At 41.3% G+C, this 121,327-nt stretch overlaps 2 protein-coding genes across 3 annotated transcripts; one reads left to right on the forward strand and one right to left on the reverse strand.

The window, feature by feature from the left end:
* The first annotated feature begins 2,085 nt into the window (after positions 1–2,085).
* Positions 2,086–85,141, forward strand: AKR1D1 (aldo-keto reductase family 1 member D1). 2 transcript variants are annotated; one of them, XM_070947998.1, is made up of 9 exons: positions 2,086–2,292; positions 46,735–46,902; positions 61,519–61,635; positions 67,610–67,687; positions 70,104–70,226; positions 74,097–74,206; positions 79,605–79,770; positions 81,320–81,402; positions 84,342–85,141. In XM_070947998.1, the coding sequence occupies exons 1-9, from the start codon at positions 2,197–2,199 to the stop codon at positions 84,382–84,384; spliced, it is 984 nt and encodes a 327-aa protein (XP_070804099.1). In that variant the 5' UTR covers positions 2,086–2,196; the 3' UTR covers positions 84,385–85,141. The 2 variants fall into 2 exon arrangements, with proteins under 2 accessions (XP_070804099.1, XP_070804100.1); XM_070947999.1 differs by lacking the exon at positions 81,320–81,402.
* An 8,714-nt stretch (positions 85,142–93,855) lies between these two features.
* LOC139319850 (protein mono-ADP-ribosyltransferase PARP12-like) lies at positions 93,856–110,394 on the reverse strand. Its single transcript, XM_070947900.1, has 7 exons — positions 110,284–110,394; positions 108,465–108,585; positions 100,970–101,066; positions 98,164–98,245; positions 96,105–96,235; positions 95,370–95,521; positions 93,856–94,136 (listed from the first exon to the last, which is right to left on the reverse strand). The coding sequence occupies exons 1-7, from the start codon at positions 110,377–110,379 to the stop codon at positions 93,856–93,858; spliced, it is 960 nt and encodes a 319-aa protein (XP_070804001.1). The 5' UTR covers positions 110,380–110,394.
* Between the last annotated feature and the right edge of the window lie 10,933 nt (positions 110,395–121,327).

Raw genomic sequence — 121,327 nt, forward strand, 5'->3', positions numbered from 1 at the left:
TTCAAGAATACAATTATATTAAATTATATTAAATTTAATTATATTAAATTATAATTAAATATTCAAGAATGGGCACAACTGAGCCCAAAATTTCTGTGAGACATTGGTTAAGTCAGTTTTGCCCCCTTTTACGATCTTTCTTGCTGTAGTTATTAAGTGAACCACTGCATTTGTTAAATTAGTAACACTGAGATTAAATGAATCTGGCTTCCCTGTTGACTTTACGTCAGAAGGCTGTAAAAAGCGATCAAATGACTTTGGGATACTGCAACTGTCATAGATAGGAATCGGTTGCCAAGCGTCTGAATTTTGATCACATGATTATGGGGATGTTGCAACGGTCGTAAGTGTGAAAAATGGTTGTGTCACTTTTTCAGTGCTTTGTAACTTTGAGCAGTCACTAAATGAACTGTTGTAAGTCAAAGACTACCTATACGTTGTTAAACAAATATGACAACTTAGATAAAACCATATCAGGAACTTGGCTGAAGTTTTTCTGCTCTTTCCTTAATTCATATTGACTGGGTTCATCCAGCATGCTAGTCCAGGTCTGCTGGTTGATGATTGCAATAATACTATTGAAAGTAGTCAGAGCCCACAGCTGCAATTTCACAATATGCTTTTGTAATATTGATATTCTCTGCCTTGGGTAAAACGGTTGGCTGTCAATTATTCTCCTGATAAATCCCCATATCTTCACATGTCCATCAGTGGTGGGTTTCAAAAATTTTCACTACTGGTTTGGTGGGTGTGGCTAGGTGGGGAGGCATGTGACTGAGTGGGCATGGACAACTTGACATCACTCACGCCCATGCCCACTCAGTCACATAACCCCCCACCTAGCCACGCCCACAGGAAAAAGTAGGAATTTTTTTTGAAATTTCCACCTATCTACCCTTGTCCTCCCTTCGCTAGTCGCCCCATTTTCCCTCCTTTAGTGGCCCCGGCCCTAGTGCCGCTTCCTCCTCCACCACTGCCTCTTTGTTCGGGCTGTTTACCTTCTGCAGCAGCTGGTCCAGAGTCTAGAAGGCAAGCTGACGGAGTTTTCGGCAGCCCCCAGCCAGCCGCCGCTGCTGGAAAGCAGCTCTCAAAGAGGTGGCAGCTGGCTGCAGGCCGCTGGAAAATACCAGAGGTCGCTGAAAACACTGCTGCCGTCGCCGCCATGTTCTTTGCACATGCGGATCCCATTGGACTTGCAAGGCAATGAGATGCGCATGTGCGAAGAACATGGTGGCGATGAACATAGCGGGTGGGGTGAGTGAGGGGCAACCGGGGGACCGGTTCAGGGCCATGGCCAGCCAGCCATCACTACCGGTTTGGTGACCTTGGCCATATTTCCACCAACAGTTTGCACGAACCGGTGCGAACCAGCTGAATACCACCTCTAATCTCCATGAAATTGCTCAGGTCAGGGATAACTCCATATCTCCCTCAGTGCCATCTTTATTTTTCTGTGGTGATGGAAAAGGAGAAGCTCCATGCAAAACTTTCATCCTGCATCTATCCTTCAAGAGGATCAGGGAGTCCTGGTGGGATCATGGTTAGTATGCAGTATTGCAGGCTAACTCTGCCCACTGCCAGGAGTTTGATCCTGACCGGCTCAAGGTTGCCACAGCCTTCCATCCTTCTGAGGTGGGTAAAATGAGGACCCAGATTGTTGGGGGAAATATGCTGACTCTGTAAACCGCTTAGAGAGGGCTGTAAAGCACTGTGAAGCAGTATATAAATCTAAGTTCTATTACTAGTGCTATCAACCACAATCACCCCCAGCTGTTCATACTAGGCATTCAGGGCAGATGATAAAATAAGGTTTACAAAGGGCTTGGCTAAAGCTTTACTGTAGCTGCCTTTCTTTCTATCATACTGACAATCTTTGCTCATCCAAGTAGCTTAGAACCTAAAGGCTGCATTTCAAACATGCTGTAATTTTGACTTTGGACACTCTTTGCCCTGTAGAAGGGAATCGCCTCCCAGTGATTTCAGCCAATGAAATGCCAAGGACGTCAATATTAGTATTTAACAGAGCAAACATTTGCTCAGTGTTCTGCAACAGGTTCAGCAGCATTTAGTTGCACAAGACTTTTCTGCCCTCTTGCACCCTCTGCTGAGGGAAAAAAGTACCCAAGCCACATACAGAAGACGATAGTTTCCTTAAGAAGTTTGGCTGCAGAAGTGCAGGAGAAAAATTACATCACCATGAGTCAATTTACCTTCAAAAGCCACCGTTTGAGACTGAATGACGGGAACGCTATCCCGGTGATTGGACTTGGTACCAGCACTGGTGCTGAAAAGGTAAGATAACCTTTTATTTACTGTTCCTAAGCATAAGATCCAGGCAATGCTTAATTGGTTAACCTGCTTTATCTGATATGGAATCTGACTTGACTTGGTGTAATTTGCTTCCTCTACTCAGAAATAAAATGCTATTCAGTGGTACTTTGGTACTCATAGTTAATTGATTCCTGGAGGCAGGATGAGTACCAAGGACAATGAGTACCAAACCAATTTTTCTCATATGGAATAATGTAGTGAGTCACAAAGCAGCTGACAATTCTAGAATAGAATAACAGCATTGGAAGGGACCTTGGAGGTCTTCTAGTCCAACCCCCTTAGGCTTAGGCAGGACACCTATGTGTTGACTATCAAACAAACCATGAGTACTGGAACAAAATTTTCATGTCAAAATGTGTTGAGTACCAAATCTGATGAATTTCAAAGCAGCTGAGTACCAAGGTACAAGATATTTAGTCCTTGCTATCCTTTGTCGCTTTAAAGTAGAATTAAGGTCATCCTTAATAGCTTGGTCTTTTCAAACTTGGCAAGTAATACTTTGGTCCTGGAGAATGAATTTCAATTTTGCTAGGAGCCCCAAAAGAGTAGGTAGGGTGAGAGGTAAACATTCTCATCAATGATAAACTTCCCATAAACTCTGAATATTGGGGCTCTGCAAAGGAAATGTATGGAAGAATGGAAATGGCATTGGTCATTGATGGATGAGTTTTGTTGGAACGTGAATGGACATAATTTTCTTAGTTGACTTTGATAGTATCAATCAAGGTATTCTTTGCTCTACCTGTAAAGGCTGAGGATTCAAGGCAGAGTTTCATAGGAGCTCTGCTCTTTTCTTTGGGATAATTCTAGATGCTGGAAGAGATGTTGGGCTGATTGTTACTCTTCATAGAGCATTGTGGGATTCAGCCTCCTCCCTTCTACAGGTAGTCCTCAACTTATGACCACAATTGAGCCCAAAATTTCTATTGCTAAGTCAGACAGCTGTTAAGTGAGTTTTACCCCATTTAACAGCTTTCCTGGACATAGTTGTTAAGTGAATCAGTGCGGTTGTTAAGTTAGTAACACAGTTGTAAAGTGAAGCTGGCTTCCCCATTGAATTTGCTTGTTAGAAGGTCACAAAACGTGATCATATGATCCTGGGACACTGCAACCATCAGAAGTATGAGATAGTTGCCAAGCGTCCGAATTTTGATCACAGGGATCAAAATTCCACCGGGACCACAGGAATGCTGCAATGGTTGTTAAGTGTGAAAAATGGTCATAAGGCAATTGTTTCAGTGCTGTTGTAACTTTCAACAGTCTCTAAACTAGTGGTTGTAAGTCAAGGACTACCTTGGTGGGTTCCAACCGGCGTTACTACCGGTTCTCTTCGTGCACACCCTTCGGTTATAATACCACTTATAAGATGTTCTTTTCTCCCTGTGATAAAACCTCTAGGCTCTCCCCTCAACTTGTTATTAATCAGGAGTGTCAAACTCAAGGCCTGCGGGCCGGAAGTGGCCCATGGGTTGCTTAGATCTAGCCCATGGGTTCACCTTGGAAACAGCAAAGAACTGGCCCGCGGTGCCTCAGCCAGTGAAAACAGAGCTCGGGAGGGCTACATGCGACCCTCCCGGGCCCCGTTTTCACTGGCAGAGGGCTAACAAAAAAAACCAAAAACAAAACAAAAGGAGAAATGTTTTCCCTTTTGCATTTGAGCATGCAAGAAGGGTACCAGGAAAGGACAAAGGGAAAGAGGAAAGACAAAGAAAATAAGGAAAGGTGGGAAGAGAGCAAGGAAGGAAAACTAAGAAAAGAGGGGAAGAAGAAATGAGAATGAAGAAGGAAGGAAAAAGAAGGAAGAGAAGGAAGGAAGGAAGGAAGGAAGGAAGGAAGGAAGGAAGGAAGGAAGGATGGAGATTATAATGGGAGTGAGGGAGGGTCTGAGGGAAGTCCTGCCTTAGCACTTGGCAACCACAGGTGCCCCTGATATGAGTGACATTGAACTGGCCATGCCCCCTGGCCATGCCCCTCCCCCTGAGGCCAAATATAACCCTGATGCGGCCCTCAATGAAATCGAGTGTAACACCCGTTATAAATAAATATAGTAAACTGTCTCATCCTGCATCAGTCCAGAATCTGATGGATTTCTCTGAAAATTTTATTTTATTTTATTTATTGTAAAATAAATTCTAAACCAATCAGTGACTCCAAGTCCACCTAAACCAAACTTCCCACCAACTTTGTGATCGCAACTTTGTTGATTATCGTGATCATGCTGACTGGAGATAGTGTGGACAGTTAAAGTTCCGCATAGGAACTCTTGTGGTAAATGATTGAACACAAGACAAACCAGATCTCTCACAAGGGTCATTCCATGTCAAGTGGTCTGATTTCAGAAAAGTGCCCTCCTCGACCATCACAGATTTCAATGAAATTTGATGTGAACATGCACACACGTCCTCAATGAACATTGGTAAAGTGTTACGTGTGCCGATGCAATACTTGCGGAGATACAGCCATTTGTGTGACCCTCCCATACCGCAGTCTTCTACAGTATGACTCTGAGGTTTCAGCAACTTTGAGACATAATATCTCCGGCAATATTTTGCTGAGAGAAACAAAACTTGGCCATCTTGTACAACTTTTTGTGCTCTATTAAACAAAATAATAAAACTATTCTCATGAGCAATCTCCATCTAGATAATTTGGTGCAAAGTTGGCCGAAAATTACTGTGGCTCGAAAAAAGGGTAATGTTTATATCTCTGGAAGGAAAGGTATGAGAAATGTGAAACTGTGTGTGTGATAACTTAGCAACACAAGGTTGTCAAATATAAAATTTCATTCTCCTACTGCTTTCCAATAGTTCACACATTGAGTGTAAATGGGGTAAAATGCACTTACCTTCGCTACTGGATCAGAAATATGAGCACGTGCGCCTCTTCTGGGTCAAAAATGGGATGTGATGACCTCCTGGCGTGTGGGCGGAGCCTCCAGCTGCTGTCCCTTCTGCCTTGCGCGAACCGGATAGATCCGGCCGAATTACACCGCTGGTGTAAAGGTGATGGTTTTTATAAAAATGCCAAAAACCAAGCTTTGTTGTTTGGACAGTCTATTCCTTATTCTCTTGCGCTCCCTGCTCACAGAAGGAGCCCTGTCCCAGCTGTTTATAGAAATACTTTCCGTGCAAACTGAAAGGGGAAAAAAAGTATCTAAAATCTTGTTTCCATCACCATGATTCAATTCACATCCGAAAAGTGCCTTTTGAGGCTAAACAACAGGAATACAATCCGGGTGATAGGACATGGGACTAACGCAAATGTCACAATGGTAAAATGACCTTCTCTTTACTATTTTTCATATTCCTGAATATAAATTCTACGCAAGGCATAACTGGTAAGTTTGGACTTCTCCGCAATCAATTTTCCATCCTAGATTTAATTTTCAGTTTAATTTTCTGTTGTTGTTTTTTGTTGTTGTTGTTTCTTTCAAGTCATTTCATTCTCCAATAAATTAGGTACATTAAGCTTGTTGGAGGCTTTACAAACTCTTAGGACGTATTTGCTTGTTGAAAGAAGCATAAACAAATGTGACATTATAATTGAGCGGGTTGCCAATTTTGACAGCATAATCTTAGGGAAGGAGTCACGGTGCAGAACAGGAGGCTGAAGGGCCACAGGCTAGCCACGTCTATTATAACAAATGGATTGAGGGGAAAGACCCTGCTTTGACCCTTACTGGATGCTGAATCATTTTCACCTAAAACGAAGCTCGCGAGGGCTGCATGCGGCCCTCCCAGGCTCCGTTTTCTAGTATTGATCCTTCTTTCCTTTTCAGAATATGTATCTTTCAATAATCTATTTACTAGACTGATAACACTGACATCCAACAGTCAACACTACTTGAAATTATTCTACTCTAGAACTGTTACTTTGTTAACAATGTTTAAATTTTGGAAGGTTCGGAGTGAAAATAGAGTACTTTACCCAATCTGAATTCCCCTACTTTATCTGATAGCTTTGCCTAAATAATTCCCAGGGCTCCAAACTGTCACTAAATTACAATTTTTAATTGCCTTTTTAAAAAAGCAATCAAGACATCAAAAGTGAAGTAATAAACAAAGAAAACAATAAAAGCTAGCAAGGAAAACTAAACAAGAAAGAGATAGAAAGAAAGCTTGGATTTTTTAAATATGTATGTATCAATTAGTAAACATAACAAAGCTTTTGTTGATTTATAAAGTTTAAACCTTCCAGTTCTGACAAAAAGAGACAAACGCTGTTTACAACTCTCTCCCAGCCTTGTATTTATTTGAAACCCAGCCTAAACCAGTGTACTTCATCTATTTCTCAAAAGCATATCCCATAAATACATTTGATCATCTTAAAACTGCCCAAAAATTGTCAGCTGATTTTATTGAATATGCAGCAAATTAATATCCCACTTCTATTGAATCAAACACGTCTCTGGTCCAATGTTTTTTGGAATACCCTAAAAAGATTGTGAGCAGTCTACAGTCTCCACTTTACTATGAGCAAAGTCCAAATGACTTAATGTTCTGTTGCTAGTTCCTTTCATCCACATGGCATCTTCTGGAGATTTCAAAAACCTTTGAAGTTGGGCATGACTTAGATTAGGATCAATCTAAGAAAATGCAAGGGCTTATCTTCTCCAGAGCTCTTCACCATGCTAAGTGGTACCATGAATGAAAGATAGAGCAAGACAGAGAACTTCAGAAAGTAAGTTGAGTGTAGCAACTATATAGCCTGCAACGTAGTCTCTAGAGGGAAAGAGTAGGCTGAATTTTACTAAATCAAAGTTTAAGACCAGAGAAGTCAACAGAACAATCACAAAAGCAGCATCCATTTTATCTGTAAGATATTGTGAGGAGGCAATGTCCCCAAACATTGTTTCTGTAAACCAGATGGCAAAATGCTTCATGCAGTAGGATGTCCATTGGGTTAAAAGGGGGACAAGAGCCACAGTAGAGGCACAAAAACTGTGATCAGTTTTAATGTAGGGTTCTATTTGTGAGAAGTGTTCCTCTCATTCCTCAGCTTGATTGAAAAGAAGAAATCAACTCTTTCCTGCTGAAGCAGAGCCCAGGAATCCCTCCTTCCTTCCTTCCATCTTCCACTTGTTCCTTCCCAAATTCTTTAATCTTCTTCACACCCAGATCTTATCAGAAATTATAAAATAATTAAATCATGGAAGGTTAAGCAATTTGTGTCCTAATCTCTTCCTTGATTTCTCAATACTGAACAGATCCACACCATTTCTTATAGCAGAATCTCCAGGCTCAAATGGATAGTTTCACAGTTTGAAAACCCACTGAAAATGTAGATTTTGAGGGCAGGGGAACAGTGCAGAAGATCATTTCCATTTGTTTGATGGTGCAAATAGATAGAAAAGAAGATGTAGGAAATGAATGAGATAATGCTGGTTATTATTATACAAAGCCAGAGGTGGGCTTCAGTTGGTTCGCACCAGTTCAGGCAAACCGGTTGTTAACTTTTTGCCTAGTTCAGAGAACCGGCTAATCCCACCTCTGTCTGGGCCCACCCATCCTGCCCCACCTCTTCCAGGAGTCCCCCGTGGGCCGTTTTGAAGTTCAAAGTTGGTGCAGGAGGACTTCCAGGCCCAAAATGGGGTGCTGGGGGGCGAGCGTTGCACAGGTGGTGCAGGACAGGAGGCCTTCCAGGCCCAAAACCCCTGCTCTAGGGTGAATTAGGAATGGGGACTTTGCATTATGATTATAAGTAGGAACCAGTAAAGGAGGAATGGAAAAATCCCTGTCTCTAGATCAGCATTTTTCAGTCTTGGCAAGTTTAAGATGGGCGAACTTCATGCTGCCTGGGGAATTCTGAGAATTGAAGTCCATGTACCTTAAAGTTGCCAAAGTTGAGATGCATGGGTCTACATTAGAGTTTAGGATTTTCCATTCCTGTTTTATTTAGTGTTTGGTGCAATTAAATAAATCAGTTGTGGTTTCATTAACAAATAGTGATTAAAATGATATGAACCATTACTGGACTTTTTGTGAGAAACTGAAATTAAAAGTTGATCTGGGCTTTGATGATTAAATAAGGGATTATGGAAATAATGTAGACAAATGTTAATCTTAGAGTAAGAGTTTGATATATTTTTTTACTTATATCTGTACCAAAGAAAGTTGGAAGTCATTCTTTTTCAGTTTTCCTTCTTTTCCTCTTTCTTTCTAACACTTTCACTTTTTCTTTCCTGAAAGAGTGTTCTCTTTCTGTTCTTTATTTGTTTATCACTTAGCTTTGTATTTTTTTGATGTATGAAGCATCAAATACTAAGCCATTATAATTCTAAATTCTTTATTTACAGAAATCATATCAAAATTTAGAATGAAATCCACTGGGAGCCATTTCATATAACGCAGGCTCTGAGTCCCTCTAACCAAAAAGCGTTTATTGATAGAAGAGACTATTTGTAGCTTAGAGTTGAACTGTGGGTTCCTTGGTGCTCTCTGAGCTTGATAGTTTTCTTGCAGATGTTTCATTACCAAACTAGGTAACATCATCAGTACTAGAAGGGAGCGGAGTTTGCTCTTATTTTCATATACTAGTGACTTACCTTGTCAGTGTTGATCAGTCGCTTCACAAAAAGTGTTTTGATTGGTGTCAGGTCTCTACAGCCTCAGGCAGAGAAGGGCTATTCTGCACTTCTCCCTCAAATGTTCTTTAAAATACAGAGTTTCCCAGCATTCCTTTAGGAACCTCTGTTAGATTGGCGCAGGGAAAAGAATACGCGAGCAGCGAGTGGTCCGTTCAGCACTTTATTTAGAGGGATACAGAACTGCCGCCTGTGCTGCCGGGCTCGCCTTATAAAGGGAGTCGGCAGGCAAGCCGGCCAATGACAGATCTTCAAATCTCCCACTGGTGGACTAGCCAATCCGGCGGGGATGCCCATATACGGACATAACACCCCTCCCCTCCTAGTTCTTAGTCCATCTCTCTGTTGGTCACATAGGTGATGTAGTCGCACAGGTAGGCGGGGCGCCTCCCCGTCCTATCTGACCTGCGCAGATCACTTCTTGCCTCGCTGTCAACCCGTGCAGACGAGGCTCTTGTCTCTCCCAGTTCCCGCCTTGGAACCATCTGGAACTCGGCCGTCAAGTGTGCGGGCTCTGGCCCAACACCTCCGGCTGGGTTCTCGGGACTCCCCGGTGGCCCCGGGGAACAATGCCTCGGCCCCTGCAACTCGTCACTGATCAGTACTGGACGTTACATACAGTAGTTTTGTGTTCCCTTTAGTTGTTTGAGCAGTGTATAAACTACTGTATGTAAAGAACAAAGTATTTAATAAGGCTATTTCATTCATTCAGATCTCGGATGTTTTCTGCTTGTGTTCCCTTTATTTTTTTGAGCAGTATATATTTTAATGCTTAACTTATTATCATAACTCAACAGAGTTGAACATTGGGCGTTATCTAACAAAATGAAATTCAATGGTGAAAAAAGTAAGGTTCTACATTTAGGGAAAAAAACCAAAATGCATAGGTACCATATATGTGGTACCTTGCTCAATAGTAGTAACTGTGAGAGGGATCTTGGAGTCCTAGTGGACAACCATTTAAATATGAGCCAGCAGTGTGCAGCAGCTGCCAAAAAAGCCAACACAGTTCTAGACAGCATAAACAGAGGGATAGAATAAAGATCATGTGAAGTGTTAATACCACTATATAATGACTTTGTAAGGTCACACTTGGAATACTGCATCCAGTTTTGGTTGCCACAATGTAAAAAAGATATTGAGACTCTAGAAAGAGTGCAGAGAAGAGCAACAAAGATGATTAGGGGACTGGAGGCTAAAACATATGGAGAATGGTTGCAGGAATTGGGTATGAAAAGAAGGACTAGGGGAGACATGATAGCAGTGTTCCACTATCTCAGGGGTTGCCACAAAGAAGAGGGAGTCAAACTATTCTCCAAAGCACCTAAGGGCAGGACAAGAAGCAATGGGTGGAAACTAATCAAGGAGAGAAGCAACTTAGAACTAAGGAGAAATTTCCTGACAGTTAGAACAATTAATAAGTGGAACAACTTGCCTGCAGAAGTAGTGAATGCTCCAACACTGGAAATTTTTAAGAAGATGTTGGATAACCATTTGTCTGAAGTGGCGTAGGGTTTCCTGTCTAAACAGAGGGTTGGACTAAAAGACCTCCAAGGTCCCTTCCAACTCTTCTATTCTATTCTGTTCTGTTCTGTTCTGTTAAATTTTTACTAGTTTGCTGCTAATTTCTCCTTCTTTCTCCCATACTTAATTATCTACAGATGTAGGGATGCCTACAGCTTTTCCTCAACACTTAATAACCACATGGAGTTTGCTCTTTTACTCCCTAGAGATAGATGGAGGGAGGGATGGACTATTATTAAGGATATATCTAAACAATCAGCCACTTTAAACTATTATTGATGACTGTTAGGAGAATGATAGGGGAAAGAAATACCTTATTTTGGCCATTTATACCTCATGCAAAATGCCTTTCAACTTTTTTCAAGAGTGATATTCTTGAAATAAGAAAATCATGAATTTTATCATATCTGGTCTTATATTGTCAGTAGCAAACTTATTTTACTACAAGTTGTATTTTTTTGGATTCTTGATGCAAGATGCTATTGCAGCATTTGAAAGACTGCTGAATTCTGGTTCAGCTTAATATATCATATAACATAAAAATAGTCTATATACATTATATGTATGTGCGAGTATCTATCTATCTATCTATCTGTCTTTACTTTACTTTACTTTACTTTACTTTACTTTACTTTACTTTACTTTACTTTACTTTACTTTACTTTACTTTACTTTACTTTACTTTACTTTACTTTACTTTACTTTACTTTACTTTACTTTTATTTGATTTATATACCGCCCTACTCCCGAAGGACTCAGGGCGGTGAACAGCCAACAATAAAATACATACATACAAAATTTAAAAAGCAGAGATAAAATCGAATTAAATAGTTTGGCCCAGACAGATTTAAAACCCCAATCAATTTAAAACAAATTTAAACTTTGAATATTAAAAATACTAAAAAATATTTAAAAATATTAAAAATGTTTAAAAAGAGGGAGAAAATCCATCTATCTATCTATCTATCTATCTATCTATCTATCTATCTATCTATCTATCTATCTATCTATCATCTATCTTACAAGTATTATATAGCACATACCAGTTTGGTCCAATGGTTCAGGCACCAGTCTAGAAACTGGAAGAAAGTGAGTTAATTGTCCCCCCTCAGGCATGAAAGTTGACTAGGTGACTTTGGGCCAGCTACTCTCTCTCAGCCCAACTCACCTCGCAGGATTGTTGTGGAGAAAAGAGGAGGAGGAAGGAATATTAAGATATATCTGTCACCTTCAGTTATTTATAACAATATTAAAGGCAGGGTAAAAATAAGCAAATTAATTAAACTTTTTAACTTTTCTGTAAGTTTATTTACAGTATGCCTTGCTTGACCTGTGCTGTGGCAGAAAGGAAAATAAAAGATAACTCAGCCCTGGGGAAGGACAAGATACAAGAACAAGTCAACACAACCCACCTTGTTTCTGTTTGGTACAAAAGGGACAGAGGGAAAGTCTGGCAGATTGTGTTATCCTACCCCACAACCCTCAAACAGTAGTCCTGGATTCCTTGTGCTGTCCCTTTCCTGAGCTGTTCTATTTCAAAGGGCTAACAATAATTTCACTCTTCAATCATAGAATCTTAGGGCTAGAAGGGACCTTAGAGGTCTTCTAGTCCAACCCCCTACAGGAGACTTCATATCATCCCAGTTAAAGGTTGTCCAGTCTATTCTAAAAAACCTCCAGTAATGCAGTACCTACAACTCTGGGAGGCAAGCTGTTCCATTGATCAATTGTTCTCCCTGCCAGGAAATTACTCCTTAGTTGTAGGCTGGATCGCTCTTTCACAAGGTTCCACTAATTACTTTCACAAGGTTCCACCCATCATTTAAATATGAGCCAGCACATTTAACTATGAGCCAGCAGTGTGCTGCAACTGCCAAAAATTTCAACACACTTCTAGGCTCCATAAACAGAGGGATAGAATCAAGATCACTTGAACTGTTAATAACACTTTATAATGCCTTGATAAGGCCATACTTGGAATACTGCATTCAGTTTTGGTCGCCACAATGTAGAAAAGATGTGGAGACTCTAGAAAGAGTGCAGAGAAGAGCAACAAAGATGATTAGGAGACTGGAGGCTAAAACATATGAAGAACGGTTGCAGGAACTGGGTATGTCTAGTTTAATGAAGAGAAGGACTAGGGGAGACATGATAGCAGTGTTCCAATATCTCAGGGGCTGCCACAAAGAAGAGGGAGTCAAACTATTCTCCAAAGCACCTGAGGGTAGAACAAGAAACAGTGGGCAGTTCGAAAGCACGTAAAAAAAAATGCAAGTAGAAAAATAGGGACCACCTTTGGTGGGAAGGTAACAGCATTCCGTGTGCCTTTGTTGTTTAATCATGCTGGCCACATGACCATGGAGACATCTTCGGACAGTGCTGGCTCTTCGGCTTTGAAACGGAGATGAGCACCGTCCTCTAGAGTCAGGAACGACTAGCACATATGTGCGAGGGGAACCTTTACCTTTATTTCCCCAAGTACAGAAGTACTACTCCCAAGGAGTAATTGTTGGGGGAACAGTAATAGGAGGTGTAGTAGCATTGGAGAAGAGTGGAGTAGTGGTGAGCAGTGAGTATTAGTCTCTGTGTGTGTTGCCTAGGGATCTGTGTTGTTGTGTTGGCTCTTTTGTGTTTTGGAGCCCACTGACTTCAGTATAGATAAAGCAACTCACGACAAAGTGGTGGCAGAGGTGGGATATCCATATAAAAAAGGTGGGATATCCTTTTTTTACCTCTGGGTAATTTTGTTTTGTGAACACAACCTCTGATTGGCTAATGATTCCAGAATCTGAAGGAGGGGATTTCTTCCATCATTCTGTTGTCCAGCTGAAGATGCAGAAGCTATCTAGCCTAACTCCATCTCCCATTCAAAAAAATATTTTGTTTGGAGTGTGGGTGGGTGCATATGTGTGATTGCGGAAACGTTACATTGTTGAACTTTCATCCTGCAGTCTATCATTGGTTTGGTACAGACTCAAACTAACGAGGTCAGGTTCAGACTCCAACAGATAGTTAAGGCTGCAAAAAGAACAATTGCAACCAGCCTGCCATCCATAGAAGGTTCCAGGTTCAGTTTGAAGTTGACAACTTGTATATTGCACGGGTCAAAAGGAGGGCTGAGAAGATGTCTGCAGACCCCTCATGTCCTGGACATAAAGTGTTTCAACTCCTCCCTTTGGGACGGCGCTATAGGGCATTGCATGTCAAAACAACTAGACACAGGGACAGGTTTTTTTTTTGCTGATGCCATCACTCTGCTAAATATCCAATTTTCACAGTGCTGTCTAATGTCTATGTGTATTTACCCATGTAGTATGGCCATAGTATTATTTAGCCTTATCTTTTTTACTCTCCCCTTTTATTGGGATGATGATGATGATGATGATGATGAAGATGATAGTAATTGTTGTTTTGCACCTACACTGAGTGCTTCTGTACCAGAATTCTGGTACAGAATCCCTTGTCTAATCCCACTCGGCCAAATAAAGTTCAATTCAATCCCAATTCCAATTCTTGCATGGTATGGGAGCAGCTCTGTAGTGGACAAAAAAGCTCTACAGAGAATCATTAAAACTGCCCAGAATATCATCGGGCTCCAGCTACCAGCCCTGGATGACATCTTCGAATCTCACTGTTTGAGGAAGTTGCATAACATTCTCAGAGACTCTTCCCATCCTGCTTACAATCTTTTTGGACTGTTGCCTTCTGGCAGAAGATACAGAACAATTAAAACTCGGACCACACGTTTTCTGAATAGTTTTTATCCCAGAGCTATAATTGCACTCAACAATGAACTAAAGGGCCACCATCAGTGAGCTGTTGGACAGCATTACTTGGTCTGCTGTGTGGATGTTTTGGTGGTTTAGGGGTGGGGAATTTGTGGTGGGTGGGAGTGTGTTTGGGGATTGTTATGTGTGTTGGACCTGGTCTTTGGGTGTTAAGTGAATTTCGTTGTATGGGTATACTGTGCATACACGTACAATGACAATAAAGTTATTATTATTATTCCAATTCCAATTCCATCTTTTAATATTGTCAGTTAGGGTGGCCTCCTGCTGCTGAAACTTGCGGGAGGCAGCCAATAAAATAAAGATTTTTACGAAGGGGAGACCGGTTACGTTTTTGGCCAAGCCTTTTCTCTGAGCCACCTCGATCGGGTTCCCCCAATGTGCTTATCATAATCATAATAATAAGTTTATTTGTCAAGCATATATAAGATAACAGGTAACGGTATAAACATAACTTGAATACATGAAGAGTAAGTAAAAAGCAGTGGTGAAATGTAAAATTTGTTACTACCGGTTCTGTGGGCGTGTCTTGGTGGTGGTGGGGTAATATGACTGAATGGGCGTGGCCAACTTTTTCTTTTCTTTTTTTTAACTTTTAAAACAATTTTTTCTACAACCTCTTCGGCTGAAGAGGTTGTAAAAAAATGCTTTTAAAGCCTCTGACGATCCCAGCTGACTTGTCTGATCGGCAGAGGCTTTCTTTCTTTTTTTTTTTTTTAAAGCCTCTGATGATCCCAACTGAGCTGCATGATCATCAGAGGCTTTTTTACTTTTAAAAGTATTTTTTCGGCGGAAGAGGTGGTAGAAAAAAATGCTTTTAAAAATTAACAAAAAGCCTCTGATGATTGCGGGGCTCAACTGGGCAATGGGGGGTGGGGGCAGGGATTTTTGCTACAGGTTCTCCGAACCACCTGCCTCCATCGCTACCGGATAGAGTGATCTGGTCCAAACCGGGAGCATTCCACCCCTGGTAATAAGGAATATTAGGACAGGGACGATAGGCACACTGGTGCACTTATGCATGCCCCTTACAGACCTCTTAGGAATGGGGTGAGGTCAACAGTAGACAGTTTAAGGTTAAAGTTGTGGGGGTTTGGGGAAGTAACCACAGAGTCAGGTAGTGCACTCCAGGCATTGACCACTTATTCAGGTCACTTAGCATCTAGTTAAAAAAAGAAAAGGAAAAAAGCGGCGCTTTGGCCATCTCCTTTAGCAACGTCCTTCCCCCCCTCCCCTCCCCTTCTCTCCCCCCCCCCCCATTTTAGGCGGACAGCCTTCCGTCCCGCAGGGACGGGGCTGCCTACCAATAACTTCTGCCGACGGAATCCCGGCGCTGTCGCGTCGCCAACTCCGCTATTTAACCGAGGCAGCGCGCGTGCTGGAGCGGCAGAGGCTTAAGGAGGCTTTCCCCCTGCTCTCTTGCTCCCTCTCCCGACGGAACGGCCGGCGGCCCAGAGCACGTTGGCGAGCACAAAAGACGGCCGTTTTCCTGGAGGGAGTTTGGCTGCGGGCAAGGCTGGAAGGCAAATAATACCAATAAGCAATAATACTCATAGATCCACAAAAGCGCAGCAAGTTCTCTCGGCCGCTTCGTCATGATTCAGTTCACCGTCGAAAACCACCGTTTGATGCTCAGCGACGGCAACGCCATCCCGGTGATAGGACTCGGGACTTACGCGGATCCCCAGACGGTAAAGCGACCTTTGATTTCAAATTGACTTGCATGCTCCTGCATCCCAAAAAGAAATAAAATAAAATAATAAAAACTCTGCCCGTGGATGGGTTGGTTCAGATGCAGCTTCCTCTCCGCCCTTAAAACGTGGAGACGGTCTCCATCCTCAAAGCTGCCTGGACTTCTCTCTCTCTCTCTCTCTCTCTCTCTCTCTCTCTGCTCAGAAGGAGCCGCCCGTCCAGCGGGCGCGAGTAAAATAAGGTCACCCACAACCGCTGCGCAAAAGCGGAGTCCCCCCACCTTCCCTCGTTGCAGCTCGGACGGCGGATCCCTGGCGAGTCCAGGCGCTGGCGGGGAAGCGCGCCTTTCGTGGGAAGCGCGCCTGGCGTTGAACTCTCCTCACCTCTGCGCCTTTTTTTATGTTTGGTTGTTGTTGGTTTGTTTCTGAGTCGGTTCGCTTGGTGAAAAAGGGGAGTTTTTGTTCGTGTTAGTCTCGGGGAGGATTGGGAGGGTCACGGAGCGCGGGTGCGGTTACCCTAAAAACCATCATCTCCTTTCTGGACTGGGCTTTAGGGGACCTTTTGGAGGAAAGGTTATTCGCTCTTTGGGGAAGGCACCCGAACATCCGTCCTTCCTCCCTCTTTCTTTCTTTCTTTCTTTCTTTCTTTCTTTCCATCCATCCTTCCATCCTCTTTCTTTCTTTCTTTCTTTCTTTCTTTCTTTCTTTCTTTCTTTCTTTCTTTCTTTCTTTCTTTCTTTCTTTCTTTCCTTCCTTCCTTCCTTCCTTCCTTCCCTCCCTCCCTCCCTCCCTCTTTCTTTCTTTCTTTCTTTCTTTCTTTCTTTCCATCCTTCCTTCCATCCTCCCTCCCTCCCTCCCTCCCTCCCTCCCTCCCTCTTTCTTTCTTTCTTTCTTTCTTTCTTTCTTTCTTTCTTTCTTTCTTTCTTTCTTTCTTTCTTTCTTTCTTTGTTTTTGGAAAAGGGAGATGGGTCGGGCAAATTAGCCTGAACCCTGGAACAGAAGCCCCCTTTCTCAAGGATGTGTGTGTGTGTGGGGGGTGTCGGTATTTTGAAACCACTCTGTTTGGATTCAAGACTCAAAAAGTCCACCAGGGTGCCATTAAAGTTGAAAGTTTTGCCTTCCCCAAAACTCCCATTGAGTTCGGTGGACTTTGAAAAAAGAAAGAAAGAAAGAAAGAAAGAAAGAAAGAAAGAAAGAAAGAAAGAAAGAAAGAAAGAAAGGAAGGCAGGCACTTCCATATGATGCTAATGAAAAGAAAGGAGGGGGGAAGGGATGCATGCTGAATATGCCCCCCCCTCAAATTTGGGGTGGAGGGTGGTGGTGGAAAGAGCTGTGCATTTGCTAGTTAGGGTTTCAGTCTTCCTTTTAGCTACTCTTGATGAGAGCGTGGCCTTAAAAGACCTGCTCCTCCTTCCAGGCATCCATGGGGCTTGTAATGGCTGCATCTCATTCTGCTGTGGTCCAGAGAGCGATGGCTCCGAACAATAGTGAGCTTGGGAAGAAAGCTCCCCCCTCTGGTGTTCTCCAGTTGCGAGGGGCTTCTAGTGCCCTCCCTCATTTCCAGCCAGCTCTAGGGTGTAAGACTTAGGGACACAAGCTTTATTCTTTTGCTTTCCTAGTGGCCGGAATAAAAAGAAGTCAGTGATGGAATTCGGTGGTGGGAATTCCTTCTCTACCAATCCCTAATAGGAGCTACTCTGGCTTGTCTTCCCTACTTTTTCAGACCCCGATGCCATCTCTGTCTGCCTTTGTGTTCCTGCATCTCCCTTCGTCTTCCCGTAAGGTTACATCATTCAGGTGATGCTTGGAAAGGCGTTCCTTGTAACAAAAGGCGGGGGGGGGCTTTTGTTACATCTGGAGCCAGGCTGAAACATTAGTTGAGCTCTAGAACATTAAGGGGAAAAAGACCTTTGTCTGATAGATTTGCGTTGCTTTAAACAATTTCTCTGGCTGTCCATCTCACAACAATAACCCCAGCAGCCGGACAGAGCTTTTCACAGCTCTGCAAAATAAATAAAATAAAACTCAAATATAGTTTGTGCCTGTGGATTTCTTATCCCTCCTTGTCTCAGCCTCTTGTGACTCATGATTCTGCTGAACTGAATTACATGTTAAGAGATGAGGGACAATCTGTATTCCTTATGTGGTATTTCCCAAGAGCCTAGCAGCCTTGGTGAATAACTGTGTTTAGCTGGGCACGAAAGAGTCCAACACATAAAATAGTAGCAGATTAAGATTGGCTTGCTAGGTTTATTTTTGATCTCAGGTGGCTTCATTGATTTCTTGGATTTTCCTGCCGTCAGATTACAGAACTTTGTAGAAATGTAGCTCCAGACTTTCTAAGATTAGAAACTTCTGAAGACACTTGAATGAAAATGATGGGTGTTTTAAGGCAGTATATCTTGAAAACCTCTCCAAGATAGACTTGCCCAATATATCTATATAATTTGATTAAAATTGCATTAATTTTTTTTTTAAAAAAAAGAAGATAAAGCTAATACAAACTAATATAAAGTGAGGAAAAGAAGAAAGAAATAGAAGAGAAAGCTAAAAGCTTTTTTGTATCTTTTTAAATTTCTTTTCTATTTTTATTTTACTCCCCCTCCCCCCTTCTTGCACTTTTTCAAATAGCCCTGTTCAATGTATCTTGAGGTTTCCAGATATGTTGCCCTTATGTTTAGCTTCTTGGCTTGGCTCTTCATCTTGGCTATCCAAGATGAAATTAAAAAGAGAGGAAGATGTGCTTTTGTCCTCTGTCAGTTCGGTGGAAGCCCTGTATCCAGAAAAGTCTAATCCTTAATCTGTTGTCTGAGTTCTTCTGTCTATTGTGGCCCATCAGCGGTCTGTGCAGTTAGTAGCTGATTCCGACAGCGAGGAGGCTGGTGTGGTGCTGCACCAGAAGCCTGTGCAGTTGGCACTCGAGTCAGACAATGAGGAGGCTGGAGAAGATGTGGTGCCAGAGGCAGGGATTCAGCCAGGGCCTTCAGAACCTCCAGAAGCTCCCATAAGTGAAGAGGAAGAAGAGGAGGAGCCTCTTCTTAATGGAGGAGCACACAGAGCTGTTAAAAGGTAGGAGTGGCTCCTCAGGAGGAGGTCTCCTTGAGAGTAAGGCTTGGGGCTAATTGGCCACTCCCCTAGCCTATTTAAGGAAGAACGACGACTAATGCAATTTGCAGGAAACAACTTTGTTCAGATTCCTTCGCGTCTTGATTCCAGAAACGTTTGAGTCGGCTCTTGTTTCTCTCTTGTCAGTTTTCCTGCAAATTGCTTCTGGGCATTCTGCCAACCACAGTAAGATTACAGTTATCTGAAATACTGTGCCTCAGAATTGAGTTATTATTCTTTGCATTTTTATTGGCTAATAATAATAATAATAATAATAATAATAATAATAATAATAATAATTTTATTTCTATACTGCTCTTGTCCCGAAGGACTCAGGGTGGTGTACAGCCTATTAAAAGCACAAAGACAAACAACAATTAAAATAATTTAAAATTATTAAATAATTTCGGCTCAATATTAAAACCCCCAAAAATTTAAAACATCCAATTTAAAATCATTACATTGATAGTCCGGCCTGGCAGAATAGCAGGGTCTTAAGGGCACAGCAAAATACCCTGAGGTCGGAGACCTTACACATTTCCAGGGACAGTTCATTCCACAGGGCTGGGGCTCCCACAGAGAAGGCCCTCCCCCTGGGTGTCGCCAGCCGACATAACTTGGCCAATGCACCCTGAGGAGACCCTCTCTGTGGGAGCGAACTGGCCGGTGGGAGGCTACTGGTGGCAGAAGCCGGTCTCGAAGGTACACGGGTCCTATGCCATGGAGCACTTTAAAGGTGGTAACCAACACCTTGAATCGCACCTGGAAGACCACTGGGAGCCAGTGCAGCTCACGCAGGAGGGGTGTCATGTGGGCACAACGGGTTGCGCCCATAACCACCCGCGTGGCTGCATTCTGGACCAGTTGGAGCCTCCGGGTGCTCTTCAAGGGGAGCCCCATGTAGAGAGCATTACAATAGTCCAGCCGGGAGGTGACAAGGGCATGAGTGACCGTGCGCAAGGCGTCCCGATCCAGAAAGGGCTGCAACTGGCGAATCAGGTGAACCTGATAAAAAGCCCCCCTGGCCACGGCCGTCATATGCTGTTCAAAAGACAGCCGTGTATCCAGAAGGACACCCAGATTGCGAGCCCTCTCTGTGGGGGGCAGCGATTCACCCCCAATAGTCAGCGATGGCATCAGCTGACTATATCGAGACGCCGGAAGCCACAGCCACTCGGTCTTGGAAGGGTTGAGTCTGAGCCTATTTCTCCCCATCCAGACCTGCACGGCCTCCAGCCAGCGAGACATTACATCAAGGGCATCGTTGGGGTGGTCTGGGGTGGAGATTTACAGCTGAGTGTCATCAGTTAATGAAGTTAAATTAACAGCCCTTGTTCAGAAAAGACTGATTTAAACTGTACTTGTATTTGAACAACTACTAAGAAAGCTCATTAGTAGTCCTTAATTAGTAAACTAAGGTTTGTGCGGACTTTGTGTGTGCTGCGTTGTTTGGTGTCCGAAGCTGGGGCAGAAAACCAGCAGCCTGTGGACCTGGCAGCAGAGTCGGAGAGTGAGGAGGCTGGGGAGGACAATGGGCCAGTCCTGGAGTCAGGGAAAGGCCCGGATGAGGGCTCTGCATCAGAGGCAGGGATGGGGCCAGGGCCATCTGGTGGCGATGCACGGACTCCAGAGCTTCCAGAGGTGGACAGCAGAGAGGCAGAGGAACAGGAGGAGCCTATTCCTAGTGCATACATGCGAAGAGCTGCCAGATGGCAAGAGCAGCTGAAGAAAAAAGGACAACTCCGGAGTAAGGCCAGAAGATGATTGGCCACTCCCATAAGGCTTAAAAGAGCAGCAACGAGCTGTTGGGTTCTTTGTAGAAAAGCAACGTTGATTCCAGTGCTTCTTGTCAGCGTCTCTTGAATTTTGTGGGTTTTTTGCCAAGAAAAGTCTTTGGCCGGTTGCCAAAGACATCAAAGATTGGTAATAAGGCCGACAGACTGGTTATTAAGAATTTTGTTTTGGACTAAGCTGAGAATGAATTAATTCTCAGCTGTTTTAATCAAATAAGTTTGTTGAGGACTGAATTGTGTTTGGTAATCACTACTTGGGCCTCGGTCACAACACTGTCTTCCCATGATCCTCTGTCTTTCTAGATCAATGAGAAAGAAGGAGTCTTGCCCAGCAGTGGGTTTCACATTATGTTACTACTGGTTCGCCCCGTGCGCGCGTGTTCGCTTCATGCATGCATGCACCCAGTTCACGCACATGCCTGCCTTCTGCACATGCTCCCGGCCTTCCGTGCATGTGCTTTGCTCACGCAAGCGCCTTCCCCACATGTGCCCAGCCTCAAAAATGTGCCTAAACAGGATGGCATAGAACTGGGTCTTTCCGCTTCCGATTCAGGTGAACCAGTCCAAACTGGCTGAATGCCACCTCTGGTCTTGCCTGAAGACAAACAGCACATGTGAGAGAAAAATCTAGAACAGATTCTTTTTTTCTTGACAGATAAACTTTCCTCTAACAATACACAAGGAAGAGGCTTATTTATTAGAGAGGAGGAAAAATGGACATATTTTAACTGCTTGCAAGGATGTGTTGGTTACCATCATATTACTTTTTAATGGAAAAGGAGCATTAAAAGAGGGGGGGGGAAAATGCCGCTATGTATTAGGCTACCTGCCAGATCTGGGTGGCAAGATTCCCAACTGTCTGTAGGTGGCACACAAAACACATTCGTTACTGCCAGCTAGTGGTTGTTAGAATGCTTGCAGTCCAGAATGAGGAGCTCTGATTTTAAGTGTATAAAATAAAGGTATTGTATCATCTGACGGCAGAGAATTCTTTCTGCTGAGTTTGAAGGGAGATAAATTTATCCTTTGTACCATTTTAAGAACAGTATGTACATTCTTCCACTCAGAAGGCTCTCCCCTTACTGTCCAAAAAAAATAAATAAATGCAGAAGAGACAATTCCCTTCCTCTTTCAAATGCTTATAAGCATTGTGGGCACTTGATAAAATACTTGTGATGTGTCTCACATATATTGTGACTTGTATAATCAATATCATCCCATTTCAAATCCTTTGTCAGTTTAACCATGCACCTGATGAACTGGCTCAAGAAAGATTGTGTTTTTTAAATAAAATATATGGTAATAGCACATGTGGGGTCATGGGGTACAGGTGGGCTTGCTGATCATGTACATGGCTCCCTGCCACGTGGCAGCGGCCCTGCCTGAACTGCTCAACGTTATAGCCGGGGTGGCGGTTGATACCCCGAGGCTTATGGTCATGGGGGATTTTAACCTGCCATCCATCGGTGAAGCGTCTGAGGCAGCACGGGAGTTCATGGCTTCCATGACGGCTATGGACCTGACCCAGTTAGTGCATGGCCCTACTCACACGGGGGAAAACACTCTGGACTTGGTTTTTGTCTCTGGTCAGTGGTTGAATGATCTCAATATTGGGGATATAGTGACTGAACCCTTGTCATGGTCTGATCATTCCCTCCTTCGCCTTGACTTTTGAACCGCTACACCCCGCCACAGGGAGGCGGAACTGATGAGGTGGTTCCTCCCCAGGCGTCTGATGGACCTGGATCGGTTCCAGGCAGAGCTTGGGCTGCTTCCTGAGGCTCTGGCTCACGGCTCGACCAAAGACCTGGTGGCCGCCTGGGATAGGGCGGCCGCTGGAGCTTTGGATCAGGTTGTGCCTTTGCGGCCTCTGACTCGGTGCCAATCTCGCTTGGCTCCTTGGTTCACCGAGGAGCTGAGGGAGATGAAGCACTGGAAAAGATGCCTGGAGAGCGGTTGGAGGGCCAGTCGGTCTGAATCTGACCGAACACTGGTAAGGTCTCATATTAAGACTTACCTTGTGGCGATAAAAGCAGCAAAATGTAACTATTTTTCCGCTCTTATTGCGTCATCAGATAACCGCCCGGCCACCCTGTTTAGGGTAACCCGCTCCCTGCTCCTTCAGGAAGCGCGGGAGAATCCCTTGGAGGGTAGAGCCGAGGACTTTGTACAGTATCTGTATGATAAAATCGCTCAGATTCCGGAACATCTGGACTCTGACGGGGTAGATTCAGGGGGGAGGATGGAGGCAGGTCTTGAGAATATTATCTGAAGAGTTTGATTCTGTGACTCCCGAAGACATGGACAGGATACTGAGTAGACTGAATGCTGCCACATGTTTATTGGACCCGTGTCCCTCCTGGTTAGTGCTGGCCTCTCGGGAGGTTACATGAGGCTGGCTTCAGGGGATTATAAATGCTTCTTTGAGTGAGGGTGTCTTTCCTGCTGCCTTGAAAGAGGCGGTGGTGAGATCTCTCCTCAAGAAGCCTTCCCTTGACCCGGCAGTATTGGCTAATTACCGTCCAGTCTCCAACCTTCGCTTTGTTGCGAAGGTTTTTTTTTTTTTTTAATTTGATTTATATGCCGCCCTTCTCTGGAGACTCAGGGCGGCTTACAGTGCGTTAAGCAATAGCCTTCATACTTTTGTATATTTTATACAAAGTCAGCTTATTGCCCCCACAAACTGGGTCCTCAATTTACCTAGCTTAGAAAGGATGGAAGGCTGAGTCAACCTTGAGCCTGGCAAGATTTGAACTTACTTTAATTGCAGACAGCTGGTGTTAAATTACAGTGCCTTGTCTGCAGAGCTATCCAGGTTGTTGAGAGTGTGGTAGCACGACAGTTCCCTCAGTACCTGGATGAATCGGCTTATCTGGATAGAGAGCCTTGGTAGTACAAGGGTTTGAGGCACCCTGTTATTAAGCTGCTTAAGACCAGCTGCCTGCAATTACTGCAGGGTTCGAATCTCGCCAAGGCTCAAGGTTGACTCAGCCTTCCATCCTTTCTAAGGTAGGTGAAATGAGGACCCAGTTTGTGGGGGCAATAAGCTGACTTTGTATAAATATACAAAAGGATGAAGGCTATTGCTGAGCACATTGTAAGCCGCCCTGAGTCTTCGGAGAAGGGCGGCATATAAATCAAATTAAAAAAAAAAAAAATCTGGATCCCTTCCAGTCGGGCTTCAGGCCCGGGTACAGCACGGAAACGGCATTGGTCGCATTGGTTGATGATCTCTGGAGGGCTCGGGACAGGGGTTGTTCCTCTGTCCTGGTCCTATTAGACCTCTCAGCAGCTTTTGATACCATTGATCATGGTATCATACTGCACCGGCTGGAAGAGTTGGGGTGGGAGGCATCGTGTTGTGGTGGTTCTCCTCCTTCCTCTCCGACTGGTCGCAGTCAGTGTTGGCAGGGGGGCAGAGGTCGACCCCGAGGCCCCTTGTATGTGGGGTGCCACAAGGGTTGGTCGTCTCGCCCCTTCTGTTCAACATTTATGCGAAGCCGCTGGGTGAGATCATCCGTGGTTTTGGGGTGAAGTACCACCAGTACGTTGATGACACCCAGCTGTACATCTCCACCTTGGACCACCCCAATGATGCCCTTGAAGTGATGTCCCGGTGCCTGGAGGCTGTACGGATCTGGATGGGGAGGAACAGACTCAGGCTCAACCCATCCAAGACCGAGTGGCTGTGGTTTCCGACATCCCGATATAGTCAGTTGGTGCCATCACTGACTATTGGGGGCAAGTCGTTGGCCCCCACGGAGAGGGCTTGCAACTTGGGGGTCCTCCTGGACTCACAGCTGTCTTTAGAAGAGCACTTGACGGCTGTGGCCGGGAGGGCATTTTATCAGGTTCGCCTGATTCGTCAGTTGCGTCCCTTTCTGGATCGGGACTTGTTAAATACGGTCACTCATGCCCTCATCACTTCCCACCTGGACTACTGCAATGCTCTCTACATGGGGCTCCCCTTGAGGAGCACCCGGAGGCTCCAGTTGGTCCAGAATGCAGCCGCGCGGGTGGTTATGGGAGTGACGTGGCGCTCCCATGTGACCCCCCTCCTGCGCGAGCTGCACTGGCTCCCGGTGGTCTTCCGGGTGTGCTTTAAGGTTTTGGTTACCACCTTTAGAGCGCTCCATGGCTTAGGACCGGGGTATCTACGAGACCGCCTTCTGCCACCAATAGCCTCTCACCGACCAGTATGCTCCCATAGAGAGGGGCTCCTCAGGGTGCCGTCGGCCAAACAGTGTCGACTGGTGGCCCCCAGGGGGAGAGCCTTCTCTGTGGGGGCACCCACCATCTGGAACGAGCTCCCCCCGGAGATACGGAGGATCACGGATCTGTGCGCTTTCCGCCCTGCCATTAAAACATTTCTATTCCAGCAGGCCGGCCTGGCCTAACCTCTCTTTTAAATTGTTTTTTAAAAAAATTAAAATTTTAAAATTTTAAATTTGTCTTATGAATTTGGGGTGTTTTAAATTCGTTTTCCTGGCCAATTATTTAATTGTATTTTAATGGTTTTTTAACATTTGTACTATATTTCATTTCATTTCATTTTATTAGATTTCTATACCGCCCTACTCCCGAAGGACTCAGGGCGGTGCACAGCCAAACAATAAAAACACATACAATAGGGACTTCCGGGTTTGTCTGCCACCGGCGAAGACGGTCGTTTTTGAAGGACCGCCAGCCCCGCCGCCTGTAGAGCCGCTCCGAGTGAGGGGAGCGGCTTGAAAACTCCTAAATCCTGAGGATTTGAGGAGAAGAGTGAAGCAAGAGGCAGGTCGAGCCCCTGTGAACCCCCAGAAGTCTGCTACTGGGGAGGAAACGGGTGCGGCTCCCTTTCAACTTGCGGAGACTCCGGACGGCATGGGACGACTCTGCCTGTCAGAGCAAGCCGGCTGCAGCAAACATTTAAATTGATGGAAAAATAACTTTGCTATAAAACAACCTCAACCCCTAAACCAAGAAACTGCAAGTATTTCTTTGTTTTTGAACTTCTGATTTGGGAAAAGGCTAGAGTGAGCAGAAACGGCTTGAAAAAAAATGGCGCCGTTCCAGCGTTAACGAGCTGAAAGGGAGAGTGATCTTGCAAAGCTATCTTAATAAGCTACATTGTAGCACTGCTTGTAGCAAGCGAACAGAGAAGAGTGGAAGAAAAAATTCCTTTTAAAATAAACCTGAGCTTGCTTCAGCTTATTCAATTTCTAATTTGATTAAATCTGGGGGACTTTTTCAAAGGACTTTGTGGAGGTGCAAAGGAAAAAAAAAGACTTCCTTTTTTCAGAAAAGTTAATTTACGTGGCAGAATGGCTTCAAAGAAACAGGAAGGAAAGGCTGCAGGGGAGGGATCTCCCACTCATAAACCGGAACAGCAGCCCCCTCCCAGCCAGCAGAGTGAGGGAAAGGACTTTGATATTCAAAGTTTGAAGGACTTTATTACCCAGGCTCTGGATGATAAATTTCAAAAATCACAACAGGAAATGAAGAAAGAAATTAATGAATTTAAAGAGGCAATGAAAGAGAATTATGACAAGGTGTCTGACAAATTGTCAAATGTGGTTTCTGATTTGGCAGAAACCATTACCAAAGTGGATTCCAAACTGGAAGAATTTAAATCAGAAGTTAATGTTAAAATGAAGGATACTGATTTTAAAATTGTTGATGTGGATAATAAAGTGCAGAGAGTTGAAAATGAAATTACAATGATACAGTTTCGATCCATGGAATTCGCTATTAGGCTTCGAGGAATAAAAGAGAATGTAGGCAAGATTTGAGACAGATTTGTTCTGATGCCCTGGCTGTATTGTTAAAAATTGATCCAGCAGATGTGGTCTATAAAATAGACAAAATTTATAGAGTAAATTCATGGGTGGCTAGACAAAGAAAATTGCCCAGAGATGTAGTGATATATTTTACTGACAGAAGAATAAGAAATGATATTTTGCAAAGATCCTTTCTTTCCTCTGTGCAAGTGGAGGGAGCTCAAATTGGAGTCTACAAGGAATTACCACCTAAGATGTTAAAAGATCGAAAAGAATATAGGTTTCTAGTGAATGAATTGCAAAAGCAAGAAATACCATTCCGGTGGGATGCCCCAATTGGTATAATTCTGAAATATAATGGAGAGAGACACCGATTGAATACTTTTCAGAAGGCGGAATATTTTTACTATAATATTCTTAAAGAAAGATCATCATCCCCACGTACATCTACCAGTGATGTTGGAAACATGGGAAAAAATTTGGGTTCAGAATGTTAAATTTACACAGTCGCAGAATTTGAGGGAAAATTTTTACAAAATGTTTTATAGATGGCATCTAGACCCTAAGAAATTATCGTGTATGTACCCTAATGTTCAGCCAAAATGTTGGAGGTGTGATTGTACAGACGCTACATATTATCATATTTGGTGGACCTGTAAGAAAGTTAAGGCTTTTTGGATAAAAATTTGGTGGGTCATGCAGAATGTTTTGAAGAAAAAAATTCAATTTTCTCCACAATTGTTTCTATTGGGTATAGCTAAGGGTTTTACAGTGGACGAAACAAAGTTGATTTTGTATATGATTACAGCAGCGAGATTGTTGATAGGTAAATATTGGAAAAATGAAGCCTTGCCTACCGTTCAAGAATGGATTTTGAAGATGGCCAGTTTCGCTGAGATGGCGAAGATTTCAGCATATTTAAAAGACCGCTCACAAGAGACTTATGAATGTGAATGGAAAAAGTGGATAGATTATGTGCAGAACAAATATCAAACTAGGAAGTATCAAATAGCTTTTTATTGATAGTATTATATTATATTAAGATAGAAATATTTGAACTATGTGAAGATGAAAAATGATATGGGGGTTGGGGGGGTTTAAAGCTCAAGGTTTTTTTATATAAAGGGGATAATGATGGGGTATATTCTATGGAAGTCCGGGGGGGAGGGGAGGGTTAGGGGGGGTTAGGGAGGGTGGGTTGGGGAGTTCGGGGTGGGTTAGGGGGGCGAAAATGGGGTGAAAATGTAATTGTAAAACTTTTACAATAAAAAAAAAAACACATACAATACAAAATTTAAAAAATAGAATAAAATCAAATTAAATAATTTTGGCCCCGACAAATTTAAAACCCCAAACTTTTAAAACCAATTTAAAATTGAATATATAAAATACTAAAAGATATTTAAAATTTTAAAAATCTTTTATAAAAGAGGGGGAAAATTAGGCCAGGCCGGCCTGGTGAAATAGTAAGGTCTTTAAGGCGCGGCGGAAGGTGCAAAGTTCCGGGATCCTCCGTATCTCCGGGGGGAGCTCGTTCCAGATGGATTTTATTTGGCTGTTCACCGCCCTGAATCCTTCGGGAGTAGGGTGGTATACAAATTCAATAAATAATAATAATAATAATAATAATAATAATAATAATAATAATAATAATAATAATAATAATATGTTATTAAAATCCTTTTGGTTTTAGTTCTTTCAATGTAATTGCAACCTCTCAGTTTCTACCAATACATCTTGAGTATCCCTCTGCATTATGTGATGGGCTGCTTAGTTGCTTAACTTCAACAGTGAGATGGAAGGTGCATAACTTTGATTAATAAATAAATAACAGAACAGAACATAAAATACTTAGTCAAAAACTGGAAGGAATTCATGGTAACTGAATGGGTCTCTCAATTGGCCTGTGATTAGTTTTATCTTTAATTAGTTAACATTGAATTTCATATGGTTATACATCCTGATCTGAGAGATAGTTCCATAGCTCAGCTTTGGATTTCACATTATTGGATATAGGAAGTCCTCAATTAATGACCACTTGCTCAACAATTCATTTAAAGTTAAAATGGCATCAACCTAATAGTACTTACCACTAGTTCTTGAAATTCTGGCCATCCCAGCACTCCTTCTTCTTCTTGTGCTATATCTATCATTGGACGTTGGCAATCATGTTGGCGATCCTATTTTTATCAACAGCCACATGAAAAAGTGCTGCTGAGTTTTGTCCAAACCAGTCCCTTAGATTTTGAAGCCATGATGTTCTTCTTCTGCCTGGACCTCATTTGCCTTCAATCTTTTCTTGGAGGATTAAGTGAAGGATGCCGTATTTTTTCAGGTGTCGCATCACATGTTCAAAACTTTTGCTTTTTAATGGTTTTGATGATTTCCCTTGTCTTTCCCAGGCAGCTTATCACCTCCTCATTTCTAATTTTGTCAACCCAGTTTATACGCAACAGTTGTCTGTAAATCCACATTTCGAATGCTTCTAGTCTCTTCAAGTGGCTTTCTGTCAGAGACCAGCTCTCCACTCCATAAAGCAGGATAGAAAAGATGTAACATCTGACCACCTGATTTTCAATTTTAGGCTAAGTTGTGACTGCAGAAGACTTTTTTCATGTTGAAGAATGCTGTTCGAGCTTTCTCTATCCTTGTCTTTAGTTCAGTGGTCATGCCCCAGCTTTCATGTAAATTAGATCCTTTCAACTTTTTCTAGTGGTATTCATTCAGAATTTATCGGTAATAAATTAATGGGTTGTTTGCTGATAACCATAATCTTGGTTTTTGAGGTGTTAAGCTTCAACCCAGGACCCGTGCAGTTACATAATTATGATCCAGGTCAGGGGTGAAATTCAATTTTTTTCCCTACCGGTTCTGTCGTGGCTTGGTGAGCATGGCAGGGGAAGGATATTGCAAAATCTCCATTCCCACCCTACTCCAGGGGAAGGATACTGCAAAATCTCCATTCCCTCCCCTCCCAGGAGAAAGATATTGCAAAATCTCCATTCCCACCCCACTCTGGGGCCAGCCAGAGGTGGTATTTGCCGGTTCTCCGAATTACTCAAAATTTCCGCTACTGGTTCTCCAGAACCTGTTAGAACCTGCTGGATTTCACCCCTGATCCAGATACTTAGTGCCGGGATTGCACTTACAACAGTTACAACTACTTGCCTTCAACCAACTGCCTGGGCATAGGCTGATGAAGTTGGTGCTCTTGCTTTTCCTTTTTTTTTTTTAATAGTTTTTATTAATAATAAAAAGAAAAAACAAAACCAACATAAATACATTGAAACAACATACAAAACGAACACACATCAATTCAGTCCAATGACTGACTCTTAGAAGATATTACAATGGTGGGTTATTTTTCATATTTCTATTTGTATCAATATCTACAGTCACCTATTTACTTAGTTATATATGTACATATATAGTTGACTCCTTATTTACCTCTATGCATTTCTATTAAATAGTCGAAAGTCATCTTTATATTCCTATTTTTGCCTCCAGCCAGCTGTACCATCTTTGCCATACTAAATAGTAATCAGTATCATCTTTCTCTTGTATTTCTTTTGTGAGCTTATCCAATTCTGCACATTCTGTAATTTTAGCTATTATTTTGTCTTCTGTGGGTAGCTGTTCAGATTTCCAATGTTGGGCAAAGAGTATACGTGCTGCTGTGAGGATATGGATAATCAGATATTTTATTTCTTTGGTATATTGTGCTGTGATTATTCCCAATAAAAAGGTTCCCGGCCTCATTTCCAGTTTTTGTTTCGTAATTTCTTCAATCATTGTTTTGATTTGTTGCCAGTATTGTTTTGCCCTTCGGCATAGCCACCAGAGATGATAATATGTTCCTTTCTGTGATTTACATTTCCAGCACATCGGAGATGTATTTGGGAACATCTTGGCTAGGCGCGCCGGTGGGAGGTGCCATCGGTAGAACATTTTGTAAAGGTTTTCCTTGTAGGGTATAGACAATGTCATCTTGTAATTTATCTTCCACAGATTCTCCCACTTATCCAATTCAATAGTATATCCTATATTTTTGGCCCATATTATCATATTCTCTTTGACAACCTCCTCTTCTAATTTGTATTTTAATAGGTACTTATAAATTTTGGTAATCATTTTCTGATCTGTACTTTGTAATATTTTATCCAATTCATTTGGTTCATTTTGGAATCCAAATTGTGCCCGATCAATTTTATATCTTGATTCTATTTGCATATATGGCCACCAATCAATGTCTATACCCTGATTTTGTAATTCTTGTCTTGTTTGTAATTCTCCTTCACTGTTCAGTAATTCTTTGTAAGTCCTCATTTTCTCTATATCCATGGCATTGGGATATATTAGTGCTTCCATTGTCGATAGCCATCGTGGAATCTTGGTATAATGTTTCCTAATCTCTTGCCATGATTTGTACAGTGATTCTCTGATAATATGTTGCTGGAAGTATCCGTGGTGCTTGTCCTTTCCCTCCCACAAAAAGGCGTGCCATCTGCGTTGTAATTCAAAGCCCTCTAGTGATAGCATTCTTTTATTCTTAAGGTCTATCCAGTCCCTTATCCAGTTTAGCGACGCTGCTTTATAATATAACTCCCAGTCCGGTAGGCCTAAACCTCCTTTTTCCCGAATGTCTTGCATACACTTTATTTTGATTCTGGCCCTTTTCCCATTCCAGATAAATTTTGTAATTATTTTATTAAGGTCCTTAAAAAAGTTCTTTCCTGGCCAGATTGGGGTTACTTGAAAAAGGTAGAGTAATCTAGGCAGTATATTCATTTTTATGGATGCAATTTTCCCTAGGAATGACAGTTGTAATTTGTTCCATGTTTCCAGGTCTTTTCTAATTTGTTTCATTAATTTATTATAATTGTCTTCTCTAATTGTTGTTGCTTTAGCAGTAAGCCAGATTCCTAGATACTTTATTCTCTTTACAATTTGTATTCCTAATTTGTCTTCTAGTTTTGTCTCCTGTACCTTTGTCAAATTCTTTGTTAATACTTTAGTTTTTTGTTTGTTAATTTTAAGCCCTGCGACTCTTCCATATTCCTCTATCTTCACTAGAAGTTTGGTTCCTGTTATTTCCGGTTGCTCCATTATAAATACCACGTCGTCAGCGAAGGCTTGCAATTTATACTCTTCTTTCCGTGTTCTCAAACCTTTTATTTCAGCATCTTTCCTGACTTCATTTAGTAATATTTCCAATGAAATTATGAACAATAGTGGGGATAAGGGGCAGCCCTGTCTCACACCCTTTTGTATATCCAAATTTTCAGTCATATCTCCATTAATCATAATTTTGGCCGTTTGGAGGGAATATACTCTTCTAATCATATGTAAAAATTTAGCACCAAAGTCCATGGTTTCTAGTTGCAATATGAGGAAGTTCCAATTTAGATTGTCAAAGGCCTTTTGTGCGTCTAAGAAGATTAAGGCTACTTGTTTATCAACTCTTTTCTCGTAATATTCCAGGACGTTGATAATTGTTCTTATGTTATTTTTGATCTGTCTTCTTGGAACAAAACCGTTCTGATCTGTATGTATGTATTTATGAATAATTGTTTTCAGTCTTTGCGTTATAACCAACATGAAGAGTTTATAATCTACATTGAGCAATGAGATCGGCCTATAGTTTTTAACTTGTGTGCGGTCTGTGTCTTCTTTAGGGATAAGTGTAATAATGGTTTCGGTCCAGGATTTGGGAATTTCTGCTTCTAATAATGCATCATTGAGGACTTGGTGCTCTTGCTTTTCCTATCACAACCTTTAACTAATGGCAGTCAATTCAACATGCTTTTGGCTGAGCATTTTAAAAGTTTAACTTAAGAAAGTAGTCTTTAAAAAAAAAAGCTGGAAACTGCTCATCACAAATAACTTATAAGTTGCTTTTAAAGAAATGATAACAACCAGAATGCTATTAGAGCAGGGGTGTCAGACTGGTGGCCCGCGGGCCGGATGCATCACACGCAGGCCACGCCCACCCCAGCTCCGCAAATGGAAAAAAGTTGCAGAATGTCACATGACAGCAACGTGATGCCACGAGTTTGACACCTGTGTATTAGAGAATCATTTACTATTTCTCAATGTTACATTTCACGACAAGAAACAGGTTTGAATAACTGAAGGTTATAGGCTTACTCCTTGGCATTTCTGTTATTAAGAAAAAGAAACAAAGAAATAGAAATAGAGGCCGAATGATTGAGAAAGAACCTTTGCTGGAGACCTTAACAATTCGGATGTTATCTTACCGGATGAGTTTAAATGAATGAGAAATCATTTTAAGTTGTCCTAATTTTACTAGCAGGAGAGTAACGGGAACTTCTCTGAGACGAGAGAATGGCTGAAGTCAAAACAGTGGTTGGATCTGCCCATTGTGTGTAACCATTATTTGCTTAACCTTGATTTGTTAATAACCTTGCATGGATGACCTACTACTACATATCAAAGCTAAAAAAAACAAACCCTCTGAGTTTATTGCAGGGTATGAATGAGCCAATATCTGTTTAGTCTATTGCCAATGAACAACAACTGCAGGAGTTGGCCATTCCTACCCTATCCTATAGTTTAGGACTTATGTAATAACATCAACATAAACTAGGAAGATAATCTACACAAAACCTGGACGAGTCCTTTGGTATCTGCAGCCAGACTTTTCAGAAATGTGGACTCTGGCTGCCTTTTGTAAAGATTCTCTGCTGCTAAATCAAAAGAAGTTCAGGCTCCAGAGGAAGAATATGACTTTCTAACCTCAAGGTTTCTAAGTCTGCTCCCTGCCTGCCTATTGTGTTGTTGCAGTGAGCAAATATAAAAGGCAAATAAATGTGTTACAGCCTCTTGCTTTCAGAGGAATATTTCTAAAACAAAAAAAACCAGACTCCCATTCACCTCAGCTCTTGGAGCTCCTTGAACTAAGGGCCAAAATCAGTAGCCAGAAGAGGCCATGTATCTCTGCCCATGTCTCTTGATCACCATCATTTTAGCCGTTGTTTATCCATTGCAGGATGAAGGACAGGATGTTATTGTGTCTCTTGATAACATGTGCTAAATATCGGGCGTTATCCTCTCCTTCGGGCCATCGAAAAGTTGATGAAAACTTTCTTGATGGTTACACTCTCATTCACACATGCAAAGCTGTGGTTTGGTTAATTCTGATTTATTGACTAAGCTTTCTGATAAATCATAAATCATGGTTTATAAAGCATAGGGGTTCATACATGCTAAGTTAAACTTGAGGAAGCCCTATTATGTTGCAGCATGATTGCACAATGCTTTGTACTAAATCATGATTTGCTCATGGTTGGGTTCAAATATCTTACTAACACATCAACTATGTTTTATAAGCAATTAGCAGCAAGATTTAGGCTTAACTAAAAGCCAATTCTACTATAGTAATTTGTGCGTAAATGCATACACTTGATCTTGGTCAAGGGAATTGCAGGGAAATGTCCAGATGGTTACTGGGACTCCAGTTTGACTTGAAGGAGACTGTTATTTTTCAATGTAAACAACAGATTGATGCGGGAGTCACCAAGGCATCCATGGTCTATCAAGTTTGTGCAATAGTGCTAAGCTGCTCTAGCTCACTTTTTCCAGTTTTATGCAAGATTGAAATAATACTGAAATGAAGGAAAGACAAATTCTAAATAAAAGGCCCATCTCCCAAGAATTGTGATCAATAATTCATCTCCTTTGGCAATTCAATTTTAATTGCTAATTATTAAATTTTAATTGCTATTTGTTAAACTGATTAAATAGACCTATTAGGGAGATCAGATCAGAAATCAATTCCACAGGAAGACCAGAATAACACTTTATTGATACAGGTTATAATGACAGATTCCTGTAAGTATGACTATGTTGTACTTTCCTTCATTCTTGAATTCCAGTAAATCTGTAAAGTTTTGCCTGAGTTGCTTCTTAATGGTTTCTTACTTCCCCAAGACTTAATTGATTGGAATTGATTCTTGAATGGTTCTGTTAAGTTGCCATCCTTACTCTCTGAACATCAGAGGTGGTATTCATCATTTGCACCGGTTCGGGAAAACCGGTAGGGGAAATTTGGCCTGGGTCGCCGAACCAGTAGTGACCTCTGGCTGGCCCCACTCCCCACCTGGTTACCTGGTCGCTGTTCACTCACCCCGCCCGCCCATTCAATGCTTGCTTGGCCACTCGATGCTCGATCACTCGCCCCGCCCCCAGGCTCGCCTGCCTTTCACGCCGAGAAGCCTCCAGTCATCAGCAGTCATTTTCGGCTGCCTTCTGAGCAGCTCCGCTGTGAATTCAGGGAGAAAAGTTTGGCTTCTCTCTGCCACAACATTCAACATGGCTGCTTCTTGCCTCCTTCTTGGACACATATACACAGAGCAAACATGAGAAAGAGGTGAGAAGCAGCCAAGTTAAATGCTGCAGCAGAGAGAATCAGAACTTTTCTCCCTGCATTCACAGCGGAGCTGCTCAGAAGGCAGCCACCACAGTCAGTCCCTTTAAGGTATTTTGACCCCCGGGAGGGAGGGGGCCGGGGGGGGACGACCATAAAGAGAGCAGCTCCGCTGTGAAAGGAGGGAGAAAAGTTTGGCTTCTCTCTGCCGTAGCATTCAACGTGGCTGCTTCTTGCCTCCTTCTCATGTTTGCTCTTTGTGTATGAGCCCTTCTTGGGTTCATACACACAGAGCAAACATGAGAAGGAGGCAACAAGCAGCCACATTGAACGCTAGTAGACTTGCCTGAACTTTTCTGTCAGTTCTATGGGCGTGGCTTGGTGGAATGGTGCTGTCCCACTTTGCCGTGAGTGACATCAAGTTGGGCCACGCCCACTCAGTCACACCCACATGACCCACCCCACCAAGCCATGCCGACCAAGCCACACCCACAGAACCAGTAGGGAAAAAATTTGAATCTCACCACTGCTGCATATCCCAAATCAGTGTGAGTACACTGAATATACCTCCTAATTTGCTTCCGGGTCCAATTCAAGGTGTTAGTTAGCACTTTTAAAGCCCTTCATGGCCTGGGACCAGGCTATCTGAGAGGCCATCTCATCCCAATGAGATTGCCCTACCCCACTTGTGATGGCAGAAGTGTCATGCTATGGACTCTGTTGGCCAAGGAAGTTTGACTGACAGGGTCCAGAAGAAGAGCCTTTTCTGTCCTGGCTCTCCCACTCTGAAACGTCATGGCCCCTGAGATGAGAATCACACACACATTTTGGCCTTCTGAAAGTCCTTGAAGACATGGCTGTGCCAAATATCCTGGAGCTCCAATGGGAGTGTGGCATTTTGGAGGTGGAGATAACACCCATCTCCTCCCTGTGAGCACTTTATTCCCTCTCTCCTCCTCTAGGTCAGTTTTTTAAATGTAAGATTCCTATCTTTAGTTTTAATGTTTTACAGTGTATTTTAATTGTATGTCCTGACTAGGTGACTCAGTGGCTAAGACACTGAGATTGTCGATCAGAAAGGTCGGCAGTTCAGCGGTTCGAAACCCTAGTACAGGTCTCCTGTGTGAGTAGGGGGTTGGACTAGATGACCTCCAAGGTCCATTCCAAATCTGTTACTGCTACTGTCAATGAACCACCTAGAGTCACTTCTGGTGAGATGGGCGGCATCCAAGTTTAACAATAAAAAGTAAATAAATGATAGGAAATAGGGAATAGTATTTTGGTTCGCAAGGTTGTCTCTAATCTTGCATAGAACGATATTAACATGCATGAAGTTTTGGGACATAGTAGCAAGAATGTGCCCAAACTCACCATTACTCTCCTTGCCATCAGCAGTACATCTTCCTCTGGCATGAGTAACAAAGACTGCTAATATAACATTTTTCTTCTCTATTATACAAGCCTCGATTGACCAAAACCATGATGGGCAGCAGAAATGAAAGCTTATGAGCCCATATGGCAATGATTACAGCATATTAAATATTATATTACCCCTTGGAATGCAAACAAAGAAAACGGTAAAGAATGTGAATTAGTGAGGGGGTCCTTGATGCTCTCTGAGCTTGGTTATTTTCTTCCAGATATTTCATTACCCAACCTCACGTTTGGTTTAATGAAAAGTCTGCAACAAAGCAGCCAAAGACAGAGAGTACCAAGGACCCCTCGTTTCAACCCTGAGTTACAAATATTCCCCTTTACTGGTAAGTGTGAATTAGTGAATGAAACAAAAAAAAATGACAATAATAACTTGTGTCTGTGAAACGAAGTGAAAGATTATAAGAATAAATAAATCTAGGAAGCACAACAACAGGTTTAATGTGCAAGAGCATTAAAAGACAGATATTTTTTTTTATAAAAAGAATGAAAAGTACTGATGTCTATGGAGATTCTTAGTCATCCAGGTCATGGTTGTCCCAAAGGTGCTTTTTCAAGAGGCAACTGGACTTTCAGGTTTTTCTTTGAAGACGTTTTGCTTCTCATCCAAGAAGCTTCTTCAGCTGAAGAAATTCCTCTAGAATAACAACTCTGTTATTTTATGCTGTTGACTTGGGAGGGAGGAGATTGCTGTTCTCACATATGCAGATTTATGCTTCTTTCAATTAATCACCAGATAATAGATTTAAATTTATTGGATTAATAGCAGATTTGAATGCTTGCTTGCTTCAAAGTAAGCCTGACTTAATTTTCAATGGAACAGATGATCCAGTGAAAAAAAGCATAGAATTGCAATTCTATGTGTATTTACTGAAAAGTAAGCCCTACTTTATCAAGGCTCAGTTTTGGATAAATCCATACAAGATTGCTGTGTGATTTCCTTTAATTGGACATTCTTATTCTGAATAGAATTTTAAAATCCTTTTCAGTCTTTTCTTTGTTCTACTGTTCCTAATTTTCTGGGTTTATTGTGGTATGCTACTTTAAGGGTATATGGATCTAAACTAACGCAATAAATTTTTAAAAAACAAAAGCCATTTGAAAATCCCAGTTGCAAGGAGAATGTGCCATTGTGTATGTTTGTTTAATCTTAGCTGAATTTCCAACAAGTAGCAAAATACTAAACATCTGGAAAATACTACAGCTTGTTGTGAACAGATCTCTTCGGCACAGGAAAACTGCATTGGCCAGATATAAATATATGGATATACTTATAGGCCTCTGTATTTAATAGAAGTGTAAAAAGCAGAATTTCAACATATGCAGATATCAACTCTTAAAAGGAGTCACGGTATGTCAAACTTGACTCAGAGGTGGCAAACGCCAAAGACAGCTTGTAAAGGAAGGTCAGGTCCTGAGCAGCCGCTTGCAATCAGATATCTGGATTCTCAGAAACTCTCACTGCTCAGATGTGTTGAAAGGAAAGGAGGGTTAAGTTACAGAATCCTGGGAAGGGGGTATGTGCACTTTAGTTCCCACTGATCAATAAGAATCTTAAGGAGGGGGCTCCTTGTTGCCTTTGGTTCTCTACTGTCTTTTGATGCAATGAACATGTTGCAACTCACTTGCTGGTTATGGAGGGAAGAATGTGTATTTGTTGTGGCTCTGCCATTCCATTTCCATTTCTCCTCCTCCTCCACCTCTTCCTCCTCTTCTTCCTCCTCCTCCTCTTCCTCCTCCTCCTCGTCGTCTTCTTCTCCTTCTCCTTCTCCTTCTCCTTCTCCTTCTCCTTCTTCTTCCTCCTCCTCCTCCTCTTCCTCCTCCTCCTCCTCCACCTCTTCCTCCTCTTCCTTCTCCTCTTCCTCCTCCTCCTCTTCTTCCTCCACCTCTTCCTCCTCTTCTTCCTCCTCCTCCTCCTCTTCTTCCTCCTCCTCTTCTTCCTCTTCTTCTTCTTCCTCTTCTCCTCCTCCTCCTCTTCTTCTTTTTCTCCTTCTCCTTCCTCCTCCTCCTCCTCCTCTTCCTCTTCCTCCTCTTCTTCCTCCTTCCTCCTCTTCTTCTTCTTCCTCCTCTTCCTCTCCTCCTCCTCCTCTTCCTCCTCCTCCTCTTCTTCTCCTTCTCCTTCTTCCTCCTCCTCCTCCTCCTCCTCCTCCTCTTCCGCCTCTTCCTCCTCTTCTTCCTCCTCTTCTTCTTCTTCCTCCTCTCCTCCTCCTCCTCTTCCTCTTCTTCTTCTTCCACCCCGGGCTTCAAGATAAATATAAAGTTCTGGTTCTTGCTCTTCTCATGGCCTCAACCATTTTTAATCGATGTCATTGTAGTGCGTCTGTAGGTGGTGGACAAGGTAGGCAATTGTTGACACCTGCTTAATGATGTAACCTCACACACATACAGCTTAGTGCTTCCCTCTGATGTCATGACATCATGACATCATTTGCAGAAGACATCATGATGCACATGTCATCATTTCAACATCTTCAAAGCTTATTAGACATTGCGATGTCTACTGTATATAGTAGTTTTCTTGGCAACAATACAGATGTGATTGATCACTGCTTTGTTAACAAGAAATGTGCTTTTTAAATTCCCAGTCTAGATGACAATCCTGGATTTTGTGGTGCTCTTCCATCTAAGTTATAATCAGGTCTGATCCAATTTGGTGTTTGAAAAGAGCCTGTAGTACAGTGGACTAAAGCACTGTTATTAACATCTGCTGCTTGCAATTACTGCAAGTTCAAATCTCACCAGGCTCAAGGTTGACTCAGCCTTCCATCCTTTCAAAGGTAGGTGAAATGAGGACCCAGACTGTGGGGGCAATAAGCTGACTTTATATAAATATACAAAAGTATGAAGGCTATTGCTTAACGCATTGTAAGCCGCCCTGAGTCTCCGGAGAAGGGTGGCATATAAATTAAAGCAAAAAAAAAAAAAGATCATCTAAAGGTGGCCAAGGACAACTCTACTCACTTTTCTGAAGCAGAGTAATTGCGGTAGCCTCTTTTGATGCAGGTATACTTTTCTGTCGACTCAAGGACAGATGTATAGCATATAAATAGCTCTTGGTTGTAAATATTGTGATACAAAATAAGAACCATTCTAAGGTCACCACACGATTAACCTGAAATAATCTAATCTGCTTTATTTTATAACAGGTGAAAAGTCCATTGTGTAAGTTTTCTCCCTCAGCAGATAATCACCTGTTTTTGTGACTTCAGTAGCAACCTTCATCCAACTTGTTCCCTTCATCCCTCCATTATTATATTATTGCAGCAAGGGATTAGTACAGAAAATGAATCCCCTTGTCACTTTTTCTCAGCTTTATCTGGGAGCAAATCCTGTTGCTCCCAACAGGATTTGGGACAAATCCTGCCCTAAATATAATCCCTGACTTCATGCAACTGACAAAGTCAACCGTCATTGGCAAAAGGTGTCATAATTAATTAGTCATAAATCAAGGCCTTCCTGTAAATATATACATGCACACATATACTCGGCTTAAGCTATTTTAAATTATAAAGATTAAATAAGGGAAGACTTCATTGTAGCGGTGAGATATAAATATGAATGGTGGGAATGATGATGGTGTGGTAGAAAAGTTTTTAATGGTAATGTACAGTATTTTTTGGAGTATAAGACGCACCTTAGTTTTTGGGGAGGAAAATAAGAAAAAAGCTGATTGGCAGGTGGATCTGCCTCCCGGAATACCCCCAATCAGCTGTTCCCAGAGGTGAATTTTAGCAACAGGATCCTTGGTTGTGAGCTGTGTGCCTTGCTTTTTTTTTTTTTTTTTTGCTTTTTTTCCTGCCTCTGAAACTTCTGAAACTCCGTTTCAGAAAAAACTTTTTTTCCTGCCTTTTCTGTAAGCCTCCGAAACAGAGATTCAGAAAAAAAAGCCTCTGAAGCTCTGTTTGGGGGCTTCTTTTCTGAAGCTTTGTTTCTGATGCTTTTTTCAGCCTCTGAAACCTCCGTTTGAGAAGCTGGGCAGGGCTCCATTCGGAGTATAAGATGCACCCAGATTTTCACCCTTTTTTGGGGGAGAAAAAGGTGCATCTTATACTCTGAAAAATACGGTAAGTAAGACTGGGGAGTGTAAGTGACCCAGGGATTGGACCAGAAGACCTCCAAGTTTCTTCCAACTCTGTTATTCTGAGTGGAGAGACCAACATCTAACCTTGATTTTTAGTTCTTTTTATATGCCTTAAAGGAGTTAGTTATAAGGACCAGCAAAGGAGGGGTGGAATTCCTTAGCTTATCATTCTTCACAAAGTAGGCAGAACTACAGGACTATGTAAACCAGGGGTGTCAAACTCGATTTCATTGAGGGCCGCATTAGGATTGTGTTTGACCCCGGGGATGGGCATGGCCAGGGTGCATGTGGCCAGCTTGACGTCACTCATTGAGGCTCCATTTTTGGCCATGACAGTTTCCTGCAGTCCTCTGCCAATGAAAATGGAGCCTGTGCATGGCCTCCCCGAGCTCCATTTTTGCTGGCAGAGGGTTGCAGGAGGCTGTTGCAGCCAAAAACGGAGCCTGGGAGAGCTAAACACAGCCCTCCCGAGCTCCATTTTCACTGGCAGAGGCACCATGGGCTGGTCCTCTGCTGATTAAAGGGTGGGCTGGCTGGCCAGATCTAAGCACCCCACGGGCCAAGTTCAACCTGCTGGCCTTGAGCTTGACACTCCTGATGTAGACAATGACTAAGTCCTTCTATAACACTAAGCTATAATTCTGGATGATTTGGTTCTTTGTTTTTGGCTTAGCATGTTGCTTGAGTATGAGCATTAACTTTGGTAAGTTCAACTAAGGTGATACGTTAACCCAACGTATTAAAAAAGCTTGGCATAATGTTTTGATCCATCCCTACGTGTTATCCTCCATGCAAGAAGGTGGGATCTCCCTTTAGCAGAGATTGAAACATTTACAGGTACAGATTCTGCAACCAGCACTCTGGGTGAGCCTTTTCAGTGAATCCCTTTAAGACAGAGCAATTTGAGAAACCCTCCAGGCTGTTAATAACTTTTGATGGTCAATACTAAAGCTTATGCTTCTGGAGATGAAAGATCTCTTTAGTCCAGGAAGACCAGGGTTTTTGCTGAAAGCATCATTTTAAAACACATGTGCTAAATGTCTCTCTGCAGAGCTGTTCTTATTTAGTGACAGTATGCTGGTACTAGTGGTGGGATTCAAAATCTTTTATTACCGGTTCTGTGGGTGTGGCTTGATGGGTGTGGCATGGCATTGCTTGGTGGGCATGGCAGGGGATACTGTAAAATCTCCATTCCCTCCCCACTTCAGAGGAGAGATACTGCAAAATCCCATTTCCTCCTGATCAGCTGGGACTCGGGAGGCAGAGAATAGATGGGGGCGGGGCCAGTCAGAGGTGGTATTTACCGGTTCTCCGAACTACTCAAAATTTCCGCTACCAGTTTTCCAGAACTGGTCAGAACCTGCTGACCACCTCTGGCAGGCCCCGCCCCCATCTCTGGCTGGTACACAAAAGTGAGGCTATGTTGGAATATAGGAATATAGGAATTTTTCTGTATAGGAATTGGTATATCTGCTCTGGAAAGTTGCAGAGATTCCTAGAAAAATCTGTAATTTTATACTAGCTCTGATAAGATAAATCTCTATCTACGGGACCGCCTGCTACCACCAATAGCCTCCCACCGGCCAGTACGCTCCTATAGAGAGGGGCTCCTCCGGGTGCCGTCGGCCAAACAATGTTGACTGGCGGCCCCTAGGGGGAGAGCCTTCTCTGTGGGGGCACCTACGATCTGGAACGAGCTCCCCCCGGAGATACGGAGGATCCCGGATCTGCGCACCTTCCGTCGCGCACTCAAGACTTTCTTATTTCATCAAGCTGGCCTGGCCTAAATCTTTTCCCCTTTTAAATGTAAATTTTAATTTGTTTTTAAATTATTGGGTATTTTAAATTTGTCTCAGCCAAATTATTTAATTCGTTTTTATTCTATTTTAAATTTTTGTATTTATGTGTTTTATTCTGTGGCTGTTCACCGCCCTGAGTCCTTCGGGAATAGGGCGGTATATAAATCCAATAAAAACAAAAACAAAACAAAACAAAAAAACAAATGACTCCACCCCCCCCCCCAAAAAAACCCCACCTGGTTTTGTTTTTCTTGTTATTGGTTTCCTACTGTTGTTTTGGCTAAGTACTATCTGGAGTATGCCAGTCTTTTATCTATCTACATCTACAAACAAAATGGATATTAAGACCTAATCAAGCTTAAAGTGGTACTTTGGGTGTTTCAGCATCATCCTAGGAACTGAAGGCACAATCTAACCACAAAAGACATACACAGTAGATATCCACAGTGATATTGGGATTTTGTTTACAATCAAACCGTTTTGGTGAAGAACACTAAAGATTAAGACTGTTCATTTACTTCTCTCCTCCTTTGTTTAAAGCCATAAACAGGCCTGCTCCACAATCTGAGAAGGCTGGTTGGAAGGTGAAGACAAATGTAATCCAACACTTTCCTGAGGTACCAGGTTGCTCTATAGGTCTATTTCAACAATGATAAGGAAGAGCCTGAAGTTTGGCATTGCTCTTCTGCCCTTGCAAGTTGCCTTTAGCCAATAGGACAACATCTTCTTCCAATCTAGCCTCCAGTGTTGCAACTGGGAATGTCATCTGCAGAACCTGCCATCCAACATAGCCAAAATCTGTTCAATCGAGTTCATTCCCAAAATGTTGGTGAAATGAAATGAAATGAAATGAATAGAGTAGAGTAGAGTAGAGTAGAGTAGAGTAGAGTAGAGTAGAGTAGAGTAGAGTAGAGTAGAGTAACAGAGTTGGAAGGGACCTTGGAGGTCTTCTAGTCCAACCCCCTGCTTAGGCAGGAACCCCTATAGCATTTCAGACAAATGGTTATCCAACATCTTCTTAAAAACTTCCAGTGTTGGATCATTTACAACTTCTGTAGGCAAGTTGTTCCACTGATTAATTGTTCTTACTGTCAGGAAATTTCTCCTTAGTTCTAAGTTGCTTCTCTCCTTAATTAGTTTCCACCCATTGCTTCTTGTTCTACCCTCAGGTGCTTTGGAGCAGGGGTCTCCAACCTTGGCAACTTTCAGACTTGTGGACTTCAATTCCCAGAATTCCTCAGCCAGCTTTGCTTGCTGAGGAATCCTGGGAGTTGAAATCCACAAGTCTGAAAGTTGCCAAGGTTGGAGACCCCTGCTTTGGAGAATAGCTTGACTCCCTCTTCTTTATGGTAGCCCCTTAGTTATTGGAACACTGCTATCATGTCTCCCCTAGTCCTTCTTTTCATTAAACAAGACATACCCAATTCCAGCAACTGTTCTTTATGTTTTAGCCTCCAGTCCCCTAATCATCTTTGTTGCTCTTCTCTGCACTTTTTCTAGAGAATTACATTCCAAACAGGCCAGGAGGGCATTCAGTTGAGGGAGAATGCACTCAGTTCCTTTTGAGACTTTGAAGAGTGGAAATTTTATCCGGAAAGGGTGCAAATGTTCTGGTTGATTGTATTTGGTTGACCCCTTTTGCATGCTGTTAGAGTACAAAAGACGGGTTGAAGAGAGCGAGGCATGCTCCCGTGGCCTCCTTGAAAAAAATGGTGTAAATTTCTTTAATAAAAATTGATTTTAGATCTCATACATTCCCTTCCTTATCGAGCGGTCTAAATTCCATCCATCCCAATTCAACTGATAGAATATGCTTTCAAGAAAACAACAATAACAAAGTGATGCAGTGCACTCAGTGTGATTACTTGGTAAAGGGTTGATGGTCCAAGCTTATGGCTCCCACTATTTTTCTCCCATTAACATTTTTATTGAGTTATAAAGTGTTATAAAATACAAAATACAAAGTAAATAGAAAAGCAGTAGGGGGGGAAGGGAAAGAGAAGTGAGGAAAGATAAGAAAGAAAAAGAAAAAGAAGCATTGACTTCCGACCAGAGTTGGTATTCAGCCGGTTTAGACCGGTTCGGGATAATGGTGGGTTGCCACCAATTTGGACTGGTTCTCAAGAACCAGTTGTAAAACTGGTGGGAGGCTCTGCCCACTGCCCCAGATATCGTCATAGGCGATTTGCAAAGAGAGAGAGCGTGTGCGCGATCCCATTGCAAACCAGTAGTAAAGGTAAGTAGAACCCACATCTGGTTCGGGCGAACCAGTAGTGGAAATTGCAGATGGGCCCACCCACCTGCCCACCTGCCCTGGCTCTATGCCGTCCTATTTAGCCATGATTTTGAGGCCGGGCGCATGCACGGAAGGCGCGCAGGCAAAGCATATGTGTGGAAGGCCGGGCGCATGCGCGGAAGGCCAGGTGAATGTGTGGAAGGCAGGCGCTTGCAGTGAACCGGTAGTAACAAAACGTGAAACCCACCACTGCTTCCGACTCTCTCTGTTACAGTAAAATAAGGCATTAACATAAAATCACAGCTTTTTGCTTTTTCATAATAATACAAACAAGCCATTTCTGTAAAGATCTATCAGTCTAATGAGTAAAACACAAAGTCAGAGTTTCATTCTTCTCCACATCAAGCACAAAGTTCAGAAGCGGTCTCCATATGGAAACAAAAGTACTTCTATCCTTTTCTTTAATCAAAGTGGTCAGTTTTGCCATTTCAGCCAACTCCCATCAACTTCTGCAACCATTCGTCCATGGTAGGAATCAAAGCAGTGCTGAAATGTAAAATTTGTTACTACCGGTTCTGTGGGCGTGGCTTGGTGGGGGGATAATATGACTGGGTGGGTGTGGCCAACTTTTTTTTTTTTTACTTTTAAAAGCATTTTTTCTACAACCTTAAGAGGTTGCAGAAAAAAATGCTTTTAAAAGCCTCTGACGATCAGACAACTCATCTGGGATCGTCAGAGGCTTTTAAAGGCATTTTTTTTCTACAACCTCTTGGCTGATGATCCCAGCTGAGCCGCACGATCATCAGAGACTTTTTTTTTTTACTTTAAAAGCATTTTTTCAGCCGAAGAGGTTGTAGAAAAAATGCTTTTAAAAGTAAAAAAAAAAAGCCTCTGATGATTGCGTGGCTCAGCCGGGCATGTGGGGCAGTTTTGCTACTGGTTCTCCGAACCACCCACCTCCATTGCTACCGGATCAGGCGATCCGGTCCAAACTGGGAGCATTTCACCCCTGAATCAAACTGTCTTTCCATTCGTTATGGCTCCCCACTTAATTGGCCAAATCAAAAACAAACGACTAGATTTCAATATCACAATTTAATCCACTAGGATAATTTTAATGAATGGAACCGGTGTGGTTTTACTCTTGCTTCAACTCTTAAAGCTCTTCCCTCAAAAAAAGAAAAGAAAAAAAGAGGCCTCTTCTGATAATGTCACTGTGTCACCAGATGCTCTCTTGCAATTGCCAGGCCAGTGCATTGTGTGAACACACAATCATCAAGGAACAGAATGCTTAAAAAAAATAATAAAAAAAATTGGCAGCATCCTATCTTGATAAAGCATTGGAACGCATTATTAGCAAATGAAATTTTACTTCAGTCACTGAAATGAAGTATAATGTCACATGCCAAATTACTCCATATTAAGCAGGTTTTAAAAGATTCTGTCAGAAATAAAGGTGTATATATGACAGGGAATCTCTGTTGCCACTATACAAATATTCAAAGTTATTGCAGCTCCCATTTAGATCACTGTCTTTTACTGCCATTGCCAGCTCATTCTGTTATTGAGAAAACTAAAGGGATAATTTTTAAAAAATATTTGCAGTTTACCAATAATAACGTATATATTATACATTTGGGTTGTAAACCTGGGACACTGGGATATTGTCAGCACTGTGAAGAGTCGGGTTTAACTTTGAATGGGTATTACCATCCTCTGCAGGATTTTACTGCTTTTGTCGCATTGTGCTACAAGCTCCGCTCTGGGGCATGGGCATGACATCATGACACACAAAGAAAAGTGGTGAGGATTAAGTTACACAACTGTTTTCATCAATCTGACCCCCTTGCCCCCTGTGGAAGCCATTGACGGGTAGATACTGTATAGAATTGCATTGTAAATGGACTTTTCCACATTGGTCTTTGTGCTTCTGAAAGAAACCATTGTAAAGTTGAACGACTTTAACATTAAACTATCAGAGAGATGGCAGAATTAGGGCTCAACTTATGGGAAGCAGCTTGGATTGTTTTTGATAACAATTCAAGGAGCAACCCAAGTTGATTTGGAAATTAAACAATATAGTAGGCTGAGAATATACCATAGGCTTATTTGCGTGATGTGTTTATCTACATTTCTTTGCTTTCAAGTTCTCTGGCGGGTGGCTCTCTGTGAAAAGTTTGCTCTAATTTTCTCTAACTTGCAGATTTCTCTTAATCTACAGACTCCCAAAGGCACGTGCGCCGAGTCAGTGAAAACTGCCATTGATGCCGGCTATCGCCATATCGATGGGGCTTTTGTGTATCACAATGAAGATGAAGTTGGACAGGCCATACGGGAGAAAATTGCGGAAGGGAAGATCAAGCGTGAAGACATATTTTATTGTGGCAAAGTAAGATGTCTGAGTCAATTCCTTTCCTCGGAATAAGGCTGAAGCACGTTGTTGCTTTAACCGGTGTTTTGCCTCCTTTTCTGTTTTCCTCAGATCAGAAAGGAAACTCGGGGAAGCAGATGCTGGCTCAGGAATTCTGGGAGTTGAGTCTACAAGTCATAAAGGGGCCACCTCTGAGCTAGAACCTAGATTTACCAGTCTTCATAGCAGGGGTGGGCTTCAAAAATTTTATCAAGGGGGTTCTCTGCCCAGTTGCTGGGTGGATGTGGCCATGATGGGCATGGCCTAGTTGGCTTCCTGCACACGGGGAGGCGTTTTTGCCCTCCCTAGGCTCCAGAGCCTCTGGGTGGGCAAAAATGCCCTCCCCAAGCTCTGGAGGCCCTCTGAAGGCTGGAAACTCATTTCCGGCCTTCTTGAACTTCTGGTAGGCCCATTTTTCACCCTCCCCGAGCCTCCACATGCGCCCTGCACTTACCTGCATCCAAAATGGGCCCCGTGGGGACTCCTGGAAGGGGCAGGGTGGGCGGGGCCAGCCAGGAGTGGGATTTGGGGGTTCTCCGAATTGCACAGAATCTTAGCTAGAGGTTCTCCCAAACCCTTGCGAACCCCCAGTAACCCACCCCTGCTTCATGGCAAAGACCCTGCAATTCTTACTCCTTTCTGTTATACTTGCTGCAGCTAATTTTATACAGCTAATTATTTTAGAGGAATCTTTAGGCTGCCTTTTCATGGCAGGAACCCTCTCTCAGTGAGATTTCCAACATAAGTAATAATAAAAGTAACTGATAATTAGAGTAACCATATGTCCTCTATTATAAAGCACTTTATTCCAGAAAGCAGCCCTTTAGATTTATTTCATTACCTTATTGGTTCTCCTCTTGAATTTTCTTTGGTAAAGCAAAGTTATAAACATTTTAAAAAAATAATCCTCATGAACCTGTTTTACATTTGCCACCTTTTTAGGTTTGTTCTTTATTTTTTCCCAAGAAAATACGGTAATACTGATAATAAAAGAAACATCCTGTCCTGCTATACAAAAACAAAAAAAAAAAATCAAAAACCAAAAACATGAAGCTATTGCAGTCTGATAAAAACACAACCTCAGAACAGTCTGCAGAAGAAAAAAAAAAGAGTCATTACAACCTAAGACATAATAGAATCAGCAAAACTTTTAAAGTAGAACATGAATGAGTTTTCTTGGGAACTGGACGTTTTTTTTTTTTTTGTTTTTTTTTAAATTGCTTTTATCTCTAAGGGGCTGAGAAAGCTGTGGCAGAAGTGTGATAGCATCTGAGTGACTTGAAGCAAAACTTGGGGCCTGTTTTGGGGGAGGAGGCGGTAGTTTTTAAGAAGCTAATTGAGTGTCCTAAGCCTTGCAGAAACTTAAGAACTCCATTTTGCTTCCCCAAATCCCCTAGTGGCAGTTTTACATTTGCAGGATTTTTGCAGTTCTTTAAAAATTAAAATCAGAAATGCCAATGTTTGAAGGTGAACAGGAACTCCAACAATGTTGGGGTGAAGCCTCCTTAAAATTGCAAAGGCTTTTGATAGCAGAATAGAAAATATGAATGTGGTTTTAATTAACCTTGACCCTGCCACTTTAAACAACGGGCTTTCAGGCAAGAAAAAAAAATATCCTTGCAAATAAAAGTCAGATTCTGTTAAGAGATCAGTCTCTGAAGCAGTTCATTGATCTATGCTGGAAAAGGCTCCAGGAAATGGCTAATTTCTTGTGTCTGAAGCTTGATTTCTTGTGTCTAAAACTTGATTTTCTTGAAGAGGAAGAAGAGGCCACTAGAATCTCTATAAAAGTCTTTAAATTCCAATCAAGCAAAGTTTTGGAAATAAGAAGAATTCAGTTTTAAACCCTCAGTTAAAAGACTGAACATTAGGTTGCTGTTCCCAGGCAATGTTCAAGTTCCCGATAAAAAATAGAGCTGATTTCTGATAACATACAACTATTGGCTTTAATGGCAACCTGTCTATCTTACTGAACAGAGGTGGGTTTCAGCAAGTTCTGACCAGTTCTGGAGAACCGGTAACAGAAATTTTGAGTAGTTCAAACCGTAAATACCAGCTCTGACTGGCCCCACCCCCCATCTATTTTCTGCCTCCTGAGTCCCAGGTGATCAGGAGGAAATAGGGATTTTGCAGTAATCTTTCCCTGGAGTAGGGAGGGAAAGGAGATTTTGCAGTATCCTTCCCCTGGAATGGGAAGGGAATGGAGATTTTACAGTATCCTTCCCCTGCCACGCCCACCAAGCCATGCCACACCCACCAAGCCACGCCCACAGAACCAGTAGTAAAAAATTTTGAAACCCACCACTGTTACTGAAGAAACTGAATGCAGCATGAAATGAGGCTACAATTACAACACATACTACTATTCTCCACAGGCTCCCATCCTCTTCTTTGCAGCTCCCCCAAACCAAAATGGATAGCCATGTTGTAGGAGGGAACACACAAAAACTGTAAGTTCTGTAACTGAGATATATCATTAAAAAAAAAAAATAAAGCACATACCCCTGGTGGAAAATCCTAGCCTTGTTGACATGCATGATGCTTCATCCTTTTTTATATTGTTGCCCTTGCAGTCTTCATGTCCCTCACCACTATTAAATATGTCTCAACCATTAAAATGTTGCCTATTCTTGCTCTACAAAATTTGCCTGGTCTTCCTGCTATGCCTTATCAATGAAGCTATCTGCATCCTAGAGCATTAGAAAAAACACTTAATCTCTCCCCTGGTATAGCTAACAAAGCAAGGAGAGCCCATGGCTTAGAGGTTAATACATCCATCTAAAATACATGTATATATGGGACGCAGTGGCTCAGTGGCTAAGATGCTGATCTTGTCAATCGAAAGGTTGGCAATTCAGCCGTTCAAATCCCTAGTGCCATGTAACGGGGTGAGGTCCCATTACTTGTCCCAGCTTCTGCCAACCTAGCAGTTCGAAAGCACATAAAAAATGCAAGTAGAAAAATAGGGACCACCTTTGGTGGGAAGGTAACAGTGTTCTCTGCGCTTTTGGCGTTTAGTCATGCCGGCCACATGACCACAGAGACATCTCCAGACAGCGCTGGCTCTTCGGCTTTGAAACGGAGATGAGCACTGCCCCCTAGAGTCAGGAACGACTAGCACATATGTGCGAGGAGAACCTTTACCTTTAATATGCATGTAGCCTGGGTTTGACTCCCAGAAGGGTATAGCTAGCTGATGAGAACTAAATAGCTTGAAATCTCCCTTTATTTCTTTGTCGGTAAAACACAAAATTCAACACAAAAATAGTTTGTCGTGAAAGCGATTGCCTGTGAAGGCTCCTGGATTGGGACTGAAAGGCAAAAGCAGAAGCAATATACTCGTCCCATAATTGGGTAGACCAGGTTGCCCTGATAGACTGGTCCCACCAGAAAAAAAGACTCTTAGAGCATTAGTTTCAACACCTTCCAGCCAAGACCTGTGAATTGCTTCATTCAACAGCTGAAAGAGCATCCTGCCAGTCAATGAAGAAGATGTGTGTGCCTTTTCCCTAACTAGGAACTATACTGCTCAAAAAAAAAAAAAAAGGGAACACAAGCAGAAGACATCCGAGATCTGAATGAATGAAATAGCCTTATTAAATACTTTGTTCTTTAAATACAGTAGTTTATACACTGCTCAAACAACTAAAGGGAACACAAAACTACTGTATGTAACGAACAAAGTATTTAATAAGGCTATTTCATTCATTCAGATCTCGGATGTCTTCTGCTTGTGTTCCCTTTATTTTTTTGAGCAGTGTATATAAAACTATTTCTCTTGACCCCATTTGCTCTGCATCAGGAGACCTGAGGTCTCTGAACTGATGGACAGCTTCCATATTAGTCTTCCTCTGGCATTTTAATTCACAGCTTGACCATGCCTTACAAAAGAACTAAATCACATCACTGACAAATAACTGCATTTGTTTTCTGGAATATGCATCTACAGTTTTTAGAAACCCGATTTACTGTTTGGATCATGGCCATCATCATGATCCCCATCCTTATTTTAATCTCTGTTGTTTTTAGTTGTGGTGGAACACTATGTTTGTTTTCCTGCAGGAAAAAAAAAAACCTTTTCAGATAATTTGCCTTTAAAATTGGAGTATCATCTTAGATTTATTGAAATCCTGTTTGTTGAAATTCTGGTAAGTGAGGCAGATGGGTCTCGTCAATGAAATAGCTTCATCCCTGGTTAAAAAGTTCTGCTTACAAGGTCATCCTATGAGACTGCTTCCTTCTGCTGATGGACTAGTGAAAAATTACTCCTAAAATACTTTAAATTTCTTCTTTATCAACAGCAGTAACTGCAACAGTAATTTTGGAGTCCTAGTGGAGAGTGTACTGCAGCTGCCAAAAAAGCCAAAACAGTCCGGGGCTTCATTAACAAAGGAATAGAATCAAGATCATGTGTTAATACCACTTTATAATGGCGTGGAATATTGTATCCAGTTTTGCTCACCACCTTATAAAAAAGATTTATTTTATTTTATTTTATCTCGAATTTATATACCGCACCTTCTCCCGAGGGACTCAGGGCTGTGTACAGCCAGATAAAAACATACAATATTAACATTAAAAACAGTTAAAAGTATATATATTAATTTGGCCCCAATTTAAGATAACAGACCAATTAAAAATTAAAAATATTAAAAAATATGTTAAGCCAGCCCGGCTTGCTGAAAAAAGAAAGTTTTAAGGGCACGGCGGAAGGCACCGAGGATGTTGAGAAAGACTGCAGAAAAGATGATTAGGAGACTAAAACATATGAAGAATGGTTGCAGGAATTGAGTATGTCTAGTTTAATGAAAAGAAGGACTAGGGGTGACATGAGGGCAGTGTTCTAATATCTCAGGGGTTGCCACAAAGAAAAGGGAGTTCAAGCTATTCTCCAAAGCACCTGTGGGCAGGACAAGAAGCAATGGGTGGAAACTAATCAAGGAGAGAAGCAACTTAGAACTAAGGAGAAATTTCCTGACAGTTAGAACAATTAATCAATGGAACAACTTGCCTCCAGAAGTTGTGAATGCTCCAACACTGGGAGTTTTTAAGAAGATGTTGGACAACCATTTGTCTGAAATGGTGTAGGGTTTCCTGCCTAAGCAAAGAGGTTGGACTAGAAGACCTCCAAGGTCCCTTTTGACTCTGTTATTCTTTTATTCTATAAGGGAAGGACAGACCAGTTAATTTCAGCTCATTAATGAATTCCTCCCACAGTTTCCATCAAGATTCATAGTTATTTCCCTATAAGTAATGAAAACATTAAAATTAGAATGAATGCACCGTGTTTCCCCGAAACTAAGACCTCTCTGGATAATAAGCCCAATCGGCCCTCCCCCCAAAATAAGACCTTTGAAGTGCCTGCGTAGGCAGTTCCCACCATTTCCTCGGAGGGGGGGGAAGGGGGAACATGCCCCATACACCCCACATGCACCTGCCACCCATGTGGAACGGCCTTGCAGAGGCCGCTCCTGCAAACCCTAGCAAACCCAGCGGCGTGGCCAGGCTGATGGCATGTGCAGAGTCCTGGGAAGCATGGCTGGAAGTGCGTGCACAGCGCAGTGGTGAACAGTGGATGAGAGGCTGTGTTGCACTGCCACTGGAAGTCCCGTCGTCCCCGTTGCCTCCCTGTTCTTCCCACCAGCCATGCACCTCATTGCCTGCCAGTGCCGCTTGTGGCCAGACCCAGCCAGGAGAGCAGCCTACTGTTGAGCGGCTGGCCGGCACTGTCCTGATGGGTCCCACCACCGCCATCTTGTTGCAATCCTGGAATATGCTGAAGGCTCGTAATGGGGCATTTTTGCGAATGGCTTGAAAATCAGGAGGGGGGATTTCCCTGTCTCTTATCCTGTTCTCAGTCTGTGCTGAGCTTCAGAACAGGGTGAGAGGTAGGAAAATCCCCCTCTCCATTTTCAAGCCATTCGCAAAAATGCCCCATTCTGAGCCTTCAGCATATTCCAGGATTGCAACATTGAAGGGCAGGCAACGGCGACAGGACATCTGGTCACAGCAGTGTGGCGGGGCCAGTGGCATGGTGCAGAGTCCTGGGAAGTATGGCTGGAAGTGTGTGCATGGCTGCAGGGGAGAACAGCTGATGAGTGGCTGTGTTGCGCTGCTGCCGGAAGTCCCGTTGCGGCCATCACCTCCCTGTTCTTCGCACCGGCCGCGCACCTTGTTGCCTGCCAGTGCCGCTCATGGCCAGACCCAGCCAGGAGAGCGGCCTGCTGACAAGCAGCTGGCCGGTGCTGTCCTGACGTGTCCCGCTGCCACAGCCTTGCTCGTCATTGGACCAGCTCCAATGGTTGCAGCTCTGTACCACCCCACCTCCCCCCAGGTATGGCGAGCTCGCTCCTCCTGCACCTCAAAAAAAAAAAAAAGACCTCCCTGAAAATAAGGCCAAGCACTTATTTCAGGGGGCAAAAGAAAATATGACCCTGTCTTATTTTTGGGGAAACACGGTATAATGCAGAATTAAATCTTGTCTCCGAATCTGACAAAGGTAAAGGATTAAAGATATAACACTTTTAGAGCAGCAATTTGTAACTGATCTTCCAACTCTCTTGTGCACAGAAGTTTCAACTGCCTTTTTTAAAACGCTGAAGATTTTTGAAAGAATGCTCAGTACACACCTACTTCATTTGCATGGTGGATATAAGACAGATTGAAATCTACATACAATCTTGAATCCCATTATACAAGATTTCCTGCCATTAGATCCATCATTCCCTCAAGGAAAGGCAAGAAGAGATTGTACAACCATTTTTCTGAAGGGTTTCCTGCCCGAGTAGGAATAGGAAAACCTCCAAGTTCCTTCCAACTCTGTTATTCTCATTTCCGTAAAGGAGATTCCTTGACACAATACGGGTAATCCTCAATTTATAACCACAATTGGAATCAGAATTTACAACTTTTTTTTTCTTTTTGCCAGATTTGTTAACCAAATCAGTGCAGTTTTTAAACGAATTTGGCTTTCCCCAATGGAGTTTGCTTCTCAGATGCCGGCTGGGAAGGTTGCAGATGGGGATCATATGGCCCTGTGATGCTGCAACTTTTGTAAATACATGGCAGTTGAATTCTGATTATGTGACTAAGAGGATGCTGCAATGGTTTTAAATGTGAGGGCCAGTTGTATTTCACTTTTTTCAGTGACATTGTAACTTTGAACAGTTGCTAAATGAAAGATGGTAAGTTGAGGACTAGCTTGTATGCATTATATCATATGTGCATAAATTTAGTAAGCCTGTTATGCTCAGATTAAGGGCGTTGTGTGCTCATTCTGTTGAATGTAATTCTACTCCAAATTTTGCTACTGTTTTAATACCTTTCCTTTGTAATTATCAGCCCAAACATTCCAGCTTTAGGGAGTAGATGGCTTCCCTTACCAAAGAATAACAAAATAGTACAATTTGTCCCCTCCTCTGCTGTTTACTGTATTATTGTGAGATAAATAATTGTGGCATTTTAGCAGAGTCCGTGAAAAATATAAAGCCACAACAATTGGGTGGTTATGTTAAAAGAATACCCGTTTCAGCAGGACAGGTGCAATCAATTATTTTGAGATAAATTGTCCCCAAATGTGCCTCTAATGTAATTGTAACACTCTAGTTGGAAGTAGGCTAGAGAACCAGATCTGGATTTTTATGTTTAGTTATTGGTTGAAATTAATGATTAATTCAACCAGCCAGGTTATCCTGATAAGAAAAGACGATTTATGTTCTTCATGGAAGATGGGCATTCATTCTTTGTTGTTAAATTTGTATCCTGCCTTTGTTTTGTACAACTCAAAGGTGTACATAATGCTCCTTCCTCCTATTTTCCCCAACAACCAGGGTTGTTGGTTGGCCAAGGATAGAGAATGACTGACCTAAAGATGTCCAGCCATTAGCAATATGATGGGTCTTTATGGCACTTCCTGGGATACTTTGTGATTGCCAGGATACTAGCCAACTCAGAAAGATTGTGAAATGAAGACTTGGTTAATACGGGACCCAGACAGTGGTGGGATTCAGCTGGTTCACACTGGTTTGGGAGAACCAGTTGTTAAATTACCTACCCACCCTGCTATCAAAGTGGATCCTGAGCACTGAGCTGCAACGGAGAAACAGGCAATGGAGTGGCCAGTTCAAGGGAAGGAGAAGGCTGCTTTTCTTCTTTCTTCTTCCTGCTCCTCCTCTTTCTCTCACACCAGCTGCTCCGCTGCCAGTTTCTCCATTGTAGCACAGCACAGTGCCCAGGATCCACTTTGATATTGGATAGTGGTGGTAATTTAACAACTGGTTCACCCAGGGTCAAGTTGATCATTGTGGGAGGATCATCCCACATGTGTGACGGAGCTGGAGGATGGGGATGGGCCAGGCCTCCCACGACACCTGGGCGAACCAGTTGTTAAATTATTTGAATCCCACCCCTGGACCAAGACTACTTACATTGTGGAGTACTAGTCTTATGGTACCAGTCCAGATGGCTACTGCTATTCTCTGACAAACACCTGATGTTTCTGATTCTGAATCCGTTTGCCTTTCTGAATCTCACACAATAGACCTCAGAAACTTCTAGAAAGTCTCCAAATACGGCACCAGTGCAATAGCAAGTTTGATGTAGCAGCTAACCAGGAGATAATGAGTTGTTGGCCTGTCTTAAGTATGAAAGTTGTCTGGACGACGTTGGGCCAATTGCTTTCTCTCACAGGGTTATTTCTGTGGGGAAAATAGGAGGCGGGAGAATTAGATCTATTTTCTGCCTTGAGTTATCTACGAAAAGGCAAGATAAAAATATAACAGCATCCCCCTGTTTACATTTTCCAACAGCTAGTAATGATAGGCATGATGCCTCCCATGCAGATAGTGATAAATGTAGCAGCCTTCATATTTCATTTATCTCAAAGATTTCTTTTGCCAGAAACCTGACAAAAACAATCTTGAAACTCTTGCAATTTGAAAACATTGAAAAAAGGTAACAGTCAGAAGCAGCAGATGTAATTAAGCAAATGAGTATTGTAAACAGATGGAGAAAAGCTTACTTTTCATCTTGTGACTCAAATGTTGGTGTTTATCATCCCAACAGATAAACTGCAGGTGGCAAATTTCAGGGATGGAAAGGGTTATTAAAAGTCTTGCACTTATGTCACTATAACTCTAGATCTGATTGGGACAGAGGGCCTTTCTCTGTCAGGCATGTTTGATTCTAAAGCACAGTGCTCATCTCTGTTACTTAGCTGAGGAAGCCAGCAGTGTCTGAAGGCAATTTTTGTGATCGTGTGGCCAGCCAAGGGCACACAGAACACTGTTACCTTTCCATTGAAGTGGTACCTATTTAATTTAATTAGTCAGGATAGAGCTGGAATGGACCTTGGAGGTCTTCTACTCCAACCTCTTGCTCAAACAGGAGACCCTATACCAGTGATGGCTAACCTTTTTTGGACCGAGTGCCCAAAGCATGCATGTGTGCCCCCAAAATGCAATGCACACGCAGGCTCCGTGCATGTGCCCCACTCCCATGCATACATTTGCCCACCCCTGCATGTGTGTGTGCCCCCTGCATGCACCCCACCCCTGCGCATGCGCAACAGAGATCCAAAAACCAGCTGGGCAGCAGGAGGCGCATGTGCGGCGGAGCTGAGCTGGGGCGACGGCTCACGTGCCCACAGAGGGAACTGCATGCCACCTCTAGCACGCATGCCATAGGTGCGCCATCACAGCCCTAGATGTTTGGAAGAAGGTTCCTATAATTTTTCTTCCCAGGGATGCTGATAAGCTGCATTGGGGAGTCCTCAACATTCAATTATACAATTTAAAAAAGTTCAGATGGGATGCCATTCTTCTGCTGGTTGGCCGGCTGGATCTCCCTCTGGGTTATTCTTCAGAAAAAGGAGAATTGGGAGACATAGAGTTCCTTGCGTGGAATCCCTGAGTTCAACTAGGTCAAATCTCTCCCAGTCCCATTTTCTGTGAGTTGAAACTTATGTGGGAGTTAATTAGCCCTTCCCCAAATGGTCATCCTCCAGCTACATGGAATAACTCCAAAATCCTCCAGGCAAAATGGCTGTTAGCTGTTGGCTGTTGGTGAATTTAACCAATCAATATCTGGAGGAGGTGGATCTTAAGTGTATTTTGATTCAGAGCCATTTTAAGGACACTTGTGGTGCTAACCAACAGCTTGGTTTATCTGTAAAATCATACAGGTAACTATCTTTGTACCGAATCTCCCATTGTTTAGTTTGATGAGCACATGACCCTATGTTATTGAATGATAGGAAACTTCTCATTAACCATACTTAGCACAATGACTTATTTGATTCTAGATAATGGAAGTTATGTTTCAATACATCTGGACAGCATCTGTCCTGACCATAGGTATTGTCAGGTGTGCTTCCTTCAAAGTCCAGGAAAGAATGACCCAAACTCCATGTTTTATAGAGAAAAGGTACTTTTACTAGAAATGAAGTGAACACAACCACGGCTAAGCTGAAATTAAAGCAATAGGCATGAAAAGTGCATATAGAAAGCATCCCCTCCCACTGTCCATTGTAAATCATCCAATCCAAAGGTCTCCCAGGGTCAGGTGGAAGCACGTCTGGCAGCGTCATCAATCAGGAATGCCATGACGGTTGACCCGATAGCCACTCCAAGGATTCAGTTTCGTTTCTTCCAAAGCCACGCCCCTCCTCCAGCACGCTTCCCCCCCAAGCTCCCTAGCTCTCCCCCTCCCGGTTCCTATGGCAGCCAAAGCAGCCAAAGCGGAGGCTGACAGGTATTGTGTTCTCCCTCCCTCCTTCCCTTTTCTATAGCTGCCCATCTCAAACAAATGACTTTGAATGTCAAACCATCATAGAACACTTAAAAACAGTTACAACATAGTATAAAATTAAATATATATGGCAGTTGAGAGAGAAAAAATGTTATTCCTGATTTCAATATAGCCAGGAAATGAGGCGCCAGGTCTGGGCACAAAGACAGGTCTTCAAAGCCTTAAAATCTGCATTTGCAAAGGGTGATTTTTAATCAGTACCCTCATATTGTACCCAGTTGTAGAGAGTAAAAATGACCTTGATGGAAATATGCAAGAACCATTACCTGGACAAAGGAGGCTGAAACATTTTTTTGAACCTTGAGAGAGAAGATAACATTTGAAAGCAGCTCAGACAGATGCCTTCCTGATTCAATATAGAAGTATAAGAATAAGGCATAAAATGGCACAATCAGATTTGCAAGATTCTATTAGGGTAGCCAGACTAATTGTAGTTACAATCTTCCTGTGGAATTGTTTTCCTAGTCTGGTCTACTCACCTTGGTCTGACATCAACCTTGCAAGTCTCTTTCAAGAGAGACTGATGGTCTTTCCTTTGTTGGTAGAGATGGCCTTTGGTCCTCAGGGTATTTCATTCTCACTGAGCACTTGGTTGCAGCATTGTTGCAACACCAACAACAGACAGGTTTATGAATAACTTGCAAAACGCCATGAGGCAGCTAATGCAAAAGTTTTTTTAAATTTTTTACATTTTTTAAAAATTTGATTTATATGCCGCCCTTCTCCGGAGACTCAGGGCGGCTTACAGTGCGTTAAGCAATAGCCTTCATACTTTTGTATATTTTATACAAAGTCAGCTTATTGCCCTCACAACTGGCTCCTCAATTTACCTACCTTAGAAAGGATGAAAGGCTGAGTCAACCTTGAGCCTGGCAAGATTCGAACTTACTTTAATTGCAGACAGCTGGTGTTAAATTGCAGTGCCTTGTCTGCAGAGCTATCCAGGCTCTATCCAGTTGAGATAGAATTTAACTCGGCCAGCAGCCTTTAGTGCAACTAGTATTTCTGTGCTCTCATGAGAATTCTAGAGATGTTTGGAGGAGACCAAGGCCAATTCCTGAACTTCATGATTCAGTGTGGTCTATTTATGGCAGACTGACCAACAGAATTTCCCACAGATTGCACCAAAGTGACTCCCATGCTGAATTTCCTGAAAGAAAGGGCAGCCAGATGGGCTATACCTATCATTAAGGGCAACAAACCAGTAGTGGACAATTATTAAAACTTCATGCAAAGATTGAGAATTCCCTTTGATGATTTCATGAGGTTCCTTACTGCAGCTGTGAAGCTCACAAACTCAAGCAAGGTCAGCAGAAAGTGTGGATGTATGTATAAGTTATAAAATTATTTGCCGGAGATGTGGGATGGAAAAATCTGGCTCTGATTTACCAATTTTAGTGAGGGAGTTGCTGACAAATTGAGACATGAGTTGGTAAGGCAAGGCACCCTAAATAACTTGGAAGAGTTGTCAGAAAGATGGATCATACAAGTCCTAAAATTCTTGCTGGTGGAAAGCATCAACATCCATATTTTGGCATGCGGATCAAAGTCAAAGACTTTTTAAAAAACGGCAAGCAACGATCATTGAGAGTTTCACTCTCTTCCATCAGTAGCCATGTGAGTTGGTCTTTATTGGGCGTGGCAGTCATTTCCTTCCCCATAGATCATCCCATTCATGAGGCTAACTTTGTTCCTGACAAAGTGATAACTTTGGCAGAAGAGTGACCTGGCAGCTTTCTCTCGTTCTCATGGTTTGATATGAGGCAATTATCTTTACAAAATAGATCATGAAATACGCAATTGATACGGACAAAAAAGGAAAAAGAAAAAGAATTACTGTGAAAGAGAATCTCATTTTAAATATCCAGAATGCAAACAAAAGATAAGTTTAACACAGAACATAGTTTCACTCAGAAGGGGATTTATTTTGTAGAGGTTGTTCTTTGTGTAAAATGATGCAGTGAAGCCAAGAGTTGGATGACCGGGCCTGGTGGCTCAGCAGACTAAAAGCATTGTGATTAACACCAGCTGTCTGCAATTACTGCAGATTCGAATCTCGCCAGGCTCAAGGTTGACTCAGCCTTCCATCCTTTCTAAGGTAGGTAAATTGAGGACCCAGTTTGTGGGGGCAATAAGCTGACTTTGTATAAATATACAAAAGTATGAAGGCTATTGCTTAACGCATTGTAAGCCGCTCTGAGTCTCCGGAGAAGGGCGGCATATAAATTAAATTAAAAAAAAAACCCAAAAAACCAACAACAATTAGGCAATGCAATCCTAAATCTATATTTGTGTCCAAAGATGGGGCATTCTACTCCAGCTGGGTGACTTTGGGCCAGTCACTCTCTCTCAACCCAATCCACCTCACAGGATTGTTGTGGGGAAAATAGGAGGAAGAAAGTATTTAGATATGTTTGCGGTCTTGAGTTATTCATAAAAATAATAAAGGGGGGGATGCAAATAATTAAAATAAAAATAAATAAATTCCATCGACTTGAGTGAGGAAAGGATTGTAATCTTTGTCATTGAAAGATGATCTGCAAATCTGGGCAACGAAAACATTGTTTTTACAATTGTTTTGGAACTCCCACCTGCAGTTATATATTTTTTTATTTACTTATTGAATTTATTTACTGCCCATCTCGCTTCAAAGCGATTATGGGTGCCTTACAGCATTAAAAGCATTAATAATATTAACACTATCATTTGTTCCTTTGGAGGAAACAAGCTAGGAATCTTCCAGATGTTTGGGGCTGCAACTTCCATTAGCCCTTATCAGCATGGTGAACAGAAAATGCAGCATGGTGAACAGATTATGGGAGTTACAATCTCAAACATTTCAATGATACTTGATCCTTTCCTTTTGACAAACTCCATCCACGGCTATTAAACACAGCTGGAATTAATGGGTCCTCCACTCAGTATTTTGGGGTTAGATCATAGATCAGCAGAGTTGGGTTTGCTTTTGTAAAGAACATAACTGTTGTGGTCCAAAGGAACCCATTAGGGGTATCTATATAATGAAACTCCATTTGCTTTGAAATAGCTGGATAATAATGCAACACCCTTTTTTTGATGGGGTTCAGTGACTGTTTTCATCACCTCAAATGTGCTACTTTCATCATATCAAAGGTCATCCTTTGGAAGACAGTGCCTGGCATCACACCCCAAAAGAAGATGGAAGCATAGCAACAATTCAAGAAGTTTCAGGCTGAAGATTAAGCAATTAAAATAATGATAGCTTATAAGTAATTTACTCAGTTGACTGTTTAATTCTCACCTCCCTGTAGACCAGTGTTTCTCAACCTTGGTAGCTTGAAGATGGGTGGACTTCAACTCCCATAATCCCCCAGCCAGCGCTGCTGGCTGGGGGATTATGGGAGTTGAAGTCCACCCATCTTCAAGCTTCCAAGGTTGAGAAACACTGCTGTAGACAATCTTTTGCAGCATAATTTTATTCATTTCTCCTCAGAGTTACTGTAAGTTTTAGTCATTTGATCGGCAGTTATTTCCACAGGAGTGGACATAGTATCTTAGCCTGTTTCTGCTATTGTTTAAAGAACATTTGCCAAAGTATTCATTCCCCTAGGAAAAAACAATGTTACATTTTGGATTTGTTTTGGCAAATCTGTGGTTTATTATTCTAGAATTTAATATAACTAGCGGTGGTTTATTTTGATTAATACAGTTCACTCAAAACGGAATATTTTTAAAATTTGTGTTTCTATATTCCATAGTTCCAAGAAATAAAGTTTCCACTTTTTTTTCTTTTCCTTCTTTTTGCCCTAGTTGTGGAATACATGCCACCCACCAGAAATGGTGCGTCCAACTCTGGAGAAGACATTACAAATTTTGCAGCTTGACTATGTTGATCTCTATCTCATTGAACTGCCGATGGCTTTTCAGGTAAAGTATTGTGCTGGAGCGCCTCCTAGTGTATATGTTTGTGAACTGTAAATATTTAAATACTTAAAAGTCTTGGGCAGATCATTATTTTTGAGGGACAACATCCCACAATTGTAGATCACCACATAGTGAAGAACTCAGTTAGCAGAAGAACAAACCTGGAAGGGAGACCATAGATCTATATTGACTGTCTCTGTCAAAAGACCTATTATTCACACCTTAAATATCCCTATTGTGAAGCTGTTGTATGATGACAATATTCAAATATGTATTCTTGATTTCAATTTGCATATATGCAAGGATTCTGGCAATAAAGAATCAACTCAAACATGGATTCAAGAGCTTTTTATTCAATCTGTGGCAAGATGAAATTATATGGAACTGTGGTACTCAAATATTTTGTGCGCACATTAGGGCTGTGCAAAACTTTTCAAAGAGGTTCTTTGAAATTCACTTGCTTTACTGTTTTGATGAGAGAGGTTCTGTACATTCTCCAGTGTGTTGTGAATCACTTTCTGTTTTACATTCCTATTTTAGATATGCAAATTTATTAATTGACGTGCTAACCAAGTAGCAGATCATGCATGTAAGAGCCTGGCCTTCATTGCTGCCATGTATTACCTTCTTGTAAAATAGTAATAAAGCTATCCCAAAGATGCTTTTTCAAAAGGCAACTGGACTTCCTTTGTTTTTCCTTAAAGATGTTTCGCTCAGGGGTGGATTCTACTACCTTTACTACCGGTTTGCAAAGGGAGCATTTGCGCATGCGCAGATCGTCCATTATGACATCCAGGCCAGTAGCGGGTTCCTCCCGGTTTGGCCCGGTTCGGCCGAGCCAGTAGCGGTGATGATATGACGTCACCGAACCAGTTCTCTTTGTTCGGGAGCTGGGCCCTCCCGCCCTGCCCGCGTTATTCTTACCTTTTATTTGGCCCCGCCCCCAATCCATTCACTGCCTCCCGACTCCCAGCTGATGGCTAGAAGGAAAAAACAGTTTAAACTCTTGCCGTGGGGCTTCAAAGGGCCGCCCTACAGCTGATCAGTATTAAAAGGCAGTGTGGTGGTAGACCGGTGCCTCCAAAAAGAAATGGGTAGAGCGGGACGCTTGAAAAACAAATGGGTAGACCAGGACACTCGAAAAACAAATGGGTAGACCAGGATGCTCCAAGAACAACTGGGTAGACCAGTACAGCTCTGCAAGCAGTTAAAAGCCTGGTAGACCAGTACCTCTGCTAAATCCTAAAGCATTGTCACATGACCATCAAACCACGCCCACAAAATAAGCCATGCCCACAGAACTGGTAGTAAAAAAATTTAGAACTCACCCCTGGTCCATGCGGGTGGGCGGAGCCTCCCGCCGCTTTTACTACCGGTTCACAAGAACCAGACAGAACCGGGAGCAACCCACCCCTGGTTTCGCTTTGCATCCAAGACGCTTCTTCAGTTCTGAAGCTTCTTGGATAAGAAGCGAAAGATCTTCAAAGGAAAAACAAAGAAAGTCCAGTTGCCTTTTGAAAAAGCATCTTTGGGACAACCATGACCTGGATGACTGAGAATCTCTATAGACATGTAGTAGTGAAGCTGTGGCTCAGGGACAGAAATTCCTACTGAACATGCACAAGCTAGAATATAATGATTTATGTCCAGTAATTTCCTTCTTGCTGAACGGTCTTAATTGCCCATAAATCAGTCAATACCAAATATAGAAATTGATATTCTTCTGTACGGGAAAAGCTTTGGGCAAACTGTTCCCTTTCAGAATAATTAATACATCATGCTACTGCAACATGAGCCTCTGTATCTCATGTTTAAAGTACACAGAGTGACTTGCCGGGTCAGCACTAAATTGAAATGTGGTCTGTACCCTATGTACGTCTAGTTTAATGAAAAGAAGGACCAGGGGTGACATGATAGCAGTGTTCTGATATCTCAAGGGTTGCCACAAAGAAGAGGGAGTCAAACTATTCTCCAAAACACCAGAGGGGCAGGACAAGAAAAAAATGGATGGAAACTAATCAAGGAGAGAAGCAACCTAGAACTAAGGAGAAATTTCCTGACAGTTAGAACAATTAATCAGTGCAACAACTTGCCTCCAGAAGTTACAAATGCTTCAACACTGGAAGTTTTAAAGACGAGATTGGACAACCATTTGTCTGAAATGGTGTAGGGTTTCCTGCCTAAGCAGGGGGTTGGACTAGAAGACCTCCAAGGTCCCTTCCAACTCTTCTCTTCTCTTCTCTTCTCTTCTCTTCTCTTCTCTTCTCTTCTCTTCTCTTCTCTTCTCTTCTCTTCTATTCTATTCTATTCTATTCTATTCTATTCTATTCTTATTCTGTAGTTTTTTTTATTATGTAAAAGCATTGGTTGCCCAACTTCAATGGATTTCCTGTAATTACATGACTCATCTGACTCCCCAAATCAGAACAAAGCAAATGCTTGCAAAAGTACCATTTGAGCCCTTTGACTTTCACCATTAATAGTGAGAGTTGGTGGGTGAGATAATGGCAGGTTCTTTCACTTATAAGCCATATCGCAGCATATTGTGTAAAGGCACCTGCTACATCATAACAAACACAGTAAGGTTTAAGGTTCTGTGTACGTCAGTTCGTAGTATAGCCCTGAAAGAAGGGGTGAAATGCTCCCAGTTCGGACCGGATCACCCGATCTGATAGCGATGATGGCGGGTGGTTCAGAGAACTGGTAGCAAAAATCCCTGCGCGCCCCCCCCCATGCCAGCTGAGCTGCACGATCATCAGAAGCTTTTTTTTTTAACTTTTAAAAGCATTTTTTCTACAACCTCTTCCGATGAAATCTTCGAAATCCTCTTCCGACGATCCCAGCTCAGCTGGGATCGTCAGAGGCTTTTCAAAGCATTTTTTTCTGCAACCTCTTGGCCAAAGAGGTGGTAAAAAAAATGCTTTGAAAAGTCTCTGACGATCCCAGCTGAGTTGCCTGATCGGTAGAGGCTTTTCAAAGCATTAGAAAAAATGCTTTGAAAAGTTTTTTTTTTAAAAAGTTGGCCACGCCCACCCAATCATATTACTCCCCCACACCAAGCCACTCCCACAGAACCAGTAGTAACAAATTTTACATTTCATCCCTGCCTGAAAGACCATCTGGGCTAGAACTGACGGTCTTTAATACGATCGTTTTCAATTAGGCACCATCAAATGAGTTGGGTTTTAACTGATAAATAATGCCGACCGTGGAATTCCAATACATATGCAAGCCACAAGGTTGGCAATCACAGTTTAAATATAATAAAATTTCTTGGCACTTCCGATATCCTGGAATGGTCCTATGCATTTTCTTGCTACACTGTATGACTCCTTGCTGCATCCATGTTTATTAATAAATTTATTTTCTGTCACATGTTTACACCACACCTAATACCATCAATGATAAAACTCTACCAAACTTGTAATTGGCACATTGTAATCTGGAAGATAGTTATGGCATTAATTACAATGTGACCTGTAAAATGGACCACAGGGGTATCACAAGTTCTTTTAACTATACCGATTTGGTGGGTTCAAGACACAAAAGAAGCAACACAACACGGGTCCCTAGACAACACGCACTCACAAGTATCCACAAGTTATTACTAACTACTCATGACTGCTCTCACTACTTATGACATTCTTTCTCATTACTACTACTATTCCAACTACTACTTCTTGTAAGTGCAACTATTCCTACTTTTTGGGAGTACTGCTGGAGAAAATTGACTTGTTCTAGCTTTTTTACTTCCATATAGAAACACACACCTCAGTCAGTCAGTCAGTCAGTCAGTCAGACAGACAGACAGACAGACAGACTGACTGACTGACTGACAGACAGACAGACACACTCTCTCTCTCTCTCTCTCTCTCTCTCTCTCTCACACACACACACACACACACACACACACACACACACCAGCTGTTTCTCAGCAAGCTTTTCTACCAACCTTATCTTGCTGGCTGAGGAGAAGGCTTAAAGAGACAGGACAACAGCAGTGCAGGTCCTCGCCATTTTTTGGGCAGCCTGCTCTCTCAACAAGGGATACGTAGCTTCATGTGAAAATATGACATAGAATTAATATACCGTATTTTTCGGAGTATAAGACACACCGGGGTATAAGATGCACCTACCTTTTTTGGTGAGGAAAAGAAGAAAAAGAAATCTCCTTCTGCCTCTGAGCAATTTTGCCTCATTGCAGCAAACAGCAAACAGCCTGCTTTACTTTCATTTTCATTTTCAGCATAGCTTGATTAGCACAAGGAAAAAAAAATCTGCTCAGCAATTTACCTTTTTGCAGCAAGCAGCAGAGCCCTGTGCAAAACAACTGAGAGCAAATCAGCTGAGAGTCAGGAGGCCCATCCAATCAACTTGTGCTAATTAGGTTGTGCTGAAGCTGAAAGGAGCTCTTTTTTCTTGCTGTTTGCTTGCAAGGAGGTAACTGCTGGGAGGCAGAGGCCAAAGGGTGGGGGCCAGTGGGTGAGCAGGGCTACATTCGGTTTATAAGATGCACCTAAATTTTCACCCCCTTTTAGGAGGGGGGGAAAGGTGGGTCTTATACTCCGAAAAATACTGTATCTCTGCTCTGAGAGCTTAAGGGAAGATGAACTGTATATGCCTTTCTAAAGACTGAAGTGAATGAATCGAATAAGGCACAATTTGCATTCTTTTCAATGCAATAAATCTCACTGCTTGCATAGTTTCCTGCCGCTATGCAAGTAATAGGATTTCCCCTCTATGAAGTACACAAATAGTATTTTTCCTACTATTCCTACGATTGTTATGAATCACATTTGGAATATAGGTGACTAACAAAGTATTGGCAGCTGCTCCTTTTTCCCCACTCCCACCCACAAAACTCCTTTGAGATTTCATCAAAAAGAAGGATATGCGGATTTTTCTAGAATTCTGCTTGGGCTTTTGTTTCTATTGGCTTCCTGCCTAAAGAGAGGGAGGGAGCCCAGCTGTACATTCCCAGCTTGCTAAATCATGGTTTAGCAAGCTAGAGATCAATGTTCAACTAATATTGTTCAATTTGCGGTAAGTAATTCAGAATATCCATTTGTAAAGCTACCCATTCCCTGTTAATTATAATGGAAGGAATTTCAGAGACAATGCCAGTCTTCATTCAGTTTCTTTCAAAGTCTAGAGAGTCAGCCAGAAGTTGGCTGGTATTGGGCTCTTGTTTCTTTCCCCCTAGTTTAGAAAACATTCTACTCCAATGTCTACTTGCCTTTTGGCAAAACCACCAAAAGAAAAACATCCTAATCATTTGAGAGTAATATAAAGGAATCAGGTCAAGTGTACCCAATCTAGTATCCTTCAGATGTTTAGGCTTCAACTCCAACAATGAGAGAATACTCAAAAACATCTGAAGCACATCAGGTTGCTTACTCGGGACTTGACACATATTGGGTCTGTCATATTTGTCATACCTACATCTGATGGTTAATGTTCAATAAATTGAAATAGCTTTGAGCCAGTGGTGGAATTCAATTTTTTTTACTACCGGTTCTGTGAGCATGGCTTGTGGGCATGGTGTGGCTTGGTGGGCATTGCAGGGGAAGGATACTGCAAAATCTCCATTCCCTCCCCACTCCTGGGGGAAGGGTATTGCAAAATCTCCATTCCCACCCCACTCCAGAGGAAGGATACTGCAAAATCCCCATTCCCTCCCACTCCTGTGGGAAGGATATTGCAAAATCTCCATTCCTACCCCACTCTGGGGCCAGCCAGAGGTGGTATTTGCCGGTTCTTCAAACTACTCAAAATTTCAGCTACCGGTTCTCCAGAACCTGTCAGAACCTGCTGAATTTCACCCCTGCCTTGAGCTTTCCTCCCCAAATATCTACCTTTTCTTCAAATTACAGGGAAACTGCCTCCCTGTCCAAAATTAACAGAATATTGCAACATTGTGAGAGTTCATCTCTTTCCTCCACCTTCTCGTGTGACTTTTTTTTTGTTGTTTCTTCAGCCTGGAGAAAACCTCTATCCTAAAGATGAAAGTGGAAAATGGCTTTATCATGAAACAGATCTATGTGCCACATGGGAGGTGAGTATTTAGGAAGCATTAATCGTATCATAACTAACAGTATCTAAAACTTTCTCACCGTCCTTAGGACATCTCTTCCAATAAATTTAGAGGGGAAAAGAAAGTTAGGTTCCATTGGACACTCCATCCAGCAATGGATTCTGAGTTGTACCCTATACTGAAGCAGTAGTATTAGCCTAAAACCTAGGTGTGCTCAAGATTGATCAATCTAGCTGCCTGTGATGAGGAGGGATATCATTTTGGCAAAAATAAAATAAGAAAAATAAAATAACAACATAACACCACACAATACAGGAATGATCTGTCTACTTAATTGACCAAAATTACAATGCCACTAGTAGCATTGGAGCAGGTTATCGGGTATAATAAATTGGGGCATGCATTCTGTAATTTGTAAAATGTGGTTATCTTTAAGATACTTTGGCACATTAAATATTAATATATTACTATTTTATTGAAGTTTTTATTGAACTCGGTACACGTCCAAGAGAGCAGAGAAACCTTTGGTAGCCTTATTGATATTGTTTGTGTGGGAAGTAGAATTATTTCAAAGTTTGGAGACAGAGGAACCAAACTAGTAGGAATGTAAAAGAAACGAAAGGATTGTTCTTGTCAGCTCAGCGTTGCAGACCATATAGCAAGCAAAACAGTTGTGATATGAACCAGATCATATGGCAAACAACTTGTGATGACTCTCACCTGGAGTTAATCATGGGGATGGGGATGGACTTGAACCCAGGCCCAAAAAAGGACAGAGAAAAAAATCTATTGAAGAAGGCTAATACCAAGGCAGAGATGAAAACTGGGTAATAATAATAATAATAATAATAATAATAATAATAATAATAGTAGTAGTAGTAGTAGTAGTAGTAATAATAATAATTTTATTTCTATACCGCCCTTTTCCCGAAGGACTCAGGGCAGTGTACAGCCTGATTAAAAGCACAAAGAGAAACAAAATTTAAAAATTATTAAAATTATTAAATAATTGGCTCAATTATAAAACCCCCAAATTTAAAATCCCACATTTAAAACCAATTAAAATCTTTACATTGATAGTCCGGCCTGGTGAAACAACAAGGTTTTGAGGGCACAGCAAAATACACGGAGGTCGGAGATCTTAATCATTTCTGGAGGCAGGTTCTCGAAACATGGTGATGCTTGAGCCACAGGACTGGGTCAGAAACATTTGAATTGGTAATTCCAGAATCTGTCTATCCACATTGACACCCCCCACCCCACTCCCAAGATGAATCAGTGTGACAAGAATTTTTGCCATCTATCAGCCTATCAATTCAAGCAATGAAAGAAATCCCAGAGAAGTACCAGGCTGGAAACCCTTGATAGACTTTTTTTTTAGTAAAAAAAACACAAAAACTTGTGATTTATGGTTTTGATGAAGCTATATTATAGAACATAGCTATATGTTCAACTCATGGGAGTTGAAGTCCACAAATCTTAAACCTGCCAAATTTATAAAATTATAAAAAAAGAAGAGAGCCATTATGTAACTTTAGAGAGAGAGAGGTTAAAATATAATTTACTGCTGGGAAAAATATTGGAGCTACTTCTTTATATTTTTTATATCTATCTTTGTAACCGTCTCCTTTTTCTTCCATTTTTTTTTTCTTATTGCACTTTTAGCTTTATCTGTTTCTTTCTTTTTCATTTTCTCCAATCCAATTTAGTTTGCATTATTTACTCTTACTTTTTCTTACAACTTTTAAGTGTGTGTGTGTGTGTGTGTGTGTGTGTGTGTGGAGAGAGAGAATGAGTCACTAAATATTGAATATGAATTGAGGTGATTTGAATAGAATAGAATAGAACAGAACAGAATAGAATTGTATTGGCCAAGTGTGAATAGACATACAAGGGATTTGTCTTGGTGCATATGTTCTCAGTGTACATAAAAGATACATTTGTCAAGAATCATAAAGTACAACACTTAATGATAGTCATAGGGTACAAATAAGGTAGGGTACATTATACTATTTTTAATAAGGATCATTTGCATCTTCTCCCTTCTCCCTTTCTTGCAATTGCTGATTCCTATTGCTTCTCCCTGTTTGTCTTCTCTCCATCTTCCTTTTTCTAAATTCGGACCAAGAACAATCTTTTGGTGGGGGATGAGTCAACCTCTCCTTACATCTCCTTTGCCCTCCTCCACTGGCTGCCTCTCAACTGTGTAAACCTCAATTCCCATAGTTCCTTAACTAGCATGGCCATTGCTGAGAATGGACCTTCCCTTTTTGGGAATTGGTCCACCTGAGGAGCACTTAAGTTGGTGGAGTTCATCATGGATTGTTTCTTTGTAACAACATCACAATCCCATCACCCTTATTTATTTTGTACCCCTAAGCAGTAAAAATATTACTTGCTGGTTTATCACACTGTTTTGCCTACTTCATTCTAACAGGCTTTGGAAGCATGCAAAGATGCAGGCTTGGTGAAATCTCTTGGTGTATCCAACTTCAATCGTAGGCAGCTGGAAATGATTCTGAACAAGCCAGGTTTGAAGTACAAACCTGTCAGCAACCAGGTAATGACAGTGAATAGATGAGCCCATGTAAGCATGTTGACTTTCTCATGTAATGAGTGGCATAAGCCATCAGTCCTTGACTAGTGTATCTAGCATCAGAATATCTTGTATGATGCGTCTTCATGATTTCCTGTCATAAAAAATCAACTATGCCATTTTTCATATATTTCTCCTTCCAGCTTTGCTTCTGGTTTGCTCTAAAACATAAGATAAACAAACATGTTACTAAAAACAAACATAATCTTAGCCTATTCATTCAATCTTCCCCACAGGCCTTTCATTTTGGGCTAAAACGAACAAGGAGCCAATTCATGCTCAGTCAGGACAAGCATAACATTATGTTAATTTTCTGCCCAAGATTTAATCGTGAGAAATTAAAGTAATTAATTCCACTCTATTGCCAGAAGAGTCCTTTACCCTTGGGAGGAGGGCGGCATTTTGGGCAGTGACCATCTGAAATAATATCTAAATATGTAGTATTTTATAGAATGCTTCTGGTAAAGTCAGAATGGCCTTATTTACTCCGATTAACAGCTTTTTCAGTTTTTCTGATCTAGGCCAGGGGTGAAATGCTCCCGGTTCGGACCAGATAGCCCGATCCGGTAGCGATGGAGGTGGGTGGTTCAGAGAACTGGTAGCAAAAATCCCCGCCCCCCCCTCATGCCCAGCTGAGTCACACAATCATCAGAGGCTTTTTTTTTTTACTTTTAAAAGCATTTTTTCTACAACTTCGGCCGAAAAAATGCTTTTAAAAGTAAAAAAAAAAGCCTCTGATGATCGCGCGGCTCGTCAAAGGCATTTAAAAGAAAAAAAAACCTTTTTTTTCTTTTAAATGCTCTGATGATCCTAGCTGAGTTCCCTGATCGGCAGAGGCTTTCAGGGAACTCAGCTTGGATCGTCAGAGCATAAATGCTCTGATGATCCCAGCCGAATTCCCTGATCGGCAGATCGGCAGAGCATTTAAAAGAAAAAAAACCCTTTTTTCTTTTAAATGCTCTGACGATCCAAGCTGAGTTCCCTGATCAGGGAATTCAGCTTGGATCGTCAGAGCCTTTTGAAAGCATTTTTTTAATAACCTCTTAGCCAAAGAGGTTGTAGAAAAAATGGTTTTAAAAGAAAAAAAAAATTGGCCACGCCCACCCAGTCACATTAACCCCACCACCACCAAGCCACGCCCACAGAACCGGTAGTAACAAATTTTAGATTTCCCCCCTGATCTAGGCCATCTATTCCATAATTCAATTCCATTCAATTCAAATCTTTATTGTCAGTGCACAACATATATGCAATGAGATTGGTTGAGCTCCCTCAGTGCCCCTCCCCCAACACAATACAACTCACAGTGAAGACAGAAAATCCCTAACCCAATAAATCATATTAACAAAACACCCAATCCTAGTGCACCAGTGTGAATATGTTACACATTGCGCCGGCCCTGCAGTCCATCATACTACATAGTTATGATGTTATTTCTCATTCGGGAGTCTGACAGCCCACAGATAAAAATTGTTCTTCAGCTGTTTATGCGGCTGGCTATACTTCTATATCTCCATCCCGATGGTAGGAGGGTAAAGAAGTGATGACCAGGGTGAGAGTCGTCCCTAATTCTTTTAAGTAGATGAGTAGGAGACAAATGTTTATGAACACACCATGTATACATCATACATTCTATGAAAAAAAGTTGGGAAATAATAAGGCAACCCAGCTGATCTATTATATCAAAGACAGGAAATCATAATGCTTGCATTGAACTCTTCCAATACTAGGAAGAAAATTTCTGGATTTTGTTGAATTGGCTGCTGCTAGTTGGAGGAGTGGGAGGAATCCTAGAAGAGAAGAGGTTTGGAAGTGATGTCCGGAATGAGGGTTCTTTTTCTTCCATATCCCTTATATCAAACTGATCATGAATGATTAAGAGCAGCTACTTGGCTTTCTTCCTTGGCAATTAACAACTGGAAACGAGATGCTACACAGCTCACAAGGCTATGCCATCAGAAAAATCTTGTGGGCCTTATTATTATTATTATCTTGCAGGCAATGAGTTATCTTGAAGACAATGAGGTTCTCTAAAGCATAATTTTTTTAAAAAAAAATATGCAAACTTGCTGAAAGCAAACTTGGCAGTTGTAAAAGGTCATTGTGTTCCACCAGTTTGAGCTTATAGTTGAAACACGTGGATTAGCCTAACTGAAATTTTCCTCCACCTCTTTAGAGGGCCCCACTTTAGCCACAGGAGATGCTATGGATTAGTACTTGTGGTTCCCTTGGCCTACCCTTACCATAAATGTCACACACCATTCAGATGCCTGGAGTAAACTGGAACAATTCAATGAAGCAATAACTTCTTATTAGCAGTTTAATTGGCCAAGCTATTCAGAGTCCTGGGGAGTTGAATTTTCTCCTTCCGTGCTCCAAACATTCACTGTTTTCTTTTGCAAGGAAATAACATTGAAGATACAACCACAGGGATCATTTAAGTATTTCAGTGCACATTTCAGTGCACATTTCTCATGTGTCATAAGCAGGGGTGAAATCCAGCAGGTTCTGACAGGTTCTGGAGAACCAGTAGTGGAAATTTTGAGTAGTTCGGAGAACCGGCAAATGCCACCTCTGGCTGGCCCCAGAGTGTGGTGGGAATGGAGATTTTGCAATATCCTTCCCCCAGGAGGGGAGGGAATGGAGATTTTGCAGTATCCTTTCCCTGGAGTGGGGTGGGAATGGAGATTTTGCAATATCCTTCCCCTGCCACACCCACCAAGCCACGCCCACAGAACTGGTAGGGAAAAATATTGGATTTCACCCCGATCATAAGCCATTGTTTTGTATCACATTTGAAATTGTTTTCCATGTTTATCTTTTAATAAAATTTAAAAGACAAAGAATTGCAAGTCACTTGAAAATAGGCCAGACTGTCACTTGTCAGTCTTGGCCACTTTGAACTAAAATATTTGCAAAAAAAGCATATACCTCACTAAAATAAGTTATACGGATACATGTAGCCCCTCCGCCTCCATTTTGGGGGAGGAAAAAACAGTTGAAAAGATTATAAATCAGGAGATTGTTAGTTCTAGTCCTGATTTAGGCATGAAAGCTAGCTAAGTGACCTTGGATTAGTTACTTTCTCTTTACCCTAGGAAGAAGAATGCAACAGCAAACATCTTTTGAAATCCTGGCAGTCCGCAGGAGTCAACAGTGATTCAAAGTCACTGTTTTGTGTTACAAAACAAAGTGTGCACACACACACACACACACACACACACATACACACACATACAGAGGGTCAGAGGGGAGGCTTGATAGTGCCAAACTCTGCTGAATTGAGTGAGGTCTCCTAAATTACTTTGCACATTTTTGCCAGTTTTACAAAATGCAGCTATAGAGCAGAGGTGGGTTTCAGCAGGTTCTGACCAGTTCTGGAGAACCAGTAGTGGAAATTTTGAGTAGTCTGGAGAACCGGTAGTAAAAATTCTGACTGGCCCCGCCCCCATCTATTCTCTGCCTCCCAAGTCCCAGCTGATTGGGAGGAAATGGGGATTTTGCAGTAAACTTCCCCTGGAGTGGGGAGGGAATGGAGATTTTGCAATATCCTTCTCCTGCCATGCCCACCAAGCCACGCCCACCAAGCCTGCCACACCCACAAAGCCACGCCCACAGAACCGATAATAACATTTTTTGAAACCCACCATTGCTATAGAGGCTACATACCAGAAGCAGAAATTTGTACAAGAAAGGAAGCTTATTAATACTTCCACAGCTGATGCTTTATCCTTTGGAAGCTTTTGCCTCCTGCAAAAATAAATACAGCTAGCTTTGTTTTTGTTTCTTAACTATGATTTTTTTTTAAAAAAATCTGTGTTTCCCACTCTGTAGATTGAATGTCATCCATACTTCACTCAACCCAAACTTTTAGAATTCTGCAAATTGCATGATATTGTTCCTGTTGGGTACAGTCCACTAGGCACGTCAAGAGATGAAAGCTGGTAAGTTTTGCATTGAAGATGAAGAGGAGGAGGGGAAGAGGAAGAGTAGTGAAACAAATGTTAAAGGATTTATGGTGTAACACCGATGTAACTTTGTGACCAAAGCAAAGAAACAGAAAAGCAAAGCAAAGAAAAGAAAAGTAATAAAGAATGTTGGTGCTGGTAATTACCTATAAAGCCCTACATGGCTTAGGCCCGGGGTACCTGGCGGACCATCTGCAGCCAGCGACAGCTCCCCATCGCCCGGTGCGCTCTCACACCTCCTTGGGTCCCGTCGGCCAGACAGTGTCGGCTGGCGACTCCCAGGGTGCGGGCCTTCTCTGTGGGCGTGCCTACTCTGTGGAATCAGCTCCCCCTGGAGCTCCCGATGGCCCGTGACTTTCGCTCTTTCCGCCGTGACCTCAAAACATGGCTGTTTGACCTGGCCAGATTGGACTAAAGAGGTTTTTAAAGGGGATTGTATTGGTTTTTATATTTGAATATTGAATGTTATGTGTTTTTAATCGTTGTGAGCCCCCTGAGTCCTTTGGGAGAGAGGGCGGCATACAAGTTTAATAAAATAAATAAAATAAAATAAATGTTTTGTCATGGATCAATTGTGATGTTCTATCACTGAGATTGGCGTGGCGATTCCATGTACAGTAGTGGCCAAAATTATGGAAAACTTTTGGGAAAAGCTTATTTTCTAAAACTAGCTAATAACACCACTTTCTTTTGGAGTAGTACCATAAAATCATATATCAATGGAAAGATAATTTAATCAAGAATGTAATGCAATAACGAAGTTGCTATTAGAATAGCAGTTATAGTATAAAGAAGAAAAGTGAAACACGTAGAAAAAACGAGATATACAAAAATTATCACCATAGAAAAAATGAGTTATACAAAAATTATCATGTCAGTTAATACTTAGTTGGGTAACCTTTAGCATGAATTACAGCCTTACAATGTCTTCCCATGGAGTGAACCAAGTCTTTTAGTCCTGCTGCTGTTATAATGTGAAACCAAGATTGAATGATTGCTTGTATTAACTGGGTTTTATTGCTGGGTCGCTTCTGACTAACAAGTTTCTTTAGTCGGCTCCATAGATTTTCAATTGAGTTAAGGTCTGGGCTATTCCCAGGCCATTCCATCAGTGGAATATGATTATTTTGAAACTCAAAAAAAAAAAAAGTGGTGTATTAGCCATCAAACCTCAAAAATACACTTTTCCCAAAAAGTTTCCACAATTTTGGTCACTACTTTAGGTGGAGAGAGAAGTAAATGTGAGGTAAATCATCATAGTAGAAGTCCTCCTGGACTACTCATGCTAGCAAAGCAGAAAGTTGAGTGGTGGGGATGATGATAGCTCTAACCTTTTCCTGATCCATCCTCACTGAATGCCCCTTTTTTCTTATGACGGCTGACAATGCACTACTAATAGAGAAGCAGAGAGGGATCAATTCTCTAATTATATGTCCTGCAATTTCTCCTTTCCCTACAAATCCTGTTTTATTTTAATGCTACAGCCATCAGAACCCTAACCCTGACCCTCAGCTAAATGGATTCATTTTTCTGATAATCACAAGGCTTCTTTTATTTCCTAATGAAAATAAGAGTTTGAATAACGATTATGAGTAGGATGATTTCAAAATAGCATTTTGATTGATTATGTGCCAAGACATTTTTGACTCCTAGCAACCACATAGATATATTTTCTCCATGACAATCTATCCCTAACATGTTCTTTCATATCTCCCAAGGGTACACTCACTGCTTCTATGACTAAGCCCATCCAACCCATCCATCCACTGCTGATTTTCCTCTTTTCTTTCCATCTCTCTTTCCCAGCATTGGAGCCTTTTCCAGAGAGCTGGGCTTTTGCATAATATATCATAAGTTAAATAATTTGAGCCTGATCATTTATGCTTCAAGTGAGAACTCTGGATTGATTCGTTCAATAATCCATTGGTTGCTTTATTGGCTGCCCAGGATATCCTTAGGCATCTTCTCCTACACCAAAGTTATGCTCTTCATAATCCTGTTTCCTTAAAGTCCAACTTTTGCTTCCATAGAGTGTCATAGGGAATATCATGGTCTGCACAATTCTGATATTCCTAGGTATAGATCCATCACCACATTTGAAGCTATCCATCACTTTGATGTCTTCATTGTCAATTCTAAGGTTGGTTGTTCGACCTACTATCATTAATTGGATCTTCTTTAAATTTAATTTTAGTCCCATTATTTCACTGTACTCTTTCAATATTAAGGCTTGCAGATCCTGTGCATTTTCAGCTATTAGGATAGCGTCATCAGCATGGCACAGGTTATTGATGTTTCTTCCCCCAGTTTTTAAACCACTGCCATCTTCTTTCAATCCAGTTCCCTTAATATATATTCTGCGTATATAAATCTCCTTTTTTTGGTGTTGGAATGTTGATTGACTTCTTATGCTTGGTTACTGTGCCATTCTTCCAATTTGTTGGCATAATTTGGCTAAAACCTTGTATGATTTTTATTCTGTTGCCTACCATATTTCAGTGAGTATTATATCAGTTCCTATAGCTTTCCAACTTCATAATAATTGCTGATTGAACTTCATGCTAGAGGTACTTGTAAGTAAGGAATATCTACTAAGGTATCTCAGATGTTGATATTTCTACTTGTATAGTGTTTCAGTATGTACCTTCCATCTTTCTTTGATCTTCTTTCAAAGTATACCAATTTGAGGCTGAAACCCCATTCTGAGTTCAGACATCTTTTGAAAGACTTTCCTTGTTTTTCCATGTTTGTGTCCATCTTCAATGTCTTTACAAATGTGATTGTAACACCATTTCTTGTCTCTTGTAATACCTCTCTGAAACTCTTAAGTTAATTTCTGAGAGTTTTGGCTTTGGATTCTCTTCTCTTCCATGGTTTGTTCTGACATCCACTTTGCTTTCTTCTCTTTCTTCATTTTTGACTGTTCCTTTTTTCATTCATCCTTAGCCATTTCCTTAATTTCACACCATGAGTCTTCTCTCAATGAAGTTTAGGACTTCAAAGCAATTCCTGATTTTCTCCTTGAAAAAAAGGAAAAAGAAAAGTGTGTGTGTGTGTGTTATATGTTCTAGATCAGGGATGTCAAACTGCATTTCTTTGAGGGATGGATCAGTCAGCCGGGGCGGGGCGGGGGAGGAGATGGGACGGATGTCTCCTGCAGCACTCTGCCATCCAAAACAGGGCACATTTTGGCCAGCAGAGTGCTGTAGGAAGACACCCCAGGCTAAAAATGGGGGACACACCTCATTTTTGCTGTCAGAGGCACCACGGGTTGGTCCTTTGCTATCTCCAGGCCGGCCCCATGGACCAGATTTAAGCACCCTTGAGTTTGACACCCGTGTTCTAGATCATATCATAGAAACTGACTGGTTTTCTTCTTCTTTAGCTTAACATGGAGCCTGCATATGAGCAATTTGTTATCTGTTCCACAGTCAGCACCTGGCTGTCTCTTTGATGGTATAATTGAGCCCCTCCACCTCCTTTTAACACTAATATACTGTATTTTTCGGAGTATAAAACGCACTTTCCTCCCCCTAAAAGAGGGTGAAAATTTGGGCGCGTCTTATACACCGAATGTAGCCCCGCTCACCTGCCGGCCCCCACCCTTTGGCCTCTGCCTCCCAGCAATTTGCCTCCTTGCAGCAAACAGCCCGTTTCAGCTTCAGCACAGCCTGATTAGCACAAACAGCTGATTATCGGTTGAATCAGCCTCCCGACCATCAGCTGTTTCAGGCTGCAGGGATTGCCATTGCCTATTGCTGCATGCCCATTTTGCTGCAAGGAGGCAAATTGCTGGGGGGCAGAGGCAGATTTTTTTTCTTGTTTTTCTCCCCAAAATAGGTAGGTGCGTCTTATAGTCCAGAGCATCTTATATTCCGAAAAATATGGTAGTTAATTTCTGGTGATGTCCATGTATAGAAACATCATTTTGGATGTTTGAAGACAGTGTTAGCTATTAACAAATCATTGGAGTAGCAAATATGATAAGTTCGTCTCCTGTTCCTTTCACTTTCCTAAGCCATACAATCCAACTACATTTTCCTTCTTCATGTTTCCAGCTTCATCACTCCAGTCACCAATCACAAGCAGCATATCTTGCTTGCATGTTCTATTAAACCATAGAGTCATAGAAAAAAATCATAATTAATATTCTGACTCAATACATTTACCTATGAGGAAAGCAACAGTAGAAGATGTGATCATCCTCATTCATGGCTGAGATTATGTAATTATTGAAGACATGAATTTTATTTGAAAACAATGAAAACGCATGCTTTGAGTAACAACCAGCACAGGAAATACAGGAAAAACTGTTTCAATACCCAAAAAAACCTCTGTGCATTAAACTATTCAGGAGAAGAAATATGTCTTCCTGGCCATGATTTCCATTATTGATTTCAGCCAGCTCCAATTTGGAAAAGACATTTCTTTCTATATTAAACTGTCTGAAAAAACAGATAGAAGACCTCTTCTAAGGTCATGTCTTCTGCAGATGTTTTAAATTCTTCCATTCTAGCCAATTTAAAAAAATGAATACAAGATTGAAAGCTAGAATATTTTAAACCAATGAAAAGATTTTTAATTAAATATTAGTGCTACACATAAAAAACAGTTGTTCTCTACTATGGCAGCTAAAACAATAGCACTTAGACTTATATAACACTTCATAGTGCTTTACATCCCTTTCTAAGCGGTTTACAGAGTCAGCATATTACCCCCAACAATCTGGGTCCTCATTTTACTGACCACAGAAGGATGGAAGGCTGAGTCAACCATGAGCCTGGTGAGATTTGATCTGCCAAACAGCTGGCAGCCAATGATCAGCAGAAGTAGCCTACAGTACTGCATTCTAACAACTGCGCCACCATGGCTTTATATCAGGGGTGAAATCCAGCAGGTTCTGACAGGTTCTGGAGAACTGGTAGTGGAAATTTTGAGTAGTTCAGAGAACCGGCAAATACCACCTCTGACTGGCCCCAGAGTGGGGTGGGAATGGAGATTTTGCAATATCCTTCCCCCAGGAGTGGGAAGGGATTGGGGATTTTGCGGTATCCTTCCCCTGCCACGCCCACCAAGCCACGCCCACAGAACCCATAGTAAAAAATTATGGATTTCACCACTGCTTTATATGCCAACATGATTAGGTTTCCCCAGTGAACTAAATCTGGATCCATAAGTAACATGCCTCACTTTGAACAAGGATCAATACTGCACTTGATTTAGTAGTGGATGTACGGTACTTTTGATTATTTTCAAACTTGATCACAATAGTTGTTGTCTTGTGCCAGCTCCTTTTCAACCCCATGTTGTAATCTACGTATCTTCCTTCTAAGGAAAATTTGAATCTTTTTTCTCTTTGTGTATTTTTTACAAGGGTGAATGTATCTTCCCCTCCACTCTTGGATGATCCCCTGCTAAATGCCATTGGAGAAAAATACAACAAGACAGCAGCTCAGGTAGCCCTGCGCTTCAGCATTCAGCGTGGCGTGGTGGTCATTCCAAAAAGCTTTAATCCAAAGCGTATTAGAGAAAACTTCCAGGTAAACACAATGAATGAATGCAATGTAGACGCTTCTCAACTTAAACAAAATGAGGCAGTCTTCAATCTTTTAGATTTAAAGTCTGTTTACAAGTGCCATTACTATTACTCTATCTCCAGTTGTATCTGGGTGGAGATATTGCAGCTGTGATTCATCCACTGTAACCCAAGAATGAAAACCATTCTAAGCCAGCAGCCTTCTTCAGCCTTGCACCTTCCAAATATACCAGTCTCATCCTTTCCAGCCAGCATGGCTCCTGAGGAGTTTTCCAATCCAGCTTCTTTGGAAAGAATCCGGTTGGATTAGAAACCAGAAGGATAAAAGATCAGACATCTTTTTTTTTTTCCCATCTCCATTCTTTCAGATGTCTGTAACACATTTTTATACATTTTGAAAGCTACAAGTTCTCCCCTTTTAAAAAGCAAATAAATATAGCAGGAAGCACAAACGAGAAACATCTATTTCTCAGATGTTACTGAACCACAGTTCCCAGCAGTCTCAGATAGAGTGGCTAATAGTGAAGTCAGCTGTATGTTAAAGTTCAAATCTTCTGAAGGAACACAGATTCCATATCCAGAGAGAGATTATAGATTGCTGAATTTGATTGCTGATTAAACTAGGGCCAGTCATGCTCTTACAGGGTGACATAGCATGTGATAAATGTGAATGCCATCTTCCTTTCCTCTTTTTTTTTTTAATTCTCCAAGGGATTGCTTCTTTCCTTCCATACAGTCAATTAAATTTGCCATTTTGTATCCTTATTTTTAAAAAGGGACACGGTGGCTCAGTGGCTAAGACGCTGAGCTTGTCGATTGAAAGGTCGGCAGTTCAGCGGTTCGAATCCCTAGCGCCGCATAACGGCGTGAGCTCCTGTTACTTGTCCCAGCTTCTGCCAACCTAGCAGTTCGAAAGCACATAAAAAACGCAGGTAGAAAAATAGGGACCACCTTTGGTGAGACAGTAACAGTGTTCCATGCGCCTTTATTTATTTATTTATTGGTTTGATTTATATGCTGCCTTTCTCTGGAGACTCAAGGCGGCTTACAATGCGTTAAGCAATAGCCTTCATACTTTTGTATATACCTGCTTAGTAGGGCTTTCGGGCCCCCCAAGCAGTGTTCTTTTTATACAAAGTCATCTTATTGCCCCCACAATCCGGGTCCTCATTTTACCTACCTCGGAAGGATGGAAGGCTGAGTCAACCTTGAGCCTGGTGAGATTTGAACTTGCAGTAATTGCAGGCAGCTGGCAGCTAAGGGCTACTTAACAGCAATTTAGTCCGCTGCACCACCAAGGCTCTTGTTGGCGTTTAGTCATGCTGGCCACATGACCACGGAGATGTCTTCGGACAGCGCTGGCTCTTCGACTTTGAAACGGAGATGAGCACCGCCCCCTAGAGTCGGGAACGGCTAACACATATGTGCGAGGGGAACTTTTACCTTTATCCTTATTTTAAAACTCCATTTTGCAAAGAATTTATACTGTGTTTTTCTTCCGTAAGATAGTGCTAGAACTAACACATCTCCTTTTTTTTTTTTTTTGCATTAAGATCTTTGACTTTTCCCTCACTGACAAGGAAATGAAAGATATAGAAGCTCTGAATAAAAATGTCCGCTATGTGGAGCTTTTAATGTAAGTCCCTGAATAATTCCAAAGATTGACCATTGGGGGAAAATTGTGGTTTTTATGGGATACTCTATACTGCACTGTCACTTCTTAAGAAAATAAAATTGGGGGCTATAAATGATTTGTAAGTAGACTGGGAAATGTTTGATTTGTATGTCTTGTGAACTTGCCCAACTGTTTTGTATAACACATGGCTAATACTAGAGTTTAGAATAATGTGTGAAGAATTCAGGATCCTAAATAGCCATCGCATCGAAGAATGGATCTCTTGAGCTTCACACTTTTGCTTAGGCCCATCCTTAGGACATCACAGGACAGTTGCTAATAGCCAAAACCAAGAATTCCTTTGGCTGGGAAGTTGGCACAAACCCATTTTCTGTTCATTCACCACTCTCCTAATATTCATGCTCCCATGAGTATAACAAAGATTAAGGATACATGAGAATTATATATCAGTTTTCCTTTCAAAGGTAGCTTCACTTTTCCTCAAGCCCTTACCTCAGCACATAGAAATGTCATCAGTACCACAGAGTTCTATAAAAACAGGAGCATCCCTCATGTAGTTGTGTTTCCAGACAGAAATTGGAATATAAAAGCAATAGATAAATGCTAAGATCCATGACTCTTTCATAGGTATATTGGATTAAAATCTCCAGAATTTTTAGCCAGCTAGATAGCTTTTGACTCTAGTGTCTTCCCACAACAGTCTCTGCCATGAAATTTTGTTCATCTTGAAGTTGGAAAATGGCTTTAAGTTTTCAAAAAAAAAAAAAAAAAAGATTTAGGAGCACAAGTGGCTATTTCATGAGGCTACTGCTCACTTTCAGGATTGATAAGATTGAAATTAGTGTCAAGAAATCTGCAGAAGAATAAACTAAATAAGAAATGACACCAAGAAAGGTTTTATTTATACACTCCTGCCTGCTGGAAGCTATCCAGACCATCCGTGTCCTTAGATAACCAAATGAAAGATCCAGCTTTAGCCCCAGCAGCCTAATTAAAAGGGATAGCCAATCTTAAATTGGATGCCTAGCAGTCCAAAGAAACTAACAAAAAGTTAGCCAAACCAAAAAGGCCAGAAACCTCTGGCAGTTCAGAGAGCTGAAACAAAATTCAGCAATGGCTATAGTTCTCAGCATACAGTATGTAGCTAATCAGCAAGTGTTAAAGAGGTATAATTTTCTTTTACTTCTCAATAGCCAAGCAATACTTTGGACATGCTCTTATGTAGGGCAGGGGTCTCCAAACTTGGCAACTTTAAGACTTGTGGACTTCCCTATGTTGATTGGAGAATTCTGGGAGTTTAAGTCCACAAGTCTTAAAGTTACCACTCCTGACCTAATGCTATGAGATGTAGATTGTAAAATTCCAGACAGCAAGCCAGTCCCACAAAACTCATTGAGTGATTTTAGGCCCCCACTGTCTCAACCTAATCTATTCATACAGGTGAGGTGGAGTTAAGATTATGTTGTAAACCACCCAAAGTCATTGGATATGAGATGGGCAGCAAATAAATTTCATAAAAACAAACAAACAAATAAGATTAGGGGCTTTCTGCTCTCAGAGAAAAGGAATTAATACTCTTAGTAATACCAAGTCTTCAAGATGAGTCCATAATTTCCATCAATCATATGAAAATTAACCTGTGTCATTATGAGATTTTTTTTCAATTTCCCAGTCTATCCAGATATTTGCTGAAAATCTCTCATCCAAATAGTAACCCAGTCTGATCTACCTTAGCTTCATGTGGTTAATCTTAAAATCAGCTGGTGCTGCTAGTTACTGACACTACACTTGAACTAATAGTAATGCTTATTTTCTCCATTAAGCATTTAGTACAATTCTCAACAAAGTTGCAATGACAACCAGCATTTTTATTTCTTCAGAAGCCTTAAGAGAGGTGGCAAGCCAGGAAGGGCATCTAATATATTAATATACAATTGTGGTTTTTCTGCTACAGCTTCCAGTAAGGCGTCATGGCCCTACAAAATAGTATTGAGAATTCTGGTTTAGCAATTCTGGGAGAGATGCAGTATTTTCATTCCTACATTAGTTTTGCTCATAGCAAATCCTTTATTTATTTATTTATTTATTTATTTATTTATTTATTTATATTTATTTTGTCGAGTACATATTAGATAATATATATAAGTATAAGCATGAATTGAATACATAAAATGAGTACAATTAAAGGGAACATTAGGACAGGGATGGTAGGCACGCTGATGCTCTTATGCACACCTCTTACAGACCACTTAGGAAAGGGGTGAGGTCAACAGTAGCCAGTCTAAGGTTAAAATTTTGGGGGTTTGAGGATGTAAAAACAGAGTCAGGTAGTGCATCCAGGCATTGACCACTCTGTTGCTGAAGTCATATTTTCTGCAATCGAGTTTGGAGCGGTTCACTTTAAGTTTGTATCTATTGTGAGCTTGTGTATTGTTGTGGTTGAAGCTGAAGTAGTCACTGACAGGTAGGACCAGGGGTGAAATCCAGCAAGTTCTGACAGGTTCTGGAGAACCGGTAGTGGAAATTTTGAGCAGTTTGGAGAACCGGTAGTGGAAATTTTGAGCAGTTCGGATAACTGGCAAACACCACCTCTGGCTGGTCTCAGAGTGGGGTGGGAATGGAGATTTTGCAATATCCTTCCCCCAGGAGTGGGGAGGGAATGGGGATTTTGCAGTATCCTTCCCCTGCCACGCCCACCAAGCCAAACCACGCCAAGCCACACCCACAGAACCGGTAGTAAAAAAAAATGGATTTCACCACTGGGTAGGACATTGTAGCAGATGATTTTATGAGCTACAGTATGCTTAGGTCATACCGAATATAAAATATAAAATATTTTATTTATAAAATAAAATATAAAATACTGTTTGTGAACCAGTTATGTGACTATTGGGTTTTTTTCATTGACTTTATTAATTCTAACTTTTAATTTCCTGCAGGTGGAAAGATCATCCCGAGTATCCTTTCCATGATGAGTACTGAAAATTTGGGGTATCCAAGAGCATACATTCACCTGTAGTGATCTCAGCTAATGTCTTATACCAGTTTGTATCTGGTAGTAGTTCTTAAATCACTTAGCCCAATCCAATCCTTAGTGCTACAATTTACGTAGTGGATATAGAAAATAAGGCACATTCAGAAAAAAAATGTTTTGAAACTTAGTGTGCAAATACTGCCAAATGTAAACTTTAGTAGAGGAAAACAGGATTGCCTCTTTTTTTTTACATAGATATGAAAAATATATCTTTCTCCAGCTGTTTCAAAACTTGTCATGATTAACACACATGAAAGAACAGTTCTGGTTAAGCCTGCAGTGAACCAGAGCTACTGGATGCAAAGGCAGGAAACATTGATTGAGGGCAGCAATTATTCCAAGTGAATCTGGAAATAATTTTTGGGAATTGTTTGGGTTGCTTTTTACTTATTTGTTTAACGTCCTTCGAGATTCGAACACTCTTTACTCTGATAGTTAACTTATATGTTTCGTTCCTATTACAACGTTTGTACGAATAATCACATTGTATATCCCCCTGAAATAGCCTCCCTGAAAATGCTTGCTGCCAGATGTGCTAGACTGCAGCTTTCATATTTTCCAGAGGCCACTTGCTGCAACAGAGAATGGGAAATAACAAGAAGGAGGACCTGCCTTCATTTCCAACAGTTTCTTGCTCTTCTTCTTCCTCTCTATGCTGTAAATGGAAGGAGAGGAGAGGAACTCAAAATCTGAGCCATCGAAAAATGTAAAGCTGTTCCTACTCACTTTGCAGATTCAAGTGAACATTTTGTAGATCTAAGTGAAATATTTTGAGCAATTCAAAGTAAAACTAGAGTTAGTCCTCAACTTATGACCTTTTAGCAGCCATTTCACATTATGAAGTCACTGAATGATTGGTGGTTATGACTGATCCTTGGAGTCCTGCCTGTCCCAGCAGCCCCACAGCCACGTGATCACAATCTGAGTACTTGGCAAACTGCACTTGTGACTAGTTGCCAAGCACACTGCAGTCACATGATTAGCATTGCAACCTTCCATGCCAATTTCCCCAGAAAGACAAAGGTGAAGCTGGCAGGGAAGGTTTCAGGTAGCTGGAATAAGCTTCCCAACCTGCACACCATCCCCCAGTCCTTCTGGGTTTGCCCCATGCCAGCCAGTTGTGTGCCCACACACCCCATCCCCAGCCTGTGTGGCTCCTCCTGTTTAGCCCACACACTTTTATGTACCCTCGCCAATCCACGCAGTATCTCTCATATCCCTGCTGTCCCTTCCCATGTTATGCTGCACCTCTCGTGCATCCTTCCAGATCATCCTCCACACTCCCATTCCCTGGTGGGATTCAGCCGGTTTGCATCGGTTCAGGCAAACCGGTTGTTAAATTACCCCACCCCCGCTATCAAAGTGAATCCTGGGCTCCGCGCTGCAATGAAGAAACAGGCAACGGAGTGGCCGGCGCGAGAGAAGGAGAAGGCCACTTTCCCTCTTTCTTCTCCCTGCTCTTCCTCCTTCCTTCATGCTGGCCACTCCATTGCCCATTTCTCCATTGAGGTGCAGCGCCCAGGATTCACTTTGATAGTGGGGTGGATGTTTAGTTTAACAACCGGTTTGCCCAGGGTCAGGTTGGCTATCGCGGGAGGCTCGTCCTGCATGTGCGGTGGAGTTTTAGGATGGGGATGGGCCACGCCTCCCATGACAGCCAACCTGACCCTGGGCGAACTGGTTGTTAAATTATTTGAATCCCACCACTGCTCCCACTCACCTCTTCTCTCTCTCCCTCACCCAGCAGCAGCCATTTATCGGCCTGCAGGCCTGGGACTTGCATCTTCCTGGCAGCTTCCCCACTGACTTTGGTTGTGGGAATCTGGCAGGAAGTTCCCTTACCTAATGACTGTAGCATTCAATTAACAAAGGCAGCCGGGTCTTCCGAGATTGATATCACTAAGCAATGCAGTTGCACCTTATGTCTGCATTGCTTAGTGATGGAAATTCCAGGTCCAATTGCCATTGTAAGTTGAGGACTATCTGTACCATCATTCTCATTCCACAGTTATAGTTTGCATTAGAAAATGCATGGCACTCGTGCACAGAAGGGCAACCTCAGCAGGACGACAGCATCCTTACATATCCTTGATTGGGATGTAAAATTTTAATCCTGCTCCAGTAAGATTAGTGGAACCTAGCCAGTAAATCCAGTAGGAGTAAAATGTAACACTCTGTGCTGTACAAAATGTGCTGCAGTTAACTTCTGTATGCATTCATCAAACAGCTGGAGATGGAGAAGGCATTTAAAAAATAAAATAATCAAGGCCACCATCCAAAGTTAGATGTGTCTACGTCCCATTTAGAACATGATAGTCTTTTAGCAGCCTGACATTCTGCTTTTATCTCAAACCACAACTAGAAAAATGATAACTGTCTTGGCGTAAGTACGTACTTTGCCTGAGACTTTGTTCCAAAACTTTGACCGTTTGGCTTTCAAATGCATACCAGCTGACAAATCTGCACTGAGATGCAAAAGCCCCAAAATGGGAACGATAGTAAAATTAGTCCTCTAATGTGTCTAAAGAAACCTTTGTGAATCCAGTCCTATTTATTTGTTGAAGATTTAAAGCAAATTAAGCCAAAGAGACCCCATTCCCAAGAGGACAGTCAATTCCCAAACTTATAATGGGGCAACTTTTTTTTTTTTTTACTATAGACATTTTGGAACTGGGGACAATCAGCATGTTGTGATACAGCTTCATCTTGATTTAGCAAAGGGCATATGCAGCATACTATTTTTCTCTTGGATAGATGAAAAAAAATGCATTGGCTAATGCTATCCTTTCTTCACCAGGCAAGCACCAAGGGTATATAATAGGGGTGTCAAACTCAAGGCACAGGGGCCAGATCCAGTCCTCAGAGTACTTAGATCTGGCTTGCAGGGCTGCTCTGGAAACAGCGAAGGACTAGCCCGTGGTTCTTCTGCCAGTGAAAACGGAGCTTGGGAGGACCACATGTGACCCTCCCAAGCTCCATTTCCTCTGGCAGAGTGTTGCAGGAAGCTGTGGCAGCCGAAAATGGAGCTCGGGAGCCCGTTTTCGCTGCAGAGCGCTCAGCCCACCACAGGTGCCCTTGATGAGTGACATCGAGCTGGCCATGCAGTGGTGAAATCTAAAATTTGTTACTACCGGTTCTGTGGGTGTGGCTTGGTGTGGGGGGGGGTAATGTGACTGGGTGGGCATGGCCAATTTTATTTTATTTTTTTTACTTTAAAAAAACATTTTTTCTACAACCTCTTTGGCAGAGACTTTTTTTTTCTAAATGCCTCTGACGATCCAAGCTGAGTTGCCTGATCGTTAGAGGAATTTAAAAGAAAAAAAAGTCTCTGCCAATCAGGCAACTCAGCTTGGATCGTTAAAAGAAAAAAAGGGTTTTTTTTCTTTTAAAAGCCTTTGATCCCAGCTGAGTCGCATGATCATCAGAGGCTTTTTTTTTTTTTTACTTTTAAAAGCATTTTTTCGGCCGAAGAGGTTGTAGAAAAAATGCTCTCCCGAACCGGGAGCATTTCCCTCCTGTGGCCATGCCCACCCTAGCCATGCCCACCCTGGCCCCCAGTGGTCAAACACAACCCTGATGTGGGCTTCCAATGAAATCAAGTTTGATACCCCTGCTTTATAAGGTCTGATGCATTTTAATGAGCCACTGACTCCCAAGTTGTGGCAATTTTTAAGGATTTGGGATTTATCATTCCATTTTAATTTTTTGAGATCTTGGGCATTGGATATGATGTTGCCAATACTGCCAATCTAAACAACACAACACATGAGCTTGTTGGCTAGGAAATTCTGGGTTGAAGTCCACACACCTTAAAGTTGCCAAAGTTGAAAAACACTGGTCAAAAAACACCTTTCCCAACCTAACTCAGCAAAGGTTGGGCCTTGAGAGAGAAATCTTGGTGCTGTGAGACAAAGAATAACAACCGATAAAGTCAGTGGCAAACATCAGCTTTGTAAAACATGAAAATACAGTAAGGGGATGGCAAACAAAGAATATTATATTACACATTACCAAAAAAACAAAACAAACAAACAAAAACGCATATGGCTATCCAAAGGAAAACTTGCAGAACATAAACTGGAATGTCTCAAATTAACAACTTACAATAATAATAGGTGGGAACATTTGTTAGAATTCCTTGCCATTATTGAATTATGAACCGCGATCGTGCAATGGTTAGAATGCCGTACTGCAGGCTATTTCTGCTGATCACCAACTGCCAGCAGTTTGGCAGATTGAATCTCACCAGGCTCAAGGTTGACTCAGCCTTTCATCCTTCCAAGGTCAGTAAAATGAGGACCCAGATTGTTGGGGGCAATATGCTGACTCTGTAAACTGCTTAGAGAGGGCTGTAAACAGTGGTGGGATTCAAGTAATTTAACAACCGGTTCTCTGCCCTAATGATTTCTTCCAACAACCAGTTTGCCAAACTGCTCAGAAAATTAACAACCGGTTCTCCCGATGTGGTGCGAACTGGCTGAATCCCACCACTGGCTGTAAAGCACTATGAAGCGGTATATAAGTCTAAGTGCTATTGCTATTATTGATCCAACACATCTGGAAGGCACTAGACTATGAAAGACTAATGTAATCTCATGAGTCAAACAACATACAACAATAATCAAACAATACATCATGATTCAGCAGAAAACACAAAATAAACCCAGTTGGGTACTGTAAGCAATCCAAAATACAAAGCTCCAGTGGCTCAAATGAAAAAAAAAACAAGTGTTCTTGATTTAGGATCAACACTGAAAAAGTGAGATGCCTATTTCAGAGTAATTCTTCAATTGGCTACAATCAAGCCAGAATGAAGTGTGCTTAGAAGGAGTCAAAAGTTGGGGGCCTTGTTTGAAGTTCATCATCCAAAAACGATGATGGCAAAGATTATTAGGGGACTAAGGTTCAAACATATAAAGATCAGTTGCTGGAATTGGGTATGCCTAGTTTAATGAAAAGAAGAACTAAGGGTGACATGATAACAGTGTTCCAATATCTAAGGGGCTGTGATAAAGAAGAGGGAGTCAACCTATTCTCCAAAGCATCTGAAGGCAGGACAAGACACAACAAATCAAGGAGAGAAGCAACCTAGAACTAAGGAGCAATTTCCTGATAGTTAGAAGAATTAATCAGTGGAACAACTTACCTCCAGAAGTTGTGGGTGCTCCAATACTGGAAGTTTTTAAGAAGAGAAGGACAAGCATTTGTCTGAAACAGTATAGGGTTTCCTGCCTGAGCATGGGGTTGGACTAGAAGACTTCCAAGGTCCCTTCCAACTCTGTTATTCTGAGTAAAAGATGTGGTATAATCCAATGCACAACCTAAGGGATTTGAGGTTCAAACCAGTTCCATACTATAAAAAAATAAGTGAGAATATGAAACATGTAAATGTAATATTTAAATTTGATTACAGTTACAGCCCACATACATTTATACATCTAACAAGCACATCTAACACTTTAAATATTACAATTTGGCAACAATTTAGAGAAGGGGTTGAAAGAGGTAGAGTTTCAATGTACAGTAACTTTCTTTTAAATCCTGGCCTTGTTTCAGAATTGCAAAAAGCCCATTCAAATTCAAAGGCAGACACACTTTTCTATCCCAGTACAAGGGCAAATGCGGATTATTAGGGCAGATTTAACATAGCATATAGCAGATTGGTTAATGGATAAAGGAGCAGAGTTTCTTTTTTTAATGAAATTAAAGTTGTGTTTGATATACTGCTGTTTGAAATTTTATTCTTCTGTCTAGTAGTACAGAACAAACCAGTTTTCTCATTTCCAAGTATTCCATTAAGTCATCTGTAAAATTTAAACTTCACATATCCAGACATGAAAACTTAGAACTAACTTGCTGAGTTTACAGTTTAAAATAAAAGGTGGTATTTTAATAGCCTTGGCCAAAAAGTAGATCTTCTCATATATAGTAGTTCTACTGACAGAAGTCCATATATTATAAAACAAGTTATTTTTATTTGTATAATTCTATTGTTCAAAATTGAGCTTCCTGTAAATGTACTGGAAAGAAAACCAACCTAAGTCACAGCTCATTTCCACAGCTTCTTTTGGATTGGGGATTGCTCTTGGACTAATACACTGCAAAAATTTCCTTTTAGCTCTTGGAATTATCAGAGGAGATTTCAGAAAAGATGCAAAGGGGAGCACTGCAGCTGTTTGGCTTGGCTCTTAGAAGGGCGGGGATGGCACTGTTTACCGAAGCAGCTTTGAGCCATTGTCAGATTAAAGGACTCCAAAAATTTACATAGCCCTCTTGTGTAAAACAGTTGCTACATATGCAGGGAAGTCTATGTATTACCCTCAGTTTTAATGTTGTCAAAAGGTATAAACAACATGGCCATAGATGGGCTTTAGCCAACCAGAATGCCCTCTACAAATGTGGATCAATTCTCAGAAATCTCAGCAATACCTCCTGTAGACAAACCTTCTGTCAGTTGATGTCCATCCATCTGGAGAACATAAAAGTTTGGGGAAGGCTGCTGAAACATCTCTCTTGGTGTAGGATTCCCTGCCTGTTTCATTTCTAGACTCTTTTAATTAAAAGGTAACCAAATTGGGAAGCTGCAACGCTTCAAACGGTCAGTTTCTGGAATCATCATTATTTGCTCTATTGACATCTCTATTGTATCTTTAGAAGATACAACTTGTAAGTGGTTGCAGTTCTGGCAGTGCTGAAATTCAATTTTTTTTACTACCGGTTCTGTGGGTGTGGCTTGGTGAGCATGGTGTGGCTTGGTGGGTGTGGCTTGGTGGGTGTGGCAGAGGAAGGATACAACAAAATCCCCATTCCCTCCCCACTCCTGGGGGAAGGATATTGCAAAATCTCCATTCTGGGGCCAGCCAGAGGTGGTATTTGCCGGTTCTCCGAACTACTCAAAATTTCTGCTGCCGGTTCTCCAGAACTTGTCAGAACCTGCTGAATTTCACCCCTAAGCAGCCTCTTGATGGCCGAAGGAATGGAATATTTTTCCTGATAAAATGCATGTACCAGACTTTTAATGACTATGCAAGCCTTTTTAGCGAGCATTTTAGGAAGGTGCCTCTAACTTGCTCTCAGAGTTTCAAATGTGTCCATTCCTGGTTTACATCTTGCCTTTCAAGCAAGGCGCTTGAAGAAGGTAGACCTGTTCTCATTCATAAAAACTAATCTTTCCCCAGATTTCACCCCTGCTAGAAACACAACAATTAAAACAGTGTTTCTCAATCTTGAAAAATTTAAGCTGGGTGGCTTTCCAGAATTCCCCAGGCAGCATGCTAGCTGGGGAATTCTGGAAGTCCACAAAGCTTAAAGTTGGGTAAAGTTGAGAAACGCCAAGACTGATATATGCAATATTTTGTGGTCTCTAACTTGTGTAACAAACTCTTTTATCATGTCGTGTTTAATTATGGTGTTTAATGAAAAGAAGGACTAGGGGAGACATGATAGCAGTGTTCCAATATCTCAGGGGCTGCCACAAAGGAGAGGGAGTCAAACTATTCTCCAAAGCACCTGAGAGTAGGACAAGAAGCATTGGGTGGAAACTAATCAAGGAGAGAAGCAACTTAGAACTAAGGAGAAATTTCCTGACAGTGAGAACAATTAACCAGTGGAACAATTTGCCTCCAGAAGTTGAAAATGCTTCAACACTGGAAGTTTTAAAGAAGAAATTGGATAACCATTTGTCTGAAATGATATAGGATTTCCTGCCTCAGCAGGGGGTTGGACTAGAAGACCTCCAAGGTCCCTTCCAAGTATTATTCTGTTCTGTTCCATGGCAGGGAGACTCCTTGACTCCTAATGTCAGTCCATTAGGTTTTCTTCAAAAGGGAAGCTTTAACTTCTCCACCTCCTCTTTTAAAGTGACTAATACAGTCAAAAAGATGCAACCCAACTTTCCTTGCATTATTATAGGAGGTTTTGACACTAATCCTAGTTATATAGCTGAATTCTACCCTCCAAAATAGAAACAGAATACCCAACATTCAGAATTTAAACTCCCCCACTCTGCTCATTTCTACAATGAATTTACAACAGCAAAGAATTGTCCTGAAAATTTGTCCTCTGATGTACGAGCCAATGCCTTCCATCCAATATATTACATTCCTGAAAATTCCTTGAAGAAAAGCCCATGCCTTCTGGTTCTCCAGATGTTGCTGGATTACAAGTCATTCACAGCCCTCAACCCGGTTCTCAAAGCTGAGGAATGTTGAGAATCATGCTTCAGCGTTACTTAGAAGCCTGTAATCATCATCATGCTACAGCTATTAAGTAACTTTCAAGTTGATTTAAATTCAACCATTTCATGCATGACATTTTAATGGGCCAATGATTAAAGAAAATGAGCTGTCTGTGGAATAAAAAAAAGTGTTTCTGAACCTCAGTCACTTGAAGATGTGTGGAGTTCAACTCCCAGAATACCCAAGCCAGCATTCTGAGAATTGAACCACACACATCTTCAAGTTCTCCAAGGTTGAGAAACACTGGAATACAACAACTCTTAACAAGAAGATATCCTAAAGATTTATAGGTGGTTTTTTCATGCAAGATGCAATATAAGCCAAGCCATGTTTCAAACATCTTTTATGGGTCTCCAAAGCTGCTCTTTCTTCTCAACTGAATCTTTTTCCCAGCTGCAAAAATTGGGACTATCATTAGATGATAGGAAAGAGCTAAGGTGTGTTGATTTCTGCAAACCAGATCTGCTGCCCTAATATCTTCTAAACTTTATTATGCATAATAATAACTAGTATTATGCATTTGCAATCATATCATCTTTATTCATCCACAATCATATAAAAATTACCAAGCTTCCTGAGACTTCACGGAAGATTTGTTCAATCTCTTACTTATCCTCCTGCTGCCCTCTACCGTTAGCCAAGTGAAGCAGCTCTCCATTTCTTAACAAGTAGTAACCACAGCATAGCAGACTTTTCCAAAAAGAGCTCCACAACAGACATCATGGTTGCACCAATTGGCTGGATTATGGAGGAGATTCAATTGCTATTCAGAAAGCATTCATTTTGCTATGCACCATCAAGAGGTGTAGCTGTGCTATTATTTCATGATTAAAGGGACTTCAGCATCTTAAATGAAAGGGCCTTGTAAATGTTTGTGTGCATATTTGTTTGTGCACACAGCCCCATCAGTATATACACACTTCGCATGTTTATGAAAGATTTATTTATTTAAAACAAGAAACCCCAGTTTTACTTATTATTCATAATAAATTGTTGCCGGTGATGATGAAATTACTGAGCAAAGTATTCAAAAGACAAAAGCATTGTCTTCTTTTTTTTACCTCCAAGAGATGGAAATAAAGAATCGCAGACATCTTTTAAATAAGAAATATTTTAAATTTATATATACATATAAAAAGAAACGAAAGGTCATGAAAAAAAAAGAGCAAAAAATTGATGCCTTTACATGATCACACAATGGGATATCTCCTCATACTCAACAATATAGGCTGGATAAATCTGATGCTTCTCAAAGATGACAAAAATAGAAGGATTCAGAACATTGTCCACACAGCTGTCATAGAAGCCGTTTGATTGGTTAGGTCTAGGAGGAGAGCGGACATAAGAAGCTTTTCCTTGGACATAGTCTCCAACCAGAACTCTAGCTACAAACATGGTCTTTGCTTGTTTCTTCGACTTGCAATAGGCGTGGGAGTAGCAGGCATCTCTGGCAAAATAGCTTCCTACAAGAAAACACATTTTAAAAAAAACCCTACCCTTTGTAAAGAAAAAAAATAATTTACTATATATTGTTCAAGGTTTCAAATCAGGGGTGGGCTTCAACAATTTTTAGCAAGGGGTTCTCTGCCTGGTTGATGGGTGGGCATGACCATGGTGGGTATGGCCTAGTCAGTCTCCTGCACCATGGGGGGGGAGGGCATTTTTGCCCTCCCTGGGCTCCAGAGGCTTTCCTTGAGCCTCCAGGAGAGCGAAAACAGTCTCCCCAGGCTCCGGAGGCCCTCTGGAGGCCAGAAATGGGCCCGTTTCCAGCCTTCCGGTAGGCCCATTCTTTGCCTTCCCTGAGCCTCCGTGTGCACCCTGCACTTACTTGCATCCAAAACGGGCCGCGTGGGGACTCCTGGGAAGAGCAGGGTGGTGTGGGCAGGGCCAGCCAGGAGTGGGATTTGAGGGTTCTCCAAACTGCACAGAATCTTAGCTAGAGGTTCTCCCAAACCCCTGCAAACCCCCAGCAGCCCAACCCTGTTTCAAATATTACTAAACTACAATTCCCAACATCCCTTTGGTTGTGCTGGCTGGGACTGCTGGATACTCAGATTCAGCAACACTAGAGGTCCCTAGTTTCCCACAAGAACATATTCGCCCATGTTTTTAATGGCTCCTTTTACTTCCAGTGTTCAAAAGTAAGGCCTCTGTTAATGTAGTCCAATAACACAATCTTCACACAATAGGGATGTATTATAGGGTTGAGTGTGTGTCAGACGGACAGTTTGAGTATGCATATATGGAAAATCATTAGGTGGCACACTGAACCAAAGCATTCAAAACTGCAACTATATATCTCGCACATGAACTTACCTGGTAGTACAATTTGCCAAGTAATTGAAAGTCAGTGTGGTTGTGTAGTGGTTAAGGAGTTGAATAGTAGAGACCCAAGTTCACACTTCCACTGGAGTAAAGGGTTTATTTCATTGATTTAGTTCCAGCCACTACCTTTCAGCTGAACAGAGTTATTGTGGGAATAAAATTAGGGAAGGCTTCCCACATATGCAGATTTGAGCTCTCAAATAAAAGTCAGGACATAAATGCAAACATTTGGGGAAATAGATAGAAAAACAATACTTGAAGATGCCAAAACTCAGATATCTTCAAATCTTGCAAATTATGTGAATTCTAATTCAAGGTAGGGAATACTTAGCTCTTCCAGAATTCACTACTTCTTCCCAACTCTCCAGTACCTTTTCCATATAGTGTTCCATGCGTGCCACAAATTCTCCAGTCAAAGTTTTGCCCACAGATGTCATGCAGGTGTGATGTGCTAGTGCCATGAAACAAGAGCCGTTCATCAATTTCCTTTCCTCTGTTCAGCTTCTTCATCTGCTCTTTTTGCCTAGAAACAAACTACTTCAAGTTATACTTGAGGTCAAAAAGAATTTAAATCACTTCTCTCTTCCGACTTGAAAGACATACCGCAAAAGGATCTAAAACATTTAGTAAACATATTTATTAAGCTAAATTTACTAATCTAAATTTATTACCCCAATTTAATGTAGCTTTCCCAAACAAAGTACTAAATTCATTTTTCCCAGATCTATTAAGCTAGGCTATCATTCAGTGGCAATGGATATGCATGAATGATGTAATTCAATCTCTAGCATAATTGGAGCTGTGCTAGAATTCTGCAGAGCTGTGGTAAGGCAACAATGATCTAAGTCTACATGGAACTAGATCAAACAGATCAGATTAGAAAAGTCTGGTTTAAATGATGTCCAAGGTCCCTTCCTACTTTTTGCTTTTAGGCCACAGTCTATTCACAACCAGATAGATATGGTATACGATCACAAAAAATAAATTCACAACAGTACTAATACTCAATAGAGAACACATAAGATAAGTTCCAGATACAGTGCTGGATCCAATTATTATACCATGATTTTGACTCCCCAGGAGGAAAATTAAAATCCAATACAAACCATTGAAAGACTTGCCAGAGAGAAGGGTTCTGAACTCTTTGAAGTCTACGTATAATGTAATCTTCCATTGTCTTCTCAAAAAGCATCTTGATTTCATGATACTCTTCTGAAGAATTAGAGACCTCTACCAGCTAGGAACAAGATCAGAGCTATTGTGAACGAATCTTTTAGTTGCTTTTGATCTATAAATATTTTTCATTCTTTCTATATTTGTCCCTTTCAGGTCAAAATGGGGGCTCGTAACATAACCCATGTAGATCAAATAAATTAAGAGCAGAATAAGTTTCTTAAAAAATAATTATAGTTGGGTTTAGACATTGGATTGTAACCTATTTTTCACAATGAGTGAACCTAATCACTGTACTTTATAAACCATGGCCTCACCATATACATAAAAATATGTCTTAATCATAGAACATCATTGTTCATTTACTATGTCTCTAATCCCTCTAATAAATTATCCAACCTTGATTTACAGTTAAGCATTACACATGAGGGCAGGACAGGAAGCAATGGGTGGAAACTAATCAAGGAGAGAAGCAACCTAGAACTAAGGAGAAATTTCCTGACAGAACAATTAATCAGTGGAACAACTTGCCTCCAGAAGTTGTGAATACTCCAACACTGGAAGTTTTAAAGAAGAAATTGGATAACTATTTGTCTGAAATGGCATAGGGATGTGATGGCAAAAGTATGGCACGCATGCCAGAGGTGGCACGCAGCGCCCTCTGTGATGGCACGCGAGCCATCGCCCCAGTTCAGCTCTGCTGCACATATGCGTGCGCCTCCTGCCAATTAACTGGTCTTTGCGTCTCTGCCACGCATGCGGGGGGCGTATGCGGAGAGCGCGCACATGCATGGGGATGTGTGGTGCATGCGTGTGCCCTCCACATGCTCCCCGCCCCCCGACATGCGCGGCAGAGACCCAAAGAAGGGGCCGTGCATATGCGTGGGGGCATGGCGCGTGGGGGGGCATGCGTTCATGCGTGGGGGCGGCGGGGCACATGCAAAATATTGCCAAGGGACATGATGGTGTAACCCCAGTAAAACTGTTCACTTATCATTATTTGCCAGAGGGCTATTTCACATTTAATTCTGTCTGATGTTCACAAAAAACCAGAAGTATCTTTCAAGCCACCTGAAAGCTACTTTCAAAAGAAATGGTGGACAATTTCAAACGATGTGGCTTTTATATGAGATAGGCCAGAGGTAAGAAGGTTTGGGTGTCATCTCTAGGCACTTACAGGGGCATAGGGAATAGCAGAAGCATTTAGATTTATATACCACCCCATAGCATTTAGCAGCATTCTCTGAGCAATGAAGAAACATTATTTGCATAATTGGGGTCCTCATTTTACCAATCTCAGAAGGATGGAAGGCTGAATCAACCTTGAGCCCCAACAAGATCGAACTCCAAGCTATGGGCAGAGTTTGCCTGCAATATTGCACTTTAACCACTGTGCCACCAGGGCTCTTAGAGACGTTTATGACCCAACCATACCACCAAACAGTATTGTTTATCGTTAGCTGATATCTTCCCCCTAGAAATGTTGTAAAGATGACTTCTGTCAACATTACAGCAATGATCAAATGGTCAGGAGCAAAGGGAAATGCTGATCCCCAACAAACTGCATTTGAGCCCCTATGAACTTGGGAGAAAGTTTTAGGAAGTAGGGTGGCATAAACCTGAAAGAACATACCAAGTTGTGTTCAGGGTGGGGGTGGAAAGACAGAGAAAGAAAAAGGGAAGGAAGTTACCCAACTGCACATGCAGTGGTGGGTTTCTACCAGTTTGCCCTAGTTCAGACGAACTGGTAGCGGCGATGGTGGAAGGCTCCGCCCACCCGCCCAGACATCAATATGGACACTCTGCGCATGCACAGAAGGTTCTGCGCATGCGCAAAGCGCCACACACGAGCGAAGCAAATGCGCACAAGCACATGCTCGCAGCTCCGAACCGGTAGCAAAGGTAAGTGAAACCCACTACTGTGCAAATGGAAGATGTTTTTAATAAGAGCAGAAACAGAGGTTGTTGCTATGGTCAGATAAAACAGAATACCTCATAGCCTATGTTAGGAAGGGCTGACTGATCCCAGGTTGAAGGAAACAAGTGGAAGGGAAAAGAAGATTCAAAACGGCAGCTGCAAATGGGAAATAAACAAAGAGCATTACTGTGGAAATAAAGAAACAAAGAGCATTATTGTCTCATTTGGAGAGAGGTTTTTCTGCGGACCAGAGGGGGTGTAGTTTCGTGTACTGCCTGCATCCCGCAGATGGGCTTTGCTTGTTTGCGCGGTCCAGTTTCTGGCATGCTGCGAAACTGGTGCCGGTCCATGGACCAGGGTTTGGGGACCCCTGATCTAACTCTCTGAAGGGTACCAGGTCAAGAAAAACTGTGTTAGTTCCTCAAACTAATATTTCCAAACATATTTACCCTTTCCCAGAGTGGTGCAGTGGCCTAGAGTTGGAGTTCTTGCCTCACAATCACGAGGCTTTGAGTTCGATCCTAGGTAATGGCAGATATTTCTTTCTCTGGGCACAATGAGTAAATATCAGCTGAGAACTCTGCATTGGTGACAGGAAAGTCATCCGGCCAGTAAACACTCAGTTCCATTCAGTTGCCCCGACTCCACCCTGATGCACAGGATTATGGGGTCATTAAAACACACAAAAAAATTGCCCTTTCCCAAATTATTGAAAGCGATTAGAACTGGAAAGCTATTCCTAATCTCATCACTTTTATTTCATCAAATCCAGGGTTAGTAAAGATGTAAAATGATGGAGAGGAGATGCTTGTCTCTAAGAGTGTCATGAGACTGGGAACTGAGCCTAAGCCATGAGCAATGAAGCAGGTTTTATAACTGTAACAGAAAGATGTGTTTAAAGAAATATATGATAAGCACCTCTTTGACCATAGATTACCAGGAGGAGGAGAGCCAGAGAGCAGGCTTAATTCCCTGAAATATCTACATCTCAAAGCTCCTTATGGCCAAATTGTTTGAAAGTCACACTTCCAACAAAATCATTGAGAAGCATACATTGGAAGTGGAAACTGAATATAAACATGATTCAGTTGCCAGCAAACTGCAGGAATCTATTATATTTAGGCATTTACTTGAAAACAACCCAGGAATTATAATCAAGTACAGTTTAGGACAAAGGAATGAGTCAGTGGTGGGTTTCAAAATTTTTTACTACCGGTTCTGTGAGTGTGGCTGGGCATGGCATGGCAGGAGAAGGATATTGTAAAATCTTCATTCCCTCCCACTCCAGGGGAAGGTTACTGCAAAATCCCCATTTCCTCCCGATCAGCTGGGACTTGGGAGGCAGAGAACAGATGGGGACGGGGCCAGTCAGAACTTTTACTACCGGTTCTCCGAACTACTCAAAATTTCCACTACCAGTTCTCCAGAACTGGTCAGAACCTGCTGAAACCCACCTGTGGTATGAGTGCATTTCAGCAGTATATTTCTTAGGAGACCTAAGCATTACTGAGAAACACTGAGCTTCATTCATTTAGGGGGAGGGTTTATGTACTGCACTGGCACACTAGATTTTCAGCTTAGCGTGAGATATGAATCCACTAGTTTGATTGGTAAAGTTTATGAGAGTGTGAATCAGGCCAACAAGTTCATGGTTTAAATCAGTAGTTCTAAGCCAATGGTCTGTGGACTCCTGAGGGGCCATGATGTCATCACAGGGGGCCCACAAAGACTTGAAGAAATGTTATAATTTAAATTTTGAATTAAGTTTTTGGGGGTCGGTGGCCGTAGTCAGTGGCCACAAAAGGTATTTAAAGGGGGGTCCGTGGTGAAGAATAGGTTGAGAACCACTGATTTAAGTAACATATTGATTAGCACAATGTACAAATCCAGTTGTTTTTTATTTATTTGGAAATGTTTCAATGGATTAACACAACGGTGATTTATTTTCCACGGACCTTTTGCTTGAAATGGCTGAAATGTCTTTCTTCATTTTCCTACTAAGATAATTTCTATTTTTTCCTCCCACAATATTATGAGGTTTTGGACAGAGGTCTGGAGTAGGAAGGTACCACCTGCCCAAGGACCAGTGGTGGGTTCCTCCGGGTTCAGTCCAGTTCGGCAGAGCCGGTAGCGGTGACGATATGACGTCACCGAACTGGTTCTCCCCCCCCCACCCCCCCCCACCCCTCCCACCCACCCCCACATTATTCTTACCTTTTATTTGGTCCCACCCCCAATCTATTGCTGCCTCCTGAGTCCCAGCTGATGACTAGAGGGAAAAAAACTGTTTAAACTCTTGCCGGGGGGCTTCAAAGGGCTGTCCTACAGCTGATCAGTGTTAAAAGCAAACAAATGAGTCTGGTCGTAAGTGCGAGGACCTTCCAGAAATGACTCTGACCAGCTAGCCATGCCCACCTAGTCACATGACCTCCAAGCCACACCCACAAAATAAGCCACGCCCACAGAACCAGTAGTAAAAAAAGTTTAGAACCCACCCCTGCCAAGGACCATATGGACTGTGGCTAGTGTCACTGTGAAATTACTGAAGTGACAGAGCTGAAACTTGGAGAAAGGGGAAGGGATCAGAATTTGGGTGCTTGGCAACTGGTTCATATTTACGATGGTTACATATCCTGAGGTGATGATGATCACCTTTTGTGACCTTCTGACAAGCAAAGTCGGTTGAGAAGTCAGATTCACTTTACAATCGTGTTACTAACTTCAGTGAGTGATTCACTTAACAACTGTGGCAAGAAAGGTTGCAAAATGGGGCAAAACTCATTTAGCAACCACCTCACTTAGCAACAGAAATTTTGGACTCAGTTGTGGTTGTTAAGTCGAGAACAACCTGTAAATGATTTTGTGAAAAATATTAATTACCTCTTCTCGCTTTTGCGTCTACCTCCAAAAAATACAAGTCGGGGCCATCTGCAGACTCTCCTCTGTGTTTGGTAGTACACATTTCTCTGAACCATCTCTTGAAGGAAACAGCAAAACACACTGTCAAATAACTCACCTCTACTAAGAACTAATTCACTTATCAATTTAACTTAAGTACAAGGCATTGTAGGCTGCTACGGTTGATCTGCTGTTGTTGATAAAGCTTTGTGGACTATGCAAAAAAGAGTACTTTAGCTACACAGGAGCAGAGGTGGGTTTCAGCAGGTTCTGACCAGTTCTGGTGAACCGGTAGCAGAAATTTTTGAGTAGTTCGGAGAACCAGTAGTAAAAATTCTGAGGTGACCCCACCTCCATCTATTTTCTGCCTCCCAAGTCCCAGCTGATCGGGAGAAAATGGGGATTTTGCAGTAACCTTCCCCTGGAGTGGGATGGGAATGGAGATTTTACAATATCCTTCCCCTGCCACGCCCACCAAGCCATGCCATGCCCACCAAGCCACACCCACAGAACCGATAGTAAAAAAATTTGAAACCCACCACTCCACAGGAGGACTATATTTGATGCACTTGGCCAGATTTACATCCGATTGTCAATATAATAGAGGCCCTTATATTTGGAAATCAAAAACTTCCAAAGAACAACCGAGAGGAACACCCATTTTCGCTTCCTAAAAAACACTGTGCTATTCCACAACTGGCAGTGTCAGGTTTAGTAATATTTAAAAATAAGGTAAGATACCAGAATCTCAGTCAGATCAGTCTCATGGAAATTTAATCTTACTAAAATATTATCAAGAAGAGACAAACTATACCCCAAGGACTCTAGATGAACAAAATATTTAATGATTACATTTGTTAAATTAATGATCTGTCAAGAAAATGCCTATTACTGGCAGTGGTAGATATTTGTTCAGAATGGTTTTTTTTTTTAACCCAGAGTACTACTCGGTAATCTTAAATGGCAATTGTTTTGCCTGGTTGCATTTTTTTTTTCATTTGACAGTTTGAATAAACATAAATAATGTTCCTGTTAGCACAGGGATGGCTGCAGGGGGAGTTTTCAAAAATCAAGATGGTGCCAGAGATGGTATTCAGCAGGTTCTGACCAATTCTGGAGAACCGGTAGTGGAAATTGTGAGTAGTTCGGAGAACCTGTAAATACCACTTCTGACTGGCCCCACCCCCATCTATTCTCTGCCTCCCGACTCCCAGCTGATCAGGAGGAAATGGGGATTTTGCAGTATCCTTCCCCTGGAGTGGGGAGGGAATGAAGATTTTACGGTATCCTTCCCCTGCTACACCCACCAAGCCATGCCCACCAAGCCACGCCACGCCCACCAAGCCACGCCCACAAAACCGGTATTAAAAATAATTGAATCCCACCACTGTGGTAGCTTCAAAAGTGTGATGAAAGCTCCATCCAGTGGTGGGATTCAGCCAGTTCATACCACTTTGGGAGAACTGGTTGTTAACTTTTTCAGCAGTTTGGTGAACTGGTTGTTGGAAGAAATCATTAGGGCAGAGGACCTGTTGTTAAATTATTTGAATAATCTGAACTGGCTCCATCCCTAAAAAAAAATCATGTGAGTTGTAGCTGCCATCTTGACTTCTTTGATAAACATTCACAGGGGGAACCTGTTGCAATATTTTCAGGATCAGACTCAATAATGATAATAAGAGTTAGAGGCTTAAATATATTTCTCTTTAATTATAACAGGCATTCTATATTCACTGAATATTCACAGATAGAAGCAGGGAAAATGGTGAAGGTGGCTCCTTATATACACAAGGGGTGGAGTCAAAGATGGGAGTGGTGAATTATGAATACATTAGGAACCAAAGAATAAGTTAACCCCCGATGTCCCATATATACATTATTTACACAATAGGGAATAAGGCATTTACATCTCACAAATCCCCCTCTAAATGCCGGTTCGCTATACAACACCAATTACATTCAGATTCAGGACAATATAAGACATATAATTTTGATGTTAAATATTTGTGCTGTTTTGAAGGTAAAGGCTTCGTCAATATGTCAGCTAATTGTTCAGAGGTATCACAATGCACTGCTTTGATAAATCCATCTTGAGACAATTGTCTCACATGCTTAAATTTTATATCTATATGCCTGGACCTTTGTCCAATGGCATCGGATCTGGATATTTCAATGGCTGCTTTATTATCTTCATGCATAACAAAAGGCAAAGCAGGTTTTTTCCAAACATCTGAAATCAAGTCATTAAACCATACAAGGTTATTTGCAGCTTTGGACAAACAAACATATTCCGCTTCTGTGGTCGAAGTGGCTACCAGTTCTTGTTTACCAGTGTACCAGTAAACTGGACAGTCATTTAATAGAAAAATATAACCAGAAGTGCTTTTTCTGCATGATATATCTCCAGCCCAATCCGCATCAGCGTAACATGTAAGTTTTGGTTCTTTATTATTACTAGGTTCTAATACTAAGCAAAAGTCTAATGTACTTTTCAGATATCTTAGAATTCTTTTGACCGCTTCCCAATGATACAATGTAGGTTTGCTAACATATCTTGACAATAAGTTGAGTGGTAATGCAATATCTGGTCTGGTCCAATTAGATATATAAAGAAGTGAACCTATGACTGATCTATAAAATGTATTATCCTTGAATTCAGGGGAAGATTCATCAGTGTTTCTAAGGAAATCAGTTTGCATAGGAGTGTCACAGGGTTTGGCATTGTTTAAATTGCATTTGTTCAGAAGTTCAATGATTTTATCTTTCTGAGTAAGTTTGAATCCCCTTCTAGTTTTGTTAATTTGTACACCAAGGTATTTGTTTACTTTACCTAGAGATTTCAACGAGAAATGTTCGTTTAGCTTGTTTACAAAGGTTTCTCTTCTCTCCTTGTGTTTTCCTATATATAAAATATCATCTACATAAATTAATACAAATTCAATGTGATCATCACTCTTTTTTACAAAGAAACAGTTATCAGCAGTGGTAGCGTTGAAATCCATGGTCTTAAGCACTTTTACCAAGCAATCGTACCATCTTTTGCCAGATTGCTTTAATCCGTATAGACTCTTGTTCAATAGCCAAATTTCATTCTTATTAGTGTATTGACTGTGTGGTGCTCTTACATATATTTCCTTATCTAGCTTTGCGTGTAAATACGCAGTCTGTATGTCATATTGAAATACATCAAGGTTGAGTGCAGATGCCACTACTAGAGCTGTTTTAACACTCTCTGTTCTTACTGTGGGGGAGTACGTGTCAGTATAGTCCTCCGGATATTTTTGTGCATAACCTTGTGCAACCAATCTAGCTTTGTATAGAGTATTGCCTCCTTCTAGATTCTTAATTTTATAAATCCACCTGGTACCTATAATTGTTTTATCTTTAGGTGCTATCGCAGGTGTAAACACATTTAATCCTTGCAAACTTTCCATCTCTTTTTTCATAGCTAGTTCCCACTTTTCTTTTTCTTCACGAGGGAGTTTTAATACTTCCTCATATGTATTAGGTGTCATTTGTTCACCATCCATATGCATTATGTAATCTCTGTATTTATTTGGTATTTGATTTCTATTGTTTCTAATAGCTCTTTCAGGTTTGCTATGGTAATCATGCAAATATCTTGCTTCTTTTTTGGTTAATGTGTCTGTCTTTATTTTGTGCTGACTATTTGTCCAAGTTTTGGTTTTGTTTTTATTTTTGTTGATATTTTGATTTTCTATTGTCCCTTCCTCACAAGATTTTGTATCTTTGCATTTATTTGGAAATATTTCATTAAGATGTAATTTAGACCAATTGGCCTGTTCATGGAACACAGCTGTTCTGGAAACTATAAATTTGTTATTATTATCAATGAATCTGTACCCTTTGGTGCCAGTTTCATATCCCATAAATCTTAATCTTCTGGATACGTTTTCTCCCTTTCTCCTCAACTGCTTAGGTATGTGTACGTCTGCAGTGACTCCAAATATGTGCATGTGTGCTAATTTAGGTTTCCTATTATACATCACCTCATATGGTGTTTTATTCACAATACTGGACCAGGTTCTGTTTTGAGTGTAATTTGAATAATGTAAGGCTTCTGACCAAAATTGTTTGCCTAAACCAGCATCCTCTAATGTGCACCTAATCATGGTTTGTAGTGTGGAATTCTTTCTCTCTGCAATCCCGTTTTGGAACGCAGAAAATGGACTAGATGTGAAATGTAGCATTCCTCTATCCTTTAACCATTGGGAGAATTCTTTAGACATGAATTCACATCCCCTATCTGTCATAATTTGTTTTATTCTGACATTATGTTGTGTTTCTATGCGTTTGTAGAATTCCTTAAATTTCTGAAAGGTTTCATCCTTGTGTTTCAATGTGTAAACAAAACCATAGCGACTGTAATCGTCTACTATTGTTAGGAAGTAACGTTTTCTATAAGTGATTGATGGAGTTAATGGACCAACTAAGTCCATATGTACTAAGTCAAAAATTTTGTTAGTTGATCTGTTGGATTTTTTTGGTCTGGGACTAGTTTTTAGTTTAGTGGATTTACATACTGAGCATTCCAAATAATTTTCACAATTTTTTATTTTGACACCTTCTGCGTGTTCAGTCATTTTTTGTACTACAGGAAAACTTGCATGTCCTAACTTCCTATGCAAGATGTGAGCACACTCATCATGAATTGGCTTACCTATTCTTGGTTTCTTCTCATTGTGTGTATTTGCGTGATCATGAGATATTTTACATTCATCATTGTCACTGTTACTAACATTTTCATCATCTGCCTCACTACAATCTTCCATATTTGAATCAATGTTATGTAACCATCTTTCTTTTGTTATTAGATAGGGTAGGCCTCCTTTAATCATCACAGTGCCTACATTTGTTTTGTCCTTCTCTAAAGTTGCTTTCCCCTTTGAGAAAACTATATTGATGTCAGAATCTCTGCTTAGTTTTATAGCACTTAGTATGTTATGAGGTATTTCTGGAATTAACAATACCCCCTCTATTTTTCCTAGGCCAGGCAAGGTCACATTTCCTCTGCCTAATACTTGAACCTTTTCTTGATTAGCTACCTTTATTACAAATTTATCTTCTGTAAATGAAGACAATATATTTTTGTTATTAGTGGTGTGGTTGGTTGCCCCAGAATCAATAAGCCAATTATTGTTCTCATTTTGTTGTGTTTTAGTGCTGTCTTGTTTATTTAGTCCATTCAGTGAACCAGATTTTCTCTCTTTTGAATTTTCTCTACCCCCTCTACTTTCTCTGTAATTTGGTGGGCTTCTATATTTATGTCTATCTGTGGAAGACTGTCTATAATTGTATTTGCTCCTATACTCTGACCTATGTCTCTCCTTTGAGATTTTGGGACAGTCTCTTCTATTGTGTTCACTGGACCCACAATTATGGCATTTAAAAGCTTCATTGTATTTTTCTTGGAAAGCTACCTTCCTAAAAGATTTGTGTTCTGTGTGATTGCTGGAACGATTTTTTCTTGAATTGTCTTCTGCTATCAATTTGTTAGATAGACTTTCTATGGATAAATATCCTAGATTGATGGTGTCTAAGTGTGACATAAAACTATCCCATGATGAATCAAGTGAATTGATAATAACACTTTTCATTGTTTGATCTGAAATCACTTCCCCCCTCAAATGCAGCTCAGCTCTTATTTTGTTTAGAGATATCAAATGCTCACTTATGGAAACCCCTGGTTTTACTCTGGAAGAAAAGAAATCCTTAGACATTCTTGTAGTGGTAGCTACACTATCGCTGTGAAACAGATTAAACATGCATTGAATTATTTCTGACACAGTTAGGTTTGGTTTGATGCTATGATACATTGCAGGAGACACGCTAGATATTATTAAGAAAAATGCTCTATGATGTAAACAATCTATTTTTAAAGTCCAAGGTCTTCTTGGAGGACTAGTGATAAAGAATAGTAAATTTTCTTTCATAAAGACAACCTGGAGCTGTTGATACCATTCTTGCAAATTAATGCCATCAACTCTAAGTTTTGGGAAGTCACTGGGTAAGTTTCCCACATTATTTTGTCCATTACTTACAACCTGAGGAAGTCCGTGGTCTCGCAAGTGCAGGAAATTGCAAAACGGCATGGGGATGCTCGCAACGAGTCTGCGCGGTTCTCTGGCCAGTTCAAGTCTTTCCGGACCGTCTACGTAGTTTCGCACATGCGCGTTGCTCATTTCTTCTTTGGCGTCGTCGTGGAAGGTTCTCTCCATTGCAGCTCGCTCGCTCCGCTCCTCTTCAGACGAGTCGGTTTCTGGCTCGGTTTTAGGAGTCTTGATGGCGGCGACTGCTCTTCTCTTTCTTTTGTGTGCGTTGGTACTTGATCCGGTCTGCGGTGTAGGGCGGAATCGACATGGCTCTCTGGGCTCGGGCGTCGTCGCTCTCGAAGTCAGGATGGGAGCGTGCAGGTCTTGAGGTATCGGCTTGTTCTCTAGCTTCTTCGTTGTCGCTTTGGAAATTTTTAATTTTGGCCCAAATGCAGCAAGAAGCGTCTTCATTGCTGACTTTACTTGGGATTTCGTCAAGTCGTCTTCGCTTTCTGATTCTGGTTCTTCTGAAGAGTTTGAATCTTCCTTTTCACTTTCGTTGTCTGATAACGTTTTTCGCGCCAGAAATTTTGAACTGAGCATTTTGATTGGCTCTGCTTCGCTCACTTTGGAGGTTTGTTGAAACCAAGATGGCTGCCATTCAAAATTTCGCGCGGGATCACATCTTTTCTTTTTCATAACGACTTTCTCTGTAGTCATATCACTCACAGTTTTTTGGTCTTTGGGTTTCTCTTTAGCGATGTTTCTCTCTCTCGCTGCTCCGCTGTTTTTCAGCATTTCTTGGAGATTCGCGATGAGGCTTTCATCATTCTTCTGGCTTTTTAATAGTTTTAATATCTCTGACCTGAGTTCGTTATTTTCTATTTCGATTTCCTCCTGGTCATTATTTTCATTTATTAGTTCTTCTTCTTCAGTGGTGTATTCTTCGGATTCTCTCGAAATCGCGTTTGTGGATTCGTTGATTATTTCTTGTTCAGTTTCTATTTCTTTGCTGTAGGCCCTGGTGTTGGGCCTATCTTTCTTAGACATTTTTAAGTATTTATTGAGTCAATTAACCATCCTCTGCTACCAGCTTGTTGCAATATTTTCAGGATCAGACTCAATAATGATAATAAGAGTTAGAGGCTTAAATATATTTCTCTTTAATTATAACAGGCATTCTATATTCACTGAATATTCACAGATAGAAGCAGGGAAAATGGTGAAGGTGGCTCCTTATATACACAAGGGGTGGAGTCAAAGATGGGAGTGGTGAATTATGAATACATTAGGAACCAAAGAATAAGTTAACCCCCGATGTCCCATATATACATTATTTACACAATAGGGAATAAGGCATTTACATCTCACAGAACCAATTAGCAGTCATTGTCACATCCCAAGCTATTATTGCTAAAAATTACCTTGAAAATTCAATGTATATAGCTGAGTCCCAGCCTGGAAGAATAAAACTTCTCTGCAATCAGTTAGGAAAATAGCCTCCAACTCAGAGGATGAAATTGAGGCAGCACAGTGCCTAGAGTTCTGCAAAACAGAAAGAAAGAAAAATATGGCAGGAAAACAGAGACCGAAGGGAAAGAGGGGGAAATGAGTAAATTAACTTGGGTCATTGTGTTCGAACACATTGGACAGCAAAACACAAAATAGGATGTTACATTACAGTAGTCCTTGTTTATTAACTCTCTCGGTTGTGATGGTGATGAAAAGGTAATTTTACGACCAATACTCACATGTACAACTTTTCCAGGTCTATAAAGCAAAGAAAAGCTGGAGTAAGATCATAAGCACAGTTGTGGTTTCCCTTAGAGATCAATTCACTTAACAACTGAATTTCTGGTCCCAATTGTAATTACTAAACAAGGACTATCTATCCATACAGGTTGTCCTTGATTTATGACCCCAATCGAGCCCAAAATTTCTGTTGCTGAGTGAAATAGTTGTTAAGTGAATTTTGCCCCTTTTATCACCTTTCTTGCCACAGTTAAGTGAATCACTGCAGCTGTTAAGTTAGTAGCATGGTTGTTAAGTGAATCTGGCTCCCCTATTGACTTTGCTATTCACAGGGTTGCAAAAGGTAATCAGGAGAATACAGCCATGATAAATATGAGTCAGTTGTCAATTGTCTGAATTTTGATCGTCTGACCATCAAGATGCTGCAACGGTCATGGGAGTGAAAAATGATCACAAGTCACTTTTTTTGAATGCAGTTGTAACTTTGAACAGTCACTAAATGAACTGTTGTAAGTCAAGGATGATCTGTATTGTTCTGCCCCAGCTACGGACCCCAAAGAACGCAGTGCACACAAAGTCTGTACAAACCTTAGTTTACTAAATGAAATCAGTCTTTTTCAAACAAAGGCTGTTAATTAACTTTCTTAACAGCCTACAAGAATCCAAAGAATAAATAATCGTAATCTTACTGTGGTTGGCAGAAAGCCCAGAAATAATTTGCAAAGAACTAAGATCAAGACATGCAGGAGAGTGAACGAAGTTGTTCCCTGCAAATTGCCTCAGTCGTTGTCCTTCCTTAAATAGGCTAAGGGAGTGGCCAATTAGCCCCAAGCCTTACTCTCGAGGAGACCTCCTCCTGAGGAGCCACTCCTGCCTTTTGGCAGCTCTGCGCACCCGTGCATCGAGAAGAGGCTTCTCCTCTTCTTCCTCTTCACTTAAGGGAGCTTCTGGAGGTTCTGAAGGCCCTGGCTGAATCCCTGCCTCTGGCACCACATCTTCTCCAGCCTCCTCATTGTCCGACTCGAGTGCCAGCTGCACAGGCTGCTGGCACAGCACCACACCAGCCTCCTCGCTGTTGGAATCAGCTACTAGCTGCACAGGCCGCTGACGGGCCACAACATGTATTTAGCTCTGCCATCCATTCCCTAAAGCAGGGACAAGCAATATTCAAGACATGGGCTCAGGTGCTCCTCTGTAGTGATGTCTACAGCAGCAGAAAACGATCACGTTCAATTATCATATTCAGCAATCGTTTGCTTTATCATGATTTAATAAGCTGAGCTTATAAATATTAATAGCTGAGCGTAGAGTATCTCAAGTCACAAAGGCCACACTGTGCAGCACACTAAGCCAAAGGCAAACAACTTGCTTTGCATTGTAATTTACTGCAGTGTGTGAACCCAGCTAATAAATCTGTGTAACAAAGCTCAAGCTGTTTGAAGCAGCAATGACAACATCCCAGGTCTGATTCACCAGCAGATAAAAATTTACCTGTTGGCCATACTCAATCCACTTGCCATTTTCATCCAGCCAATACCAGATGAACTCTACTCTGACAATGGAGTCAAACAACATGACCATTGGCATTCGCTAGGAGAGTCAGATATGAATTCTGGCACCAGGCATCTTCTGAAAGAAAAAAAAAAAACAAATTAAGCACATAAAAACAAAGGAGGGAAATCAGTTAAGTCACATTTTACTCTGAGACAAAGAGGTCGACATTCAATGTCCTCCAGTCAGGTTCTCCTCTATAGGAACCTATGCAGTACATCTACTAGCAGCGGCTCTTTTTGTAGGCATAACGTTTCAATGAATCAACTCAAAACTGGAACCTACAAATTGGATGCATGTGACTCGGGAGATACCACTACTCTTAAAACAGAATAACAAAGTTGGAAAGGACCTTGGAGGTCTTCTCGGCTAACCCTTTGGTCAAGCAAGGAATTCTATACCATTTCAGGACAATCTCTTCTTCAAAATCTCCAGTACTGGCACACCCGCAACTTCTGGAAGCAACTCTCTTGATGTTTTAAAAATTAATTGCTTAAAATAGATTGCATTTTAAATTTTGCTTAAAGCTGGCTAATATTTTTTTTTTCAATCCCTGTCCTAATCCGTAAAGGAAATCCAGGAAAATCGGTCGGTCTTATCTAACCAGGTTAAACTTTTATGTTCGATGTAAGAGATTCCAGACTTTGCCCCTTTCTTAAATAGCTTTGAATTTCCATCAAGTCTGCTTACACAGAACCATCTCATACAGTAAATGAACAGAACATTCAGCATTAATAGCAATAGCTATTAACTTAGATTTATATACCGCTTCACAGTGCTTTACAGCCCTCTCTAAGCAGTTTACAAATGTCAGCATATTTCCCCCAACAATCTGGGTCTTCATTTTACCAACCTCGGAAGGTTGGAAGCAGGGGTGGGTTCTAAATGTTTTTACTACTGGTTCTGTGGGCGTGGCTTATTTTGTGGGCGTGGTTTGATGGTCATGTGACAATTCTTTAGGATTTAGCAGTGGTACTGGTCTACCAGGCTTTTAACTGCTTGCAGAGCTGTACCAGTCTACCCATTTGTTCTTGGAGGCACCAGTCTACCCATTTGTTTTTGGAGGCACTAGTCTACCACCACATTGCCTTTTAACACTGATCAGCTGCAGGGCAGCCCTTTGAAGCCCCACGGCAAGAGTTTAAATAGTTTTTTTCCTTCTAGCCAATCAGCTGGGACTCAGGAGGCAGCGAATAGATTGGGGGCGGGGCCAAATAAAAGGTAAGACTAACGCAAGGGGAGGGGCAGGAGGGCCCAGATCCTGAACAAAGAGAACCGGTTCTGTGACATCATATTGTCACCGCTACCGGCTCGGCCAAACCAGGCTGAACCAGGAGGAACCCACCATTGGATGGAAGGCTGAGTTAACCTTGAGCTGGTCAGAATCGAACTCCTGGAATCAGCAGAGTTAGACCTGCAGTACTGCATTCTAACCACTGTGCCATCATGACTCTTTAATATAACTGTAGTGTTCATTCCTTCATTTTTTTAATGCCATGGCTGCAAATTGATATGTGCCATCAAGTTGTGGTCTTAGCTCCCTCCAGGATGAGTTGCAAAATATTGAGGTCTATGCGGCTGGAATAAACCAACCATGTAAAAAGAGAAAGTAATTGCAGATATGGACACCACCTTTAACAACAACATTACAGCCTAATATGATATTCAGAGCAAAGCCATGTCATCAGATTACAATTCAATGTGTTATGCAAACCCAGAAAATGAAGTTATCTTGAATAGCCTATGATTCAGGTAATCATGGGTTAGCACATCCTATAATCAATGTCCTCGCGCAAAAAAAATCCCTACTCAAAAAGAAAAAAGAAATCTAGGTAGTGAGTGCAGTATATTTTTGCCAATTAACAATTTTAGAGCAAAGGTAGTTTTCTATGTTAATCTTTGTTGTAGACCCTGTTGACAGGCAATGAATGTTTCAATAGGATATGGTAGGGCGTGTCAAATATTTCAACTTTCAATTTCCAAACATTAGGGGTGCTCACAAGTTGTGACATCCCTTGGGGATTATAAAGATATTTTGGTTACTTTAATAGAATTTAGATGTGTTTGGTAAGTAACTACATAAATATCATCCCTTGTTAACATTTGGTTTGTTTCATTTTATACAGGGGATGAAGGTGAATTTAAATAAGTCAAAGAAAGTAGCATCCCATTCATTTTTAAGGCCTCTGATTTCAAGTTCAAGAAATAGTGACTACGTTCAGGATACAACCTATGAAATGGCATATGTACAACCAAGTTATCAAGTTACTCAACCAAGAGCCATGGTGGCGGAGTGGTTAGAATGCAGTACTGCAGGGAACTTCTGCTGACTGCCGGCTGCCTGTAATTTGGCAGTTCAAATCTGACCAAGCTCAAGGTTGACTCAGCCTTCCATCCTTCCAAGGTGGGTAAAATGAGGACCCAGATTGTTGGAGGCAATTATGTTGACTCTGTAAATCATTTAGAGAGGGCTGTAAAGCACTGTAAAGCGGTATATAAGTCTAAGTGCTATTGCTATTATCTGAGGAATTGTCTTTACATTGTCCCATCCCACCCAGTCAGGCAGGGAGGATATGTTTTGGATACAATTAGTCAAAGAATTCGAACTGGTGGGATCCAGGTGAAAACCTTCTCTGTCATTGTCCCTGCCCTGCCCATCTCTTACCCCCAGAGATGAGACAGAGCCCCACACTTCTGGCCTTCAGAAAGAGTGCTAAGACCTGGTTTTGCCAATTAGGATGTGGATCAAAAATTATATGGGAGCTTGGTTGGTGTCATGATGAGGTTCTCTCAACCTTTTTAATGTTTTAAACCTTTAACTTTTAATACCTTAACACTGACTTTTTAAAAATTAACTTATTCTTATTTATGATTTTATATTACATATTTCTACTGTAAACAGTGTCACTTTGGTCAGCGGTGTCACTCAATTTCATTAAAGGCCGCATCTTGGTTGTGTTTGATCTCGGGGGCTGGGATGGGCATGGCTAGGATCTGTGTGGCCAGATCGACATAATTCGTGTCGGGGGCATCTGTGGCAGCCTGAGGCTGTGATGGCTTCCTGCAACCCTCTACCAGCAAAAGCAGAGCTCAGGAGGGTGGCGCTCCCAAGCTCCATTTTCGCTGGCAGAGGCACTCTGGGCCAGTCCTTTGCTGTTTCTAGGGCAGCCCCACAGGCCAGATCTAAGCATCCCATGGGCCGGATCCGGTCCCCAGGTCTTGAGTTTGACACCCCTGACTTAGGTGAAATGAGCCTTGTAGAAATGTGCTGAATAAATAATGGTAACTGTTTCTCTACCAGTTGTCTTGTTAACTGTATGATTTGCAATGTTACTTGAGAAAGAACAGAGAAGCAAAGTCTGTGTTTGACTGTCAACCTCCTTTCTCTAGGAATGGCTTCCCATCATGACTCACAAAAGAAAAATAGCAACATTGGGTTACCCAGAACAACTATCCATTGATGACTTCATCAGTCATTGCATAATGTCCACTTAAATCCCAAATCTCATGGCAAACGTACCAACTAGCACTGCCAACATTATGTTTGTTCCAGGGATGGGTTCTACTTACCTTTACTACTGGTAAAGGTAATGCAATGGGGCTGCACGTGCATGTGATGACGTTGGGGTCAATGGGCGGAGCCTCCCGCCGGTTTTACTACTGGTTCTATAGAACCGGTCTGAACCGGGGGCAACCCACCACTGGTTTCTTCCTAGCTTAGCACATTTTTATTTCATTATTCATTGGATTTCCATCCTGCCTTCCCTCACGAGCTTGAATTCTAGTCTTCCCCCAGAACATCTCCTCTCTAAGGTAGGTTGGGCTCAGACAGTACAATTGGTCCAAAGTCCCTGAGTCAGTTTCGATGGGTGAAATGAAAGTGCATTTGAACCTCCATCTTCCTGGTGCCAATCCAAGTTTAACTGCAACATGGATTGTGAATCTAGCTAGTCTTACGTTAAAAATTGTTAAGTATCCTTCCCTTATGCAGGGCTGATCTCTTCCACCTTCTCCAGATCTCCTGAAAACAATCCTACTCAGGTGGATCATATGATCCCCTCAGAGTAACAAAAGATTTGACCAATGCAATCAGGAAAATTATCTATACTTGAGGTGGATCTGAGAACAGAAAAGTTGTAAAAAAAAGCACTTGCTTTCAAAAGGGCTCCATTTTTATTAGTATTTAGGGTAGCGTTGAAAATACTGCTAAGCTGCCTGAAATTTCACAGTATTCAAATCAAGCCTGCTTGGATAAGATTCAGCTAGAGTGAGCCATGGTTTATAGTAATGGACACTTTCCTAAATTCATATACAGAAGCAAATCAGGGACTTGATCATGCATTACTTCCTTTTGGATATAAGAACCAAAACCAATGACCGCATAGCTACATCTACCTCTCTATTGCAACACTCAATGGGCATCTCCCTGTTATGAACATTGTAACATGCTTGACTTGGTTATTGAGTCTGCTGAATATCATAAACCCTAAGCTGAGCAAATGCCCTGGATTTGTTCACACAATACGCTAAACTATCTCACACTAGCCAGCATGTTGCATGCATTCCTCCATTAGGTTTGTAACTGACCTAACGTCAACATGTGCATGCAGTTTCTTCCTCTTGTTCTCTAGCTTGCTCAAGATACATTATCAATTAAATGGATACGTTATTCTGTTATTATTCCCAATTCCTTGGAAATGCATATTTCAAATAAGAAATACTATTGAAGGATTTCAACAAGCAGCACATTAAACTTTGCCCTGAGGCTTTCTTGTGAACATACAAAGTTCCCAGATTGATGGGTTTACAACTTCATCTTCTCCATACAGCTGTCCTTCGCTAGGCCTGAGGACAGTTGCTAGTTTTGTTTTTTTTAAAAAAAAAAAAAAACTCTCAAGAGAATCAATTTATTCACTTACCTTTTCTTGGAGTTCCTTCTCTTGTCTTTGATTATTCCCTAGATAAACCCAACAACAATATTCACGTAGAAACAGCAAGAGAAAGCAAGTATATATCCATTCTTTTTCATGTGAACAAATTTTGCAGCAATCAAACCATATTCGTAAGTTTACAACCAGCCCAGCAAAATACAAGGCTGGATCAAATTCATGTCAGAAGGGAAGGTTTTAAAACAATCAGAAAAGGCTACAAAATGAAAAGAAGGAAACAAAACAAAACCTCACTACAAAGTTTCTAATTCCAAAAATTTTATGGCAGACGTCACTTCCACCCTAATTCTGAAGTAAAGCTTTCATATTGCAGGTAATCAAAATCCCGATGTCACTTTTTTTTTTCTTTTTCCTGGAGACTAAATTTTATCAAGATACAAAAATACAAAAAAAAAAAAATCTGCCAAGCCTTGACTTCTGTCTGGACTTTTTCCTGTGCTCCTGCTCCCTAACTCAATAGGGAGGACAAAGAACAGGCCTCTGGAATTATCTCTTGGGCGGGATAATTAACTGGAAAGTCAGCTGCTCCAAGGTAAAAGTCCACCTATTAACCCCTTCCCAGGTCTTTCTTAGACTAGCATCTACCTATGGAAAACTATGATTCATGCAGATATTACAGTCAACTAGGATAGGCTTTTTAAAAAAAAAAAAAAAAAAACATCTCAGGTCTTTATGTTACAAACTTCCATTATTATTTTATTCCCTCCTGAGCTGGGAAATTAATCCAGAACAGGAAGGGACAGTTTTGTGGATACTGGCAGAAAACTCCCATAGGCACGAAATTATAATTATTTCCAGAATTAGTGGAGTAGGCTCTTGTGTTCTTTAACTCTCTTAACATTTGCCTGCTTTTTTTCTGTACACACTGTACTTCAGAATAACAGAGAACTTGAATTTGAACAATCTACTAGACTAAAAGGTGGTTAATTGGTTTGTGGTGCAGTGTAGCTAACAACCACAACCTAAAAACGGTGGATGTAAACCACTGCAGTTTCAATCAAAGTGATCCACATCTAACCATCTATTGATAGCAAATGCATTCTCAAATTGTGGGACATTGTACTGACATAATTCTATCAGCTAGGGTGTGTGTTTATGTGTGAGTATGTATACTGAATGTGAGGAGAAGGTAGAATGTTTTAAACTTTTTTTAAAAAATAGCTGTAACTGAATCTAAAAACAGTGAGGTAGCCACAATAGTTGAGAAGGAAGGAAGGAAGGAAGGAAGGAAGGAAGGAAGGAAGGAAGGAAGGAAGGAAGGAAGGAAGGAAGGAAGGAAGGAAGGATAGATATCTGGAGGAGTCATGAATTAGCAGATGTTGGAACATGCATAGACAGGCTGAAACAATCAACTCCACACAATATTGATTGAATTTCCACAATACTAATCTAGGGAATCATAGATCTTTAAATAAACAATTGTTTGCATTTGTACGTTATATTGAATCATAACCTGGCTGAGTGTGTAAAACACTTATGCCACAAACCAACCAATGAAATTATAGCTTAGTTTACTATGTGAATCCAGTCTTTATTCCTTCCTGTCATAAGTGACTTGGTGCATATTACCCAAAGTAGGAATGGAAGATCTAAGATTTTCTGCAAAATTGAACTACAACTACAACTCCCAGCACTCTGAGTCAATATTCTTAGTCATGAAGAAAGCTGAACATGAAGCTGGAAATGAACATGAAGTTGGTATGATTCAAGGTGTGGGATTCAGCCCATTTGCACCGTTTTGGGCGAACCGGTAGCTCCAACGATCAGCTGAGAGCAAACTGGTTCGCTCTGACAATCACCTGGGCCTGCCTGCCTGCCCCTGCCCTATACTGCCCTATATTTCCTTTGTTTGAAGCCCAGCTAATCAGCACGGCAGAGCGGATTGCTGTGCCTCAGCTGGTTTACTCACTGGGGCTGCAGTAGAAGGTAGGTTTTAGAGCTCTTTTCAAATGCACCGTGCAAACTGGTTGTTACACCGGTTGAATCCCACCACTGTATGATTCCCTCATACCAACTTCATGTATATGTATGTAGTATACATACCAGTGGTGGGTTGCCCCCGGTTCGGACCGGTTCTATAGAACCAATAGTAAAACCGGCGGGAGGCTCTGCCCACTGACCCGGACATCATCAGAAGTGATCTGCGCATGGGCAGAAGCTTTTGCACATGCGGAGAAGAGCGTGTGCGCGCACGAGTTAAGCAAGCACGCACGTGTGGGCACAATGTGAACCGGTAGTAAAGGTAAGTGGAACCCACCCCTGATACATACATATGATATGTAGCTGTTATGGCCTCAGTTCCTGTTTCCTGTCTATTATTATTTAAAATGAGATGAACAGATATAAAATTCTGTACAACTCTTTGTTTTTTGTTTTTAAAATGTGAGACCAGCACAGAACAAAAATTTACACTGACTTTAATTAAACATTTAAATACACTTAATTTTTCCTGTGTTCCTCCTCCATCAAGTTCAGTTTACAGCAAGTTTTGGACCCTGAATCTGGAGGTTGAACCCAAGCTTCAGAGAGTCACACATTCAGGAAGAAGATTGTTCATTTAGAAGAAAGCAAAAAAAATTATAATTTTGTATTTTAGCATGATTAACATCAGCATTTCCTGATACGTTTCTGTTTCACAACTGCTGATCTGAAAACCATTCTAGTGATGCCAATAGTTTTAACTTTGGACAGAGAAGGACTGGATTTGTATCTATGTTCAGGTGTAATTCTCTGTATAAAATCTCTTACCTTTAAACCAGTTATAGAAGCATTAATAAATTATAGCAAGCAATTAAAATACAAAGTGGTCAAAGTCCATAGACTGGGCCAGTTGCTTTTCTTTTCAGGAAATGGAACCTTGAGTTAAAATAAAGGCGTGTCAATTTATATTCACTTTTTAAAATAAGATTTATTGAAATTGATAGAAAAGAAATCAATTTTTGTCCTAAAAGAAAAATATTTTTCACTTACATTCTATAGAAAGGCATGTGGAAGTTATCTTACTTTGTTGTCTGCAACAAAGCAACTACTGTGTGCTAATCTTAGTCATGACAGGTCTCTGAAGTTTGTGCTGAAAGCAAGTTTTTTAATACACAGTAGACTTTAGTATCTGGAGAATCAAGATTAATAATTTTGCCTGATATGAAGATTAACAACATCAGAAAGAACCTATTTTTCAGAAATGGTTTTCTCAGAAATTATTCAAAACAGAGCTATTGTGGAACTCGGAATGTCACCATCTATTTATTGGTTGTGTCAATATTTTTGTTCATGTTTTTGTCATTTTTTAAGTTATTGTGCTTATGCCAGTTTTTTTTTTTTTTTTTTTAATTTGATTTATATGCCGCCCTTCTCTGGAGACTCAGGACGGCTTACAGTGCGTTAAGCAATAGCCTTCATACTTTTGTATATTTTTATACAAAGTCAGCTTATTGCCCCCACAAACTACCTTAGACAGGATGGAAGGCTGAGTCAACCTTGAGCCTGGCGAGATTCGATCTTACTTTAATTGCAGACAGCTGGTGTTAAATTACAGTGCTTAGTCTGTTGAGCTATCCAGGCTCCTATCCAGTTTATTTTTCATTCATTTTGATTTGATTTGATTTGTTTTGCACTGTGAATGTTTTGGTGTTTTATTTTTTAAGTTTGTGACCTGCTAAGAGTCTCTTGTCTGCCTGGAAAAAAACAAATTAAGCCAAATTAATCAATTAATGGATATTTCTTAATTTAGAGAATGCTGGCAGATCTTGTGGGATTGGATGAAGATAGTAATTCAATAATTGGCAATTTTGAAAGAGAGAGAACTTTGATTGGGTGGTATTCCCTGTATTCAGTTATTGGTCGGCATTGAATGATCAATTATTGATTAAATGTGCCTTTGGTTAGTTCTAGAATTACAAGCATATGGATCATGGCACCATGCTGAACATATTTTTGATCTGCAGATGGTGTGGACAAGTGTGGGGAAAATGCAGGTTTACTTTTAAATGTGTTGGGAATAATTTGAAGGAGAATGGTATAGCAGAACAATTGTTTTAATTCTAGGCACTGTGAAGAAATGGGTTCAATAGGCATTCCCACCATAATTCTCAGAGCCCCACAAATATAAAACGTAATTATAATTCGACATTTGCACTGTGCATAATTTGGCAATGCACTTTTCAATAAGATGTATGTATCACAATGTATCTATTAGAACATATAATAATGAAATATGCATTCTATTAAAATAGCTTTCTAAGTTATAAGTTATATATTAGATAAAATAACATATAAAATTATTACATTTTAAAAAGTGTGATGCCATGTTGGTGAACCTTCGATATATTATTCTATTGAAAATTAAACTCCTACAATTCTGAAACTTTAGTTTCAAAGTATAAAGCTAACCACATCACAACACAACATTTACATCAGTGGTGGGTTTCAAAAATTTTTATTACCGGTTCTGTGGACATGGCTTGGTAGGTGTGGCATGGCTTGGTGGGCGTGGTTTGGTGGACATGGCAAGGGAAGGATACTGTAAAATCTCCATTCCCTCCCCAATCCAGGGGAAGGTTACTGCAAAATCCCCATTTCCTCCCGATCAGCTGGGACTTGGGAGGCAGAGAATAGATGGGGGTGGCGTCAGTCAGAATTTTTACTACCGGTTCTCCGAACTACTCAAAATTTCCGCTACTAGTTCTCCAGAACTGGTCAGAACCTGCTGAAACCCACCTCTAATTTACATGCTGTAGATTTGGCAATAAATTAAATTCACATCCTGTTTCTTCCTCTAGTTTAGACATTGGAAAATGGCAATGGTGGAATTCAAATTTTTTTACTACCGGTTCTGTGGGCGTGGCTTGGTGGGCTTGGTGTGGCTTGGTGGGCATCGCAGAGGAAGGGTACTGCAAAATCTCCATTCCCACCCCACTCCAGGGGATGGATATTGCAAAATCTCCATTCCTACCCACTCTGGGGCCAGCCAGTGGTGGTATTTGCCAGTTCTCTGAACTACTCAAAATTTCCGCTACCGGTTCTCCAGAACCTGTCAGAACCTGCTGAATTTCACCCCTGTATATTAAAGGGTGTTTAAATTGCAGTGAGCAGAAACACTTTAAAGAAGATCTCAATTTAGTGATCACATCAACGCATCAATAGGGTTCTCTTGGCAATGTTGGTTTGCTAGCACTGTCTACTGAGATGATATTTTTTTATTTCCATGTAAAGTATACATGTATCCATGTACATAGATATGGAGTGCCCTCGAGTTCCTCCATCCAAGTTACTACCAAATCAGACCCCACTTTCTGCTTCTGACACCAAACAAATTTAGCTAGATGCTGCCCCCATTGTAACAATACCATAACTATTTTAATTCTCCTAGAATAAGCATTTAAAGGCATACACACACAAAATGTAAGTAAGGTCCTTGAACATTTTAATTTCTCCACATGTGGAAGCCAACTGCTATGAGTTGAGCCCTGCATTAAAGAGGGATAACATCAAGATCACGTGAAGTGATAATACGGCTTTATACTGCACTAATGAGAAAAATACTTGAAATAATACGTCCAGTTCATGATATAAAAATGATGCTGAGATCCTAGAGAGATGTTTCGGGGTCTGGAGGCTACACCCTACAATGAACAGTTAAGGAAACTACCGATAGTTAGAATTGAAGAAGCTTCTTAGATGAAAAGCAGAACGTTTTCACAGGAAAAAACCATGAAAGTCCAGTTGCCTTTTGGAAAAGCACCTTTGGGTTAAGGGAAATAGGTATGTGTAGTCTAATGAAGAGAAGGATTAAAAATTATATGATACCAGCCTTCCTGTACTTGACTGATTGTCACAAGGATGAGGGGGACAAGCTATTCTCCAAAGCACCTGAGGTCCAAACAAGAAGGAAAGGCTGGAAGAGAAATCCTACGTGGAACTAAGAAGAAATTTCCTGATAGTGAGAACCTCCCAAATTAAATCCTTCCCAATTTCTTTTAGATTTTTTTTAATCCTAACCTTATTATTTTTTAAATAAATAATTCAAGGGGGCAAAC

The sequence above is a fragment of the Pituophis catenifer genome, unplaced genomic scaffold (genome assembly GCF_029215685.1).
Source record: "Pituophis catenifer annectens isolate HBS135680 unplaced genomic scaffold, rPitCat1.0.hap2 SCAF_7, whole genome shotgun sequence".
Lineage (NCBI taxonomy): Eukaryota > Metazoa > Chordata > Lepidosauria > Squamata > Colubridae > Pituophis > Pituophis catenifer.

What these genes read in the sequence shown, in the direction of transcription:
- AKR1D1 (XM_070947998.1), top strand. Translation starts at nt 2,197, where the DNA reads ATGAGTCAATTTACCTTCAAAAGCCACCGTTTGAGACTGAATGACGGG. An exon ending in CCAGCACTGGTGCTGAAAAG is followed by an intron (nt 2,293 to 46,734) that starts GTAAGATAACCT and finishes CTTAATCTACAG; the next exon opens with ACTCCCAAAGGCACGTGCGC. An exon ending in ACGTCAAGAGATGAAAGCTG is followed by an intron (nt 74,207 to 79,604) that starts GTAAGTTTTGCA and finishes ATTTTTTACAAG; the next exon opens with GGTGAATGTATCTTCCCCTC.
- LOC139319850 (XM_070947900.1), bottom strand. Translation starts at nt 110,379, where the DNA reads ATGCCAATGGTCATGTTGTTTGACTCCATTGTCAGAGTAGAGTTCATC. An exon ending in AGACGCAAAAGCGAGAAGAG is followed by an intron (nt 98,246 to 100,969) that starts GTAATTAATATT and finishes TCCCATTTGCAG; the next exon opens with CTGCCGTTTTGAATCTTCTT. An exon ending in CTCTGGCAAGTCTTTCAATG is followed by an intron (nt 95,522 to 96,104) that starts GTTTGTATTGGA and finishes GTTTGTTTCTAG; the next exon opens with GCAAAAAGAGCAGATGAAGA.